At 33.9% G+C, this 144,179-nt stretch overlaps 7 protein-coding genes and 1 long non-coding RNA gene across 24 annotated transcripts in view; 3 read left to right on the top strand and 5 right to left on the bottom strand.

The window, feature by feature from the left end:
* The window catches only part of LOC134231332 (solute carrier family 23 member 1-like), a 9,065-nt gene extending 496 nt beyond the window's left edge, over positions 1-8,569 (bottom strand). Inside the window, exons 1-13 of one of the 2 annotated variants that reach the window (XM_062713286.1) lie at positions 8,437-8,569; positions 4,372-4,554; positions 3,301-3,458; positions 3,086-3,180; positions 2,821-2,897; positions 2,404-2,585; positions 2,085-2,205; positions 1,712-1,874; positions 1,372-1,625; positions 911-1,184; positions 722-817; positions 409-621; positions 51-82 (exon numbers count right to left, since the gene is read on the bottom strand). In XM_062713286.1, the coding sequence (XP_062569270.1) occupies positions 51-82; positions 409-621; positions 722-817; positions 911-1,184; positions 1,372-1,625; positions 1,712-1,874; positions 2,085-2,205; positions 2,404-2,585; positions 2,821-2,897; positions 3,086-3,180; positions 3,301-3,458; positions 4,372-4,554; positions 8,437-8,484 (1,896 nt within the window). In that variant the 5' untranslated portion in view covers positions 8,485-8,569. The remainder of the gene's footprint in view (positions 1-50; positions 83-408; positions 622-721; positions 818-910; positions 1,185-1,371; positions 1,626-1,711; positions 1,875-2,084; positions 2,206-2,403; positions 2,586-2,820; positions 2,898-3,085; positions 3,181-3,300; positions 3,459-4,371; positions 4,555-8,436) is intronic. The other variant, XM_062713285.1, reaches the window with a different exon arrangement.
* Positions 8,570-10,549: 1,980 nt separating this feature from the next.
* LOC134231333 (solute carrier family 23 member 2-like) lies at positions 10,550-13,773 on the bottom strand. Its single transcript, XM_062713287.1, has 8 exons — positions 13,700-13,773; positions 13,275-13,456; positions 12,948-13,068; positions 12,478-12,640; positions 11,575-11,828; positions 11,158-11,431; positions 10,978-11,073; positions 10,550-10,864 (listed from the first exon to the last, which is right to left on the bottom strand). Exons 2-8 carry the CDS (start codon positions 13,439-13,441, stop codon positions 10,620-10,622), a joined length of 1,320 nt encoding a protein of 439 aa, XP_062569271.1. The 5' UTR covers positions 13,442-13,456; positions 13,700-13,773; the 3' UTR covers positions 10,550-10,619.
* Positions 13,774-14,511: 738 nt separating this feature from the next.
* On the bottom strand, positions 14,512-18,065 carry LOC134231314 (uncharacterized). Its single transcript, XM_062713251.1, has 3 exons — positions 17,955-18,065; positions 15,320-15,502; positions 14,512-14,577 (listed from the first exon to the last, which is right to left on the bottom strand). Exons 1-3 carry the CDS (start codon positions 18,063-18,065, stop codon positions 14,512-14,514), a joined length of 360 nt encoding a protein of 119 aa, XP_062569235.1.
* A 6,029-nt stretch (positions 18,066-24,094) lies between these two features.
* Positions 24,095-40,434, bottom strand: LOC134231327 (sperm flagellar protein 1-like). 5 transcript variants are annotated; one of them, XM_062713274.1, is made up of 7 exons: positions 40,127-40,434; positions 35,406-35,517; positions 29,411-29,619; positions 27,502-27,553; positions 26,492-26,548; positions 25,697-25,826; positions 24,095-25,248 (listed from the first exon to the last, which is right to left on the bottom strand). In XM_062713274.1, exons 1-7 carry the CDS (start codon positions 40,266-40,268, stop codon positions 25,132-25,134), a joined length of 819 nt encoding a protein of 272 aa, XP_062569258.1. In that variant the 5' UTR covers positions 40,269-40,434; the 3' UTR covers positions 24,095-25,131. The 5 variants fall into 5 exon arrangements, with proteins under 5 accessions (XP_062569258.1, XP_062569261.1, XP_062569259.1 ...); XM_062713277.1 differs by lacking the exons at positions 26,492-26,548; positions 35,406-35,517 and adding exons at positions 26,776-26,805; positions 32,563-32,674 and having other exon boundaries at positions 40,127-40,432; XM_062713275.1 differs by lacking the exons at positions 26,492-26,548; positions 35,406-35,517 and adding exons at positions 26,680-26,730; positions 32,563-32,674 and having other exon boundaries at positions 40,127-40,432.
* Positions 40,435-40,655: 221 nt separating this feature from the next.
* LOC134231330 (sperm flagellar protein 1-like) lies at positions 40,656-52,802 on the top strand. 3 transcript variants are annotated; one of them, XM_062713282.1, is made up of 8 exons: positions 40,656-40,738; positions 40,855-40,883; positions 42,857-42,952; positions 46,328-46,439; positions 48,453-48,670; positions 48,842-48,896; positions 51,238-51,367; positions 51,870-52,802. In XM_062713282.1, the coding sequence occupies exons 2-8, from the start codon at positions 40,880-40,882 to the stop codon at positions 51,987-51,989; spliced, it is 735 nt and encodes a 244-aa protein (XP_062569266.1). In that variant the 5' UTR covers positions 40,656-40,738; positions 40,855-40,879; the 3' UTR covers positions 51,990-52,802. The 3 variants fall into 3 exon arrangements, with proteins under 3 accessions (XP_062569266.1, XP_062569267.1, XP_062569264.1); XM_062713283.1 differs by lacking the exons at positions 40,656-40,738; positions 40,855-40,883 and adding an exon at positions 49,904-49,960 and having other exon boundaries at positions 42,853-42,952; XM_062713280.1 differs by lacking the exons at positions 40,656-40,738; positions 40,855-40,883 and having other exon boundaries at positions 42,853-42,952.
* Positions 52,803-72,549: 19,747 nt separating this feature from the next.
* LOC134231324 (sperm flagellar protein 1-like) lies at positions 72,550-95,945 on the bottom strand. Of its 10 annotated transcripts, XR_009984538.1 has the most exons (9): positions 95,631-95,945; positions 88,806-88,917; positions 86,878-87,107; positions 81,861-81,963; positions 78,301-78,363; positions 77,199-77,237; positions 75,996-76,125; positions 72,842-74,327; positions 72,551-72,678 (listed from the first exon to the last, which is right to left on the bottom strand). XR_009984538.1 is itself a non-coding variant. In XM_062713263.1 (8 exons), exons 1-8 carry the CDS (start codon positions 95,788-95,790, stop codon positions 74,193-74,195), a joined length of 936 nt encoding a protein of 311 aa, XP_062569247.1. In that variant the 5' UTR covers positions 95,791-95,945; the 3' UTR covers positions 72,550-74,192. The 10 variants fall into 10 exon arrangements, 9 of the variants coding, with proteins under 9 accessions (XP_062569247.1, XP_062569244.1, XP_062569251.1 ...); XM_062713263.1 differs by lacking the exon at positions 78,301-78,363 and adding an exon at positions 81,193-81,219 and having other exon boundaries at positions 72,550-74,327; XM_062713260.1 differs by having other exon boundaries at positions 72,550-74,327.
* A 1,571-nt stretch (positions 95,946-97,516) lies between these two features.
* On the top strand, positions 97,517-137,961 carry LOC134231321 (telomerase protein component 1-like). The gene is made up of 54 exons (XM_062713257.1): positions 97,517-97,628; positions 98,254-99,089; positions 99,229-99,363; positions 99,547-99,708; positions 100,094-100,190; positions 100,547-100,788; positions 101,044-101,180; positions 101,464-101,621; positions 101,864-101,973; positions 104,154-104,244; positions 104,617-104,785; positions 104,950-105,130; positions 106,059-106,205; positions 106,408-106,500; positions 106,857-106,999; positions 107,262-107,333; positions 111,399-111,560; positions 112,559-112,729; positions 112,941-113,183; positions 113,436-113,549; positions 113,709-113,829; positions 114,790-114,972; positions 115,199-115,374; positions 115,723-115,870; positions 116,122-116,298; positions 116,674-116,766; positions 117,024-117,156; positions 118,186-118,363; positions 119,356-119,551; positions 119,877-119,991; positions 120,235-120,340; positions 120,539-120,713; positions 121,000-121,095; positions 121,188-121,312; positions 121,716-121,865; positions 122,351-122,456; positions 122,992-123,111; positions 123,244-123,342; positions 123,697-123,844; positions 123,943-124,049; positions 124,214-124,359; positions 124,750-124,855; positions 125,065-125,193; positions 126,416-126,523; positions 126,963-127,113; positions 127,271-127,410; positions 127,711-127,922; positions 128,326-128,395; positions 129,446-129,573; positions 129,918-130,088; positions 130,413-130,530; positions 131,552-131,776; positions 135,822-135,968; positions 136,188-137,961. Exons 1-54 carry the CDS (start codon positions 97,577-97,579, stop codon positions 136,317-136,319), a joined length of 8,250 nt encoding a protein of 2,749 aa, XP_062569241.1. The 5' UTR covers positions 97,517-97,576; the 3' UTR covers positions 136,320-137,961.
* Positions 108,042-108,863, top strand: LOC134231337 (uncharacterized). The gene is made up of 3 exons (XR_009984539.1): positions 108,042-108,222; positions 108,456-108,549; positions 108,810-108,863. It is a non-coding gene; the product is annotated as an uncharacterized LOC134231337 (long non-coding RNA).
* Positions 137,962-144,179: the final 6,218 nt, after the last annotated feature.

Genomic DNA, 144,179 nt, shown 5'->3' with positions numbered 1-144,179 from the left:
GGAGAAAATAACAGAGGAAAAAACAAGAGAGTCAAATTTATTGTACTTACCTGTCTACTTTTCCTCGGAAAATCACCTGAGACTGATTGTTAAAAGAAATTCTCATTAACCAATTCTTTATTGACTTCGACATTTTATTTCGTTTACACAAAAATTAAAATATCGAAACATTCTCAGGAAAAGCATAGCTAAATACAAAAGAAATATACTAGGAAAATTGTTCAGGGGACTATTAAAAGGGAAATAATACTTCATGTTAATGAAGAGGTAAACTTAGAGAACACAAAAGGACTAACGTCTCATATGGACATGAACTAACGTCCCATAGGAAAAGTATGTACAAGTTAATGCCCCATATACGAATAGTTTGTACAAGTTAGCGTCCCATAGGAATCGTATGTACTAAACTCTTTCTTCTTCCCAAGTCCACCGACAAATGGCGTTCCGTATCTGGTTTTTCGGGATTTGGTAGGAAAGGGACATATTTCATTATTCTGGCGTTTGCCATCCGTGAAGGTTGCCATGGTTTATAAACTTCGAATCCCTCCTGATATTTCCCGGAGGTGACTGTGTCTTCATCTGTCGACTGCCATGCTGCGATACCCCTCTCTTCTGGGGTACCTAACAATTAATAAAATGTTGAAATGTCTCCTTTTTGGATATTTTACTGGTAGTTTAACACACAGTGCCATTTCAAATTATGCTAGAACATGAATTATACCTGGTACAGTATTGTCAAGGAAGCAGGAGAGTATGGCACCCACCATGTTTGGGTTGCCAAGTAACATCTTTAGTATATCATCTGCTTCTGGATTTCCTGTCATTGAAAATCTCTAAATAATAAAGATTTAGTGCCACCAATAAGCATGGAAGATTGGCAGTATTTTTATTTTTGTGCAGTTGGCCTTACCTGTGTTAACGGTGTTAGGGTACCTTTCAATCCAATGTGGCATCATCAACCCAACTAGAAGAGAAGTTCCGATGATGGCCGAGTTTCTAGTGGAAGACAGATCTACAGATTGAAGGTTGGACAAGACTACTCCATTAAACATTCCAAACATAATGATTAGAGCTCCACCTAGCACTGGATGGGGAATCGTGATGAATACAGCGGAGAATTTCCCAATAATTCCAAAGAGAATATAAACCAAAGAAAGACAAACAAATACGTGGCGACTGGCGACCTGAAATGAAATTAGTGTCGTTTATGACTTAAAAAAGGAAGGAAATTGCTTGTCTAAATACATATTGAACAGGTAATACCAACATGCACTAGCAATTGCAGTTTAGGTGTGAGTATTTCATGTTGATTCCTATACACACTCTATTAGTTTTACAATGCAATATGCTCTAAAAATTCCAAAACTCAACCTTTGTCAAGCTTATAGCGCCAATGTTTCCTCCATATGTAGTGGTACCATGACCACAGCCAACAGCCCCTGAAAGTGCGGTACACAGTCCCTCCACAGCTATCCCGCGATTAACTGCGTGTGATGGAGGAGGCGGGACCCGGCATGTGGTGGCGCAGGCGTAATAGTCTCCAATAGAATCCAGAATAGAAACAATGGTGGCGATGAAGAAACCTACAAAGGCGCTGATGCTGAATCGGATCACGCCGAACTGCCCTGCAATTTTAAAACCAGATTCAGTCTAATTTCATTCCAAAGAAGTATATCTGCATTTGCATTTTTTAAAAAGCTTCCACAATTACCTGGGTAAGGAAATTGGAACCACTTAGCATTAGTAATGACGTAAATTCTGGCGTCAGTCCTGGCGTAAAAGAGTCTGTCCTTGACGGATGTAGCACTATCAAACACACCGCTCTCCGTCATGATGATACTTACAACCCAGCCAATCAAGATAGCGATTAAAATCTAAAGCAAATGTTCAACATACCAATGAAAATGTACAAAGCAAAAAACAACAAACCAATAAAAATTAAGATTACTGTCATGCAAAAAGAAGAAAGATTGAGTTGTTAAATGAGACTCAAGAGAAAAAACAGATGCTACAACAGAGTGAATTTTATTTGTACAGATCGACAATAGAAAACAGTTTTCTGAAGAGAATTTAATTGTCCTTACTGCAAACACTTGATGAAGAGGATATTTGATCACGTGACAAGATTTCTTCCTTGTCCATACAGGGATTGGCATGTTGTATTTAGAGAGGTAGAGGGACAAGACGATGGCTATTGCGCATGTCCTAAAAAGACAAGTAAGTTACCTGAATTACAAGTAAACTAGTTTTCTAAATCTTAAAATTGCTTACAAGACAATAAGAATTTCATAAGGAAGATGTTATCATGGTTATTTGCGCTTATTTTTGAGGCAATGGACAATGGTGGTTTGTATAGAAGATACCAATTAATACGGGGTGATGGGGCGAATATAAGATACCTACAAGGAGGCGATTCCCCAGTGAACTTGTGCGAACTTTGTGACTGAGGTAACCATGTAGATTCCTATCAACAGAATCGTGGGGACGATGGTAACCGGCCCAATAAAGCGTAATAAGATTCCAACCAATCCGGTGGCACCAACTATAAAATGGATCAGTCCTGCTAACATCAGGCTTCCCTGGAGCTGAAATATTGAATTTCAAAGAATTTATGTACAGAATGGAAAATATTCTATCGATTATTTTATGAGACGTTACGATTTGATACAAAGGATATTTACAGAAACTACATATTCAAGGATAGTGCTGTCAAAAGTATTCAGAGAACCTTCGATGATAGAAATGTTCAGTAAGATGTACTTAATACCTATACGTAGCAATCACACTTATTACCACAGGACAATTACAAGTAAATCTCACCGTTTGAATATGATAGATAATGACGTCATCTTCGTTGACGGGTACGGTCACTGTCGTATTGGAAGTGGCATTGAAAACTTGAACAAAAAAGAGAATCAAACTAAATTTATAGAATTTAAATTGGTATTATCATTGTTTGAACAAAAGAATGTCAAAATGAAATTCAGGTTAGCATTTATCTTAAAGTTTTGTAAATTTCAATTTTTTGAAATTTTTTTGAACAATTTTGCTTTAATAAAAATCTGCCAGAATGGAAACTACTCACATGTAGAGGTCATATTACACCTGTCTTTGTCTATTGCTGCCATGGCAACTAAGGGCGCCACATAATCTGGCGTGGCTCCTTGGTAAAGTGGCAATCTAAATTTTTAGAAGAAAACAAACAAGAAATAAAAATTAAGCTGTTTTTGATGAAGCGAATACTGCAAGAAAAAAGTAGAGACAGTATACTTTTCTCTGAATCGAATTTTTAATCCAAACCTGACACCTATAGTATTCATGAGAAGTGTAGTTATTCCATTCATGAACAAAGTAGAACTAAGCAGGCGAGATTTGAAATCCTCTTTGTGCTCTGCACATGCGTACTCAGCAACCAGCAAAGACACAGCCAAGGAGGTGGAGAGGGCTAACAGTGCTTGCTGAAAAAAATCAAAATAAATTGTGATTTTTCTCTCAACTACTGCCAATAAGTAAGCTAAAAAAAATGGAAGACAGAGATATCCATGTCTCTCTGGCTCTTCATTTTGTTTTCTTTTCTTCAGAACTTATAATAATCATGTTTAACCATACACAGAAGAAAGATTCAAATGAAGGATATGGTTTGCCTTCTTTTGATATTCAGATAATCAATGGATGAAATCTTTTTGATGCCACAGAACTAAAGGTGACAACGATATCTAGAGGAATAATAGACTTGGAGGCCAAATGCAAGACCAGAGGTGACAACGTCTGTCCGTCTGTTACGCATAGGGGTACACATCTCTATGCGCGTCTCCTCTTTTACCTCTGAATGAAATTTAATGAAACGTTCACAGAATCTTTGTTACATATGTAATGCCATTGTGCACCTTCTTTTTCATCTGATTGACACGTATTTTGGGTTTCACAGAGCAAAATATGAGCACTGCTATTCTTTCTATTACATGGAATGGAACCCATCTCTTATCTGCAACTCCTCCTATACCACTGAATCAAAATTAATGATACTTTCACAAATTCTTTATTACATAATGCCATTGTGCATGTCCTGTTTTACTTTTTTATTTGACACTTATTGCGGGTCTCCCTATGCAAAACATGGACTTTGCCATTATAACAATATGGGAAGCGGGAGTATCATTTAGTGAGCTCAGTGCTCACAGAACGTCTAGTTACGATGTAACTTATATCATCAGGGTAATGTTCCTGCAAGATTTTGCATTAAAAAAACCCGATGTATGATAACAATTTTCATTAAAAATTCTGAAGAACAAGGTTAAGCAAGTGAAGTATGCTTTACACTGTTTTCACACCATGGTAATCCTTGGTTAGTATATGTTATATACATTATACCTGCATGGCAAAGAAGAGGGTGAGATGAATGGGTGTGGCGTCACTGATTTTGTAGATAAGGGGACTGTCCTCCATATCTATTTCAGGACGTTTTTCCTGGACATTCTTGATGTCGTCTCCTGGATTCTGTTGATGATGGTTTGAAGTTTGTTTTGTAGTTTTCTGGTCATTTTGGTATGGACCCTACAATACCGTTACATTGTTAATCAGCTGTTCGACTGAGATACTTGTCCAAGGGCAAGAAAAATATTGCAAAACGTTCATGCAATTCTGTATAATTTATCGGCTATTCCACTAGGATACAACGTCTTTAAAATGGAAAAACAATTGCAAAAAATCCAACTGGGGCGACGAAACGAGTAGATATTGTAGAACAACAGGAAAATTACAAAACATAACAAAATTTCAAAGTTATTCATACGATTATATCTCCTTTTATAAAATGAAAAATGAACTTCCAGCAAAAGACCGTTGCAATATTTCAAAGGATAGGTACAGTTTAATTCTATCAATTCCCAAAGTATATCAAAGGTCATGAAGTCGTTAACCCTCTTTATAACAAAAAAAATTCGAATGCATCATAAACATCAGTAAAATATCAAATCCACAACTCTTACATCTTTCAAGATGTAATTTATTGACTGCTTTTAAGATACAAGTCGTGACAGATGGATAGACAGACGGACAAATAGACAGAGACGCTGGGCACAGTGATCTCTAAGTGTGACTGTTCCTCTGCTGTGCATACGACACATATAGATATTATCTATTTGGAGAGGAGTGGACATAATTATTTTTTACAAACTGAAAAGCCCTTCGCATCCATTCAGCATGAACTTTTCATTCACCGTACTTTTCCGCTCTTTTTGATGTTTTTATGGTCTGTCAGGGAATTCATTGTGTAGATTTTTGCTGATCAGAAGGTTATAATGGTTTAGGACCAGTCAACTCTTGCCACGATGACTACATGCTTGACCTTTGTCATGTATGATTAATGGGTTGTAAAGAATTCTAACCAGATGAAAATATATAGATTCAAAAATATTTCAAAAGTTTTTAAGTTAATAATGGCACAAATTATTCATGTTTGAGTATGCATATAGCCCTTTAAAAAAGATAGCGTAATGATGGTTGAGAGTGCTTAAATCCTAACATTTTTGGTGAAAAATTGCATCAAAATACAGTATATTTGTACTATCTTCAATGTTTATTTTCTATTAGAATAACCTTTAAAAATATCCATTACTTCGCGTATAACGCAAGACCTTTGCGTTTTAAGGTTGTTTTGGGAACATTCCGCGTCACAACGCAAAAGTTAGTGCTGATTTAAGTTTATAACCTTAGATCACAAAATATTTTATTTCCACTAATGACTTTTTGGGGGATCGCCTGGACTGATTTAGTAGATATACCATCCTTTATTTTGGACTTAAGGCCATATATGGTCCCTGCAGGGTACGAATTTAGTATTCCGCATGAATATAATATTTTTGCATGTAGTTAAAAGGAGGGCTACAACTCAAGTCCCAAAATAGTGCTTTGAGATCATGTGTTTTGATCCTATTTAAAAGACGAAGTGGAATGGAAGCGTTGCTATTCCATGTGGATTCACCATCAGTTTTAAATTCTAAATCAAGGCGATTGACATAGTTAAAATTCACAATGTAAATAGTGAACGTTGAGGAGGAGGGGGCATCCCCCGAAGAAAATTATTACATGTACTTAACCTCTGCCTATGTAACTAACTTTAAGAATTTTGTGGAACTTTTAAGTTCCTCCCCATCGCCGGCAATCATCTGCCCTAATAAGGATTTATTGGAATAAAAAATCTCAAAGAGCAAAACTTGTAATATAAGATTTATAGTCAATGTGGATTTCAAAGGCTTAGAGTATATTTTTATGTTTTTACTCTTCAAAGGAGATCTGCTCGCGCATACCTTGTTTATGAAGTCAGATTCCTCCACAAAGACTGGATTACTGGATCCGTCCAGATGTTCGGGATCTATGGACGTGAAACTAAGAGGACGGACTTCAATCTCCGTATCCATGCTTTAAGTCTCTACGCAGGTATAATATTTCCCAGATGAATTATACTTTCATCGCTCTGATGCCTTTATTAATGCCTTAAAGGATGTTTTGATGCATGGAATGAATCAAGGTGGTTTTCATTTTTTTTTTAACAGGGCTCTAGTGCGGGGGTGAGGGGGAGTGGTGCTTTTCTTGTATATATGTGAAATATTTGGTTAAGAGTATGACTTTGTTCAATATCTTGAGGCCCTACCCCTTAGAAAATTGTTACTAGCCATATAAATTTTTAACGTGTGTTTGTTTATGAAAATACATAGCAACCTTGAACTTATTTCAGCTTACTGCACGGTATCTTGACAATTGTGTATGTTCAGGAGAGTAAAGTTTGTACACTGTATTTTGCATGTTAAAGCGACTCTTTTATGTGCATTTATATATCCGTTCCACTTTGCATAGAAATATTTATGTTTTTGTAACTGGAATTGGATTTGGAGTCATTTTTACATACACGGGCACAATTGATCTCATTAATATATTCGAGAAATGATGTAAATCCTAAGGAACTTTTTCAGAATATGAAAACACAAAAAATTACCAATATCATTTCAACTTAATATACAACACTTCCTCACGATAAATTAAAATACATGCGTTTTTATTGACAGTTTTCTTTCAATAAAAACGAAGCTTTTACTTACCTTGTTATTGATCATTTCCAAAATGATTTTGTTAAAACATTCTGATTGTACACACAAGTACTCTGAAGTTGACATCAAAAAGATGCTTCAGTTTCTGATTGACAATATCTATGTTGTTTTTGGAGACCAGGTCTTCCAACAATATATTGGAAATCCCATGGGTACCAATAACGCCCCGTTTTTAGCAGACCTTTTTGTGTTCATATAAAGCAGATTTTGTCCAAAATCTTATACATGAAAAAGAAGTAAACAATTCATGTGGCATTCAATTCGACATTTAGATTTTTTTGAAGAAGTATTGTCAATTAACAGCGGTTATTTCCATTCTTATGTCGATACATCAATTAAAGATGCCACAGAGTCGGACACATGAAATATACATGTATGGAGATAACGAACAGTATTCAAGCTCAGAAGTCAGAGCAGAACAAACAAGGACCTCCAAAACATCAGAGGTGGGATAAAGTTTTAATTTAATTAAGATCATTTGAAGAAGGTATAAGATCCGCTATATTGGCAAAAAATAATGCATGATATCAAACTATAAGAAGGGGGCAGGTTCACGTTTCACTGAATTTGTCTCCACCTTACATCTGTACATATCATTGTCAATATATATAAACATTTGGAATTCTTCGATGTGTAAGCTTATGGTACCCCTTTATTCTGAATTTGGTTACCCAAGGATTCTTGAGTAGTGTGTATTAAACACTAGTAAATGGTTTTCCCCACGTTTGTATGTCCTATATATCTTTAATTGCCCTTTCTACACTGCCTTCTCTATAACGCCCGCAGTTAGTTTTTCAATAAGCTTAGAGTGTTGCAATCTGTGATATACATGTACTAAATATTCAAACGAGTAAATCTAAAGGGAGAAGCAATTTATACCACTCCCACTTTCCCCACCCGAAATAGTTTGACACTCCAATCACAACCCAACTCCAAATCCCTAGAAAGAACTTCCTGGATCCGTGCAAGGTTTAAAAATTCATTTCAGTATCTAAAACATTGAGCTGATTCACACACTCGAATATTATTAAAAAAAAGTTCTCTGGAGCCGGGGGTGGGGTGTGGGGGGGCTGGGTGTAAGGAAATATTAAAAAATATATTTTTTAAAACTTTATCTCTTGACCACTTTGCTTAACGTACATTATGAAAAGAATTTCTGACAAAAAACGCGTAGGTTAAGGAGATTGTAACTACTCCTACAGTAATTTTATCACTATAACATGTATAACAGGGCTATCAATCGGTCTGTCCTCGATGTCCAAATTATGTCCACTTATACATCAAAATTTCAAGCTAACGACAGTCAAAGATAATTCAAAATTGTAATTACCTTGGTAATGGCAGGTAAAAAGAGCGTGTCTTCCTCCTCAGAATTCATGTTTTTAATTCACATGCAAAAGAAACGCTCAGTAACATAATATAGGCCACTTAATTACAGACTCACATGCAGAATGTGTCACTATTTACAGGGCTGTCCTTGGTTGATAATTCAACTTTCCTTATCAGGGGTAACACGTACTGGGGATACATTAAGGTCAGCATGATAACTCCCGTAACTCAAAATCAATTTTATATCAGTTATGAAGATTTCTTAAGATTTGACTCGACCTTCCTCTGAACAAAAACGTTGATAACAAACTTTCCCCCTCCGATATGAGCATGATGAGTTTTGGATAGTTAGAAGTCTTTTCACATTTTTGACTGAATACGATTATAGTTAAGAACAATCGATTTTGTATTTTGGATCGAGGACATATAACAGTCGAGCACTTCTTTTCAAAGATTGGTTATTTTAAGTTAATTATTTTGCTCATCATGACCATTCATCTAATTTGTATGCTTATTAACCCGGGACACAGAAAATAATCAAGGAATGAATACGTTTTTCATTATGTGAACAATTTAGACCTGTCCTATCATCAGCGATTCTTTTACATCATAATAATGCACTATGGTGGTATACTTAATTTTTAGAAAGAGAGATTTCCAAAGAATGAATGCACATTCACTATACGATCATATGGGCTAGGTCTTCATACCAGAAACTGACAGCAGAAAAGAAGAAAAGTGATTACGTTAAAAAATGAAAGTAGGGAAAAAGAACATACCAGAAACTGACAGCAGAAAAGAAGAAAAGTGATAATTTATAATTTTCAAATATTAAAAAAATTGTATTTTTACTACGATTAAACATCAACTTTAAATACATGTGTATACTTAAAAATGTAACTGATTAATTTTTTAAGCAAAATATGTAAATTACGTGAAAAACTAGGGTTATGTATGAAAAATAAAGTGAACTTAAGGAAAATAAGTACTTAGGCATGTCCTAAGATTGGGCCTAAAACATACTAAAGGAGAAAAACTTAACAAGCTTTATGTTACGAGCCCCTGGAAAATAAGAGCAGTAAAGGAGAAAATTAGAGATGGGAAAATGAGAGCTGAAAAGGAGAATACTAGAAACGGCGAAGATTGGACAGAAAAAGAGAAAATTAGAGGCAGTGGAAAAAAAAGAAGCAAAACGGTTAAATTTAAAAACAAACATTGAATGAGCTGAAAGGGGGAAAAGAGACGGGAAAATTGCAAGCAGGGAAGGTAAAAGATTAGAAACGGGAAAATGAGTTCAAAAGAAGAAAAAGAAATTGGAAAAATAAGAGCAAGGAAGCAGAAAATTAGAGACAAAAATGAGAGCCTGAAAGGTTAAAAAGAGACGGGAAATTGAAACCAGAAAAGGAGAAAATTATCATAGGAAAAAATTACAGCTGAAGAATATTAGAAGGAGTGAATTCGAAGATGTAGCAGGAAAGAGGAAAATTAGAGAAAATAAATCTGAAAAAAAATGCATCCGAAAAAGTGTTAAAAAAGTGAAAATGAAAGGAGTGAGAAAATTACAGACGGAAACACGAGAGCAGGAAAGGCTGGAAAAATGAAGTAAAGGATAATATATGCTATAGAGACCGTGAAAATGGATTACAACAGCTGTAGAGGATAAAATTAGAAACGGCGAAGATGGTAGAGGAAAAAGATGGATAAAATGAGAAATGGAAAAATGATAAAGACATGGAAATGAGAGCTGGAAAGGAGAAATTTAGAGACGTGAAAATTTTTGTAAAAATATCATTAAACAATTTTAACCTCAAACTTTTATTTCGTACTGACAAAAATTTTAAAAATTGAACCATTTACAGGAGAAACATAAAAATAAGCAAATTTAAAGATATAAAATATTTTTAAAATGTTTACGGAACTAATAATGACATATAAAAGAAAAAAATATTTTAGTAATTTCAAGTTCGCGTCTCGTTTGATCTCGTGATCCGCGCCTGTCAACTCAACGTGATATGGCTCTTCGGATCAAGTTACTGTTATAATTAATAATAAATTTATTTATAATATTTCACCTCTTTGATTGATATGTACATGTTAAAGTCACATATGGATAGTATAGACAAGTTACTGCATTATAGGGATAGTATGTACAAGCCATCGTCCCATAGGGATAGTATGTGGAAGTTAATGTCCCATAGGGATAGTATGTACTAAACTCTTTCTTCTTCCCAATTCCTCTGACAAATGGCGTTCAAATTCCGGTTTTTCGGGATTAGGCATAAAAGGGATATATTTCATTATTCTGGAGTTTGCCATCCGTGAAGGTTGCCATGGTTTATAAATTTCGAATCCCTCTTGATATTTTCCGGAGGTGACTGTGTCCTTATCAGTCGTCTGCCAGGCTGCAATACCCCTCTCTTCTGGGGTACCTAAAAATTAAAAATAAAAAAAAGGTTGTAATGCCTGTTTTTTGGATATTATACTAGTTGTTTAACACACGTACAATTTCAGATTCTGTTAGAACATGAATAAATACATGTACCTGGTACAGTATTGTCAAGGAAACAGGAGAGAATGGCACCCACCATGTTTGGGTTGCCAAGTAACATCTTTAGGATGTCATCTGCTTCTGGATTCCCTATGATTGAAAATCTCTGAATAATAAAGATTCAGTGCCACAGTAAGTATGGGAGAATGGCGGCCATTTTGCAATTGGTCTCACCTGTGTTTACGGTGTTAGGGTACCTTTCAATCCAATGTGGCATAATTAATCCCACTAAAAGAGAGGTTCCGATGATGGCAGAGTTACGAGTGGAAGACAGATCTACCGATTGAAGGTTGGACAAGACTACTCCATTAAACATACCAATCATAATGATTAGAGCTCCAGCAAGCACAGGATGGGGAATCGTGATGAATACAGCAGAAAGTTTTCCGATAATTCCAAAGAGAATATAAACCAAAGAAAGACATACAAATACGTGGCGACTGGCGACCTAAAACGAAATTTTAAAGGCATGTAAAATATATACACTTCGAACAATATCCACTGTAGACTAGAGGGTGTGTATTTTAAATCATATATCTATGTACTAACAGGTTCTCAATACTAAATGTCCTAGAGTTCTTTAACCCCCACCTTTGTCAAGCTTATAGCGCCAATGTTTCCTCCATATGTTGTGGTACCATGACCACAGCCAACAGCCCCTGAAAGTGCGGTACAAAGTCCCTCCACAGCTATCCCGCGATTAACGGCGTGTGATGGAGGAGGCGGGACCCGGCATGTGGTGGCGCATGCGTAATAGTCTCCAATAGAATCCAGTATAGAAACAATGGTGGCGATGAAGAAACCTACAAAGGCGCTGATGCTGAATCGGATCATGCCGAACTGCCCTGTAATAAAAATATACACAAGCCAGGGTTACATGTCTGTATCTGTCTTTTTCTTTGACTATTCGTACACCCCCTCTCTCTCTCTCACTCACCATTAAACAAGTGTGGGTAAGTATATCTCCTCCAACTCCGTTGAAAGGAGATATTTAAGGTCAAGATCTAGTAAATGAAAGGTGCCTACAGATTTATCAAATTTGAGAAATAAATTCCTTTATTCATGCTTTACAACTTTAGCTTGGTCAAATCAGGTGTTTCGGGGCATAATTTGTAGGTAAACAAGATGAAAAACTGTATTTTAAACTGTCATTTTCAATGAAAAATTAAGAACACCAGTCGTGAAAATGGGAGTTTTTCCCATTTTCGACAAAGGAAATGTATCCAGATTGCCTACAGTCTCACAGAAAATGGTAATTAGTATGTTCATGGCCTCTTCTTTTAATCAATATCAAATTTAATATAGATATCCGGTTTACTTTTCATATGATTTCAAATTGAATGTTATGAATAAACCCATTTTCTACATAATTCTATTAAAGCCGTAAAGTACGAGAAAAAGAAAGTTGAAATTAATTATGACGTCATAATGGATCTAGCACCAAAAAATTAGTCTAAAGCTATTTACTAGATCTTGACCTTAACACAAAATTACCTGGATACGGAAATTGGAACCACTTAGCATTAGTAATGACGTAACTTCTGGCGTCAGTCCTGGCGTAATAGAGTCTGTCCTTGACGGATGTAGCACTATCAAACACACCGCTTTCTGTCATGATGATACTAACAACCCATCCAATCACGATAGCGATTAAAATCTACAGCAAAATTTAATCCACCAATGAAAATGTAAAAGCAAAAAGTAACAAACCAATCAAAATTAAGATTACTCCAACTTTTATTCGGACTTATTTTATTTCTCGCCGCGAACCGGTACTTAACGTTTCTCTGTCTATTTAAAACAGATCGAAAATGGCTTGATCGCGAAAATTAGTCTTCGTTAAAGATTTTAAAAGTTGGTTTACTTTTATACAAAAAGTTACAAACAAAGTTAAAATAAATTACACTTAACAAATCAACAATAGATAACAATTTTAATTTCTGAGAGAAATAGACTGTCCTTACGGCAAACACTTGATGAAATGGATATTTGATCACGTGACAAGATTTCTTCCTTGTCCACACAGGGATTGGCAAGTTGTATTTAGAGAGGTAGAGGGACAAGACGATGGCTATTGTGCATGTCCTAAAAAGACAAACATGCAAGTATTTGAATTGCAAGTACACTCCTTTTTATTTTTTTTTAAATCTTAAACTTAATTGCTTGCAAGACAATGGAAATCTCATACCACAAGGAAGGAGGGGAGGTGTCATTGTTTTCTTTTCCTTGTGGTGAGTACTTTTAAGGCAATATGGACAAAATTGTGCTCACTATATGACTGTTATACTTACATGGTGGTGATTCCCCAGTGAACTTGTGCAAACTTTGTTACCGCGGAAACCATGTAGATCCCTATCAACAGAATCGTGGGGACTATGGTAACCGGACCAATAAAGCGTAATAAGATTCCAACCAATCCGGTGGCACCAACTACAAAATGGATCAGTCCAGCTAACATCAGACTTCCCTGGAGCTGAAATATCAAATTCCAGAGAACATTTATGTACGGAATGGAAAATACCCCTTTCCACTACTAGTATTTGATGCGACTAAAATTTATGTACCAAAAATTACATATTTTAAAACATGTTTAAGGACAGTGTTGTCAAAACTATTCAGAGCACCTTTGTTTGATTATACCCATGCCTAGAATGATATTCTTTAAAAAAAAAACCTGGAAGTCGCAATCACACTTCTTACTACAAGTAAATCCCACCGTTTGAATATGATAGATAATGACATCGTCTTCGCTGACGGCCACGGTCTCTGTCGTATTGGAAGTGGCGTTGAAAACTGAACAAAAGGAGAATCAGTTTGAGTTAATAGAATCTGAATACATGTAGATCGTTTGAATATCATTTCAAAATACTCGATACTTAACTTTACAAATGTATCAAAATAACTAACAAAGAGAACGCCGTCGATAAAAACTCGCTCGGCCATTCCTAAGGATTTCTCCAAATTTCAAATATTTTTTCTTTCAAATAGAATCTTTTAGAATGGACACCACTTACATGTTGTAGTCATATTACACCTGTCTTTGTCTATTGCTGTCATGGCAACTAAGGGGGCCACATAATCTGGCGTGGCTCCTTGGTACAGTGGTAATCTGTATTTTACAAAGAAACGAAGTCGTACATTGATTAAGCTGTCTTAAATGGCGCTAAAACAAGAAGAACTTGAAGAGCACTGAAGTATGTAATTTTCTCGGAATCGAATTTTTTATTCCAAACCTGACACCTATAATATTCATGAGAAGTGTAGTTATTCCATTCATGAACAAAGTAGAACTAAGCAGGCGAGATTTAAATTCTTCCTCGTGTTCTGCACATGCGTACTCAGCCACCAGCAAAGATACAGCCAAAGAGGGCGAAAGGGACAGCAGTGCTTGCTGAAAAATATTTTTGAAATAAGTTGTTTTTTTCTTTAGGTAAATTTCAAATGAGTTTGTCCATCTTCGCTAGCCAAGGCTGACGATCCGCGCCTCTCCTCTTTTCAAAGAGGAGAGGAGCGGATCGTCACTCTTGGCTAGTGGATAGGCTTTAGGCGAAAGCCTGCCCACTTCTCTAGCGAAGATGGAGTTCCTCTGTCTATCTATTTTTGTTTGTGGACATTATGCTAACTTTAACATATATTTGTTTTGTTTTTTTTATCAAAACTATAGCGCTGTGTTTAGTCATACGGTGAAACTATTTTCGACAAGGAGGATTGAAATGAAAGATCTACATTGTCTTCCTCTATTACGTAATCGGTAATATGTCCGTCCGTCTGTTACGCTTTGGGATACTCATCTCTTATCCGCAACTCCTTTCATACCACTGAATGAAATTTGATGAAACTTTCAAAGATTCTTTTTTTACATATTGCCATTGTGCATCTCCTAGTTTACTTTTTGATCCGACACATATTTTAGTTTCCCAGAGCAAAACATGGACACTGCCATTATTCATATGGGAGGCGCGAGGTAACATTTAGTGAGCTCATTGCTCACAGTCCCTCTAGTTATACCACCCGCTTGAAAAGCGGGAGGGTATATAGTAATCGGTATGTCCGTACGTCCGTCCGTCTGTCTGTTACGCTTTGGGGTACCCATCCCTTATCCGCAACTCCTCCCATACCACTGAATGAAATTTGATGAAGCTTTCACAGAATCTTTATTACACATTGCCATTGTGCATCTCCTATTTTACTTTTTGATCCGACACATATTTTGGGTTTCCCACAGCAAAACATGGACACTGCCATTATATTCATATGTGAGGTGGGGTGTATCATTTAGTGAGCTCATTGCTCACAGTACCTCTAGTTTTTATCAGCAATCATATATTTTTTATACCTGCATGGCAAAGAAGAGGGTGAGATGAATGGGCGTGGCATCACTGATTTTGTAGATTAGGGGACTGTCCTCCATCTCTATTTCAGGACGTCTTTCCTGGACATTCTTGTTGTCGTCCCCTGAATTCTGTTGACGATGGTTTGAAGTTTGTTTTGTATTGTTCTGCTCATTTTGGTAAGGACCCTACAATACCATTACAAATGTTAATCAGCTGTTCGGCTAAGATACATTTGAAGGAGCAAATCGACAAGGACAAAAAATGACATAAGAGCGGCAATTATGGTCAATAGCTGAAAAATTTTACAGAATGGTATTGAACGTTTTGATTGCCGCTCTCATGTCAGTTTTTGCCCTTGTCGTTGGGGTACTCCATAAAACGTTCAATACCATTCTGTAAAATTTATCAGCTATTTGACCATGATCCATAAGTCTTATGGAGGGCAACAAACAGTGGAAAGACACGATCAAGAAATCAAATAAGGGCGGCGAAGCGAAGAGGGATACCTGCAAAATTTAGATTTTTAATATCTTAAGTGTTATTTTAAGTTTTAGCATAAAAATTTGTAATTGTGCAGAACACTTCAATTCAAACATATGAAAATTTTATTTTATTATCAAAATTATTTCTCCAGTTATAAAATATTGAAAATTTCTATTCTCAGTTTATGGTCTTGGGTCCAGGTGGACAAGGTGCGGGGGAAATGTAATCGGCCTCAGAAAAAAATACAAAACAAAATTTTGAAGTGATTTGAACCATTCTTACTGCCTTACTGCATGTTACTATTTCATATATATAAAAAAAAATCATAGTGTTTTATGGAACGCAGGTGCTTCCTGTTATAGCATCATTAAAGACAACAGGCTATTTTTTTTAACTATAAGCCAAAGGGGTCAAGTTGACATTTGGCCTTTTTTGCACGAGTGAATAATATATTTAAATTTTTCAAAAAGTCTTATAACAAGCCATATACATGTACTTCCCAAATAGCACAATCTTACATTTCAAATGTCAAAAAACTATATGTATCGATGGTGTATCAAAGCTCAGTTACCGTTAACCTTGCTTAAAATTAAAGACTTTTCTGTATTGCATCAAATACATCAGCAAAATGTCAAATCCACAACTCTAACAATTTTTAAAAGATCTAAGGTGTGACAGACGGACAGGCGTTGGGCAAACTGATCCCCAAATACATGAAGATGCCTCTCATCTGCTGACGACACATATAAGTGTAGTGAACGTACATGCACTATCTTCGGAGAGAAGATACTGAGTATACTGAAAATCATTTTATTTCGAACTCTAGACGTAGTTTTATAAAGCAGTACGTGTCTATTCGGTATGAATTTTACATTCATTGTTAATTTTCTCCGCTTCTTTTTTGATGTTTTTATGGTCTCTCATGCAATTATTTTTTATGTAGCTTTATGCTGGTCAAAAGGTTATGGTTTAGGACCTGTTCCCTCTTACTCTGACTATTATATGCATGACCTTGGTCATGTATGATTAATGGGCTGTTAAGACTTCTACACAGATGAATTAACAATCTGATGTCAACATCTTGTAGAATTCTATATATATTTCAAATCTGTTTGAAAAGTCAAAAAAAAGTTAAAGGTACTTGGACACAGAGTTGAAGTCAATAATTAATTTTTGTGTGAAATGCTATGTTTGTATAACTTGCCTTTAATAATGGCACAACATTATAGATGTTTGTATTTGCATAAGTAGATTGTATTAAGGGTTGGGAGTGGTTAAATCTTGTCATTTTAGAAGAAAATTTGTACTAAAATACATCACCTGAAAGGGACTTAACACAAACAAAATATGGATGCATGGATTGATATATATTTTTTGAATGATTTTGATTTGAAATGACATAAATAATAAATCCCCGAAATATATTTAGCAATCGTAGGTTTTCCTTGGTGCTATGAGAATTTGTTTTGCTTTCTATATAATTCCATACAAAATTTTGCACAAATTTTTAATCTTATGACAAAATCTTATAAAATTGTCCTACTATATTTGGTAAACATTATTCAGGTCACTAATTCAAATGTTAATCTACACTGTATGAGAAATATTGCTGATTTCTGAAAAAAAAAAGTTTGGTATGTGTTATGTATCCTTAAATTTTTAATTTCAAGTCCAAAAAGGACGTTTGCATTGTTTCGCGTACAAAAGCAAGACCTTCGGCGTGAGTTTCAAGTTGTTTTGCAAACGTTTCGCGTTGAACGCAGACCCTATGCATTGATTTATCGCAAAATTTAAACAAAAAGGTTTTCTTTACTTACGAAATTTATCATACTTTAAAACCAAATAAAACTTTTATCGTTTATTTGTATGGTCGCATTTTAAAGTTTAGGAAGAAGGCAACTTGAGTCCAAAATTGATGCTTGTACGATTTGCCAATTTTTACATATTGTATTTTGATCATCGTCGCAAACCATGGTCAAAATGTACGATCGTCTCACTGAAGGATTTACTTAAATTAATTAACTCTAATTAAGAGGAAGGCTAATCAAAGAAGGGTCTAGTGGATCTTAAAGGTTTTCCTTATTATTACAATATTTTTATGATTTTACTCTACAAAAGAGAAGATCTGTTATAACTTGATCTGCCCGCGCATACCTTGTTTATGAAGTCCGATTCCTTCACAAAGACCGGATTACTGGATCCGTCCAGATGTTCGGGATCTATGGACGTGAAACTAAGAGGACGGACGGCGGTCTCCGTGTCCATGCTTTAAGTAACCTTACAGGAATTAACCCTATCCAGATGACTTACATTGTGAACGGTCTGGTGCTTTTATCATGCCTTAAAGGATGTTTTGATGCATGGAATGAATCAAGGTGGTTTATATATTTTTTTTTTAACAGGGCTCTAATGCAAAGGGAGGGTGGTTGCTTACACGTGTAGTTGTGAAATATTTTGCTAGGAGTATCACCATGTGACATTGTCCAATATCTTGAGGCCCTACTCCTCAGAAAATTGCCACTGGCCATCTTATGTATTAAGTATTAGAGAGCAATGTATTAATTTTGTAAGTATAGAAGCGACTTTGTTAGTGTTCATATAGACCTATATATACCCGTATTCCTGTCAGTATTAAAAATAGCATAGATCTAGGGGGAAAACACTGATGCCCCGTACAGCAATCTATGGCGAAGGAAAAAGTCTCTCAATTGCAAGTTCAACTCCAAGGCCAAGAGATCAAAAATGATGTTTTCCAAAGAAAGGACTTGTACCTACGGAAGCGTATTAGTGCCACTTGGACACTTCACTTTTTTTTTTATTTCTACACTTTAAAGTGTAAATTTTACACTTTAATTTGTAAATTTTATACATTAATCTGTAAATTTTACACTTTAATCTGTAAATTTTACAGATTAAAGTGTAAATTTTACAGATTAAAGTGTAAAATTTACAGATTAATGTGTAAATTTTATACTTTAAAGTGTAAATTTTACACTTTAATCTGTAAATTTTACACTTTAATCTGTAAATTTTACACTTTAATCTGTAAAATTTACACTTTATTTTGAAAAACCTGAACTGCAATAGGTTATGATCGAACGGTCGATTTGTGATGTTTTACCTCTGACACTTGAGAAAAAGTATTAAACTGAGATGTTTACAATTGTTTGTATATTTTTATTTTACATGTACTCGTACTTGTTTATTAGTATATGATAAACAAGGATGGCCTATTTCCTCATAGGTCTCGTAATTTTCCCCAGCATAAGAAATCAGGGATCTGCTTTTGTTTCAGTATATATACATGTGTTTCTTTAGTTTTACTATAGTGTAACGAAAAGTAAAAATATAGATCTCAAAAGATTTTTTATTTGCAGTTCAGATTGATATTACGCTTCCGTAATTATCTTGCATGATTAACGGTCTGTTGGCTTTAAAAATGCGTTACTGGGAATGTGTGAAGTTGCTAAATTGACTATGTGAATAAACAAATAAAGTGTAAAATTTACAGTTTAAAGTGTAAATTTTACAGATAAAGGTATAAAATTTACAGATTAAAGTGTAAAATTTACAGATTAAAGTGTAATTTTTACAGATTAAAGTGTAAAATTTACACTTTAAAGTGTAAAATTTACAGATTAATGTGTAAAATTCACAGATTAAAGTGTAAAATTTACAGATTAAAGTGTAAAATTTACAGATTAAAGTTTTAATTTTACAGATTAAAGTGTAAAATTTACAGTTTAAAGTGTAAAATTTACAGATTAAAGTGTAAAATTTACAGATTAATGTGTAAAATTTGCAGATTAAAGTGTAAAATTTACACTTTAAAGTGTAAAATTTACACTTTAAAATGTAAAATTTACAGATGAATGTGTAAAATTTACAGATTAAAGTGTAAAATTTACAGATTAAAGTTTTAATTTTACAGATTAAAGTGTCAAATTTACAGATTAAAGTGTCAAATTTACAGAGTAATGTGTAAAATTTACACTTTAAAATGTAAAATTCACAGATTAAAGTGTAAAATTTACAGATTAAAGTGTAAAATTTACAGATTAAAGTTTTAATTTTACAGATTAAAGTGTAAAATTTACAGATTAAAGTGTAAAATTTACAGATTAAAGTGTAAAATTTACAGATTAATGTGTAAAATTTACAGATTAAAGTGTAAAATTTACACTTTAAAGTGTAAAATTTGCACTTTAAAGTGTAAAATTTATAGATTAAAGTGTAGATTTTACACTTTAAAGTGTAAATTTTACAGATTAATGTGTAAAATTTACAGAGTAAAGTGTAAATTTTACAGATTAAAGTGTAAAATTTACAGATTAAAGTGTAAAATTTACAGATTAAAGTGTAGAAATTTTAAAAAAGTGAAGTGTTCAAGTGGCACTAATACGCTTCTCTATGTACCAGTGAATATACCAGTGAAATACGAAAGCCCAAGAATCCAAAATCATGGCCAAGGTTAAAGTTTTTACAAAATGGGACAAATTCTAAGGTTAAGAGTCAAAATCAATGATACCCTAGGCCTGTGAAAAAATTTGGTACAAGAAATAGTATTTGAAATATTAATTATATATAAAAGCCCTATCATTTTTTAATACAGAGTAAGTAAAATTTCAGTCAAGTTTAAAAGGTCAAAATTGCTGGTATCCAAAGGAATGTTTTGTCACAAGGAATTCACCTGTGAAATATGAAAGTCATAGTTTACATTGTAATTGTTCAAGAGTTTGTTTGTTTATTGTTTCAAGTCCCTCTCGAGAATTCTTCACTCGAGACCCCACAACTTGCCGGACTGTAAATATAATACCTATCCTCGACACTCCGTTGAGCAGAGTTTGTGCCACATCTACTACGACACGGGACCTCAGCTTACACGGTCTCATCAGAAGGAACAGTCTCCATGTCCTCCAGTGGATTCGAACCTGCTACGTAAGGATCAGCTCCTTACTTCGCGACTTTAGAGCAGACTATCGAACCACTGTGCAAAGTAAAGTTTTTTTTAACAGGGGGCAAACTATCAAAGTATTTTTTAAAAAGCAGGAAGACGTACTATATGTAGTTTTTGCCATGGCCATTCGTCGGTCTGTCTACTTGTTAACTGTTTGTCCGCAAAAACGTTAACCTTGCCTATAGCTTTTGATTGGTTGGAACTATGGCTTTAATATTTCGCAAGTGTGTTCCTTGTGACAAGCTTTCTTTGGGGATGAATATGTATTTTACAACATGGCCTTGGAGTAATACCCATTTTGCAAAAAATTATCAATTACTTTTGTGCAGTTGATGCTAGGGCTTTCATACTTCACATATGTATTTATTGTGACAAGACCTTTTTGGATAAAAATATGTTTATTTCTATCCTTTTGAACCTTGGAGTTTGAACCACTTTTACAAATCTCATTCGTCTGTCCGTCTGTCTGTCTGTAATTCTGTCCATCCTTTCCAAAAACTTTAATCTTGGTCATATCTTTTGATAGGACTTTCATATTAGACAAGTTTATTACCTTTGACAAGACTTTTCTAAATATACTATGAATTTTGACCCCTTGACCTTGAATCTGTTCTTTTAAAAATTTAGCAATAGTTTGAATTGGCCATAAGTTTTGATAGAAAAGAGATAGGGCTTTCATATTAGAGATGTGTATTACCTGTGACAAGACCTTCCTTAATACACTATGATTTTTGACCTCGTAACCTTGACCTTGAAGTTTGACCTACTTTGCAAAAACTTTAACCTTGGTCATATCTTTTGAATGAGAAAAATTATAGGACTTTCACACATGTTTATTACCTGTGACAAGGTCTTTCTAAATACTTTATGATTTTTGACCTTCAAGTTTGACCTACTTTTAAAAAAAATTAAACATTAATAATTAATAAAAAAATTAAATATTAATAAGTTAAGATGACCATGGAAAAGATTAAGTCATCTTAATTTTAATACAATTTAATTTTTATTGACATTTATCGTCTATATAGTTAGTAAAACATCAAAACATGAAAAAAGAGGTTTCAGAAATCGAGTCGAGAATCGAGTCGACATATGAAAATTAATTTTAAAACTGTCGTCGATATATCTAAATGTCGAAATGAGGGCAACAGCAAGTGTTTTTCTCTTCTTTTGTAGAAGTTTTTGAATAAATCCTGCGTCATGTTTCCCCCATAACATTAATTCTTGGACAGCTTTGCTTACGTACGTTATGATACCCCCCCCCCTTTTTTTTTCGCCGTGCGAACTTTGTTCACTTGTTAATCAAAATTTCGCGTTGGTGACAATTATACAAAATTCTAAATTCTAATTACCTTGGTAATGGCAGGTAAAAAGAGCGTGTCTTCCTCCTCGGAATTCATGTTTTAATTCAAGTGCAAAAAACGCTTAATAACAAAATACAGGTTAATTAATTACAGACTCACATGGAAAATGTGTCCCTATTTACAGTGGTCAGGTGTCCTTGGTTGATAAAACAACTTTCTTAATCAGGGGTCACTGGCGATACATTAAGGTCAGCGGGTTAATTCCCCTCTCTGTCAACAACAACTCAAAAATCAATTTGATAAAATCATTTTATCAGTTATAAAGATTTGCAGGTTCTGACTTGACTTTGTTTTGAACAAAAAATTTATAAACAAACCCCGCCTGTTCCCATTTTATAGTGGTGGGTTAAGATAGATTCTTTTACTGGATACGGAAAAGGAATATTTCGGATGAAAATTCCATGATGACATTTCACACACAAACACGCAAAAAAAAATACAAAAACGAAATTCGCAATGACTATTGCGTTATAAACGCAAAACTGTGTTTAACAGAATAATGTGTTTCTTTGAATTGGTCTCAATGGGCTTCCGTACAAAACGAAAAGGAGGCCGATAGACCTTAATGGTAACCTGATTTATAGGTGTATAATCAAGGGGCATAACTTCTCTCAAAAGAGAGTAAAATTTTTGTACAAAATCAATGGAACCCTGTCTACAGTAACACCAGAACCTCTGACATCGAGGCCGAGAATTTCACACATAATTGGGTAGAGGCATCATTGCACTCCTTTGATTTAGTAAAGGAATTTTCATATGACAATTCGAGTCCTATCCTAGAACACAGCCCCTAACACTACGGTCTTGAATTTCAAAATTTAGGTAGAGGCACTTTTCGTCTTCATAACCAATCACTTAGTTTGATGGCTTATTATTAGTGAATGCACAGTCACTGTATTTGATCAGTTGAGCCCATCTTTAACACCAGAACCTCTAACTATGAGGCCGAATAGTTCACAAAGAACTATATGCGGTATATTGCATATATTTGCCCCCACAAAAGTCAAATTTTGAAAACTTACTGAAATGTGCTGAATTAAATAAATTGTATGAGAAATATAAATTAACAGAAAATATTATAGTGTCAAAGCAGTGTATTCACAATTGTTGTTTTTATGACGTCACAAACTAGTCCGATTTTATATCCTTTTTCAGAAAGAGGGCAAAATGGACAAAATTTAAACAATTTTAGCTTTAAAATTTATAGAGCGCAAGTTTGTTCAGGAACAATATTGACATATTTCATTGATATTATCATTCTACACATTATATCAAAATATTGATCCTGAACACACATGCGCTCGGTGACTTTTACTCAAAATATTGACGAAATAGGTACATTTTTCTGTAAAATTCATAAAAAACTGAAATTTACGTCATGTTTGTGAGGTCATTACGTACATATGGCGTCATTACTTATGAAAATGTTTAGTGCTTTGAAGTCAGCATATACTCCCGTTTAAGAACTTAATTATATGTATCTCCATCAAAGTTTGATTTGGGGGGGCAAATATTGGTTATTACCAAATAAGGTTCTTTGGAAGAGGTACCTTTACTCGTCATAATCATGCTCTTAGTTTGTCTGCTTAATGTGCATGGGAAAAGATTTTTTATTAGAATGTATACATTTTCACTATATAATCTATAAAAGATTATGAATTTCACAATGTTGGTAGAGTGCACAATGCATACTTTGTACACTGTATTTCAATACAGAATTCGGAAATGTCCTTGCAGAAAAATAGCTGAAAGAAATTAATGGCGAAGGATTAATTATACATGTGGTAGGATCCTACCAAATTAAGTCACAAGGTTAATAGTATTATTATACATCTTTTAGAGTACAAACATCTTATTTTTTTTTAATCTTCATGCAGGAAAGCAAAATTTATCTGACACACCTTCCAATTTGCAACCCTATGCCACTTGTTGGAATAACATCATTTATTAAAAAAAATGTTATACAATGTACATCAGTTTAATAAATATTTATTCATCAATATAATTCTGATTAGTTACATTATACATCTTTGTGCATGCAGTGAAACAAAACAGTCAGATACAATATAACTTAAGGACGGCAACAATGATATATTAGAGGACGGATACCAAACATGGTCTGTACAGTTTAATGGACAACAGTAATTTCTTTGGTATGTAAGCATGCAGTATGTTTAATGATGTGTATCTACAATGTACTGATACCATATGACTGGAAATTTCACAAATTATACAATTTTGACATATTAGAGATGTTAATCAAGTTTACTTAAAATTAATTTTGCCAATTTTATGAAGTGTTTTCATAAGTGACATGGTTTCAAGTATTTACCCTAGGTAATTCATTTTATTAAATAAAATAAATAATTTGAACATTTTTTTTGAAAGGGGGGGGGGGGGGGGACAGGTCATTTAATAATGGCAAAGTTTGTGCAAATATTGCTGAATTTGTAACAAAATAACCAGCTATTAGAAGTTGATATATTTATCCCCGATTTGTAATGGAATACAAACAAAGGAAATACAGTACATTTCAGTGAACAACAATACATAAAAAAACACTTCTTCAACTACTGTTCCCTTAAATATTCCAGCTTACTATGTATGGTAAAATTGGAAAACTACTAAGCTCTTTATAATGTCTACCAGAATAAAAAAAGTGTATGCTATTAAACTGACAATCCGGTTCTTAACAAAATCTTAAAATCGTGAATCGTAGCAAACAGCAAGAGGAATCATAACTTAGAATTAAAAAAAATTCAGTCTTCAAAATAAAAACCATTTATAGCTAAAATGACTTACCAGTAATTTAACAAAAAAATAAATAAATTTAGTAGTGATTTTGATTAAGGTACAAATTAACTCCCTTGTTAAAAGGTTAGTCAAATCATCTGAGTAAAAAAAATCCTTTTGTTCTGTCCAAAGTCCATTCACCACAGTTTTACGTAGACAATGGTAGAGTACTATAGTCCTGTTCTGTCAGGTACACAGTTACTGGTCAGTGTCTATTTCACCGCCGCAGGTTCCCTGTGGGTCGCATGGACTCCACTCGATTCTGGAGATCATCGATGCGTACATCCTTCAATTGAATGAGATGTTCCAGACGATGGACCTTTGCTTTCAAAATCTGTTGAATGCATGTAGGTTATACATTATTTTGATTTATAGTAATTAAATTGACAGATAATATAATCACTATTATACTATGCATGTATATATCACATCTCCCATCTTAATGTATGTTTTATCTCTCTCTGTTTATTCCACCTATTACCTGTATTAACCTTATAGTCTGCTCTTCATTAAATGTAGAGCTAATAGCTGCCACTTTCCCTTGATGTATCTCATTTATCCTTATTCTTTGCAAATAAGTGAATGACTGTTAAATCTTTAATGTTCTCTTGACAATATTTTATATTGTCAAAATAAATGCTTATCCCTCTTCTTCCATGGTCTACATATTTAACCCTTTTTTTTTACATTTTGCTTTTGACTGTAACCTAGAGAGCTTGGAACATCTTTGGCTACCTTGAGAGCTGAGAACATTAAAGAACAATTAATAAATGATTGCCTACCTGTATGGTTTCATCTTTGGCCAGACATTCCTGGACCTTATCCTCAAACAGCAGTCTTGGTACAGAGTTTGCCTCAGTTAGATGTGGGGGGATCCTTCTTTGTTTGGGTTTCTCTGTAAAGTTGCTAGGCCTGAAATTATTAACAATTCGAATCTATCAAGAACAAAACAGTTAACAGTGAGCCATGTCTTCAGCAAAGGTTTTCAAGAGGTCAATTACAGCATGAAAGTTATCCATTTACACTCAGTATACAATAAAGCAAATGTTTTAAGGTAAAACCCAATCCTTCACACCAACAAAATAATGTATTTACTTTTGAAAAACACAAAAACCTTAACCATGCAGTTACGAATTGCCTCGATCCTAATTATACAACGTGTATTCGATATATGCATGCATTGTATATTTTTCCTAAATCCAGTAAAATAAGTACTTGTATGTATGCAAATATGTGCTTTAAGGCATTTACTGCTACAGAGTCTATGTACTACATAGATGTTTTTTATAAACACAAAAAATTAATCTCTGATTAATATAAAGATACTTTAGCAGCAAATTTTCTTTTGGGTCCATTATTGATAAAGCATAAAGATATAATAGATTCTAAATAGATATTGTTATAAAGAGAGTATATACTGCTTAGCAGAAGTAAAAAGACATTTGCATAAAAAGAAATGTAGACAATTATAAATATTACAAACAAGATACACATATAACACCAAGGCTGTGTGCAAGAAACACTGCATCATTTTGTAAGAAAGACAATAGGACACAGAATATCTCCCTGTCTGATACCTTAATAACTTATCAAGTGTTACAACTTCCTTGCTATCTGCACGTCGTTTAATATACCTGTAAATCACCACACTATGTTATCAAAGCACATAATCAGATCAATTTTCTATAAAGTTAATTTCATGCTTAGTTATTTTTTTTAGTGTTACTTATAGAGCATGCATTGACAACAAACATGAAACCTATACCCCATCAGTTCATCTAATCCAACATGATTAATATGAGCCACTTTCCGAGTCCTAGAGAAAGTAGGTTACAAGTTACGATTTTTGTGAAATTCTCACCAATATTCTTGATGATCATCAAATAAGTATCTTGAAATATATAAAATGTGTCCATTAAAACGAAATGAAAAGTGATTAAAATAGACAGTTTTTCATACACCTGTTTCAGCTATAGTCAGTCTATAAGGAATACTATAAAATCACAAGTTTTCGTGGGGACAAATTTTGGTTTGTGGGCATATGATTTCATGGGTGGAAATGTTTATTAGTAACGCATATAAAATTTTACATTTTGTGGAGGTAATAACGAAATTCATGGGTTTCTCCATACATCAAAAACAAGGAAAATTAAACCCCCACAAAAATTCTACACTATTACTAATCCTGTTTAACATTCATTAACGTTATCGTTTTGTTTTATATGACCCTGAAAAGAAACATTAACATAACTCGAAATCTTAATGGCAAAAGCTTTTTTATATTTTGCAAGTAATACATGTATTCTACATTTTACATTGGCATTTAACTTTGGTAATACACAAACAACTAGATTAATTAAATCTGCAGTGTCAAAAGGCAGAAAATGGTGAGAATAGAGAGGTTTTGAGTAAAGTAAATTAATGGAGAGGGGGAGGGTCATTAATTAGAAACATGGAGAGGTTTTGGGAGAGGTAAATTATTGGGGGGTCATTAATATAGAAATGTGGAGAGGTTTTGAGTGAGGTAAATTACTGGGGGGGGGGGTGATCATTAATGTAAAAATGTATACTGTGTACAATCACTTACCCTCCTCCTCCTCGAGTAGGACTTACTCCTTTTCTACTCCGCCCGGGGGATCCTACAATTCATAGAGAAAATCATCCAATCAGATACAGCAATTTATGTCATGATAAACTATAACAGCTTGCACTTAACAATCTACAGTATAAGACTGTAGAATATGACACCAAATATCAATACTTTTGATGATTACCTATTTATATATAACTATTATACATGCCTTCCTATTTTCTGATGTCAGCTTTGATATCTAGACTTTGAAATAGTCAATTTATAGAATATATGCCAACATCACAAATATTTTTAAATATCAAATATACCATGTATTATGTGTGCATGCCTGAGAAGTTGGTGTCTATTTCTCTCTTTCCTTCTGTCAACTTTGATATCAGAAATTAGCAACACAAGAGAACTTACTGTTTATCAATTTATAGAATATATGCCATTATCACAACTATTTTAAATATCAAATATACAATGTAATCGATATGTGTGCAATATAGTTTTCTTTTACAAAACAATATTTAACCTATGCTATCACCATTATACAATGGTATAATAACATATTATATATCTACAATTTCTGAATTGTAAACATGTACCTAGTACAATAAACACTGTATATCAAAATATATCCAATGTATTTAATTTCAAAATTACTATATTAGCTGCACATTTTATCTAAATGCAGTATATCAAAAGCTTGATTTGTCCTTTCTTTACATACTTTTAATGACCTTTGACAGGTAAACAATTAAAGCAAAAAACAAAGAGAGAGCAGCTCTTGAAATTTTGTGTAAAAGAAATTAGCAAGACAAGAGAACTTACTGTTTATTACAAGATATGTTTGCCGATCGACGTACAAATAATTTCCTTTGAACAGTATCACCAACACATATGAAAATATTGATCTGTAAATAAATGAAATGGGCAATTATAAGTTTATTGCCTTGAATTCAATATTAGATGAAACAAATTTTTACATGTACCGCTTTATCCAACTTAATATTAAGAATCAAATAATTACTGTTACATTGCCTAAAGTAATCGATTACAGGACAAAACTGACTATAATCGATCATTAATCGATTACATAACATTCGCCAAAGTAATCAATTATTAATCGATTACATTTTACAGTAATCGTGCCCATGCCTATTGATTATGAATTTATGATAATTTAATCATTTCTATACATTTTTAATACATGTACATGAATTTCACTTGAGATATAATTTTGGAATTTCAGTGGATTGACTAAAGAACAGACTTATAGCTAAATACCACAAACAATTCAAACTTGTAATGCATGCCAAAGCTGAGTTTGACCTTTAACCTAAGATACACTGCACTCAGTAATGTGTGCATTATCCAAAGCACTGTGCTTAAAAGCATTCAGGTTTTACTTTTGAGAAAGTAGTGTTTCTTTGAGGCTAGACCTTGAAAAAATATAGCATAATTTTTATTCATTAATGATGTGTTTTGCATTTTGTACGAGATCATGGAGATATCTTAAGTTTTTAAAAATAATACAAAAATTATTGTATTTGATCACGAAACTCACCATTCTTTTTAATAATTCATAATTTGACAAATCAAAGCATTAAAAATTCAGAATTGATAGTCAATTAAGTCTCTCATGTCTGAATGGGGTATTTACTCTCTATTATATATGCAGTCAAATTTAAAGTATTTTTCATTTACATGTCGAACACTATTCCTTTTAGTAATGAAAATCTTGAGTTTTACGATATTTGTCACACATTTTGATATCTTTTCACACTGTGACTTAATAGCATTTTTAATCAATAAAAACATTACAGTATTTCACTGTTGCAAATATAATATATGTTCATACTATGTTAATATTTCTATAAGCCTATATTACCGTTAAGTGGCCCCGTTATATACCTACCTATATTCTGGTCGGCCTCCGGCTGATCACTCTCATTTCTCCTACCTCCTCCCTGCCGTTGGGGCGGATTTCTTTTCATTTCCCACTCTGCCATTTCTATTTTCCGTTTCAGCATTCGTAAAAGTAACTCAATGGTTCCTGGCTTGGCATTCACTAAATCCCGAATCAGGGCATCCGAAAGTTCAAAGTTCAGTTTCTTAAACACTTTTCTGTAGCAACGAAGAATGATTTTATAAAATATTCATATGTGGAAAAAATATGGATATTTATAATAGTTTGAAATTTATAAATCTTAATTTTTTAAGTTCAAGCATTCTTAATACATATTTTCTTGAAAAAATCTTTTGAAACACATTTACTTTTCTCACTTTTCCTCAAATGTTTAAAAATAGTTCAACTGTCAGTGAATACATTAATTCATAGAATGTAATATACATGTACCATGATATTATTCTAAATAAACATTACATAGCCACCAAAAAAGCAGAAGAAACATAAACAATTGCAAATTACAGAAAAGAAAGAATAAACAATATAACACGCAGCACTGAAATTATTAGAAAGGGGGAAATATATATTTATATGAATTAGTTTTAATAGAGAAGTTGAATGGGATAAGCCAGCTAAAAGATTTGTTTTTGGGTACACAACACTCAGTCCTGCTTTATATTCTAGCCTAGTCCATAATAACAGGTTTTCTATTTATGTCTTATACCTCACTGTTTAGTCTTAGATGACACAGAGACTCCCTATATCTCACAGCCTAGTCTGAGAGGACTCAAACAGAATCCTATATATCTCACAGCCTGGTCTGAGAGGACTCAAACAGAATCCTATATATCTCACAGCCTGGTCTGAGGGGACTCAAACAGAATCTTACATATCTCACAGCCTGGTCTGAGAGGACTCAAACAGAATCCTATATATCTCACAGCCTAGTCTGAGAGAACTCAAACAGAATCCTATATATCTCACAGCCTAGTCTGAGACAACTCAAACAGAATTGTATATCTCACAGCCTGGTCTGAGAGGACTCAAAGAGAATCCTATATATCTCACAGCCTAGTCTGAGAGGACTCAAACAGAATTGTTTATCTCACAGCCTGGTCTGAGAGGACTCAAACAGAATCCTATATATCTCACAGCCTGGTCTGAGAGGACTCAAACAGAATTGTTTATCTCACAGCCTGGTCTGAGAGGACTCAAACAGAATCCTATATATCTCACAGCCTGGTCTGAGAGGACTCAAAAAGAATCCTATATATCTCACAGACTAGTCTGAGAGGACTCAAACAGGATTGTTTATCTCACAGCCTGGTCTGAGAGGACTCAAACAGAATCCTATATATCCCACAGCCTGATCTGAGAGGACTCAAACAAAATTGTATATCTCACAGTCTTGTCTGAAAGAACTCAAACAGAATCCTATTTATCTCACTGCCTGATCTGAGAGAACTTAAACAAAGACTCCTTTATAAATAAATCACACTGTCTAGTCAAAGATGACTCAAACCAAGGCCTCAAATAAATATATCTCACAGCTTAGCCTTAGTCAGAGAGGACTATAAACATTCAACAAAGGCTAATATATAAATATATCCCACAAACTTAGTTTGAGAGGACTTCAACAAATTAAGGCTTATAAATTCCTGGGTATCTCACTGTCTGGTCTGAGATAACTCAAACAAAGGCTCTTATATAAAAATATCTCACAGCCTATTCAGAGAGATCTTAAACAAATTAAGGCTAAAATATCTCACAGCCTAGTTTGAGATGACTCAATTTAAGACTCCTACCTATATCTAACCAACTCAATAAAAGCCTCCTAAATACAAATCTCACAGCCTTAAGCCAGCAAAGACTGGATAAAAATTTTAATTTTCATGGAGCAATCCTACACAACATGGTCATTGAGAATGGAAGTGAGATACAGCTATTTAGATATTAATTTTATAAGAGAATCATTACCTATACTTTTACTGAAAATAAATATCTTTGTTTTAATTATGTGTGTTGTGTATTTAACAATGAACTCCATATAAAAGGTAACTGCCCTAAAAGAACAAATATCAATATGGAAGGCACAAAGAAATTCACAATACAATGTATATGAGAATATATCCACTTCTTCACTGACCCATCTGTGATATACATATATTTATCATATCCTAAGTTTATCTGCAAGGACTCAGTAATGAACTCCTATATACTGTATCATGTGTTTAACAATTCTCCTCATTTCAGTCACTAGATCATTGATACAGAGATAGGCTTATGATCGTGGCACTGAGTGTAAGTATTTTAGTTAAAATTCAAGAGAAATTAATGAACAAATCTTCCAGGTGTTGGCTTTGGGTTTCAAAAACACTGCATTGGAAAAATAGTGAATTCAATTTCAACATGATTTCATGAAATATGGTAAAACTATAATGTTTAAAATTGAACCTTCAGAGCTTTCTTTATAAAATGGTGAATTACATGATGAACATTTCTTTAATGACAAAATTATTTACATGCAAAATTATTTACATGCATCTGAGTCTGAAAGGAAGGGGCGAGGGTGGGGGGTGGGGCTGAAAAGGTACTGTTTTCTGTTTTTCTAACAAATGTGTCATTTTCAATATATAACAACTCATGTTCAGTAAGAAAGTCTAAGACCAAAATGTTCCATTTTAAGAAAAAATTAAGTTACTTGTACAACTTCATGTAATGATCATAGTACTCATACTTTTGGATTTTAGGACTCCATAACATTAATCTCAGACAAGCTTTGAAATTTATAAACTTAAAGTGATGGGAGTGGTTTGTCAATGTCAAAAAGAGTTTGGAAATTTTGTAAACTATTCCTTTTCTTATGGTAAAGCATGCTTTTAATAAGAAGATAAATGTACTACTGAGTATTCTAACGATGTTTTCTGTTTACATAAGCATGTATATGTTTAAATTTAAATTCAAGTTTAATTTTGAATGTCAAAACAATTTGCAATTTATCAGTCTTTGACAAATTAAATTAGATATAAAGAAGTGGGGTTCGGAGAAGTGTTTGTATAGGGGGGTGTTCTAGCTATATGTCATAAGGAGGGGAGAGGTTCTGATTTAATAGGGAACCAAACAAACCAGGTTAAATCTGTACAAGGGTCTCCACTTGTTACCTGTTCATATAAAACCAATTCTCCATCTTTTTTGAGGTGGAGTTTGCCGTGCTATAGTTGTGTTTCTGCACCAGGTGGGGGAATTTATGATACATAATCTCAGAAACCAGTACTGAAAGTAATTAAGCAGAATGTAAAGCATATATTGCCAGTAAATGATACATATGTTATGTATGTCTGGTCAGATATGACGCTATCATAGTGAGTCTGCCACACATACACCTAAATTCCACTTGATTGACCTGAAATCAAAATTGTTCAAAATGATATATGAATAAAACATGATCTATTGGAAGCAATAATCCCTTCAATGTCTGAGTGGCCTTAATCTGTACTGACATTTGACCTTGACCTGAAACATAAAGTGTAATTTAAATCTCTTTCTGTTAAATTTAAGTAATGGCCAGTGAAATATTGTATGCTTTAACACTTACATACAGACAAGTCTTCAACAGTTACATACAGATAAACGTCTTTAACAGTTATAGCTACAGACAAAAGTCCTATACTGGATATACACTTGAACTCTGAAGAACGCTGGCATTTTCTGTTTTACAGTATAGCTTCATGACATTAAATCATACTCCTGACACAGAATTTATATACCACTGTCATCCTGACAACTGAATTGTTTCGATATCTAATGACCAAAATGCTGAGCTAAATGACTTTTTTTACACTCGGATTACTTGATATTTTACTGGAAGAGCTAAGAGCTATACATGGATTACATGCTATAACTGGAAAAGCTAGGAGTTATACATGCTATATAACAGCTAGCTATAGTTTACACTCAGGTGGTAGTACTTGACATCCATTTACTTTACTACACTTGGCTAGTATGGGGCCGCCCCACCCTTTTCTCATACACTGTACTGTGTGGAAATAATGACCTATGTCTACATCAAAATATTTTATCTTTAATACTTTCAAAAAAAAAGAGAAAAATTAAAACAAGAGGCCCATGGGCCACATCGCTCACCTGAGAAGCTTTGACCATTCTGTTCTTTACCAGATTTCACCCTTGTTATACATAATGCATCCCCACCCTACCCCACTGATCATAATTTAGACATTTTGAAATCTACACTACCCCATGATCCTTCCATGGGCACATATGTTTCAGCTTTTTTGGCCCAGTGGTTCCTGAGAAGAAGATTTTCAAAGATTTTTCCTATATATTTCTATGTAAAACTTTGATTCCCTATAATGGCCCCGCCCTTCCCCCGGGGGTCATGATTCCTACAATTTAGAATTAACACTACCCAAGAATGCTTCCACATAAGCTTCACTTTTTCTGGCCCAGTGGTTCTTGAGAAGAAAATTTTCAAAGATTTTTCCTATATATTTCTATATAAAACTTTGATTCCCCATTGTGGCCCCGCCCTCCCCCCGGGTGTCATTTTTTGAACAATTTAGAATCTACATTATACCAGGATGCTTCCACATAAGTTTCAGCAGTGGTTCTTGACAAAGATATTTCCTATATATTTCTATATGAAACTTTGATTCCCCATTGTGGCCCCACCCATCCCCCGGGGGTCATTATTTGAACAATTTAGAATCTACATTATACCAGGATGCTTCCACATAAGTTTCAGCTTTTCTGGCCCAGTGGTTCTTGAGAAGAAGATTTTCAAAGATTTTTCCTATATATTTCTATGTAAAACTTTGATTCCCCATTGTGGCCCCGCCCTTCCCCCGGGGGTCATGATTTGAACAATTTAGAATCTACACTACCCCAGGATGCTTCCACATAAGTTTCAGCTTTTCTGGCCCAGTGGTTCTTGAGAAGAAGATTTTTTAATGACCCCACCCTATTTTTGTCTTTTCTTGATTATCTCCCCTTGCGAGGGGATATGTCCCTTCATTTTAACAATTTAAATTCCCCTTTACCCAAGGATGCTTTGTACCAAGTTTGGTCAAAATTGGCCCAGTGGTTCTTGAGAAGAAGTCGAAAATGTGAAAAGTTTACAGACGGACAGACGGACGGACGACGGACAAAATGTGATCAGAAAAGCTCACTTGAGCCTTCGGCTCAGGTGAGCTAAAAAAAATAAATGAATTTTTGGAAAAGCACATTTCTAACAAAGTTCTAACACAGGAATACACACACACAAAACCTAGCTTACTAACAGTATCAAATTATTTACATTAGTTTTTAAGAAAAAAAATAAAATCAGTAAAAAAAATATATATATATCAACTGAGGTAAGTTTAATCAGTGCTTTCAAAAAGATGTGAAACATGGTACTTTGACAAAAATAGGGGAACCTTATGGAAGCAATTTTATCAAATTTTCTCCAACAAATATTTTGGCTGATAATTAACAATCATGATTTGATTCAGGTAAAAGTACCATATCTCAGCAGATTCTGAAAGCCCTGATTAATATGACAGATATGACAAAATGAGAGATCTAGCATGTCTTAATTGTACAGTAAAGGGTGACTACTCAGTACTACATTAGAACTGAGGGACAACATACAGTATAGATATAAACTACATTAATCCTAGACATATTTATAAGACATTGATACAGACGCTATCAGCTGCTACAAAGGGAATCACCTGGATATCAGTTACTATAGGAATTAATTCAGCATAGGGCAAACAGCATGAAAATAAACAAGATGGTTAAAATTTACAAATTAAAAGTAACCTCAAAGATATATATAAAATAAAATTAAAAGCTGTATATCTATAATCATAATTATAGACAAGAGTGTTAGTCCCAAATACTAGAACTTAAGTATGTGACATGTCACTGAGATTTCCAGGTGATGTTAAGTGAACTACAGCACCAAAAACCACAAAGGCAGCAGAGCATGACCTTCCTGTACCTGTTGAGGAGGAGCCAGTTCTCCCTCTTTTGACTGGTTGAACTCGCCGGGGTGTAGTTGTGCATTTGCACCAGCTGAGGAAAGAAATTCTGGACTATCTCGGCCACCAAAACTACAGGACAATCATCAGTGACAACCATCAATGATTTTTTTAATTTTTGTGTGACAAAGGATGAAATACTTTGGTTTCAGATTTCACAATAAACTGAATACATTGATTTTAGTGTATACCAAAAACATATTCCAGAATAGTTTCTTATACATATATAAACATTTGATTTTGTCAACCATAATTACAACATACTGAAATATAATAGTAAATTAGTAATGTCATATGAAAAATTGTACTGTAAAAGATCCAAATAAAAACATACTATGTACTAAAAATGACCCAACTCAATTTTTAGCTGAGGAAATAGGTGCATCGATTTACCTAAACTCGGCGAGATTCCTAAGGACTAAAATTTTGGTCTGGTGTCCCTATGACTCTCAGAGCAATCCCATACTACGTGATTCAGGATTTTTCATGGCTGTTTACTTTTCATTTATGACTATTACAAGCTTCGTGTGGACTTTCAGTAAGGCGTGGCATTCTCGACGTTACCTAAGTAAATTCTGAAATTTACACAGCTTCCCTTCACTGTTGAAATATACATATGATAGAAATGCGGATGAATGTCAACTGGTGTAGTAAATAGCCAATTAAAAGTTCTCTCACGGCACAGAGGTGGGGCACAAGTCGTCTCATCGTTGTAAACAACAATTTAAATAACCTATGTTATTAATTTATTAACCAATGAGAATCTACTAGTATTCGCCATTACGTAGCGCCGAGAATGCCACGCCCTACTGAAAGTCCAAACTAAGGGGAAAATCGTCCTAACTCTCCGACTCCGACGATGAAGAGTTCTGCATGATCTAAAGTACTATTTAATAGATCACTCCTATAAGAAATAGTTGCAGAATTAATTATTCGAAGCAGACTATTGCCGAACTCTTCAGTGTTCAAGGTTTAAATGAAAAGCAAACAGCCATGAAAAATAAACTCTATATTTTGCTGGATTTAAACCTTTTCAAGATAAGAAACGATTGTTTTATAGTGATAGAGACTTAAAAGGATGTCCAAGGGAATAAGTTGAAGTGGGCAGCTAATTCATTACAGCAGGTAGTGATTGAAACGAGCGGTTGAATTAGGGGCAAAAAAGCCCGAATCACATAGTATGAAATTGCTCCGAGATTCTTAAGGACACCAGACCAAAATTTTATTCCCTACGAATCTCGTCAAGATTATGATTTACCCAAATGAACCCAAATGCATTCAGAGATACCCTAATTTATAATTCAATAGCTATAAAGTATATGCAAAATATTCAATAAAAGAGAAAATGGTTGTTACAAAGCCATTATTTAACGTAGGTCGCGGGTTTACAGGGCTTTTAAAAGTGTTCGAAAACATACCATGAAAATTACCTATATAATTTCTCTACCTTTGATTTCCATTCTCTGAAAATTTTATAAAATTCGTCTGCACCGTTTTTGTGTAATTGAATTCCAAAGATGTCATTGTTGTAGTTACATTTTCAATGGTATTCTATTGAATTATATAGGAAAAACGTCGTTTTTGGCTTGTTTTCATTTTGATTTAAAAAATATCATTAACTTTTAAATCGTGCAGATGAATTTGTTTATCCTTTGGTATTTAAAAATAGAATTGATTTGAAATAAATCTATGTAAAAAAATTAATATGTGTTCGGGTTCATTTTTTCGTAATTTAATTGTAGATAATTGCTTTGATATTGACAAATGTAGCATTTTTAAAAACAACGTCATAAAATATCGTGACGTCATGCTTGGCGTTGAAATAAAACTAAAAAGAGCACAAAAAAAAAAAAAAAAAAAGTACGGATTTTAAGAAAAGGGAAATTCACGTATATCTGCTTTCAAGTGACCAGTATCATAATAATTCAATAAAATAACTATTAGACATTTTTCCCTTTCAGCTTATTTCCTCTAATATTAGTGAAAATTCACATAAAAGGCGTAAACCAACAATCAGTCCTTTAGTTTTTTTTTATATATATATTTTCTTTATGTGTTTATTTCTTACCGTTTCCGTTTTTTTTATTCATGCGCGGATTTTCACGCCAGAATTTGTAAAATAAAAGTGACCTTGTATTCCCCTCTGGAAAAGGCAGACTTCCCATCCCCGTTGAAATCGCAGATCTGTGATCTAAGTTTGTTTGAAAAGTCAAGGACTACTACCACCCCCAACCCCAACCCCGAAATATGTTTTTACGCTTTGTTTGGCGCAATCAACAGGCAGATTTTATTTTGTTCTTAGACTTTCAATTTATACATATAACATTAATTGTACTGAATGAATATGGAAAGCAATGCAGCAAATAAAATATGTACATGTAACTAAAAACAACGCATGCCGTTAGTTATACAGGCAATTGAGTATCGACCCCCCCCCCCTTTCTGTTTTTTCTGGGGGTTTTCCTATTTTAGATTTTTAATACCTATTGCATGTGATTAATAATGTAACCCTTTTATCTCTTTACGCTGTTTTTAAATACATGTTTTTCGTTTTCGACTGATACATAAGAAGAGACAGCTTGCAATTTGTTCTTAAAAATCTCCATGCCTCACTTTATCTTCACTTGCATGATCACTATCTAATACGTAGATAATCATGGAATATGCAGGCATTGATAAATTTGAAAAACCCTCTTCTTCCTTTTCAGATTTCCATTTATATAATTCTTTATGTGCCTCCGATTAGTAAATATTTCGATTAAATCAACATGCACATATAGGGTGGAGTTGAAATTTTAAAAAATGGAAAACGTTTATTCCCCCCCCCCCCCCCGCGTTAGGAAGTAAGAAATGGAAAGAAGGGAGGGGGTCATATCCTACTTGTCTGTGGTTATTTACAAGAGGTCAATGCCGTTCAAAAATGTATATTTCAGTAGTATTACCCCGGTAGTGCCTTAGCAGTTTTTAATTTGTGGTCAACCTGTATATAGATTCGTCCGAGATTAGCACATACCGTTTCATAAATATTGAGTTCGACTTTCCATCGGTGAGCAAAGTTTTGACGCTGTTTACGGAGATAAATGAAAACAAAGACATGCATTCCATAAATGGTTGTGTAGATAAATTATTGTAGAAGACAATGGTAATAAACAGTTTGTTAGTGCATTTCCACTGAAAGTGTACACTAAAATCACAAAATGACTTTTATTTTTCTTTTAATATGAAAAAAAACACACATACCTAATAATACTCGTTTATTATTAGGTATGTGTATATTTTTTTTTTTGTGTGTGAAAGAAAAATAAGTAACGTCAGGTGCCTGTGACTAAAATGAGTGCTTTTCTGAGGAGGGGGTATCGAGTGTAATTCGGAGTTAGATAACCTGTTTTATAATTATACACATTTAATACATGTATTTAATATTTATAAATTATACATGATACAAGGGTTAAAATTTATTTCGAAACAAGTACATGTGCTCTCAGAATAGACCCGAGAAGATGCAATTAATAACACATAATGAAACGCTTTCTAACACTTTCAGTGTTGGTCATTGGAAGGCCATCCTTAAAAAAATTTTTTTTTGCGGTAACGCGCCTCATCATTTTAGGTGTGGGTAGGTAGGTAGGCTTATTTTTTTTTTTTTTGGAGACAAAATGTCAGAAATAAATTTCGATTATATAGAGGTATTAACTATGTCTTAGATTTCACTTTAAGTTACTAATCAAACAAGAAAATTAAGGCATTCTTAATGAATCCAATCTTTTATTGTTCAAATATCAGAACACATCAGTTCTTTTTTTAAAAACAGCGTAGGTGCAATGGAGACGTAAAAAAATGTCAATTGGATAAAAATAGAAAATGGATACGTAAAAAAAAAAAAAAATTCTTTGAACCGATAAAAAAAATCCAGTAGGGTGGATTTTGGTGAGTCGGTCGCGTTACCGCAAAAAAACAATTTTTTAAGGATGGCCGAATCAAAATAAGCCTTCATTATTTTTTTATAACTTCAGCCTGTTCTATGAATATTGTTACACTAAACTACCCATTTTTACAAAAGTTATAGCTAAATAATGCACTGAATTTTTCCCTTTCTCACCGTGACGTCATAATCAGATGTGCACAATAAAGTCGCCCAAATCATATAAATTGCGTACCCAGTTTTAATGATGTCAGCAAACCCGCGACCTATGTTAAATAGATATGTTTACAAAATTTAAATACTTAGAACGTATCTGTTTAAATAATGTTGCCCACCTCTTGCCATGTGGAGGCTACCCATATGAAGAGCCATCATTTATGTTTTTAAAAAATATGCCAAAGTTCTCCAAGATTTATTCATTTCAAAATGTCAAAATAGAAAAACCAGTATAAGTCATTTGGGTCGGCATATGAGTAATAGATGTGCTGGAAGAAACAATAATTTTGTTCACATTTAATTTTCTTAATCAACAAGAATGTTGATTTTTTCTGATTTTTTTTACCTATCTACCGACCCAGTTCTTTTAGCCTGATCTGAGTTGGGAGAAGGCAAACAAACATTATTGTTAAGATGGCCTTACTGTATAATTTTTTAATTCATTTATGATAGGAGCACCTGTCTGACCTGAAACAGAATTCAACTGAGAATAGTTGACACTTTATAAAAGATCGCTTTTAGCACTTTAATTATCAAATATACCTCCATCAGCAAAATCTCTTGCTATGTTTTTCTTCGGTCTGGAAAGAGGGATGCTGTCAATCCATGTGTAAAGATTCTCCAACTCTGCATCGTCGAAATAATCCAGGCCGGATTCAACTGGGTGGATTTTATCTACAGACATTGTTCTTTTACACTTAGTTCTATGAAAATGTTACAATCATGACATACTGTATAGATTTTACAGAAATAAATGACGTCTTTTATCGCTAAATACACAGAAGATCGTAGAAAGCGTCCATGACTGTTTTGTTGTCAACGAATTTCCCGTCATGCATCATAAATTCCGAAAATTGTCTACGTTGATAAGTAGTCCGTAAAAAAGTCGAATTAGGTATTACACTTCAAAAAACGCATAGTTTATCCTAAAATAACAGTAAGTCAAGTTATTCATAGTAAAAATTCATATTTTATCTATTGTTGTAAATATTTCATCTGCAATATGCTGGCATGGTTTTGTTATTTTTCCGAGTTGATGAACGAGCTATCCTGTATTTCCCGTATATGGGAATTGTGGGAGTTTCGTTGCGACGGACGCTTTATTATGATTTTGTGTATTTAGTGATAATCTTGTCCTCCTTTCTTATATACAGTGTAAGTAAACTTAATTTTTCATATATACCTTTGCTATCTTACACATGTTATTGACTAATCAAATAATGACGCCGGGGAACCTTCAGATTTTCTTAAAATAGATTTTATTTGGACAGAATAACACCAATTGATACAGTTATCATGGTCATGCCTAATTGAAGACCTACAGGTAATTGAAGACCTACAGAAGACCTACGGAAGACCTACAAAAATGGGGGATATATACAGCAAAACTGATATAATATTCTGATTAAGCATGTCTTAAATATATAAAATACACAAAAAAGTTTTATAAAAAGAAGTTTTAAAGAGTATTTTTTAAGCTCGGTAAGGGGAACTATTTCTTCTCTCAGAAGACCTACAGCAAGAACGATAACTCGCGTAAATAACAAATCAGCTGTTCACCAAAACATCAAGAAAATGTAATTATCAGAAAAATGTAAATAAAAAATAATGTTAAAAAAAATCATTGGAGATACTTTATATATACATCAAAGATAAAAAAAAAAATATTAATAAAATGAAATATTCAGTCAGAAACAATTCTTTTTTGTTAAAAAAAATTATTTATTAAAATCAGTAAAATTGTAAACACTGTACATAATTTATAATACCATAATATATTATGTCAATCATAAAATCATTATAAATACATACACTTGTATATACATGTACGTTATATTTAGTATTCTATATGTGTTTATAAATAGATCAGTATAATATTTAGTTCAGGTTTGAATTGTTGATCATTAATAAAAATTCATAAATGATTTGTGTTCTTGTTATTAATAATACCTAGTAATGTCATTTATAACATCTGGAAATTTTTATAAGATTTGCATTTATGTAGAGAATGAAAATTTTAAAATTGCAGTTAAAAGAATTTGAAGTAATTTTTCAAGAACATAGACATAATCACTTTCAAAATCTTATTTCCCCCGAGTCAAAGCATCATTATTTTTTTTTAAAATATGCATGCATTTCTTATGTGTGATAACATGCGTGTTTATTATTTTATTCAATTTTAAAAAGTGTGTATTTTCTTTTAATTTAATTATTGAATGGTATACCTGGTATCTTCAAGATTTGATATAATGTACATGTATATTTTGGCTCAAAATGTAAAAGAAATAAATCCTTATGTTTCATATTATAGTGCCTATTTCTTGGCATACAGCATGTTATCTGGAAATATACATTTAATTAAGTTATTAAATATTCCTCGTGAATGTCATATAAATGTGTTATATTGAAAAAAGATGACCATTTTGAATATTAAAAAAAAAATTCAAAACGTAATTCATTTTAGTATAAAGTTATATTCTGAATAAATGCACAATAATTTTATTTGTTTATTCTTGCTAGCATTTTTAAGATATAAAATAAATATTTTTTTTATATCTTTGCTCTGTTGACTGCAAATTAACATTCATCAGAGCAAGTGGGATGTGTTGATAATTGCAATCAAAACACGGATATATCCTCAGGGTGTCTGTGTATAATACAACAAATTAGTGAAGATCGAAGCCCTTAGTACAGAGTAATATTGGTTAATTGAGACAAATCCACAGCATACATATCAATAATTTGAACTTGAATACTTAATATTTATCCCATAAAACATATTAAAAGAATTACAATATTTATTAAATATTAACTATAGATTTCAAGTAGAATATTAATTTGATAAATGAAATAATGATAATTATTGATATTTTTACCTTCATCAAAATTCATCATTCAGCTGATTTCTTTATCATAATTCATAATTAAAAAACTCAACAAAATCATTTGCATTTTTTTTATTATGTCATATACATATATAATTCTTCCTATAAACTTCACATAAATGAGCGTGTTGGTGTTTACAAGACAAGTCAGCCAGAGTTATCGTTCTTTCCGTATCGTCTATAGTTCCCCTTACCGAGCTTAAAAAATACACATTTAAACTTCTTTTTATAAAACTTTTTTGTGTATTTTACATATTTAGGACATGCTTAATCAGAATATCATATCAGTTTTGCTGTATATATCCCCCATTTTTGTAGGTCTTCCGTAGGTCTTCTCTAGGTCTTCAATTACCTGTAGGTCTTCAATTAGGCAGGCCGGTTATCATGGCTGACGACGCGGAGTTGGAGGAGCTTTATGCTTGGGTCGACAGTATACCACTCAGCAGGCCAAAGAAAAACATATCTAGGGACTTCTCTGATGGAGGTAAGATCCTTCAAATGACAAATTAAAGATAGCCCAAAGAAAACAAGGAGACTTCAATTAAATGGCAAATTTAATGTTGAAATCTGGTACTGCTTCTGCTAACTACTGGTTGTGGCAGTTTTATTTTATCTGTAAATATTCATCATATTGCTGAACAGAATAAGTTCATACTTGTCAGTCATGTTTTTGCACTGAAATACATTCACAAATACATCTACATCTACATAATACAGCGTTCCATCAAACTTGATGATAATATGCTAAATAGTTATAGTCATAAAAATAGTTTTTGAATTTTGACTCCTGGTGCTTCCAAGTAAGGATTTTTATTACTCTTCTACATTTCATAAAAAAGAATCCATTTCAACTTCTTGGTATACTTTCTTTATTGATGTTAATCCCCTACATAAGTATATAAACATTGTTACATACATGATAATGCCATTTAGCTGTCCAAAAGCATGCAGTAAGATATCTGCTACATGTATACTTATATTTATAAATGTAGAACTAGAAATCTAAAATGGATGTTACTACTTATAAGTTATTCTTGGAATTGCTCATGCCTCAATAAAGTCCGTAAATATTTTTTATATTTTTATGTGAATTAAATTCATAATGATTAAGGCCTCTGAAAAGTTTGGACCAAATCTGTTGAGTGATGTGGAGAATATCTATGGCACGCCAAATTCACGAAAATGAGCTAAACATAGTTTCACAGTCGATAAACTAGGTTTAACCGTTTATCGGTTGTAAACTATAGTTTACAGACTGTAAACTATAGTTAACAACGTTAATCTATATTTTACATCTGTAAACCATAATAATAATCTATGTTTCACAACCGTAAACTATACTTAACACCGAAAACAATCATTTTCAATTGCAAAACATAGATTATCTGATAAATACAGCTTCACGATTTGTAAACTATAGTTTATACAAACCGTTAACTATAGTTAACGATCTGATAAATATAGTTTCACGATTTGTGAAACTATATTAACAACTCTTAACTATAACTATAGTTTACGATTGTTTTCGATTGTAAACTATAGTTTACAAATGTGAATCTATGTTTATCAACAAAATCTGTTGTTAACGCTTATTACAGACAGATAAACTTAGATTAGCATTCGTAAACTATAGTTAACAACCGTTAAATATAGTTTTACAGATGAAAACTATACTTAACAAATCGTTAAGTATAGTTTACGTTTTGTAAACTATAGTTTACAGTCGATAAACCTAGTTTATCAATTGTGAAACTAGGTTTATCTCATTTTTGTGAATTTGGCGTGCCATGAATATCAATAAAGAAACATTTAATCTTAGAGTGTCAGGATTTGACAGCATTATAGATTAACTGCCTGCCAGTTTAGATAGGTATATATAGAGTTTGTTTGTCATAAATGCTTGCCTTCTAGTTTTTCATGGCAAGAAATTTACTGATCCATTTTTTTTTTCATTAAATTCGTTGTAAAACCAAAATATCAGAATATCAGTCAAGAGGGACATAATGAGTTTGCAAAATGTGATGTCATTATAAATCTACAGGCTCACAGTATATTTATTTTATTTGGACTGTAAGCCCTGTTCTAGTTAACCTTGTTTGGTCAATGATTTTTGGTGTGCCTAATAGAAATGTACATACAATAATTCACTACTATTAAAACTGACTTTTTTTGTAATGAACTGACATTATGGCAATAATTAAGCACGGAGTTTAGCAAAGCTTATCATACTGCTATTGCAATTTCCCTTCAAACCTCCATTTTACACATCTTATTTGTCTTTGTATCCAATCAAAAAATATTCTTTAGGCTTTTTGAAAGCCATTGGATAGACTGTATTAATTTGGTTTGATAGAGAACATACATAACACTGTCCAGAGATCAATTTACTGGTCTTCCTCATAATTCTGGTCAGATTCAATGTTCTTTTACACCAGGGGACAGTTTTGACCTGTATAGGTAGAAAATCATTCCAAAACCAAAATATTTAATCTTGGATAATAACCAATTATGACAGTATTTTATAAAGTGTTTTTCATGCAGAAAGCATGACAATCATGGCTTAAATGACAGCTATTTTGCAAACTCATCCATGGAACACTAGCTTCACTCAGATAATATCCACTACCTTGCTGGAAAAAGCATTAATTGATATATTATGGAATCACTTGCTCAAGTCATTCTATCATACTATCAATGTAGTCATGTAGTTTAAAGACCAAGAACATGGATTCAGAATATTCGACCCCATGAATATTTCATATATAACAGCACAGCAGCACTAACTTAGTAATATAAAATGTAACATGTAATCTCATTGGTTGTTGTTTAATCATAATTGAAAGAAGACATTAATTTTGAATTTATTACAATTTGATCATGAAAACAAAGCAGTGATGCATTAGATACTGTAAATTGGCAAATATTCACGATGGTTTTAATTTCGCTCTGTTCGCGATTTATAATTTTTCCGCGAAATTAACCCCTTCGTTAATGTTATTATTTGTTTTTAAATCATTTAAATACTTAAACGAAATGTTGAATTAATTTCTGGCAGCGTGAAATTAAAGCCATAGCAATTGGTACTTTTTGAGATATCGTGATATTTTAACACCGTAGAATTAAAACGACTTACAGTAGTCTAATGCTTTTCCATGTTTAGTGTTTTGGTTGAATTGAAATATTGTTTGATTACCATGCTTACTGATGGTTGAAATATGAATGGTAAATGTGAGATGTGAATGGTTGATGTTACTACTGTAGTGTTGGTAGCTGAGATTATCCGCCATTTTAAACCACAGTTGATACAAATGCACAACTACTCTCCTGGGAGTGCGCTAGGTATTAAGAGGGATAACTGGAAGGTCCTCAGCAGGTACAGGGCACATGTCTCCACAAACTACATTGATGTGACTCATATCAACGTCTCATTCAGGCATTCATCATCTTGACATAATCCAATTCCTTGACTACTTGTACTTATAATATTAATAAATATTATAGGCTTTCTTTCATTGGATTTTCCAAACAAGAAATAATCAATCTTTAACTTTCTACGTATATAACTCATCTGTAAATAATTAATTCCAAAAAGTGATACAAATGATAGGATGTGATTGATCCAGATGATGAATGTATGGAACAATGCAGTGTACAGTACAGTTCTTGTGTGTGTCTGCTGTGCTAGTGAGTTTCTCTACAGAGATGTTCAAATCCAGAGATAGATTCCTGAATTTATCAACTTATAATTTGAAAGCAATGATCAGGTGGTATAAATATTTGAGCATCTCTGTACTCTTCTATAATCTTTTCTTTCTCTCTAAAGCTCTGGAATTAGTCTGTAATATTTGGTTGTTTTCAGTCTTGGTAGCCGAGATTATTCACAATAAGTTTCCTACTCTGGTGGACCTACACAACTACTCCACTGCCAATTCTACAGACAAAAAATTGCTCAACTGGAAAGTTCTCAACAGGTAACTGTACTGGTGTCTGGTCCCATATAATCTGTCAGATTTTATAAAATACCCTAATTGGGTGCCAATTATTTAATATTTTATATTCTTGTGATTGTCCATCTAACAACCAGTTTTGTGTTAGATCACCCAAATATACTGGTATTCTATGAAATAAGTTCGGGCATTTAATAAAAGTCACATCATTTCTAAATTGAATAGAATGCACTGAATAGATAATATCACAGGCACTTCAAATTTTAATTTCTTATTTAACCAAAACTATTTAAATGAAGCTCATATGAGTAAAATTAAATAAGGATTCATAAAAGTTTCCATTTCAATGAGATTTCCATATAAGCAAGTTCTTTATAACCAAGTTATACTGTATAGGTAAATGGCACAGAATACTGAAGATAAAAAGATACAGGCAATAGTTTTAAGGAATGAAACCTCGGGATCCCAACTATATAAAAAGTAGTGCTTTTCTTGCCTCCTACACAGCTCTGATCTATAAATAGTGCTACATACCTGGCGGCATTCCCTCCCCCAGTGTTCTCCTCGTTACTCTAACTCTGAACTGTACAAGAGCATGCATGCTGCTTGATTAGCTTAAATGTTACAATTTTTTTTTTTAATTGATAAAAAGTCTAGAATTGTTCTTTCTGATTTTCCTATCTTGCCTTTATGAATTGAATGTACAGACTATATCACTTTCTTTTTACTTATATGCACTGATTTTTTTAAAACAATATTTTCAAATCACATATCAATTTTCTACAATCACATTAAAATGCATGAGTGATATGAATTAAGCTTTCAGTGACAGAGTATGGGTTTAACTCATTGACAGTATTACTAAGATAATCATATTACTATTAGATTTATAAGTTAAGACCTGTCTGAGCTTTGCTACATAAGGTGAAGCAATCTATGTGAGTAGTTTCAAGGATGAAATATATGGAGATAACAAACAGTATTCAAGCTCAAAAGTCCATTAAACAATAAAAAATAGGAGCAGAGCAAACACAGACCTCTGAAACATCAGAGGTGGAACCTGGTGCCATTGAGGAGTGAGCATCCCCTGCTGACCAGTCATGATCGAGAAATAACAGAAAAAATTGTTGTCAATTCAGTGTGTAAATAATGGACAAACAATTAGTATGAAAAACATCAGTCAGCATTTGACTCAATGATATATTGTATTTGCTGACAAGGTCATTGTATCAACCATAGAACTTATGAAGTGATGTCTTAAAACAAGACTGCTGATATTCTTGTTTCTTCAACTTGTTTGTATAAATTTACCTCGTTTTAGAAATTGTTCTTACTTATTAAATCAACTAAGGATCTGATTTGAACTGGACTGGATACAGATTCTTGAGAGCAATCCAACTATTTTAGAAGTGACCTTGAACTTTCAACACCCTTCCCCCTTTTTGTTTGCTTGAGCAGTCAGCTCATTTATTAAAGAGATAGAGAGTGTATTAAATTTTACAAAACCATATAAAATAAAACATAGTAACTTTGTTCTGATAAAATGTCCTAAATGATAGTCCAATTTTCATCTTATCCAAAGCTTTCTGATCTTTACTTTGGTTTTAACCAAAACCATAAATATTTCTTATGGGCATATGATACTTAGCATAGTCCTAAATTAAATATGTATAGTTCATAATCAAGTTGTCCTTTCTTTTACTGTAATAACAAATATTTAGTTAGCTACATTTACATGTATTTAGACACCCTCCTCTCAATATAAATGTACACTGTATGTCGTGTATGTGAACTGTAAATAGTGTAGGACTATGACTATTTATATATGTTTAAGCTCTAGGCAGTATAAATGTTACTGAATTCCAGTGAGTATATTGCAATGAAAAGGGTTTTAAAAGAGATCGATACATTTGAGCAAATGGTGCTTAAATTTTATATATTAGAACTATTTCTTCAGGATTATGATATATCAGAAAACATTTTGAATACAGTTTAATATTTTCTAATTAAAAGTTTCATTTTTAAAATTTTATCCAGAAAAGTTTTGAGCAAACTAAATTTTACCCTGGGTGATGATGTCATAGGAGATATTATCATGGCCAAACCTGGCGTGATTGAGAAGTTCCTGATGATGCTCAGACGCAAGCTCGAGCGAGCCGAATGGGAACTGACCAAGCAACCTCTACAGTCGACACACCGAGCCAAAGGTGGACGTCGGCCCGAGAGTGACAAACCCGAGGCTGATCAGTATATGGGTCAGTGTCTTAGAAATTCTTTACTGCATGTTTACAAAGAATAGGTTTGATGAATAAAATTTTAAGGGGCCTCTTAAGGCTCTTTGCTTTAGATATTTCAGTTGTTTATCAATAGTAAAATCTCTAATCTTTCACTAACCTTTAATTACATACAGAATTGTTTCTTTATAGCTGTTCCTGGTCGGGGAGTAGAGAAGAAATCTCAGAACCCCACAAAAGGAGGAGGGTAGGTACATTTTTTGACAAATATTGTTTATGTGTTCACTTTAACTCAATATATATACCGGTATGTGTTCAGTTTATGTTTGTTGCTTTAAACACTGTGTTAAATTTAAAAACTCTTTTGAGGAAAATGTTCCTTCAAGTAGCTCTGTGACCTTACGTGGTTTATAAATCGTAAACTGCCCCAAGTTATGTTATATCGTATAATATAAGTTGAAATTAGCTTCATTCCTTAAATATTCTCAAAGTACAAAAACAAAAATTTATAGATCTAAAATGTTTTTTACTAATAACTTTATTTGACACCATAAATAGAAGTTTCATGGAAAAATTATTAGTGCATGTGAGAGATTTTAATAAGACAATGAGAATAGTTTATTTCCATTTGTAATTGTATGGCCAATTGGCCTCTTGTTTTCAAGTTAGTAAAGCAAATGCAGAATAACTGACATTGTTTGTTATTTTATTAGGTTTAATACGATGTCCTATTATGACAATGGACTGTATGAAACCTCCCAGTACACTCAGTGGTCTTATGCACTGCGATCATGTTAAGTAAAGAGCATGTCTACTAATGATCAACTGAAAGTATTTAACTGAAAGTAAAAATCTAATTCAATGGCTTTGTGTATTAAAATGTTTATATGCTGTGTGCATGGAAGAAACATGGAAAGCTTAGAAATAATAAAAGTCATCATCTGCTTGTCAGTTTTACAATACTTTCATCAGAATTTCCATATTTTACAGTCAGTCTTTAAAGAATATATTTAAATCACAGTGTAAAAAATATTGGAGGTCATTGATACATTTAATCAAGTTCATCAAAACTATGTTATACATTGTTCTTGAACATTTCTTCATTAGTATTTCACATGCATGCACTTCTTACAAAGCATAGTACATGTATTAGACATTCTATAACTTGTCTAGGTATAACAACAGACATTAGTATACAAATTATCTCTGTAAACTAAAAAGGCAACAATTTTGATAGAGTTTGGTGATTTTCAGAAATGTAATGCTGCATGCTGAAAGCAAGGAAGTGATAACATTAGAATCATTGGCCAGGTATCAGACAGGGAGAACCACTTTATCTTCATTCATCTACAGTGTCTGTTTTGAACTCTTTTTTCACCTATCCTATAATCTGCAACAACTTCCTGTATTGTTTTATTTATATATATATTTTTTAATTTCCCTGCTGTCATATATAGAAAAGAAGTATTCTTTGTGTTTGAAATTTTTTAATGGAATACAGATTTAATCTTTGAATTTAAATTTCTCTAATGAGATGAAGTGTGATGTAAAAACAGAGTAAATTAACGGTAACTGTTAAATTCCCAATTCAGTGATTCTATTTTAAAATACATTTCTAAACAGGCATGACATAAGAAAACAATATTTACCAATTTTTAACCATTTCACCATAATAGAAACCTTGATACGTGTAGGTACAAAACTATTTTAATTTCATTTATCTTTATTATCACACACACATGGATATTGAATGATGCTCCCTTTTGAACATTGAGCTCGATCATTTCATGATCACATAAGAAAACCAGCAAAATTAAATTTTAATAGCTTAAAAATTTATGTGTAAATAAAGTTGTAAGTCTGGTTTTGAAGTCTTTTTCTAAATCATTGCAAACTGCTTCAACACTGACATTGGTGTCGGGTGTCATGGCATCTGGATTTTAAATTGTTGTGATTTATCAGAGCCTTGGGTTTCTATAACAATAACAAGTATTGTTCATTCAATCAAAATAAAAACAAGGAAATTTTGCCCCCTTTTCATTTTTTGCCAATTTCACCCTAGTCATCAGTTTCGTGATGGGGGGGGGCTAAAACTGTACAGAAAGAGTTGCATGTATTGTTCTTTTAATACATGATGAAGGGTGGACTTGTTTGCAAATTTGATAAGGCAAAATGAACCCTGTTTTAATACATGTGTATATAAATCAGGATACAATGGAGGATGGGTGAAAGCATTGTGCAATATAAAGTGTACATCTCCTAACAATAAATAACTAACCTTTATATTGTATATTAATTTGTCTTTTTATAGTTATGTGTCTGAATATTCTTTATTAATTTAATTTGTCAATTTGTTGTGTGTCGGAGTATCCTTAATATTTTATATCACTTTATATATATATATCTGATAAACCTTTTTTATAACCATTGAATAATAAGTCAAGAGGGAAATATACAAGTGAACATGCAAGCAAGAATCAATTGAAATTACATGTATAGATAATTAATATATTATTAAAGGTTTCATTTAATTTCTTATCCCCCTCTAATCTGAGGTTTACATTATAGATATTTGGGTTTCATTACAGGCCTGATTATTATCCTGACCCCCCTCGACAGAAAACCCTCGGATCTAACAAACTAGAGGGAGATAATGTCCCCAGGATACTATTTGAGGAAAAAGTTCAGGAAAGTTTGACCAAAGAAGAAACCATTCAGGTCAGTTCTAATCAAATCAAACATGTTTTGAAATCTCTTTGTTTTTTAGCTCACCTGAGCCAAAGGCTCAAGAAAAGTAAAGTTATATGCTATATTAATACAGAGGCATCCTCAAGTAGTATAAAATTCAAACCCCCACCCTGGTAAAGTTTTCAATACTGAGCTGATTTGTGGTTTTTCCTAGCAGATTTGCTCAGGTGAGCAATGTGGCCCATGGGCCTCTTGTGAATGATAATATATTAATTGTTGTTTTGTTTGAATGTCTCTGCTAATTGCACTGACAGATCCTGAAGTTTATTAAATGTTTGACATCATACACAACTGATATTCATTTTCCATGTAAATTTTTAGTAAGAAATATAATTTTAAAGCTTAAAACTTTTACTGCATTTCAACAGTTGACAAAATCCAATCCCCTAAACTAATTTTGGCTCTTTGGCTGATATAAGAATCTTGGGATTATATTGAATGCTGTCATTTAAATGAAATCTTAACATTTTAGATCTTACAAGCAAAGATAAAAAGAATGGAACATTTGATACACCTGAAGGATGTCCGAATTGATGACCTTCAGAACCGAGTAGAGACCATGCGACCAACAGGAAGCATTGTACGGCGATGAACCTAAAATCTCTGTAAAAAAAAGTACCATACAGAATATTTATGTCTAGAATCTCTGTATGCTTACCCTAAAATGTGATCTTGTATTGGTAGCTTATAAATCCAAACTGTATATCTTTAGAAAAATGAAGGGATTTGGAAATGTGCAATTTATGTTAATATGCAAGAGTTCAGCAAAGATTCAGTCTCTGAACAGACATATTCAACATTCTGTTATAAATTAACTCAATTCAGCAAGTTAAATTCCTGTCAAAATTTTCTCAGCATGAAGATTTTTCTAAAAATGCTTTTTTTTAAACTGAATAATATTGTATTCTAAACATGTAATGAAACCAAAGACTCTATGTGTTTTGTCTTTGTTGTCACTGCTTATGGTGTAGATCTTAATTATACTGTACTTGTAAACCATGTAAACATGTTTATTAAAATTATCAACTTGTATCCAAATAAAAATTAATACATATTAAATTGTATCAACCACTGAGTTTTGATTCATCATGCATATTGATTTATGTTTAAAAGAGAGAGAGAGAGAAACAATTTTTTGAACTTACATTTGAATTTACATTTATGCATGTTTCTCAATTTCAAAACTGTCATTTGATGATGATAACTCAAAATCTTTAAAAAAAGTTCTAATAAATTTGCCCATTATACAGTTAATTAAGTTCATTGTATCTAATAATGTACCAGGGGGTAGATCGGTACGTATTTCTGTAGAAGAACCTATAATTTGTTGTTTATATGAAAGAGCAATTCTTCCTTTTTATGTCATTCATCTTGAATAAATAAAATGAATATGTATGAAATTCAATGTCAGTTGTTTTTTTTTTCATCTTCATAATTTTATATCGAATTAATAGCCAAAATATATTTCTGCACTTAAATTTTGCCATAAGATAAATATAAACAATGAAGTACATGCCAATTGATATTGGCTGAACACTTAAAACAGTTAAAGATTACAGCACACATTAGACATTACAATTTTGTAGTCTACATTAACTGTGTTCACTGTCCCAGAACAAATCTTTTAACCAACACAAAAGAGTTATACATTGCTATGTTTTCAACATTTTTTTCAACAGAAAATTTTCCCCAGAAAAGAAAATCTGCAGTACCAAAACTTTGCATAAACACTTTACAGATATATTGTATCACTTCTTTGATGAGAAAGACACCTATTTAATGAATGATAAATGAATTTTGAAGTATGTGCTTTCAATCTAACTATAATTGGACCTGACTTTTAATAAGATTGGTGAGCAATAAGTCATTTTCTCTTTGAGAGTTGTCTTTCTTACCACATTGCTGTGAAAGAAGAAGGTATTGTGCCCTAAAAATTTAATGTTCTTAAAAAAAGTTATGAAATTGGCTATAACAATAGTTGAGTAGATGAATATGATAAATCATTAAAGAACATGGCACGAAGGAGGACTATTGTGGAAATATGACGTCACTAATTTGGTACATTTCTAGGTTTAATGTAGAAAAGCCTCAGAATGACTCATTTTTATGCTTTTTTTTCTTTAGAAAATAGTGTCTGCCACTGTCAACCGCTTCAATTTTTGGATATATTGTGTAAAATGCTTTGAAAAATCACATATCTCAAAATCTTTGTGGGCGACGGTGGCAGAGTATGTTTTGTGAAAGAAAATTCCACTAAAAATTGATGTACGTCTTCTGCAACCTTTTAAGAAAATACGGGAAAATGCACAAGTATATCATGTCATAATTAGCATTTAGGAGGTCAAATGAGAAAAACGATTTGTGTATTCTTACTGCGTGGAATTCCTATGATTCAGAAAGAGTAAATTTTAATTTCTTGTATCACTTTCATATTTTTGAAAAATACAGGGCTTAATTTGTATTGATCGAAACTATACCTTGTTCTTAATTTGGCTGAATTTCAGTCAATGATTGCATACGAACATGTGGAATTGGCAATCATAAAAGAATCAAATGGAAGAAGTAAAGCAAAAAGAATATGGAATGTGTCGCTCTACTGTCTTTTAAAAATCTATTCATTGTATACCTACAATGAAGACCTGTAATGTATTTGTTTACCAATGAATTACTTCCCTTGTTTTTCTATTATAACCCCAAAAAGTATAATTATTAATTTGTTTTTTTATTTTTTTTCTAAATTAAAATTACAATATTAATTTTCATTCAAAATAAATACTCATTATTTTATAACTTGTTTATAAAATACTTATTTTATGCCATTTTTTGGTTTAAACATTTTCAAATATTTTTATGTTTTACAGTCAGTAATCAATCCAGTGGTAACGTGTGCATTGGCTGCTTCACGACGGACGAAAACAGATAGCATATAAACCGCCTTAGCGGGCATCTGAGTATCTAAAACAACTAATTGTTAGAAATTTTGATGTCCCCGTTTAGGGGATAAATAACGAAAATATAAAGGATGGAAAAAAACTATGAAAAATGTAAATCTTGATTACTGGTTGAGTAGGGACTGGCTAAAGTACCGTTTCACGTGTTTTAAGAACCTGAAATCAAGTTTATAATAATATAAATATATATTTAAAAAAAAAAACAAACAAACATTATCTTTTGTGGTAAAAGGGGATTGATATAAAAGCTTCTAAAATCCCGAGTAATATGACTGGACACTTCGATCTACATCGTACTTGATTACTGCAGTGTACTGAATTATTCCCCTTGTTTTGGAATTGTAAACTCCAAAATTCTAATAATCAATCTTTTCTGATAAAATTATTGATATAAAATATTCAAGATTTTGAATGTTTTGAAAAGAAATCCACTTTTGAATTTAAATATTTAAGTAAACCTTTTATTATGTTAATTTTTTCAAAAACATTTTTAAACGCTTTCATGTTTTATATAATATATATTTCATGCTTTGCTTATGTAATATTCCTTTCATACGCACGCACGTACAAATGGTCTAGCATTAATCCGCCTTGGCGGTCTTCTGCTAAATTGTACAAATAAATTTTGACGTCCTCACATGGGGACAAAATAGCCTATAAGATAGTGAAATAGCAAGACACATCAGCTAGATAAGTAATATGATGTACTGAAGTGTACTAGGGATAGTGTCCCTATAGTAAATGTTAACCCCCATGACCTTTGATTGGATACCAAAAACTTTGACCCTATTACCTTGATCTTGGCGTTTCACTTATTATTATTTTTTTTTTTTACCTTAACCTTGGCCTTAACTTTTGAACAGTTACTCATATGACTTTCATACTTCGTATTGTAATGTTTTTGCTTTTATATAAAAATGCTATTGTTATAAATAAAACAGAGATAAGAATTTTGTTTATTTGATAAGCCCTAACCATGGTAACTGATTAGCGCCCTTATCTTGGAAGTCTAATTAGTGTCCTAATTAATATGGCGCTTATCAGATGCTAAATGTATCAAGTGTCTTGATACCTAACAATGGTGCAGAGGCCCTAATACTTGGAGCCGATTGCCCTAATAGGTGCCCTAATGATGGAGCCGATTGCCCTAACAGGGTGCCCTAATGATGGAGCCTAACGCCCTAACAGGTGCCCTAACGAGGGAGCCTAACGCCCTAACTAGGTGCCCTAAATCACGTTAGGTGTCAGACAGGGTATATAAGGAGAGAGAGTTAGTGAGTTGATATACATAGCTTGGAATTGATTTGTAAAACTACTCTTGAATATTGTTAATACACTCGTTGAAACGAACTTTGTCGTTGTTCTTATGTTAGATCTATAAAGATCTAGAGTTCCTGAATTTATACACGGGATCCACAATATTTTGTGACGCGGGTAGAAACAAACACCCCATGGAGAGAAAAACGTTACAATTGGTGGCAGCGGTGGGATCCAAAGAAATTATTTTACGTGTAACACTAGACAGCACAGAGTTTGAAATGGAGACACCCATCGTAAGGAAGAGAGTTATGCCTAGAAAGGTAGGACAGTACTTCGAAAGTCCAGCTCATCTGAATGACTCAGGAATAGAGGTCGATACGGGGTGTAGAACAAGTTTGCAGCCCACAAGTCGAGTAATGCCAGACAGTCCTAACTTTCAGGAGTTCGGGCAAAACTCGCAGGGTCTTTCTATTAAAAGCAAGTACGATCCAAGGCCAAGCTTAAAGAGAATCCTATGTATTTGGATACTCTTTGGTTTGATAGGATATGTTTCCTGATGGTGATGACCTGGATCTATTTTCCAGAAAACAAGATCGTGCAGGAATCTCAAGAAAATGCAGTAATTTCTCTAATATCGATAACAAGTATGATATTCCTTGTTACGGTAATCAGAGTGTTATGGAAGTATGGATCTGGTCTGCTGAATGCCAGTAAGGAAAGGGAAATTTCTTTGATATCCAGTGATACACCCTATACTGGTGGTAGTGCACCTAACGCCCCTACAGGTACCTGTCAGGAACCTAAAGTTTCTGGGCAATCTGGATACTCCTTATTTGGGTAATTAGTCTCCTCAGGGACTTGGGTACAATTTTGAATTTCCTACTACTGACGGGACACCTACAAACAGTCTTACGACACCAAATGCTGGTCAACGAACCAATGAATATCCAGTAAGGAGGACCTTCTCAGGGGCCAATAATGATGTTTGGGATGAGTTTCTACAATATTTCGAAAACATCTCAGAATTAAACTCATGGGGACCTTCTCGCAGAGTTCTACTTAGCACCTTGCGAGGACAGGCCGAGAGCTATGCCTATGGAATGCCCCTTACTGTACAGAGTGATTATGAGCAACTAAAGGATAAAATGAATCAAAGATTTGGACATTCTGCAATGAAAGAAAAATATATTGCGGATGTAAAATTAAGGAGACGACTACCGGGTGAGTCCCTGCGAGATTTAGGACAGGCCATCGAAGATTTGTACCGAAGGGCCTATCCAGGAAATCCAGATTTAGTTGAAGAAAATGCTATACAGTCCTTCTTAGATAAGTGTGGACAATCTGGGGATTTTCGACTTGCAGTGAAACGGACCAGACCCAGGACACTTCAAGAAGCAGTTCTTAATGCGATGCAAGAAGAGTGCTTGCGGATTGGAGAAAAAGAATTGCCAAAGGAGACAAAACCAGGCTATAGGCCTGTGTATGAGATTGAAGATGGGGAATGGAATAATGAAATAGCAGCTGCGGATACTGCCAAACCTCCAAGCGCGGGTGACGGATTCAACAGTATCTTTAAAAATGTGAGAACCCCAAGTACATGTACCAATGCAGGACCAGGGAGGAGGGGACGCCCTTACAACCCATGGTACCAGAGAGAAGGAGGAAGATTTCAACCAAGTGACAGTTCTCGAGACCTGAATTGTGTTGAAAAGAAAACTGTAAGGAATTATATTAACTCAGATGACTGATGCCGCAGGTCAGGTATCAGTCAACTTTATATGGCCTAAAAACCCTAGGGAAGAAAAGCCTAAATCAGGAAAAGGGGAAGAGAAAAGGTTGAAAATAAGGCCAGGGAAATCCAAATGTGAAGCTACTAGTGTGATAAACTTTTGATTTAATCTAATTACATTTTTATTTGATATAATTTTGTTCTTTTACTTTTTGTCTTTCTGTTGATTTTGTTTCGTATTTGTGTAATTTTGTTTTACGTATAACTCATGTTCATGTTTTAAATATTAATGACAATGGAAGTCATGTTTCAAAAGGAGGGACCAATGTAATGTTTTTGCTTTTATATAAAAATGCTATTGTTATAAATAAAACAGAGATAAGAATTTTGTTTATTTGATAAGCCCTAACCATGGTAACTGATTAGCGCCCTTATCTTGGAAGTCTAATTAGTGTCCTAATTAATATGGCGCTTATCAGATGCTAAATGTATCAAGTGTCTTGATACCTAACAATGGTGCAGAGGCCCTAATACTTGGAGCCGATTGCCCTAATAGGTGCCCTAATGATGGAGCCGATTGCCCTAACAGGGTGCCCTAATGATGGAGCCTAACGCCTTAACAGGTGCCCTAACGATGGAGCCTAACGCCCTAACTAGGTGCCCTAAATCACGTTAGGTGTCAGACAGGGTATATAAGGAGAGAGAGTTAGTGAGTTGATATACATAGCTTGGAATTGATTTGTAAAACTACTCTTGGATATTGTTAATACACTCGTTGAAACGAACTTTGTCGTTGTTCTTATGTTAGATCTATAAAGATCTAGAGTTCCTGAATTTATACACGGGATCCACAATATTTTGTGACGCGGGTAGAAACAAACACCCCATGGAGAGAAAAACGTTACAGTATATATAATCCTTGTGACAAGACCTTTCTTTCTCAACCAACAACTTTTACCCTTTGTCCTTGCAGGGACCTATATACCATGTATACTAATATAGTAAGTTAATATAGGTCCCTGGTCTTTGACCCTAGAGTTTGACCGACCTTTCAAAAACGTATCCCTTTCTTTGGGTACCAAAATAATAAATTCTTTGCATTTAAAAAAAGTTTAATCTTTGCTATGTTACCATATGGGGACATCAGTGTTTCACAAACACATCTTGTTTGTCCTGCAAATAGATCAGAATTAAGGGGAAAAAACATCATGCAAAAATATTTTAAAATAAGATGTGTTTGTGAAACACTACACTACGGAAGCGTATTAGTGCCACGCAATATTTTTTTAAAAGTTGGTAATTCCAACTTTAATCTTGGTAATTCCAACTTTAATCTTGGCTTTCCTTCCTTTGGATACAACAAATGTACCTTTTGACCATGAAATTTTATATTCTTTTGAAAAAAAACTTTAACGTTGGCCACAACTTTTACACAGTTGGTGCTAGAGCTTAAATTAGCATTTCTTACATTAGGCCTACCCCTGAGTACCTTAAATTTGACCCTTTGACCTTGGAGTTTAACCCATATTTTGAAAAGCTTTAACCAGCTTGGTCATAAATTTTTAATTTTTGCATGCTATATATATCTGGTGCTTTGACTTTTATATTTCTGGTCACAGGTAATGCACATGTCAAATATGAAAGCCCTATCTCTTCTCAATCAAAAGTTATAAGGAAAATTAACATTTTTAAAAAGTAGGTCAAACTTCACGGTCAAGGTCACAAGGTTAAAATCATAGTGTATTTAGAAAGGTCTAGTTACAGGCATTGCACAGGTTTAATATGAAAGCCCTATCTCTACTTTTTCAAAGTCATGACCAAGTTTGATTTTTTGAAAAGTAGGTCAAAATTCAAGGTAATAGTCTCGAGGTCAAAGCTCATAGTGTATTTAGAAAGGTTTTGTCACAGGTAATACACATGTATAACATGAAAGCCTTATCTCTTATTCAAAATTAAGTTATGGCCAATTATTTAACTTTTAAGTAATGTTAATTAAGAAAAAAAAGGGTCAAACATCATGGTCACAGTGTCAAAAATCTTACTGTATTTAAAAAGATCTTGTCACAGGCAATATGAATGTGTAATATGAAAGCCCTATCTCGTCTCAATCAAAAGATATGACAAAAGGTTAAAGTTTTTGTGATGAATGGACAGAACTACAGACTGACAGATGGACAGACATAAATGAGAATTAATGTCTTCTCACTTTCGTGAAAGCAGGGGACAAAAAGAACAAGCTCCTTGTGACAGTTCAAATTTACATAAGTTGAGATAATAACGATAGATATCACTTTATTATACCCCCCGCTTGAAAAGTGGGGGTATATAGTAATCGGGATTTCCGTCCGTCCGTCCGTCTGTTACGCTTTATCTCTTATCCGCAACTCCTCTTATACTACTGAGTGAAATTTAATGAAACTTTCACAGAATCTTTATTATATATTGCCATTGTGCACCTCCTATTTTACTTTTTTATTCCACACGTATTTTAGGTTTCCCATAGCAAAAACATGGACATTGCCATTATATCTTTACCTATGACGTCATATGTATAGAAGCTTCTGGATAACATTTGATAGGACGAGTTATTCCTCTTTACACATTACCGTAAAACAATATATAGCAACACATGGACATTATGGGAGGCGGGGGGTATCATTTAGTGAGCTCATTGCTCACAGTACCTCTAGTTTTATCACAATAGGTCGATCATTTCTTTTTAACAAAACTGTGTGTTGTTTTATGCAAGAGGCATGATAAATTTAAAAGTGTGAAAGCCCAAAGATGCCCATATATAGGTATCTAACATTTTCACTGTGTGGATCATCAATTTACCACAGCCACCAGCTTGTGTACTTTGTAGCTTCTCTTCCACCCCAACCTCTTATAGCAAATTATACACTGTACTTTAAGTACCTGATGTATCAAGTTGTTTTCATTTTTTCAATATCTATAGGTTTATCCTTGATCAAATATGCTATATTTAACTACATTGAATCTTTTTTTTTTTTACAGTGGCCTTGAACCAAGGTCATTAATAAGTGAAATGTCATAGGAATTTGAAATTTAAAGGACAAGATAGGCTAAGACCTGTTTTTGGCCCCCTGATTTTGGGTGTCTTTCAGAATGATGCAATAATTTATCCATAAAAACCTGTCGTCATTCTTGCCACAAAATGAGCATCGATCGGTTCTAAGATTTGGAATACACAGAGGTCACAGTGAGGTTAGAAAATAGGCCAAGTTTCGAATTTTCTCATTTTTATACAAATTTTCATCGATTTTACACATTTTGTACTGAAAACAAAGAGCACAAGCTTGCCTATCTACCAAATTTATATATTATTGTCCCCCGCTTGAAAAGTGGGGGACATTAATTTGGATCTGTCCGTCCGTCCGTCCGTCTGTCCCTCTGTCCGTCCGTCCATCATTCTGTCTGTCTGTAACGCTTTCGTTTCCACACGATATCTCGAGAACCCTTTGAGCTTTCGCAATGAAATTTGGCATAGCAACTCCCAATGGACTAAAGATAAACCCTATTGATTTTGGGGTCAAAAGGTCAAAGGTCAAGGTCATAAATTCGCAAAGTCAGTCTGTTATAACACTTTCGTTTCCGCGCGATATCTCGAGAACCCTTTGAGCTTTTGCAATGAAATTTTACATAACAATTTCCTGTGGCCTAAGGAAGACCCCTATTGATTTTGAGGTCAAAAGGTCAAAGTTCAAGGTCGTAAATTTATACATTCTGTCTGTGTATAACACTATCCCTTCTCGGCGATATTTCAAGAGGATTTTGAGCTTTTGCAATGTAATTTTATGCCAAAACTCCATAGAACCTCTCTCACCCCTCTCAAAGTGTCCCGCCCCGTTTGTTTTATTAGTATTTATTATACCCCACGCTTGAAAAGCGGGAGGGTATATAGTAATCGTTAATTCCGTCCGTCCGTCTGTTACGCTTTGGGGTACCCATCTCTTATCCGCAACTCCTCTCATACCACTGAATGAAATGGGAGCCAGTCAAAGCGTTCCCAATTAAAACCGTCCCGGTCAAAGCGTACCATGATTTTGGTCAAAATGTCCCCTGATTTTGGTCAAAGCGCCCCCTGACATATTTTATAGAAATATGATACTACGAAACCGCCCCCTGATTTTGGTCAAAGCGTCCCTTGATTTTGGTCAAAGCGTCCCCTGACATATTTTTATAGAAAAACGAAGTTTCCAAAGCGCCCCCAAATATTGGTCAAAGCGCCCCCAAGTATTGGTCAAAGCGCCCCCTGATTTTGGTCAAAGCGCCCCCTGACATATTTTTATAGAAAACGAAGTTTCTGAATTGCCCCCAAATATTGGTCAATGCGTCCCCAAAATTTGGTCAAAGCGCCCCCTGACATATTTTTTAATAGAAAACGTTTGAGGTTTGGTTAAAGCGCCCCCAAATTTTGGTCAAAGCGCCCCCAAATATTGGTCAAAGCGCCCCCTGACATATTTTTATAGAAAGCGAAGTTTCCAAAATGCCCCCAAATATTGGTCAATGCGTCCCCAAATTTTGTCAAAGCGCCCCCTGACATATTTTTAATAGAAAAACAACGTTTGAAGTTTGGTCAAAGCGCCCCCAAATTTTGGTCAAAGCGCCCCCAAATTTTGGTCAAAGCGCCCCCTGACATATTTTTATAGAAAGCGAAGTTTCCAAAATGCCCCCAAATATTGGTCAATGCGTCCCCAAATTTTGGTCAAAGCGCCCCCTGACATATTTTTAATAGAAAAACAACGTTTGAAGTTTGGTCAAAGCGCCCCCAAATATTGGTCAAAGCGCCCCCTGACATATTTTTATAGAAAGCGAAGTTTCCAAAATGCCCCCAAATATTGATCAATGCGTCCCCAAATTTTGGTCAAAGCGCCCCCAAATATTAGTCAAAATATATATTTTTTAATAGAAAAACAACGTTTGAAGTTTGGTCAAAGCGCCCCCAAATATTGGTCAAAGCGCCCCCTGACATATTTTTTAATAGAAAAACAACGTTTGAAGTTTGGTAACATATAGCGCTCCTTACAGAAAATTTATATTTGAATACCACCCCAAATTTTCAAAGCGCATCCAAATCGATTTTTAAACGGAATTTGCTGTTATATGTATATTTTTTCCTGACGTCCCAGAGTCAAAATATGATAGCTAATTTTAAAAATAAATGTTGATGCTCACATACACATTTTCATAATCTGTAACTTTCTTTTAAATACAACAGGTGTATGAATATAAGGATCTATAAAGTATAAACACGGTGGATACGATCAAGGAAAAATTTCTAATCAAGCACATAAAATACGCCTGCCGACGCCTGCCAGGGGAAAATGCGCCTGCCGAGAAAATGTATACGCCTGCCGTGTTATTAATGGAATTAATTTGTTTTTTGTTAGGTATATTACTTTTTCATACCCTGTAGTTAATGTTTTAGGAAACAAAAATAATGTTAAAAGCACAGAATGGAGTTTTTAATCGTTTTAAAGTTTGCATACGGCGTGGAGCATGCCTGACGAAAAATCAAACGCATGCGGCGTTGTTTCTCTAATTTCTCTTTACAATTTGAAATGTTACTTTTCAAAATTATTTGGGTAACATTTGACAAAAAATTAATAAAAAAAAAATTAAATATATATTTTATTCATTTAGTGTTTGATATAAGAGTATACAGCATTTAAGGAGATAACTCTTACTTGACAATAGGAACTGCTGTGTGAAGACCATGGACATCATGTTTTTCTTTCTTTCTTTTTTATAATAAAAATATTATTAATTTCGTATTTATTTATAGAATTTACAATGACTCAGGAGCACACATGCAGTAAAAACTGTGCGATTCACGGGTTTCCGTAGTTGATTTGAATCAGAATCTGAAATATTCAATGTTAATTAAACTGGTTAAACTTTTTAAACATCAATGAAATAATTATTATTTCTGATTTTCAGGTTATATTACCTTATTATATGCAACAAAGTTATAAAAATAAATATAAAATTTTACAGGTAAGAGAAATGGTATAAATTAAACTATTCCTACACATCCATGTATACATCAAGCAGAGAAGGAAATAAACGAAATGAGTAAGAAAATCAGTATGTACATGACATGTGTACAAAATATCGTTTATACCTGTATGTTCAAAATCATTCCTATTCATTCATTTAGAGAAAAGGTTCATAAGGTAAATCAAATTCTAAAGAAAAAACAAATAACACATAAATGCACCTGATGTTCCACACATCTCGAAAAAAAAAAACAAACAAACAAACTTGAAACCCATACCTAATAATTCGGTATGGGGTTTTTATTTTATCATTTTTTCAGATAAGTAACGTCAAAGAATAGTCTGTAGTGTAAAATTTACTGAAAGCATGATGTGTTTATACCATGTATGCAACATGTATAAGCGATCTGGGCTGTCATGAAAATAATAAACTTTTTAAAAAGTTACTAATTTTCAAAATATAAAACACGTTATTTTTCATCTTAATTAACATTTCAACGTTTCACAATTTCTTCGTCTAGGCAAAGAACTCGATGATTTAAGAAAAGTGATGAAAATAATCTATTTTTCATTCATTTATTTCAATTAAAGCCGCTTGGTCCGATTCTAATCGCTAAAAATATATATTCGTTTTTCTTCTTGAAAAATAATTGTCCATAAATTGTTTCAACTTTTGTCAAATTATATCCCCAAAGTCTTTTTCCTTTAAAAGATATCAAAATTCAAAAGTTAAAAAAATAATTTTTGTTAGGTCACACAAAAAATAATCCTTTGTTGATCATTGTTGATATAGCGTGAAATCACCTTCGAAAAATTAAATTTATCGCTTACATGTTTATCTCATGAAGAACAAACCCGAGCATTTTTTTCACAACAAAGTGCATATATATTACCTGTACACGGACAATATTCTAGCTCCTTTAAAAAAATCATTTAAAATATCTGATTTTCCTTTATTCTTTAAATATGCATATTGATAAAAAAAATTGCTTTGGATTATATTCAATTAATTTCTTAATTTTGAAAAGATGTATTATGACTAAGGCTTCTACTAATAGAGAAAAAAAAACTAGAGGTACTGTGAGCAATGAGCTCACTAAATGATACCCCCCGCCTCCCATATGATTATAATGGCAAAGTCCATGTTTTGCGATGGCCAGGAAACCCAAAATATTTGTCAGATCAAAAAATAAAATAGGAGGTGCACAATGGCAATATGTAATAAAGATTCTGTGAAAGTTGCATCAAATTTCATTCAGTGGTATGAGAGGAGTTGCGGATAAGAGATGGGTACCCCAAAGCGTAACAGACGGACAGACGGACAGACGGAAGGACGGACGGACAGACGGACGGACGGACAGACGTACAGACGGACGGAATTAACGATTACTATATACCCTCCCGCTTTTCAAGCGGGGGGTATAATAATCGGGTTTGAATTATCTTCATTATTAGATATATCCGATAAACTTATTTTATTCAAAATTGACTTCACAACAGATCTTAACTTCCGTCAGGAACTACTGTTTGTCAATAAGGTTTTTGATTTGCTTTTTCATGTAAGGATAGTTGTAATAAACCATTAAATCAATCTTATAATTTATTTTTATATATTGTCTATGTAATGACGTACTTTTGATATTGTGTAAGATATGTGCCTGTTTCGGGTTAAGCGACTTTAAAGAAAAAACAAGAAAACATTGACGTTACCATCAATTGTCGCCCGGGAAATATATAAAGTAAAAAATGAAAATGAGTCTTGATCATCAAACCGCTTTGATGTGTGTGAAAAGGCATGCGTCTAATTGATGGAGACGATAGTCGCGAATATTTTGAAAACTTGTAGTCGGATAAAAGTAAATAAAAAAAAGATACCATTTTAAACTTGATCAATTCCTCAAGTAAATGTTGGCTGTATAAAATATAAATTGAAGTTAAACACACGCATCACCTATATTTAAAAATGTATTAATTTTCAATTTTAGAATATAAAATACGAACTGTGCAGAGTACGTTTTTATCCGAGAAGTAAAATTCGATGTTCTAAAAAAAGGGACCTGTCGTTTTTTCGATAGTAAATGATAAGCAACTTTATATATTAAATATGAAAAACATATATATTTTTTTACAGATTCACTTTATGGAAGTAAATATATTATATATCTCGTAATTTTTAAACGTAAAGAACATTTTGATTAACAATCTTTTAAATGTTGAGAAAACCTTCAATTCTAAATAACTACTCCCATCCCAATCCCCATACACCAACACTTAAACTTATATGTATAGAGCAGCCCGGTCCTCCGGGCTGCAATAATCCATCGAAAGTTCCAAATATTCTCGCTATATATTATTGTTTTATAAAAATTCATTATTGTTAAAATTTGTTTACAATGATATGAATGTCTGAATTCATGTTTACTGTGTATACACAGACTTCAAATCTCATTGAAACTTAATGATCGATCTTCCTGTATACCTGTGCGTAATATTATGTGGTATTACATAATTAGGTACATGACAAGTGAGAAGATTGGCACGTGCGCTATACACACTCTGAGGTGGGATATTATGAACCAGGGCCACAAAATCAGAATTAGTAAATTTTTACATATCTGATTAAATAAATGAATTTTAAGAAAATATGGATAAAGGAAATTCCGAATTTATTACAAATGCATGTTTATCAAACTATTGAAAAGATCGTCAATTTACATTTATACAACATACCACACAATACGCCCCAGAGCTGCAAATAATTTTTTTCCAGTTCTTCCTCCTCAGATAAGTATTGTAGAAATTGTTAAAATGATTAGTATTGTAGAAATTGTTATGATGGTTGCACAATCTGTATCAAGAATCAAATTACATGATCTTCATGGATGGTTTCCGTGGTTATTTCTTTCTTGTCTATGATTCGGGTCTTGGACATATCTAGTTTTAAACCAGCGACTTTAAAAAGAAGCACTTCACGATGTAAAACCAACTCATATATCAACTGAGGTAGTCCGTCTATAAGAATTATCGGTATAAATTTGAATCAGATTTTCAAAATCTGGTTTCCTTAGATTTTGTAGGTTTTTTGTGAATTTCGACCCTAGGGCAGGGGTGCCCCTAAAAAAATCCTATCTTAAATCATTTCTTACATCATAACCTATCAAAATATCACAATTTTATTTAGGGGCAGGCCTGCCCTGAAGGACTTCTAGACCAAAATTCATGCAAAAATCAACGCTTAAACGGACAAATTTGAGTTTCAACCAACTTTGGAGGTTTATTGTAAAGTTGTAATAAAGTAATTTTAGGTATGAAATTCAAATTTGTCTCTCTTATAGGTCAGTTCTTTTGTCGAAGCGAATACATCCTTTGGCCGTATGTAATAATAATTGAAATCCAAATTATGCAAATATACAGTCTTACATATGTATGTGTGCAACGATGGAGAAGTTTTTTTTACGCATTTCCCTAATAGAAAACTTCGATCGTCAAGTTCAAATTTCAAATTCTTTTTCAACATATTACATTCCATTCCATAATGTTTAAAACTAGAAATTACCGGTATATTAGGGAACGGTTTGGTCGAAATTAGGGGACGATTAGACCGAAATCACGGGACGCTTTGACCAATATTTCGGGGGCGATTGAATACATAATTTTTTTTTTTCAAACAAAGTATGTCTGGGGCTCTTTGACCAAAACGAGTGGGCGCTTTGTGGACAATTTAATAACATCATTTTTTCACACAACAAATTTGAGTGGGGGCGCTTTGACCAAAATCATACAGGGGGTGGTTTAGAAACTACGTTTTCCTATCAAAATATGTCAGGGGGCGCTTTGACCAAAAATCAAGAGACGCTTTGACCAAAATCAGTTGGGGGGGGTTTAGAAACTATCAAAATATGTCAGGGGGCGCTTTGACCAAAATCAGGGGGCGCTTTGACCAAAATCAAGGGACGCTTTGACCAAAATCAGGGGGCGGTTTAGAAACTATTTTTCCTATAAAAATATGTCAAAATATGTCAGGGGGCGCTTTGACCAAAATCTGGGGGCGCTTTGGTCAAAATCAAGGGACGCTTTGACCAAAATCAGGGGGCGGTTTAGAAACTATGTTTTCCTATCAAAATATGTCAGGGGGCGCTTTGACCAAAATCAGGGGGCGCTTTGACCAAAATCAAGGGACGCTTTGACCAAAATCAGGGGGCGGTTTCGTAGTATCATATTTCTATAAAATATGTCAGGGGGCGCTTTGACCAAAATCAAGGGACGCTTTGACCAAAATCAGGGGGCGGTTTAGAAACTATGTTTTCCTATCAAAATATGTCAGGGGGCGCTTTGACCAAAATCAAGGGACGCTTTGACCAAAATCGGGGGGCGGTTTTGTAGTATCATATTTCTATAAAATATGTCAGGGGGCGCTTTGACCAAAATCTGGGGACATTTTGACCAAAATCATGGTACGCTTTGACCAAAATCAGGCAACGCTTTGACCGGGACGGTTTTAATTGGGAACGCTTTGACTGGATTTCTTACATGTCGCTATTTTTAGTACAGGGGCATGAGGAGAGTTATTGCGTATAAAACAGGTTCTCGGCGGATTTTATATTCTTATTACATCTATTAGAACTGTTTAATAAAGGTTACATTAGACACCATTCATTGTGTAAAATTTTGACAATATCGAACATGAATATATACATGTATGTGACTTCATTTTTAGCATTTAATTTTCTTGTGCGGCAAGTAGCTCTGTGGTCTAGTGGTATGTCTCTCGCTTCACATGTGAGAGGTGCCGGATTCAAATCCCGGACGAACCATTTTCTTTTTTTTTCGAAATACTTTTTTTTTTAATAAATGATAGCATATGAAATGAAAAATTTATGAGGTCTGGCTTGCACAAACTCATAAAATCATCATTACAGTGTGATAAATATTCCATATAAAAAGGATCTTCTATACACATAATAAAGAATAAGCAATCAAATCTTTATATCCATACTGGCATATTTCATTTGTTTCAGTATACATGTATACATTTAATACTTCTACAATAATGGCATAATAATCCAGTCAGGGGGATCCGACTCGATCCCCTCTCCCCCCCGAAATGCGTTTACGAATTCCCTAAGCGGGGGACACAGATTCTCTGAATTAGCTTGTATAAACTAGTATCAGATGCATTTTATGATTAAAAAATCTCAGATAGGCAAGCTTGTGCTCTTTATTTTCTGAAGAGAAAGTATCTCAACTAGAGGTACTGTGAGCAATGAGCTCACTAAATGATACCCCCGCCTCCCATAATGTCGATGTGTTGCTTTATATAGTTTTAGGGTAATAACTCGTCCTATGAAATGTTATCCAGAAGCTTCTATTATGTGACGTCATAGGTAAACAAAAAATGGCAATGTCCATGTTTTGCTCTGGGAAACCTAAAATACGTGTCGAATAAAAAAGTAAAATAGGAGGTGCACAATGGCAATATGTAATAAAGATTCTGTGAAAGTTTCATTAAATTTCACTCAGTAGTATAAGAGGAGTTGCGGATAAGAGAAAAAGCGTAACAGACGGACGGACGGACGGACGGACGTACAGACGGACGGACATACCGATTACTATATACCCTCCCGCTTTTCAGGCGGGGGGTATAATGACCCTAAATCAAGGACCTATAACGCATGTTTAGACCTTTTTCTAGCTTTGTGCCAAGGTTTAGCCAATGTCCCTCCATTCTAAACCCAACCTACACACGGGTCAGAAAGGACAAGGCAGGGTAACGTCCAAATCTGGCCCGGTATTGATGTAAAAATCAGATCGATCACTGCAGTAAAATTATGATAGTTTGTAGTTGAGAACTTAAAATGGTGCTTGCTTTAAAACCAGCACTAATTTGGATTCAAAGCTTACATGAAAGCAACTAGAAGTTGTTGCGTTCAGAAGTAGGACATTTTCTGGAATTTCCTCAGTTCTGTCAGAATTTCATCATATTTATACCCCCCGCTTGAAAAGCGGGAGGGTATATAGTGATCGGGATTTCCGTCCGTCCGTCCGTCTGTCCGTCCGTCTGTCCGTCCGTCCGTTCTCACGAAATAATGGTTAAGTGACAGTTTTTGTGCCCATTTAAGATTTATGTGACTCTTTTGTTTTATGTGACTGTCACATACAAATTTGATTTTTTTTAGCAGAAATGAGTGTTATGTGACTTAAAAATCACTCTAAAGAAGTGTCACATAAAAAAATACGGACAATATTGTCCGTATATGGACGTCCGTCAAAAGGTTTTGAGATTTACCTCCCTTACCCCATGTATCATGTTTTGCGCCACATAATTTTTTTGGAAAAAGTCACATAAATTTGGAAAAAGTCACATAAATTTGTCAATCACATAACCTGCATTTCGTGGGTCCGTCCGTCCGTCCGTCTGTTACGCTTTGGGGTACCCATCTCTTATCCGCAACTCCTCTCATACCACTGAATGAAATTTGATGAAACTTTCACAGAATCTTTATTACATATTGCCATTGTGCACCTCCTATTTTACTTTTTGATCCGACACATATTTTGGGTTTCCCGGCCACAGGAAAACTTGGACTTTTTCACCAGTTATAACCATATGCGAGGCGGGGGGTATCATTTAGTGAGCTCATCGCTCACAGTACCTCTAGTTTTATACAGTTAGGATGAAAAAAACTATTGTCGATTGCTTCTGAATGAGAAATAGCAAACATTAATGTTTATTTGAAAGGTGTGACCCTGGCTTAAGGATTTGGGAGAATGTGAATAATTTATGTGAATTGCTTAGAGTGGGAAATTTATTTTTATTTTAAAATTAGTCTGAAATATCTTATGTATATGGGGCTTTTTTTTTTTTTTTTAAAAAAAAACGATTTTGACATTTTACATGTTAGGAAAACATAAAATATCAAAATACTAAAAATAAAAAAAAGCCTGGAAAACTTTAGACATTTCGAGAATATAAAATGCAGACCTGCTCCTAGATGCTGCAGTTGATCACTGTTATTTTCTCTTCAAGAAATCCCATTATATCTAGAAAGTGATTTTCAAAATTTTTTAAATTTCTAGCTTGCCTAATAAGCCCAAAGGTGGACACAGATTATCTTTCTTGCTTTTGATTCTAAGAGCCATCTAGCATGCCCAAGTATTGAAGTCTACCTTGACCAAACTAGTGTAGCTAGATGCTGCATCTAGAACATACACTTCTAATCACCATATGATTTAAATGTTTTGTAAATTCCTAAGCTGACATTTGATACTGTAGAGATGTTGCAACTTTGTTGCATGTAAGTTTGCATATAAAATGATCATGTTAAAGCTATACGAGTTGCTTCAAGTAAGAAATAAAACATTCTGGTAGAAAGTGTTTATTTGAACTTGTAAATAAATATACCTCCTTTACATAAATAATGATAATGAATACATCACAGTCAAATAAAGAATAAAGAAATATCTCTCCTCTCTATAAAGAAACTCTCACCCCTAAAAAAAAAATTAGTGTTACATTCTAGAGAACAACCTATAAGTGTTATAATATAGCAAAACTGTGACTTTCTTCCTGGACTGAAAAACTGTCCAATACAGACATTAATATTTCATAATATGATGCATATATATATATATATATAATATTTATACCTATAAAATCTGTGAATAAACCATAACAGTCATTGAAAGAACAGTCTGAAGCTGTCTGAAGAATTTTACAGAGTTCTGACATTTTACTATAATGCCATCACTTCCACAATAAACAGAATCGGTACCGGTAGTTGTGCCAAACTCATTTACGTGAATCAAACAAATAACATATACTGTAAACCAACTTTTATTCGCATGCGAGAAATTTTCGCGAAGTTCGCGAGAGGCACGTCATCACGAATATTTCTCGCCGTGAACCGGTCCTTAAAGTGTATATGTGTCTATTAACAAAACCGATCCAAAAAGGCTTGATCATGAAAATAAATCGTTGCAAACTAGTTTATCCGTGGTAAATCGCGAAATAAAGTCGTCGCAAATAAAAGCTGGTTTACAGTAATTTAACAGTCTATATCTTATAATCAAAATAATTATCAAAATGTCATTTAATTTCAGTGCAATTTCACATCTTTATGAAAGTGTTTCCTCATGTCCTTAATCCACATAAATTCACAATATACATCAAGTACGAAAAAATCCCGGATTCTAGGAACAGCACACATTTTATCAAAGTAGACTTGAAACATATAATAAAAGACGAGAGATGTTTGTAAAACACTTATGCCCCCCTCCCCCCAAATTGGAATTTTTCTAAATCCAAAAGGGCATAACTCTATCAAAAATGGTGCGATTGTACCCAAAACAGAACTTGATCTAGATATTTATCTGATAAATCTGTATACCAAATTTCATCTCAGTATGTGCAACCTCTACAAAGAAAATGAAGGAAAACTGCAAATAATTGGAATTTTTCTAAGTCCAAGGGGCATAACTCTGTCAAAAATGGTGCGATCGTACCCAGAACAGAACTTGGTCTAGATATACCTCTGATAAATCTGTACGCTAAATTTCATTTCAGTATGTGCAACGATTGCGAAGAAAATGAATGGAAACTGCAAGTAATTGAAATTTTTCTAAGTCCAAGGGGCATAACTCTGTCAAAAATGGTGCGGATCATAAACAAAACAGAACTTGACCTAAATATTCATGTGATATATCTGTATCCAAAATTTCATTTCAGTGTGTGCAATGGTTGTGAAGAAAATGACTGGAAACTGCAAATAATTGAAATTTTTCTAAGTCCAAGGGGCATAACTCTGTCAAAAATGGTGCGATCGTACCCAGAACAGAACTTGGTCTAGATATACCTCTGATAAATCTGTACGCTAAATTTCATTTCAGTATGTGCAACGATTGCGAAGAAAATGAATGGAAACTGCAAGTAATTGAAATTTTTCTAAGTCCAAGGAGCATAACTCTGTCAAAAATGGTGCGGATCATAAACAAAACAGAACTTGACCTAAATATTCATGTGATATATCTGTATCCAAAATTTCATTTCAGTGTGTGCAATGGTTGTGAAGAAAATGACTGGAAACTGCAAATAATTGAAATTTTTCTAAGTCCAAGGGGCATAACTCTGTCAAAAATGATGCGTACCCAGAACAGAACTTGGCCTAGATACTTATCTGATAAATCTGTATACCAAATTTCATGTCAATGTGTGCAACTGTTGCAAAGAAAATGAACGGAAACTGCAAATAATTGAAATTTTTCTAAGTCCAAGGGGCATAACTCTGTCAAAAATGGTGCTATCGTACCCAAAACAGAACTTGACTTAGATATCCATGTGATATATCAGTATACAAAATTTCATTTCAGTGTGTGCAACGGTTGCGAAGAAAATGAACGGAAACTGCAAATAATTGAAATTTTTTCTAAGTCCAAGGGGCATAACTCTGTCAAATAAGGTGTGATTGTACCCAAAACAAAACTTGACCTAGATATTCATGTGATATATCTGTATACCAAATTTCATTTCAGTATGTGCAAGGGTTGTGAAGAAAATGAACGGAAACTAAGTGGACCGACAGACCGACCGACAGACCGACAGACAGCAGCAAAGCAATATGCCCTCCCTTCTTCGAAGGGGGGCATAATAACAAAATCTGTAAAAATTAATAAAAACATGCAGGTAACATTTCTAAAAAAATCTACTAAAACAAAACTTGAACAAAAGGCCAGACAAAACAAGGGAGAGAACACAAGGTGTGAGCAAATCTTGGAGAGTTCAAACAAAATGGCTGTCTACAATGGATTACATTAAATATTTACAAAGAAATTCCCTGTCCACATAGTATTTGTTGGGTATTGGAAATTTAGTACTTAGAGAATATAACAAAGGCAGTTAAAGAGATTCGCTAGCTGTTATAAGATTTAGGCACTGTTCCTCTATGTACAAAAGTTTGGCAAACATGGAATACTTCGTAACTTACTTGGTATTAGTTAAAACTTTTGTTATACTGAGGTATAGATGGATAAATTATTCACAAGTCTTATCATTTTAGCATCTTCCCTTTCCTACCTCCTTCTCCCAATGAAAAAAATAAACTAAATATAAACATACTATAGTTAAGTATGCATGTATACTTCTAGGATCTGACGAAACAAAAATGTCAAAGGGGGAAAATAGGTGGGATGAGGGGAATATTTCGTTTTAAAAATATATATGGTTAAATTCTTACATTTCAGGAGGGGGAGGGGGGATATTTCCAGAAATCCAGAAAATAGGATATCTATTTAACCCTTAAGCAGTAGTTATCAAGTGAATAAATATTTTTACCTCATAAAATCTATGTGACTTAAAATTGATGGTTACTGCTGGGTATCATTACAAAATTCTGGCAGTTCTTAATTCCTGCCCTAATAGTTTTATATACATAAAAAAGATTAGACTACCTTGATTATAGTCTTGGGAAAAAGAAAATGATTTTTAATACATGACTTCTATGACAAAAACAGAAAATAAATAAGCACAACTGCAAACTCTCGATGGCAATATATACACTGATAATCTGAATTATCACAGAAAAATATCACAGTCGATTCGGCACAATCCTTCCCCACTGATCATGCTTGTACTATAAGTTAGTAGGAGACGCCCACACACCATTTGTTAGGGGACTTGTGATTGGTTACTTATAATATGTACATGTATGATGAGACAATACATACAAAGACATAAGCAAGAGAGAATGGTCTCATGAAATATTTCAAGATGCTGTTTTCATGCTGCGAATCCAATCTGACTACATGCTTGAATCATGCTGCTCATGCTGGTGAGCAGTATCTTATTTAATAATGTGCTTCCTGCTGGTCACGTAGTACAAACCCTGCTCTCTTGCTAACTGTCCTTGTAGATCAGACATTCTGGTATCTTTTAACTGTAAGAGGTGTTCAAGTCTTCGAATTTTTGAATTGAGCATCTACAAAATATGACATGAGAAAAAAAAAGTGAACATGCAATAGGCTTCCCTGATTCCAGAATATGCATTTAAAGTCTGAGAATGAACAAACTAAACAAAACAAAGAAGATATGATATACAGAGGAAAAAATGTAAAACTGAAATAAAAACCAGTGATGTTAATGAAATTAGAGGGAGTTAGAGTGGAATGTGTGAGGGGTTATCGTAAGATGTTATTTCTAGCGGCCATATAATACAGTCTTTGCTCGCGAGAGTATTGTCCTTGGAGCTCAAGAATCCGCGTATCTTTAAGCTGTATAAGATGTTCTAATCGCCTGATTTTGGAATTCAGTATCTACAAAAAACGGAAAATTCTTCAGTTCATTAATGATTTTGTTCTCAAATGAAAAAAATATATCCCCTCCCACCTTCTTGTGAAATCTGAAGCAGTTGATAAGCAATTCTCTTTTTCTCTTTGTTGCAATCTGTCTGAGCATTAAAATCCAAATAAGCTTCAATAATTTTTTGTTTTTATAATCTAAAAAAAAAAAAAAAATTCATGCATTCATTTGGGATACAGTATATTAGTAAGGATATAAGTGATTGTCACTGCTAGTAGTTGGAATTAAAAAAATCAAAAGAAAAAAAAATATGCAGATAAAATAAATAAATCAAAGGGAGATAATTATGGGTTAAGGTTGTGCAATCAGACTAAATTATTTAAGGTAATGTCTTCTGTTGGTAAAATGCATGATTTTAAAGTCATTGACAAGCTGGAATTTCATGTCTGTAATTCTTTCCTCTTTAATTCTGTTTAGCTGTTCTAATCTCTTCACTTTAGTATTTAAAATCTACAAAATAAGTGCAGAACAATTCTACAAACCCCATCTTCTGTAATATTATCACACACATTTAGTTATTCTCTACAGATCTATTGCATGTGCAGTCAGTTTGAAATCTAAGATAAATTCTAGTGAATTACCGTACCAGTGTCTTGAAACTACATGTACCAGTAGTAGGTCCCTATAAATGCTGATTATTATGAGACAGTGTTGTAAAAATAATTAGCTATCAGCATTTAACAAGTAATACAAGGAATACCTACCAGTTACTCAACTTAATCTTGACCTTGCATTTCAATTGCAGTAGACATGGAATATATTATGCAATTTTACTGTGACACTGCATCATAGACACCAGATCCAAATTACTGTAGACATACTTTTTTCCACGGGCCGGTCATAATTCCACGGAATCTCAATTTTTGTTAAATCCGCGGGTAGAAAGAGTGTCACTTTATGCCTTACATTTGTTAAGAACGCTTGGACAAATTTCTGCGGAAAATTTGTGACTGCATACATAGCGTAGATTAATACCATTACCATGTGGAAAAAAAGTACTTCTACAGTATATTTTAAACAATTACATGTATCAGCTACAAGTCTCATACACACCACAGTCATACAGTGTATGATACCCTCTCCCATTCTGGCAGAGTTTGTATAAGAGAACGAGAATTTCATGGCTTATTAAATCATTGACCAATGCGAGTAAAGCATAATCTGATAAAATAGGACAGATCTGAGATATGAGTGGACTCGGGACTGTTGAGACAATGCACATGTCTCAAACATCCGACATCTACCCAGCCTTTAGACACTGGGGTATCAGTGATGATCTGTTACTTACTCTAATTGTTTCATCCTTAGCCAGGCATTCCATCTCCTTCTCCTCGAGATAACTGCGGGGCACATTGTCTGACGTGGGGTAGATGTAGATCGAAGGATCAAAATATCCCTTACCCTCAAAGTGGTAAGAACTGAAAAGAATATATACTGATTTTAAACTCATCCTATAGCAAAATGTCCATTTTATTTTTACTGGAAAAAATAGATAATTAGGATTTCATAATATCTATTTGTTGTAGCCATTAATGAACTTAGGGTTCTAACAAAAAAAATGAAAATGTGAGATATTCTGTGATAAAAAATGAAATACACAGCTTAAGGTACATGTTATCCCCATCCAAACACTATCTGACTATCTATAGCTATAAAATTCCTCGCGTAAGATAAAGCTCTGCACATGGTTTACATGTATTACTAAGTAATATGTACAAAATAAGGCCAAGGTAACCTACTTCTGCATTGCTTTACACCTTTCCTACAAGGTGCATCAACTGTCAGTGTTTGGTTGTCCTAAGCATCACAGTAAATTGCAAGATATGATCAGGACACTATTTGATATGTAAAGGCACATTAAAAAGAAAGCCCCCTCCCCCCCCCAAGTGACCTTCTTCTGGGTTGCATCACACACAATACCCAAGATGCTTTAGCTGACTAAGTTTGACGTTCCAAGATCTAAGGGTGCAAGAACACAATTTGATCTTGCACAGTCACTAAATTTTGAAATGAGGTCATGGTGACCTACTTTTAGGTTGTGACATACTTTCATCCCAAGATGCATCAACTGAGAAGGCTTGGTGGATGGAGCTGACTCAGTGTGAATTGGCAGACACCAAAGAATGCTAACAAGTACAGACTGATAGACTGAAATCTTAAAAAATATAAAGTCTGTCAAAAAACAGGCATTAAAAATATGAATTGCACTTTTTTGCAATAATCTAATCCATTAGTTCTTGTCACTAAGTATGTATACAGTCATGCAGTTACAAATAAAGTAACTTAGTAACTCTAATTCCTTAAAAGCACCTGCTATTAAAAACTGATATTTTATCAAAGCATATTTTTTGAACAAATGAATATTATAGTTGTATTCTGATTATATATATATATATAAACATCAAGGGGAGATAAGCCAGTGATGTGATTTGCAGTCTGACTAAATACAGTGATCTATGATTCTACTAATTGGTGGCGGGTGTTTTCTTACCCTATATCATCCAATCCTCTTTTTGATTTTACACCAATACTTCAAAATATGGAGTAAATATATCAAAATCTCAGAGAAAAACTCACATTTTTAAATTAAAAGTAATGTTATCATTTTCTTCTACTGAACCTTACTTTAATTTTAGTATACATGAACTGCAGCATATATATGTCGGAGCCTTAGATGAATCAATCTAATCTTAAGTACTTATGATTTTGGTTCACTTTTTTTCAACTATTAAATGTCCTTTTACAAAAAATGTTAAAATACACAACACAACATTTAAAATGCATGTAAGGTTAATATAAGCTAAGCCACATAGTTTTATAAAACTTATAAATAAATGCTTTAATTTTTGATTTTTTTTTTTAAAGAAAATCTTAAAGATTGCTATCCAAAACTGAAAAGTAATTTGTGAATAATAAATACAGAAACAGTTTTGGTATTTTTTCGTGACAAAAATTATTTTCCTGAAAAAATGAAAAAAAAGGTTTGTTTTTATTTTATTAATAAATAATCTTTGAATTGACCAGTTTTCAGTTTATAAGGATCAAGCAAGGGCAGTAACTCTGGCAAAGAATGGAACTATTTAGATACATATTTCTCAAAACCATTTGTTTGCACTACCGGTATTAAAAGGTCTCTCTGAAGGACAAAAAGGATCTCTAAAGAAGAAATCTAGACTATATAACATTTCTATAGAATATTCATCACAATTGAAACCCATGGTATGTTCACTATGTTGATCAAATACATATACATAATATATTATATCCATGCATTTCATGTTTTATAGTTGAGTGAAGATTGTTAAATCTGTACAATTATTTGATAAGCATCAGTCACCCTCATGCCAATTAACACACAAAATAATTAACTTACATCACTGCATGGTAACCATGGTAACATTCAAAATTCACCTTACCCTAAAATCACACCATATTGCTTAGCACAATTATTGTCAAAAGCAGTGCTGGTTTCAATTATGTTTGCATTAAGTTGTTTTTATCTTTTTGATGCTGCTGCAGCAATATGGCCAGACACCTGCATATTTTTATATTAAATCCCGGCCCCTCCCACATTTTCCACCAAACAAATATACCTTGGATACTCCATTATGTCAAATCTCCCAGGACTATATGATTTCAGTCTTATTGCTGTAATTCTGAAACAGTTTATGTAACTCTAATCACTGATTGTTATTCACATATTCAAAAGTTTTGTCAGTGATAATCAGTCCAGTAACATATACGAGGGGTTATCAAAAAGTTCGTGGACTAGCGTCATAAAATTAAAACCGTTTTAGGCACATCAATGAATTTTAAAATATCTAGTTAGCATCATCTTTTCTATAAAGAATAAACCATAAATCATAGATTTTATTTTTTAATAAATTAGTCATGTTTTTGTGAGCAATGGTATGTCCAGGCGGCGCTACCTCGCACATGACGTTTTTGCGATCTATGTGGAACTGAGAAAAACTCTTTTGAAATAATCATTTGACATCCAAAAATCCCGTTAATTAAGGTATGTGTAGGGACATAATTGTTCAATAAAATATGAAATTTTCACTTCATTCTGGATGTTCTATGAAATTTTATCGTAAATTTTCACGGAATGTCCAAACAAATGACGTCAAAAAGGGGGGAGGGATTCCGTTTCCAACATTTTATAAAGTTTTGCCCCTGAAAAAAATGGTATAGACCTAAAATATTTTGAAAATGGCTACAGAGAAATAATATGCATCCAGAGTACTTGTCTTTTAATGTCACAATAGATTCAGATGGAAAAGGGATACACCGTTTATTTCGATTTGCAGTCAAGGTGTGAAAAATCAATCGCGTCAAAAAATGACGTTGATCATGTGTTGTAGGTATTGAACTCCCAAAAGCAAAATATGCCGGCACAATCAAGCGCGGATCTCTCCCTATGTATTAATCCATTTGGAATATTATATTCATTGAAGGCCACTGTTCATGACATTGTAAAGTCATATAAACAAGGCAGGTTTAAGTCCTTACTCAGCTCCAGGGAATCTCATCAAAAAAGTGTATGGGGTAGAAGAACACATTGAAAAAACAATGACGTTATCGGACGTCATAAAAAAAAACGACGACAGCGCCGGGTGACCATATAATGTAGTTTATATTTTATAATAATTTAGCAAATAATGAACGTATCAGGCTAAAATTTTCAACATTTCTTTATTTTTTGTTGTTTTATGTTCCATATAAATTTTAAAAGCACAGACTATATAGTACTAATTCTATAGCTCAGTCCACAAACATTTTGATAACCCCTCGTAGAGAATTTGTACCTAAATAAAGAGGTATATCTCATAGTTAGGTGTGGTAATACATGTATATACATATAAGTTGGTTCTAATGATTTGGAAAGAAATAAGGAGCCAGATGAGAATAGAGCAATAAAAAGAAAGTTATAAAATGACAAGAGGCCCATGGGCCACAACACCCACATGAGTCACTTTGGCCCTACTGTTTAGCATCAAATCTTTTTTCCCAAATTAAATGTGATCCTATGTTAAAATTTTGGTTGCCTTTTGTGCACCCTCTCACCCTTACATACCTTCTAAAACTGGTCATGATTTAAAAAAAATGAATCTTCATAATCAGAGGATGCTTCCATTAGAACTGTTATGATTTATCATGACTATGCTGTTCTTGAGAAGAGTTTTCCCTACAAAATCCTCTCTATTGTGGCCCCACCTTACTCCTCAGGGACCATGTTCTGAACAATTCACAAACTGCAATACCTCAGAAAACTTCTAGCTAAGTTTCATCTTATTCTGTGATTTTCAAAGATTTTTATGCCCCTGAAATTGAAAGATCCCGGGAGTATATTGTTTTTGTCCTGTCTGGTTTGTTTGTTGTTCATCTGTTTGTCTCTCTGTCTTTGTAAAAACCTAGCCCATAAGTATTGAGTTTCCTATGGCTTTCATATTTCACTGGTGTATTACTTGGGGAATGACCTTTCTTTTGGTACCACCAATTTTAACCTCTTGACCTTGGGTCTGATTTACTTTTACAAAAAATATGAGACTTTAACATTGGCCATAACTTCTGAACAGTTGGAGCTGGGGCTTTCATACTTCACATGTGTATTCATTTGAAAAGACCTTTCCTGTTATAAATATTTTTGATCTTGACCTAAGAGTTGGACCCACTTTTTAAAAACTTTAACCTTGGTCATAACTTTTGAATAGGTAGGGCTTTCGTATAAATTTCTTGAAACAAGACCTCTCTTTTGGAAAAAGTTGAAAATGTGAGGAGGACTGGCAGACAGATAGACAGATGCCAGACACCCATTGATCAAAAAGCTCAAGTGAGCTTTCAGCACACTGGTAAGCTAATAAAAGCCTTAATTACGTATTGGTTATTTTGTTGATAATAAATATGAACCAGTTACGCAGGTAATGATTTTTGTAATTACATTTACTAGTACTTATTTAAATTTCATGTACCGGTACCACACTGTTCTAGTGCTAAAACAGACACTGAATCTATTATTTAGGTAGGACACTTAAATTACTGATCAAGTCAGAAACCATTTCAGTGTGACACAAAAAAGTAGCCCTCAGGCATTTCACCTGTCTCTTGATAAATATCAGCATCAAACTCAAAACTGAAAATTATCCAATCAAACAAACAGAAGATTCCACGGGTAGAATTTTTAAATTAACACTTATTTTTTACCTAAATTTACAGTTGTTATTTTTACAGACCTTATTTTAAATAGCAAATCATATGATAAGCAGCTTAATTTTTTTTCATTAATTTCTTTACAACATTAAGAAGTGTGCAATCAAGTAAATGTTTTAATATACATGTATATAAATGTAATTAAAAGTAACATATTGATCCTTATTAACATCATTGAACTTTATTGAAAAAAAATGTGTGCAGAAAAAAGCATTTGTGAAGGGAAAACTCTAAATATATCTTATATGTGTCGTATTAATACTACAGAATTTTACCAAAGTATTGGCTCCACTTTCTTTTTCCTGATGTAATTTACATAACACAGAGTTATATCCCTTGAACAATTAGCTCAGAAATTATGAATGAGAATTATATATAAAAGATAAGATTTACTCCAGTAAAAATTCCTTATACCTAGAATTTTTCTCTTTGAGATTTTATACTTTGAAGAATGGTCTGTTCACTTTTCTGTCACATGTATAAACTGTATGTTTTAATTAGGTGATAATGTTTTCTGCTCTTTTGATCTTATACTTTTTTTCACAAGAAAACAACACATTTCAGAGAACATAAAGAGCTGACCAAAAGCTTTAACTTACAAAAAAATAGTTTGTGACTGCACCTGAATTCTTTGTTCCAGGGCCCTTACATTATTAATTTCTCTTTAAAAAAAAACAAAGATATTTTGAAATTATCTGAAGCATAAAGAGAGCCAAGTTTGACACTGTTTTCATGTTGCAGACATTCCCGTGAAGGAAACTGAGAGGAAAAATGGTTACTGTGACTAGGGTGGAAAATATCGCATTTATTCACTTGACCTTGACCTCAGTCATGTAGCTTCCATGGGAACACTCGTCATAGACCTGCTTCAGCTTCTGAACTATTGTATATCCCCCTCCCCTGATTTATTGCTGTACCCTGGGATTATTGGGTCTGTACTTACGATCTGTCTGGATGGTTGTGGGGGATTTCTCCCTTCCCTAGTTTGCGGGGAGATGCCAGTTTTCCCGGTGAAGACCTCCCTGTTTTTACTGGAACTAACGCCTCTGCAAGAAAGAGGAAAATTAAAATTAAATATCTGCACTTTAACTCTGTATTTAATAACCTTATTGAACAATTTGTTTTCAGTAAAAACATTCAATGAAGACTTGATAAATTATGCATTAAAAGTTTCAGAATTAATTTAAACTGTTTGTTAAGTGGCTCAGTGTTTTCTGCGCAGTGCAAGGAACTTGAAATCAATAAAGCAGTTAAGCACTTATGAGCCGCTTTCATGAATGTAGACTTTTAGACATGCCTCATATTACCGGTATATGAAATAGAGCAAAGTGAAAAAAAGCAAAAATAAACAGAGTCAAAGGAAAGGAATAATTTTACAAGGGTTTATGTTGTCAATGAATATTAAGCAAGGAGCTGTTTAATATAAGGTCTATATAAATAAAGTTTCATTTTCATGAACAAACACTTATAGGAAGCCTTTGTACAATTCTTATACAAAAGAAGAAAAGTTTTTCATATTCTTTTCACTTCAACATTTATGAATATCACAACTAGAACCTTTTAAAGTGCATTTAGAAATTTAAAGCCTAACAAACCCTCTTCACATTTAGGTAAAGTTTTTTAATCATAAAGATAATCAGATACTCTCTGTTTAAGTAACTCTCTGAAAATGAATTGTCAATTTCTTTATTTAAGCAGACTTAAATATCAAGGAATTTAAACTGTGTTTTCTTTATATTAGACACTTTATCAGTGCATGGCCTTCAGCGGAGAAATTTAAACTTCCAATTATCAAAAAGAAATTTCTCTATAGCCTACAGTCATCAGATCATTTTAATTGACAGTCATTCAGTTTTTTTCACTTAAAAAAGAAACAGTATAACAGATGTAGGATTTCTAGTGTTGGCAATGCTGATTTACCTAGCAACATGTGAATACCAGTGGATTGTACGATCAATGAAGAGCCAACAGGAGAGAGACAATTACCGTACAAATCCCAGCACCTGAAACTAGGGGTTACTGCAGCTAAACCTTTGGTCTCATTATAAGTGTGGCAAAAACCGTTAACAACATTAAACACTGACACATCAGATCAATATCATACAAATAATGGATTACAACTGACACTCAGGATTTCGTTTTACATTCTTATTTTTAGAGACTGACACTTTGTTTTACAGGACAGACAGTTGTCCTTATATAAGTTCTGCTGAGAATATTACCATATCCTCAACCCTCAAACAGAGGAACAACATTAAGTATCAAAAATTCATAATTATATGAGCTTCCATGTTTAGCATTCATAGTCATTTTTCCTCTGCCTTTCAAAAAATTTCCCAAAAAGTTGAATTTTTGACTTTCTGTATATTGTGAGCATTTATTGGTCTCTGGTGTAGAGGAAGAATTCATATGAACCAAATGAGATTAAACATTCTCAAACTGCCAGATAAGACCCTGATTTTATTTGACAGAAATCCACTAACGTTTGATTTGTTTGTACAATTAAGAAGTCCACTTTGAGATTGAGGCTTTCTGACTCGTGCTTTGTGACTTATTCGTTTAATTATACTGTTACCCTACCCCTCTCTGATTCAGGTTCTTTGGTTTGTTTTCCTTGATTTTTGGGTTTCATTGCTCGTTTACCACTGCCGTTTTCTCCACTTTGCTTGCTGTTATATTCTCCACCCCCTTTACTGGGCCTATAGTTAGGATAAACATCTCTTGCCTCCCTCGGCTTGTCACTAAGTTCACCACTCCGTCTCTGCTGCCCGGTCACATTATTGTTCTCTATCTGTCTCCTGTTTAAATCGTTACCTCTGTAAGTTGCATTAAATTCCCCACTTTCTTTGCGAGAGGTTCGACTGCCGTTAGTATATGCTGTATTGTAACTTTCCATTGAGCCTGGTTTGGTAGGTAGTGAAGCATTGCCACTATCTTTAGAACTTAGTTTACTACGACTGTCTTTTGAGTCAGTTCGTGAATATCGCTTATATCTCCCTGAGTAGTCCATAATTATTTCTCAATTACATGCTTTTTTAAAATCCATCAAAACTAGAAAAGCCAAGCCACAATTACAATCCCACAACTCGTAAATGATTTCCAAAGACAAATTGGTTGGAAAAAAATTGTCACTCAAAAGCCATTCAATGATACGTCATTGGCAACATTGTTGACTATTTTCTAAGTGCTGGTTTCCAATTGAAAAATTCTAAAATTACTGCCTATTGTCAGAAAGCTATATTCTAGCCCTTAATCTGTAGCGTTACCGATAAAAGAACAGTAAATCTGAGCAGGGATTAATTTAAAACCATTAAAGGCAAAGTGACCATCATAAGAAATGTGGTCACTGAGTAATTGTTTAGAATTTAAAAACCAAAGACTTTGATACATCTCCTGGTTGCGTGTATTATAGCACGTCTTTCATCAACAAAGGAACAGCTATACAATTTTTTTATACTTGTATGCAGTATCTCAGAGGTTTCTTGATAAAATATGAAATCATCATAAGAAACAATAACAAGGTTTTTTGATCAATGTGGTCTGAATCAATGACGACTCGAACAACAGGTATTCTGTGATGCTACATCTTGGACCTATACTGTAATAGCTACAGAGCTACAATTCTTTAGAACAGAACATACAGACAGACACACTACCAATCTGTTACTAGATTTGCCTCTTTGCCTCTTCTCTGGTTGTCTGTCTGTCTGTATGCTCTGTTCTGAAGAGCTACAGTTCTGCAGCTACTTGTGTAACAACTAAATATCTAGATAGAACAACCTGTCACCTTCTGTTACTATTTGATTATGGATAGAAAGGATGTAATAATTACTGGACATTTATGCTGTTAGGGTATTTAACATAAAATCAAATAGTTTATTGATTTTACTACTAAAATGGAGAATTGAGGTCATATTTGGCCCCCTAAGAAGTGGAACCATTTCAGATAGAAGTCTCTGGGTATTATAGGTTTTATATAATCCACAAGTACTTTAAACCCCCACATTTTGACAGAAGTAGCCATTGTATTTCTATTTAGGGGATTATAATAATCCCTGTAAAATATAATAAGCTTCAGCCCAACAGAAGTTATCTGCTTTTATTAAAGAACGTACTGCTTGATTTCACTTAACAGTGGACCTTTTTGTTTATTTTTATATAACAATTATAACATGTGTGAAAAAAAATATTTACCGGTATGAAATGATCCAATAATAGACCCTGGGCCTTTTCAAGTTATATTTTATATTAAGAGAGAAGTCAATTTCTTGACATATGTAAATTAATATTCCAAGAGTGACATTTTAATAGCATATTCAGAATTTACAACAATTTAGCATCTTTATACCGTAATTCAGAAATAACAAAGCTAAAAAAAATTAAGTCATGAAAAATGATATATTAGAGTATACAAAGATTGAGAATTGTGAAAAGATTTTTACAATAATGCATGATCCACTGAGTGACTTTACTTGTAACAGAGTATATAAGATGTGTCTTAACATGAGAGTCTTATGCAATTTCATAGGATACAACACTCATACATTATAAATGATCATTTGTTCTCATTACTTCGGAGTTTTTCTCCAAATTCAGCTTTTGTCAAATGAAGCCAAAAACACGATATTACTTTTTTAATTTCTGAATTTTTATTTCAGGATTTGAATCAATGTTGCAAGAGATAATTTTTTTTAAATTTATTGAACTAGAAAGTTTAAAAAAATAGTTGTTCCAAGTTCCACTGGTAAGCCAAGCTTAGGTTCTGTCATACAGTTATAATTCAAACTTTAAACTTATGAACGTTCTTAGTATTATAGCTTTTATTTCTAGTTGAAGGAAAATTTCATTGAAATTTCATCTATGTGAGGAATTTTTTCCCTTTGAATTTAATAAGCCAATCATTCTAAGGACAAGAAATTTTTTAAAGTTTGTACCATTTACGTTTAATGATATATGTAAAGTATAAACATTTTTACAACACACAAAATTGTGAGATATAAAGTCAAAGTGACAGAGAGCTTGAAAAATAAGGGATTTTTTTGTAATGTTTACGATATCATAATGCCCCCCCCCCCTCAACTAACTCATCTAACTACAAAACATCAGTTTATAAGCATAAGTGGACAGACCTTTGATTAATTGATAGAAAAAGTAGTCGTTTAGGGTCTTCTTTTTTTTTTTTTTGATAAAACAGTTTGGAAATCTTAGAGCAACCAGTTTATCTCTTAATATTATACAGGTTACATACATAAAGTCTCAATTTTCTTATGATGCAAATATTTTGGAAAGACAACTAATTATTTTTCAGTTCATATCATCTTAATTAATGTCTTTGAAAATATTTGATATGCAGTTAAACAATGGTTAAGAAATTGCCCATAAAAAATCTTCTAGCTAAAAGAACAAAAGAAAAGATACCCACTAACCTCAGAATTCAATGTGATTGTTAAAAGTTGGAGAATTAGTAATATGCATTTGAATATACATCAGAAATACTGCTCAGTTCCATTTTACCAGATCCTTAAAAGTTCAGGAGATTGGATCAAGAATTTAATTTTTAGCAGTGAAGTGATAAGCTGTGAAGAGTCCAAAGCTCCGGAATACAACAGAAAATGTGAGGGCCCACACAAATAGTGCCAGCAGACATCAGGGTCAATTCAGGTGTATGAAATTAAATAAAAAGACTTAACACAAAAACAAGCTGAAAAAAATAATATCTAAGAAAGCTATCAACTGCTTTTTTCATCTTTGAATTTGAACAGAATTTGGAATATCACATGGCTGTTTCCTCTATAAATACTGTTCTTACTGTTACCATTACACCTTAACAAATTTATCACTGATTTTGTTTCAATGCAGTGGATGACATTTGTTCAGTATGTGTACAAACCAGAGGATTTGACCTGATGCCTGTTGTAAAGTGCTGGGGCAGGGACCACACATGGATACACAAGACTTACGACTATTTTCGGCAGCAGGGGCAGATTGGGATTTTTTTTGTTCTTTTTGATCCATACTCTGGGCGAAGTTGGCATCAATTTCCATGCGGCTCCTACCTTGTCTCTGCAGATTCTTGTCTATCTGAAGTCGTAGGAGCATCAGCACTTTCTCTACCACTTTAGGCTTGCAGTTTGCCAGAGCTCGAATGACCTCATCTGATAGGTCAAGGTCAAGCTTCCGTAACACTCGCCTTTAAATATAAAGAACACAAAATCAATGAATAAATGCTCTTTAGTAATACCCCCTCTCTGATGTAATGTGAATATATAGAGAATAATAGTTCATGCCCTTTTCCATATCATATCCTGTATGATCAGTCCGAGACACCATTATCAGTAAGAGGGCAAAAGGCCCAAGGGCTGATATTGGTCGAGGGCTAATACAGGATGTGATGTGGAAAAGGGTATGTTTTATTATGTTTATTACATACTTAGTAATGAAATACAGTACACAATTAAGTTGAGAAGAAAATAAGTACAGTATATAATAATGCAAAAACCTTTTACATGTACATAGTTTATTGTCTCAAACAGTTTGGGTTTCTTTCTAATTCTATTTCAAATGTGCCTGATCCGTAATTTGAAAATTATCTTTTATTTGTCAATGAGATTATCCTTACATTCAAAATGTTAAAATTAAGAGAATATGTACCCCCAAAAATATGTGTATGATCACAATTACTGTTCTTTTTAGGTTTAATTAACTAGGGGTGTGATATTGACCCGTATCAGCCAACCAAATCCATATCAGCCCTGCAGGGCTGATACGGCTATTGTGAAATCAGGCATATCGCATATGCGAAAATCCTGTATTTATTACTATGTAACTTTGAAATAAATGTTCATATTGGAAGGGACAGATGCACAGATAATAGAAAGTTGTCATTGGATAAGTATGAAAATTTATCCTGCAACTACCCCTTGCATTGACCTAATAAAGGTAACCTAATAAACCAAAGCTTTATTCGGTCACTGCCCTAATAAAGCCTCGTGCATGTATTCCAACATTCTAAAAGCATTGTGAGGTCATGTATATTACATTGTTTAAGCCATGGCATCATAGTTTCAACTGCAGAGATGTGCCTAAATCTGTGCTCAGCAAGCCTCGCCCTCTATCACCCTTTCTTACCCTCGCCCAAATATCGCCTATATTTCAAGACAGTAACCATGTATTTTATATGAATCCCACCTTATGGCATGCTTATGAAAATTTATCCTGCAACTACCCCTTGCATTGACCTAAAAAAGGTAACCTAATAAACCAAAGCTTTATTCGGTCACTGCCCTAATGAAGCCTCGTGCATGTATTCCAACATTCTAAAAGCATTGTGACGTCACATATACTGCAATGTTTACTCCATGGCGCCATAGTTTCAACTGCAGAGAAGTGCCTAAATCTGTTGGAAATATCTTATTTTGGACGTTCAAATGTAAAATTTTGTTGCAGGATAAACAAAATACATGATAATTGTCTTGAAATATAAGCGATATTTGGGCTCGGGTCACAAACGAAAGAAGGCTCAGCAAGCCTCGCCCTCCATCCCGTTTTCTTACCCTCGCCCAAATATCGCTTATATTTCAATACAGTAACCATGTATTTTATATGAATCCCACCTTATGGCATGCCTTAGCAAAGACTGTGCTAAAATTTCAAGCATCTGCGAAGAGTAATTGCTAATTAAACTGATGAAAATTTGTTACGGACAGACAGACAGACACACAGACACACAAAATGTTCAGTAAACAGTTACCCATTCAGTAGATAGTTAACTGTTCAGTAGATAGTTACCTGTTAAGGTAAATAGTTACCTGTTAAGGTAGATAGACACCTGTTAAAGTAGATAGTTACCTGTTAAGGTAGCTAGACACCTGTTAAGGTAGATAGTTACCTGTTCAGTAGATACCAGTTCTCCATCTTCTGTTTTGTGGCAGCAGCGGGTGAGTAGTTATGGAGTTCCACTAGCTTAGGGAAGTAGTGGTTTATAATTTCTGCTATAAGCACTGAAAATAAAACAAAATGTATTAGTAATAAATTATTTGCAACTGTATTTTGAGCACATAAAATCTATCGTCCATTAAATCGGCCTTGTGTCACTTGAAAATTAACAAAATTAAAGACAAAAGGTTTGAAAAATTAGGTTACTTATTTACTTTATCATGTACTGTTTATGGATTGTATATATAAATTGTCCAATACTGTATATTTTTTTACAAAAACAGTGGTGGTATGATTAGCAAAAGTTTATTTCTTGCTTCACTGATATTTGTGTCAGGAAACACATCAGCTTTTATTAAAATTCAATGACTTAAAAGGTAATGATTTTCAGGGGTCCAATAATACTTATAGGTGAATAACTAAAATTGATCTCAAATTAACAATATAAATATTGATTCTGCCTTTAGTTTTTTGCTACTACTTTGTGGATAATGTTCAAATCAATAACAACACAAATTTCATTTAAGTTAAACACGAGGCTAGGATAAGGCTGCCCATAAAATATCAAACTGTTCAAACCGTAGTTACTTCTCTGAACTACCTAGATATGATGTCATAATAGAATATGACGTTATGTCACTGTATACTTGAGCTTGCATGACGGGGAAAATGTCATTATTTTTACACGGCATGTAGATTTATTTTGGGGACTTGTTGTTTAATTCAAGAGTTAGAATTGTATTTAAGCTTGGGTATGCTATTATGATGTTATACATTTGAAATTTAAATATCCTTATTCCTTTTGCCTCTCCGATATGCACATGTTCAAATAATAGTAAAAAATTATGTGTGAAACGCTCCCCTTACACGTCCAAAGACAGAGTCAGAATTTATAAATCGTGTTTATATTGGACTGGCACAAGTGATAAACAAGGAGAAATTGAAGATATTTTGTGTGAATCTACAAGAGAAGTATGTCCTCTAACTGAATATTGCTGGGGAATTATGTGTAGTTTATTCATTTTTGTATAAATTGTGATACAAAGTGGAAAATACCCCTTTTCATGTTATTAAGTTGAATTTCTTGTAAAATATTTTCTTAACAAGTAAAAATTAAACCTGCCCCCAGCACTTTCTATGTACTAGAGATCACGATGAATTGATCTATGTAACAAACTTTGCACAATATTTTTGTTTTGCACTTGTGCCGAAGCGATTTTTGTCCAACAATTAGGAATATCATAAATGTCCGTCACGTGATCAACACAGTCATGTGACGTCACGGAAATGCTTTAAAATACTGTAGACGTACTTTTTTCCACGGGGTCTTAATTCCGCGGAATCTCAATATCTGTTTAGTCTGCGGGTAGAAAATTACGCGGATTTTCTAGATTGTCACTATATGCCTTACATTTATATTAAGTACGCTTGGACAATTTTCCGCGTAAAATTTGTGACCGCGTACATAGCATAAATTAATACCACGTGGAAAAAAGTACTTCTACAGTAAAACAGGGTTAAACTATCATCTCAAGTTGTCTGCAATTTCAAACAAAGATTACATATTAAAATTAAAATCTAGCTCGGAAAAAAATGTATATTTTCAAGGCATTTTAAGCCTTCGGACAGCCTTATCATAACTGCGCAATGGATTCTCAGTAGATAATGTATGTACATAAATATGTGAATTTAAGTCTTTTTTAAAGTTTTACCCATTATTTTCCTCGTATGTCATTAGTATTGAACTTTCAGGCTATAAATAATGTACATGTTGTTCTCAAGCATGTACTGAATGCTCTTAACATAACACAGGCAAGGTTTTATCATCAGATAATAGTTTTACAATGTAAAATATACACAACACAGTTCATAAAGTTTTACCTACTGTACATCACTAAATTTTCGCGACAAATTATTTTCACGAGATAGTCATTGACTCTTGATTAGCGAGACAAAATTTTCACGAATTGTGGTTATTGCTCTATATAATCTTAAGGAATGCCATTAAACGCGAGAAATAAATTTTCGCGAGCACGCTGTCTCGCGTAATTACACGAAAATAAAGTTCTCGCGAATAAAAAGTGATTTACAGTATACATACATGTAATTACATATATTGAGTACAAATAATTTAGAGAGGGCAGAAATTAGATATCTACAGCTCATCCCCTCCCCTTAAAAATATCAAATAATTACTTTGGGCAAATCTACAAATTCAGGTCTAAAGTGCTAACTATATGTATGAGACAAGGAATCTACAAAACGAAACAAAAATGGCACCAGCACTTTTAATTTGAATTCACCTAGTCTTTAGTTTTAGAGTTTTCTCCTTTTTTTTTTTTTTTTTACATGACCAGGGTACTGTAATCACACTTTTATTTCGTGATGACTTTTTTTTTGCGATTTACCAGGTATAAAATAGTTCATGACGATTAATTTTCACAATCAAGCCTCTGTTGTATCTGTTGTTAATAAACAAATACACTTTAAGGCGATCGGTTTGCGGTGAGATATACATGTATTTGCGATGACAAGGCTCTCACGAACTTTGCGAAAATTTCTTGCACACGAATAAAAGTTGGTTTACAGTATCTTTCAACCAGATTCTCTTTGTACATATGCTCCACCTGCCTATTACTGCAAGCTTGGAAAAGGGGTGTCCATTTAATAAGCTTAATGCTGGTGCAGGATTATCGTATTGTTAACAAGAGGCCCATGGGCCACATCGCTCACCTGAGAAGCTTTGACCATTCTGTTCTTTACCAGATTTCCCCCTTGTAATACATTATGTATCCCCACCCTACCCCACTGATCATAATTAAGACATTTTGAAATCAACTACCCCAGGATCCTTCCATGTGCAAATAAGTTTCAGCTTTTCTGGCCCAGTGGTTCTTGAGAAGAAGATTTTCAAAGATTTTTCCTATATATTTTTATGTAAAACTTTGATCCCCCCATTGTGGCTCCACTCTTCCCCTGGGGGTCATGATTTGAACAATTTAAAATCTACACTACCCAAGAATGCTTCCACATAAGTTTCAACTTTTCTGGCCCGGTGGTTCCTGAGAAGAAGATTTTCAAAGATTTTTCCTATATATTTCTATGTAAAACTTTGATTCCCCATTGTGGCCCCACCCTTCCCCCGGGGGTCATGATTTTTACAATTTAGAATCTACACTATCCCAGGATGCTTCCACATAAGTTTCAGCTTTTCTGGCCCAGTAGTTCTTGAGAAGAAGATTTTCAAAGATTTTTCCTATATATTTCTATGTAAAAATTTGATTCCCCATTGTGGCCCCACCCTTCCCCTGGGGGTCATGATTTGAACAATTTAATATCTACACTACCCTAGGATGCTTCCCCATAAGTTTTAGCGTTTCTGGCCCAGTAGTTCTTGAGAAGAAGATTTTCAAAGATTTTTCCTATATATTTCTATGTAAAACTTTGATTCCCCATTGTGGCCCCACCCTTCCCCCCGGGTGTCATGATTTGAACAATTTAATATCTACACTACCCTAGGATGCTTTCACATAAGTTTCAGCTTTTCTGGCCCAGTAGTTCTTGAGAAGAAGATTTTCAAAGATTTTTCCTATATATTTCTATGTAAAACTTTGATTTCCCATTGTGGCCCCGCCCTTCCCCCGGGGGTCATGATTTGAACAATTTAATATCTACACTACCCTAGGATGCTTTAATATAAGTTTCAGGTTTTCTGGCCCAGTGGTTCTTGAGAAGAAGATTTTTTAATGACCCCACCCTATTTTTGTCTTTTCTTGATTATCTCCCCTTGCGAGGGGATATGTCCCTTCATTTTAACAATTTCAATTCCCCTTCACCCAAGGATGCTTTGTACCAAGTCTGGTCAAAATTGGCCCAGTGGTTCTTGAGAAGAAGTCGAAAATGTGAAAAGTTTACAGACGGACAGACGGACAGACAGACAGACGGACAGACAGACAGACAGGATCAGAAAAGCTCACTTGAGCCTTCGGCTCAGGTGAGCTAAAAATTTGTTTCAATTTTCTGCATGTGGAGTGAAGGGGAGGGATTGAGATGGTTACTGATTAGCTTTACGACTTATTTAAAATTGTTCAGGGGAGATATGGAGAGGTATCTCAGAAAATGGTGTTTTGTGTCCTTAACAACAAACTATTCCAAAGCTAATCAGAAAATCAAACAATTTAGCTGTCTCATTATCTCAAACATTGTAACTAAGACATTTAACTCTCGTTTACATAAGAACTTTTCTACCCAATACAGGGTCTAAAACAGAAGTGGTTTAAGGGACAAGGCCTTGTGTTTAAACTGTAAGCAGCCAAAGTGAAATTAGGTAAGGCTGTTAAGATGGCTAGGTCTGAAAGGCAAATATGGCCTGCCCAAATATTATCCTATCATATATGTCAGAAAGGAAAAACACCCATGAAACCTTAAAAATAGATTCAATTTGAAATGTTTCAGCGAAATAATTAAGAATAAAGAAGGTCCATAATTATCCAATACCTCAAATGTTAATGGAAAGCCATTCAATAAATAAAACAATATTAATGCTCTTTAATGAAGTGAAATATAACATGGTAGATACATAAATGTATGCATTAATTTATCTTTATAAAGAATACTTGGGGCATGCTTACTATAGTTCTCCATTATATTTTTAAATACTTTTTAATAAACTAAAAAAAAAATATCTCATACATATGGATGGAATTAGAAAAAGTACTTGGTCCATTGGATAGGATGCAATATATTTAACAGAAGTTCAATATCAGGCAATCTCTCACTAATAAATGTCCAAAGAGTCAGGGGAGCAGTGATAGTACTGTACATGCATGTTGTCATTAAATTTGCAGTTTCCACTGACAACTAGTTGTGTTTCATTATGAATGAAATACTACCATTTATTAATGATGGAAAGAGAAAAATATATTGCTTTTTTTATTAAAAGAGAGGTGCATTATAAATAATTTATCATTTCTAGGAATCAAAACAGGTCTACTGTAAAACACAATGATGTAAAAGTGAAAATTTTTATTGCCCTCCTAAAAAAATCTGAGACGACTTTGACTTTTGACTTGCTGTAAATTGTAATACTTAATGATTGGTTTTATTAATATTGAATGTCATGTACTGATTGGCGACAAAAATGTCCACACCAAATGTCACCAATCACAGGAAGTAATCAAATCAAATGGGTCAACTAAATATAGGAAATTAATCAATATAAGCAAGAAATTAACATAACTTCAGGGGAATGACCTGCTAAGAGATTGTCAGAAACTTTTATCATATAGTTAACTATAAAAAGAAATATGTAATGAAAACCTTTTGTGAAATATATCTAATGCTTTTTTAAAATTTGTTTTTCAATTTTCTAATGAATGTGTTACAGAAAAAATGACATGTTCAACAATAATGGTTTTCTATTGATTTTTACGGTGTTTTCCATGTTTTGTTTGATTTCAAACCCAATTATAAAATATGGATAATCATGAAATCTATTTACACAGGACTTTCTTCTGTTTGGAATGGTGATAGGTTAACAATTCATTATTGAGTAGACTTTGGTGAAAACCACCAGAACAATTTTCAAGTCTGCCATTTATCAACACTGTGTCAATAAATTAATGTGAAAAATATTGGTCTAGTAACTAATCTTTGATTCTAAGATAGAGCCTTTTCAATACCCCTGGCTTACACTTTGATTTGTTAATCACAGGTTTGATGATACATACTGAACTTAAATGACTTACTTATCTACAGAAAAGGCACATTTCATTAACTAGTTATTATTCAATTGCGATGAAAATGGAGGGAATACGTACATAACATGCATTATGTAAGTGTAGGTGAGTGAGAGAGTGTATAACTTCCATTACACAAATAATAATTCACATCGCCGGGATCTATGTGCCTTTTTGCCAGGGATGTCCCACTTTGTAGTATTCCCTCATGATGTATTTTTTATTATCAGCATGCATGCATATATCTGTTCCACAATGATCTAGCTAATAATTTTTTCTCATGGTTTTGGTAAAGCTCTCCAAAACTTTAAAGAATATATAACTTTACTTTGTTTAAAATATAAAAATATTATGATTTATGCTGCCAGTTCTTACTGGTATTATATTTTTTAAATTCTTTTTTAAAAAAAAGTATATTTCGCTTACAGATAAAGTTTAAAGACCAAGAATTAGAAACTTGATTGGTAAATACTATTGCTTGCCAAATTCCTGGGATAAGCTGCCTGATTTATTCCTGGGATTATAAATGATTATAGTGAATTTCGATATATTATAATATTGCTGAAAAAATATGGTATTGGAAAATTTATAAGGGCTGATGCAACGACCGTCATTTTTCTTCAGCTCTGAAATTATTTTAATTGCAATTAAACATGAAGTACTAAAATCCTTTAGTTTCCAGGGTGTCATAAATTCAGTTCTTTACAATTTGGCTTTTACGCCCTAAATCAATCAAATAATTCTTTACGTTATAAACCTTTAACTTGTTGGGAGAATTAATTTTTATTTTTCAGTGTATTCTGTAAATTAAAAAAGAAAAGTATATATAGATATATTTAATGCTATACCCAATTTCAGTTTTCTACATTAAGACTGAACTTAGCAATATTTAAAAGAAAGTAATTTATCTGGAAAGTTTACATTACATTGGCAATGGATCAAATGCAGAATGCACCAGGTATAAATCCTAAGTTAACCTGGCATGCCTCCACATATAATGAGCATGAAATCAAATTGCAATAATTGAGCTAATCCATTACCTCCATCGGAAAAATCTTTCCCAATGTTCTTTTTAGGCCTCGATAATGGAATTCTATCAATCCATTGGTATAAATTTTCTAATTCGACATCATCGAAATATTCTTCCATGTCCACGCGTGTTAACCCGTTCAGTTGTCGCCTAAATGTTATAGTTTCCATTTCTTATTGAAATTGTACATTTGTCAAGTGAAAAAAAAATAATTGTATGTCAATAAATACTAAATCAAACTCCTATACACCATTCATAAGAACTTCCGATTGCAAACTCGCCCATGAAACTGTCTTGTCCGCTTCAATGCTCACGGGTCAAAGTGGAAATCCGCTTTGTTGTCGTTAGTAACAAGCCAATTTCCGCCCGGAAAGTGAAAGTAGAATAATAAATTATAAAGATTGAAAATTTGTACTACTTATCCATTTTTTCATAATTTAAACTTATTTAAAACACAATATGATAAATAATGTATTGATCACAACAATAACAGTAAAAAAGAAGATTATTTTGAGTAAATATTTGTGTGATACTGATAATTAGTTTGCTCTCTGATATGAAGCGAAAAATGAAAATAAAAGTAGAATTTGTACCGGAAGTATTGCAACACTTTGAGTAAACTGTAGTGTAAAAGTATATTCCGTTTATGACTCGATCAACTCGCCTGTCTCGAATGTAAAGATGTGAAAACACTGGTAAATATTTTCTTTAACGTTCTGCATTTATTCATTTACAATGTACATATTCTGTTCAAGTAGGCAATAATGCAAATAGGTATACCAGCACAGCTGCAGCATGTAAAAGCTGCGTGTTGTTGAATGCAATACACATGGGGAAAAGATTTACTCATTTCAGACTTTACTGAAGACGTTAGCATGGTTAGCCATGTAGTGATTTTAGTTTGTTATTTATTTCTGAGTATCGTCATGATAAGAGAAAAATGTAACCCTGTCCTCTAGCAGGAAAAGTGAAATGCTTTGCAAAGTAATATTTTCCTGTTTCAGCATGTTGTGATTAAAAATAACTATGACTGTCAACATGGTTTACAGATTTCACATTATTGCACCATGTGAAAATTATGAGGAAATATAACATTTATAGCTCACCTGTCCTGAGCTAGATTTAGTTTCTGATGATCACTAATTGTGTCCGTCTGTCCGACCCCATCCGTCTGTAAACTTTTTATATTTTCAACTTCTTTTAAGAAAAATTTTAAAAACCTACTTAAAAACCACCAGTCTAAAAAGCTAACACTTATGTTTGAAAGTGTAGTTTGTGAATTGTTTAATTTATGCCCTCCATGGGTAAGGTACATAGGGCCACAATAAGAAATTTGCAATAAAATATGAAGGAAAATCCTAATTTAAAGATATTTTACTCAAGAACCACTGGAACAGAAGAGATGAAACTTATGTGAAGACTTCTGAGGCATTGTTTATTGTAAATTCTTCAATTCATGGTCTGCTGGGAGTTAATATTTACAGGGGTAGTGTAGATTGTAAATTTTCCAGAGCATGTCCCCATGGATGGGGCCATAATAGGACTAATTTGGGAAAAATCTTTAAAACTCCTTTTCTCAAGAAAAGTAAAGTCATGTTGAACATGTTAATGTGAATAAGCATCCTCTGAAAGTGAAGATTCAATTTTTGTTTAAAACTTAGCTCTGTTATGGGATGGAGCCACAAAAAGCAATCAAAATTTTGAATTTAGGAATTTCTATTGCAGAACAACAAGTTCCAAAGCAACTCGGGTGAGCATTGTGGCCCATTTACATGTAGATAGTGGCTAATCCCAATATCATATGGATAAAATTTTTAGTTTTAGCATGTTTAGTATCTCAATCTGCAGTAAATTGTTCTCTCTAAAAAAGTAACAGTTTTATTTTTTGCAGCATCTACAGTTATTGATCAGTTCTTTAGAGATTTCAATTGGAGTGAGGATTCTAAGTTCTGAAGCATGGATACATCAGGGAAGTCACTTTTGTCCAAGTGGTCACTGAAAGACACTGGTAAGAAAAAAGTTCATATACCAGTATTACATATATTATGAATTTCTTACATGTACATATTGTATTAACCATGTTAACAGATTAAAAAAAAGAATATCCTATAATAAAATTTTTAAATCTATTATAAATGTCATCATAATACCACGGTCCGATTTTGTCAGAATCAGAATTAATCTGGTACCGCCTATAAACAAACTGGTTCCCTCTCCTGCTTTTCTTCGTAAGAGAACTTGTCATATCTTTACACCAATGGGCTAATTTTAGGTTCCTTTGAGCTGTTCAAGTGTTCTTGAAGACAGACCATAAAAAAGTTTCATACTTTTGTAAATAAAAGTACACATTCAGAAATATTAGTAATAATTAAAAAATAAAATTGTGTTGAAATGAGTAATGGATCTGGAGGATGAAAACCACTAATTGTAACAAAGAATGCAGGAATTAAAGAAAAAATCAGGAAGGATTACTTACTCAAAATCTGTTTTAAAAAAATGTATACAATTTACAGTGCATATAGGCTTACCAGTATATACGAGAACATATATTTACATGCATAAAAGTGAAGCAGCTAGCCAATAATATAGGGTATGTTCTGCTCTCCTAATGTGGAATAAATTTTCTTTTGCAGGTATAAAATCTAGCTTAATAAGCACAGGGTTACAGAGCAATGTATCAGGTGGGAAAAGTTCAGGTTTTGAAAGCAAGCTTCCAGCTGGACCCCTAGTGGGAGCTAGTTTATCCACTACCAGAAAGAGAAAACCACTCACCACCAAATCTTCCATCGAAGACAAGAAACCATTAGTTGAAAAACCTCATCTCAAAAGTTCTTTGCTAGGATCTTCTTCTCTTTTAACGAGTGGTAGTCTGAAGAGCTCTCTCCTGGGCTCATCTACACTGAGTTCTAAGACCCCTCCACCCTCCTCACTGAGTTCTAAGACTCAGACCAGGAGCAGCCATGTTACCCCACAATCAAGACCCTTGAGTGGTTCTCTTCTAGGAAATACAGCTGCAACCAGTCTTCTGTCTGGGTACACTACCTCAGCCCTATCATCCACATTAAGTGCTGGTAGGTCCCTGCAAGGGCAGGATACCTCCTTAACAAATCAGAAAGTGTCTGTCTTGTCACATGCCTCAGTTCTGACCAATCAGCAACCAGTAGGAAGAGTATCTCTACAGTCCAGCTTTTTAATGACCTCGAGTAAACTGCCAACAGGACTTTCTGACTCAAAACCTAAAGGCACCAAAGAGAAATCAGGTCAGTCACAAGCCAAACAGAAGTCAAAGAAACGAGCGGCAGATGATAGACTAGAATTTGATAAATACAAGGCTAAGGCCCCTCGTTATGACCTCAGGAAGGTAATTCCAGAAGAAAAGGGAGTAGAGGTGCCAAAGTTTGTAAATCCAAGCAAGGATCCCAGTCTGAACAGACCAGCTATCCCACTGCATGATGTCAACGGCTTAAAGGTTAGAAAAATAACATATAGAAAATGCAACCAATGAATGACAGCTCAAAAGAAGATTCTTTAAGTGAAGTTTAGCAGTTGCAGCCAGTTATATAGTTTACCTGTGTTTACTATACCTGATTTTTACTGTTTCTCTATAGCTGGCTCTTATCAATGCTGTAAGTGGATCCCTGATTTGTCAGCCAGACTTCTCCAAGAGCAACGACCTGACCAGGAGAGCCCTGTCTGAGATGTCAGAGAGGGTCGTGACCTATGACCCAGAGTTCATTCTTAAGGTACATTTTGAAAAATATCTATTTTTTAGAGGAGTACTTCTTAGAATGAATTGCTTGTACATCAATTTATCTTTTTTACCTTCATTTTAGAAATTTGATAAAATCATAATTATTTTATAGGTTGGATTTGTGCATATTATCTTGTAGAAAAAGAAATCTCATATTATGTCTGTGTATTTATAGGTTGCTTTGTACACAAGAAAGGAGTTAAACATCAGAACTACAGCAAACTTCCTTCTGGCTCTCTGCTCCAATGTAGAGGTCTGTCGACCATATCTAAAAAAGTACTACTGTGCTTCCATCCAGTTGCCCTCTGACTGGATAGAGGTGGCAGAGATTTATCAGGTGAGTGTAGTTTGACAGAAGTGACATTTTTATATTCAGATAGGATAGAGGTGGAATTGTATCCAATAAGGATAAAGGTTGCAATATTGTATCCAGAACAGAGGTGACAATATTGTATTTAGAAAAGATGGAGATGGGGGAGAATGTAAGGTGTATCTGGATAGAGGTGGCATTGTGTTGTATCCAGTCAGAATAGAGGTGGCAATATTGTATCCTATTAGAATAAAGATAACAATGTTGTATCCAGTCAGGATAGAGAGGCAATGTTGTATTTTATCAGGATAGAGGTGTCTGACACATCTTTTTCATATTTGAATGGGTTTTTTTTTTTTGTTGTTAAGATTAATTACTTTTAATGATAATATGATTATCTGTTTTCTGGCAGGCGTTCCATGACACCAATTTGTCCCATGGCTCTCTGCCAGCAGCCCTGCGTAAAGCCATGATCATGAAGTTCCCTGAGTTTGACCAGTATCAGTTAGGTATGACATCTTCTGTATGTATTTTTTATTCAAAAGTGAAAAATTCAAGTACAGGAAATTCTTGCGTATATTGAATAAAAATTTTAAACAAAACAGTTTTCCTTCCCTGTAGTTCTAAAACATATCAGTTATAATAAATTATGATTATAATAAATTATTGATCATATCTGGGACTTCCCTATTTGCATGCGTTACTGTATACTCAAAAGAATTCCAGTAACATATACACTCTTTTATGAATCTGAAATGCATGAAAATGGAGTAATGGCCAAATAATGCATAAACAGAAAATCCAGAACAAATGATGTAATTAAAAAAAACACAACAATGAACCTGTGTTTGTTGCAATATTGTAGCAAAATATAACAAGGAAAGCTCAATGAAGAAAAAGAAGAAAAAAGAAAAGAAAGAAACTGAATCAGTCAGGGGTCGTGGAGGGAATGCTGGTGTCAGGGGACGTGGAGGTCGAGGTGGGGTCAGAGGTCGAGGAGGTGCAATGAGAGGTCGAGATGCCAGAAATGTGTCAACCAATCAGAGAGGCAACTGGGATTCCGATAGCAATGAGGAAAGTGATGAGGAAGAAAACATCCATCGTCAGGTTAGATATTCCAAAGTACACTACAGTCTTCTTATGTTAATCTTGACTGGACCAGAATAAATATTAAGAAATCAGATAACTCAAGATAATAAGGTTAAAAAACCTGTTTTAAAAAGTCATTGGGACTGCCAACGACTTCAACCTATCACTAGTATTCTATACATTGGTGTATGTCATTCAGAGGGTTAGAAGTATGAAAGAGATTTCAAGACTCAGACTCCATATTTTTCTAAGATTGTAGTATTATTTTAACAGCTGAGTGATGTGGTTTATGATGAAGAAGATCACACACAGGAGGAAATGGAGAAAATCAAATTCTCCATTAAACAACTGATCCGTAAACTTCACATCATCGAACCAGTGGACCATGTCATGTCTATAATTGGAAAAAAGTCAGTATTTCGTATAAAAGTACTTGGCATTTATGTGTGATTTAACTTATAATTCAAAAAAAGGGTACCTTCTTATCAATAATTTTTAAGAATGTGTAGGTATTACAAAATTGGCTGTTTGGTTAAAGCCACAAGGAAGAAAATTGCAATTTTTAGTATTGCAAATCGAATGAAAATGCAAAAAAAAATTACTAATTAAAAAGTTCTTTGAATCCAAATTTGAAAAACAAACTATTTGACAGTATGTAAATTGCCAGATTTTTTAAGTTGCCTTGTTTTGAAGGTACCCAGACACGCTAGAGGCATTTTACAAATCCCGACTCCCGGGGGAATGGGATCAGGATCGGGCAGGGAAGAGGATGAAGCTCCCCGTCCCAGAGACATGGGAAACACAGGTGTCCCTCAAAGGGAACAAAGCCTCTACTTGGGAGGACCTCATTGGTCAGTTATTGTCTCAGCTATTGATTTCATTGGTCTATTATTATCATTACTTCTAATTTCATTGGTCAGTTATTATCCTAACCAGTGATCTCACTGGTCAATTTTCATTCTTGATTCTGATAACATTACTTAGTTATTACATCCTGATGCTGATGAACAGTTTAATTTCTCTTTGTTTTACATTATTTGTAGTGAAAAATAAATGTTTCACATTTCATTAAACAATTTTTTTTATATAACAGATCACAAAAAGCTGCCATTCATGGCAATGTTGAGGAACTTAAGGAATCTGATAAAAGCTGGTATTTCCCAGAAACATCATCAACAGGTTCTTCGTCGACTCACTGATGAGGTATGAATTATGTTATTACCTAATCCACTGAATTTTGTTGTTTTATTATAAATTTAATATTTTCATCTATTCTGTATGTGTTTTCAGTTTTTCTTATCTTTTCAAACCGATCTATTGACTATCTATTGACCGGTCATAATGTGTACCGGCAACGTATTTCGGAAAAAAACGATCCGGGTTTCAAATTTAGTTGTTTGTAACACTGCACAGACATAGTAAACAATCATCTTATTCGGTCTTTCGACATTGGTTTTAAAAATTATGTGATTTCAATGGTCGGATATTTTATTTAATGGGAGTTACTTTTATTTAATACACTGTGGGACGTGGAGACTGGTCCTTCGGTTGAGACCTATCATCCGAGGTCCCGTGTCGCAGTAGGTGCACTGCTGGCACAAAAAGATCCCTCTCCACCGGCAAGTGGTGGCCACTGGTGGCGTCTCCATTTGAGTGAAATTTTTTTGAGAGGAATGTAAACAGTCGTCTATACAATCAATCTTTAATTGATATTAATGATGCACCATATCTAGGTATACATTTATCGATACAATATGGTACGGGAACCTTCTGTACTGAATATACGATTGTGAACACTTAATATACGGAAAATAAAATTAGGTTTTTACAATTATTTAATGCCTGAGCATTTTTTTCCCTTGGTGCACAGCTGTGTGTTCTATTGCCCTCGGCCGCTGGCCTCGGGCAATAGAACACACTGTTCCCTGCACCTCGGGAAAAATTTTTATTGACTGCTCAGGCATTAAATAATTGTATATTATTGTATCAGATATCAAGCCAAAGTGGAAAGAGGGGAAGGAACATATGTTAAAAAAATCTTTTTCCAACTGCATCCAGTGGAAAATAGAGGAAATATCCCCCCCCCCAAAAAAAAAAAACAAATAAACTAGGAAAATAATAAATGAATTTTCATTAAAATTTTAGACAGCAACATCACACCGTGAACGTGGATTTTGGTATAACACACTATATTAATAACTTGAAGTGTCAGGATGTGTGGGTTTTAAAATTTGAACCTGTCAATTTTATGGTCACCGTGTCAATGTTAAGGTCAAGACAAATATGCATATGGTAGCAAATATATATTGAAATTCACCTGATATACATGTATGTAGGACAAAACTTTCAAAACCATGATGTTTGAAGAGAATGTATATGGAAAATATCTGATATTAAAACTATGCCAGATATGCTGCCTATATGGAGAGAAAAATTTTTTATGATTATCTGATGTAAGGTCTTGCAATTTTTTTCAAATATTGAAAAAAAGCAACACATTCACCCGGTATGACACATTGGGTGTTTTTGTATTCTGTATGTACTGGCACAGTACTGCACGCTTTTTATGTACTTTTTATACCCCCGCTCCGAAGGAGAGGGGGGTATACTGTTTTACCCTTGTGTGTCTGTCTGTCTGTCCGTCTGTCTGTCTGTCCGTCTGTCTGTCTGTCCGTCCGTCTGTCTGTCCATCCGTAACAAATTTTCGTCGCAGTTTTCTCAGCAACTACTCATCGCAGAAGCTTGAAATTTTAACACAATCTTCTCTGAGGCATGCCATACGTTGGGATACATTTTTGTTCAAATCTGACGTCAACTTCCTGTTTGTCTGTGCGTCTGTCCATTTCATACATAACAAATTTTCGTCGCAGTTTTCTCAGCAACTACTCATCGCAGAAGCTTGAAATTTTAGTACAATTTTCTCTGAATGCCATAAAAATTTTTGTTCAAATCTGATGTCAACTTCCTGTTTGTCTGTGCATCGGACCGTTTCATACATAACAAATTTTCGTCGCAGTTTTCTCAGCAACTACTCATCACAGATGCTTGAAATTTAATTTTTCTCTGAGTCATGCCATATGTTGGGATACATTTTTGTTCAAATCAAACAACTTCCTGTTTGTCTGTGTGTCTGTCCATTTCATACATAACAAATTTTCGTCTCAGTTTTCTCAGCAACTACATCGCAGATGCTTGGTGCACTCTTTGTTGAGACATGTTATATAGTGGGATTCATGATGTTAATCTGATGTCAACTTCATATTTTTCTGTGCATTCGCCTGTAATTGAGCTTGTATATATATTAACATGGTAGTGTTTATTCACATCAGAGCGGGGGTATTACTAGTGAGCATTGGCTCACAGATTTCTTGTTTTTAATACAGAGACAAGTTGCCAATAGTAAGCAGTTTCCCTTCCGGTTCTTTTCTGCCTATGAAGTTCTAAGTGGACTTGAAAAAGAATATGAAACAACTCGTGAGTATAAAACATTCTGATTACCCATAATGTTGAATGTTTTATCTGGATTTTTGTAGGCAATTTTTTGAAACTTTGCATAGGTTAGTAAATAAAATGCTTTTGCCTTATACATGCACATTATTCATTGTATGTAAATTTACCATCAAAGTGTAAATGTTAATTAATTATGTAAAAAAGAAATACTGAAATTAATTTATGGACTAAAATGTATAAAATGCAGTAGAAAAAGTCCAGGAAAATGCGATCAGATTATTTTAAAATTCATCCCTAAAGTTTTAACTGCAATTCCCTTCTTGACTGTGTTTATATGAGTGATTATTATGCTTGAATTGACATGATTGAATTGCTGATGTTGATTTCTGATTTTAGAGAAGAAGCTTGTAGAGTTGGCTGAGATGGAAGCCTCAGGAATCCCTAGGTCTCAGGCTGCCCCCAGGGGAGGAAGAGGAAGGGGTCGGGGCCGAGGGCGTGGGGGAAAGGGAGATAACTGGTGGATCGAGAAGAAAAATAAACAAAAGGAAGAAAAAAGGAAACCGAAGTAATATTCCACATAAATAATTCTAATTCATGTTACTCTAAGCAGTCATTAAAGTGGGTTATTTAGTTTGATAAGTAAAGTGTATAAAAAAATTTATTAAAGATTATTCTTTCATAATAATATAACCGTATCTTTAAGTGATGAGGGGTTGCTTTAATTAACAGAGAGACAGCCTTTGACAAGGCAATCATCAATCGTTACAAGAAAGCTCTGGACACCGCAGTCAAGATAGCCACAGTCTACAATGTACAGCCAATTAGGGGCCGAACCATAGTACTGTCTGACTGTAGCGATAGAATGAGGGTCAACTGCACCGCGGCCAGGGGCTTGGGAAAACCTAGACAGGTAAGAAAAGGCATAAGTTTGTGGCTGTATTTGCCATCCATGCTTTATTTAATTCCTATACATTATATATAATTTTGAATTTCAATATACGAGTAAAATATAAAATTTATTGTGCGCTAAAGGATTTCTAAATATTATTTTTTTTGTGTGTTTAAATCTTTTACATAAGTACATGTAAACCGGAACGCGCGATTACGTAATGTCGAAGGGTCATTGGATTTTATATACACACTAGTACTACACATGTTCAGAAGACAGAAAGTTCAGCCAAATTATAATTTGATTAAACTATTGTTACCCCAGTAGTTGTTACCCGATTATTATCATTAGCACCTTCAAAGTTTGGCTTCTCGAATCATCTATCGCCTCGAAGTAAACAATGCAATCAAGCATGGCGATTGATTGATTAGGATCACCGTTTTATCTAGAATTTTCTGTCGAAGCATTGATTTAATATGATTTAAATGAGTACTTTTCTTTTAATTGAAAATAGAAATAAAATAAATTTTAACATTGTGCCACGTCCAAGTGATAGCAACACGTACCGCGGTAAACTTAACGAATGTTCACTGATATACGCTAATGTGTTTCCGTACTTGACTAACCAAAAAGTCAAATACGAGTGTGGATAAAAAAACAACAAAATATCACATTTATATATTTTACTGACAAGTACAAGCGCTAAAATTTGTTTGCGCCAAGCGTTTGTTTTCTCGTTTTACAATACAGTAAAATATCAGGATGTGACCGGTTTTACCGACTTTGAAATACCGGTGCTAAAATATTTAAAGAATTTGATCACACACATATCACTGGTATTCGAGTTATTGATATTCTAGATAACAAAGTTCAACAGAAGTGTACAATTTAAGAAGCTTTTACCTACCTACAATTTGATCCCACACATACTCTGTTTTTTACACGTCAGATGTTGGAGGTGGCTCTACTGATGGGACTGATGTGTAAATACTCGTGCGAGGAGTGTGAGTTTGTCACCTTCAAGGAAACCACCTGGGAACAAGCCAGTATACAGCCTGGAACCATTCTAGACAATCTAGACAACCTGCTCAAAAAGGTTAGAATTTTAATTGCTAGCTGTCTTCAATTATATGTTTCATTGTTTGAAAAGAATAAATGAAATTAAATCTGTCTAGAAATCAACACAAGTTACATATTTCTTATTTTTTTAAGCCAATTTTTGTTCTGATTATTGTGAAATGCTTTAAAACTAAAGGTATATAGTAAAGTTTTTGTAATTTATGACATTATTTTGGTAGATAAATTTCCCAGAAGTCAGTGGAAAGACAGAAAAAATGCCAAATGGATTCCCTGAGTCCATTCTGATGGAGAAACTCAGAGACAGAATACAGGTATGCATATTATATGTAAGATTCATTACTGATTTGACTGGTTTCCAGTAACCATTCTGTATCTTTTTGTACTTGCTATTTGACTCTGCTGTATAAAAATGCTTTATTTTCAAGTAAAAACTTTAAAAATGTAGTGAGATTATAGCATCATAATGTAGTAATCACTTTGTCCATCTGTCTATATTTTTCTGTCACTCCCCATCACTTTGTCTGTCTGCCTGTAATTATCTGTCATTTTTTACACTATCAAGACCTCAGTGGCTTTTCCAGGGTTTGTTCTGTAAAGAGTCCATGAAACTGATGTATAAAACAATAACTTATATTGAAGTAACATCACAATATCTACTCTGCTATAGGTGGATAACATCGTCATCCTTTCCGGAGGAGATCTTGCAGCGACTCAGCAGAAAATTCTCTCTAACTTCCTGAAGAAGTATCGACAGATTGTCAACCCTAACCTTCTCTATGTCAACATCTCCTTTGCAGGGAAAGGCTGTGGGTGAGTAGGCGCATTGTCTCCATCAGTGCTTCTTTATTTTGATTTCTGTTTCACTGAAAATGATTAATAAATGAGATGAGCAAATTAAGAAATACTATGAGACCTGACCACCCTGTAGATTTTGCTTAACATTTTATTTAAACTACAATTCTAAAGAATCATTTATATTTTGTGCAAAACAATTGATTTCAATATAAATACATGTTTGTCCATCCATGTAAATGGTAAATGATATATGTATCTCTATGTGGTTTACTTTCAGTTTCTCTCAGTCTATCAAACCTGAGCATGATAATGATATCTACATCTCTGGTTACAGTGATGCCATTCTCAGGTAAAGTTATCAAATCTCTGCACAAAAAAGTACAGGTAAACTTTGGTATCTTGAACATTTATATCTCAAATACCAGGGTACATGGATATGAAAAGTAGTTTGAGGTCCCGACTACTTACTTTTATATTTTCACCTTCATGTCTCATTTTGTGGAAAATCAAAAATCTGGTAAAAAATTCAGCCCCTATTATAAAGTTCAAGATATTAAGGTTTGACTGTACATTAAGGTATCCATTGTACAAATAGGCTGTAATTTTTGGTAAACTTCGGATTGATCTCGGTAGTTTACGGAATAAAATGCTTTTTCAGTTCGAGTCAATATCAAAGGCCAAAATTCGAATATTTTTGTTTCAATTGATAGATAATTAAAGAAAACAACAAGATGATAACATATTTGTTGTTTAAATACATTTAAATGTACATCTTTTAAAATAAAACGATGTCTCTGAGACTATAAAATTCAAGATGGCGGCGCCCATGAAAAGTCGGACAGGGAAGGAACGGTTCAAGAAAAGACATAATTTGACGTGCGCCTAGTTGCTTTAGAAGACTGTACTTGTGAAATAACCTTATTTGTGATTCCATGCATGTTTGTGAGGAAAGCTGTTATGGTATGACCCTAATTTTAACCAGTAAGAGACTAAGAGTTGTAATATGACTCGAAGGAGGGTCATCGAGTTTGATGTTCATTGCCTCAAATTGTGTTCAAAATGTCATTTCGGACCATTATTCTCTTGCAAGAGAGCAATTAAATGTGAGTGAAACTCGGGTTAGGTGGTACATACAGTGCGGAAATTGCTTGCAGTCGCCATCGATGTTCCCAAAAGCTGAGAAAATGCGAAAGGATGCAGAACTTCAGTGTCAATACTCAATACACAGATTGTAACAGGTAAGTATTTATATTTATATTTGTTTATGGAATTTATGTCATTGACAACTAGTATAAAATATAATTTAGGCATTTACAACTAGTATAAAACATTATTGGAGCTCAATTCCTCATCTAAATTTTCGTCTGAAACCATGACATTTTGGTCAAGGCATATAATTTATAAATAGGATTTACATGTTCATGCATCTAAATAATTGCATGTGATATAATTGTATCTATCCTTTTTGTAGCTATAATCTACAGTTCATTGTGGGAGACCCTCAGAAGATAAACAACTTGTCGTCAACATTAAATCTACAATTAATACATGAAAGGATTTTGAAGGTATGAACAGTTTTATTATATCATTTAGTAGATACATATATTTTAAATTTGGTGGCACTAAAATCAAATGTTTATTCGTCAATTTGCTCGGGAATCAGTGTAAGAAAAATATTTGACTACATACAGTAGACTACCCTGGGTATAGGTTATCATGTTGGAGGGAATAATCTCTGCTGAAAACTTTTAATGAATCACATGCACATTATTAATCAGTATGAAACAATCATCTGTAGTACAAATATTTTTCTCATTTTCAACAGGTGTTCAATGCTGAAAAATCAAAGAACTACGTGTATTTGTGTGTGCTGATTGGTAAAGTTTCACGAAGAGGAGTCTGGCAGAAACGATGGCACTTTCTCATCTAAAGCTGATCTATAGCTATGACAGAGATGATGAAAATAGATTTTAATTTATGTTTTCTCCCAAAACCAGTGATGGCAAACCTAGAGTGACTGGAACATCTTAAGTTCTACAAAATATTGTCCCAAAGTTGTGTGAATTTTTTGCTGCCACATAAATTTATCAATTGTGTCTAAACAAGTTGGTCTGTTTTATGGATCCTCTACAAGTATAACACATACCTTATGAGCTTATACTGTCAGAGTCCTTATAGTATCTACATTTATATCACAAGTACTATTTATTGTGTCATTATTCAAATCTTGAAATTTATTTTCTAAGTCATTCTGTATCAAATGTTTATCACTCTGCTTTGATACAATTTACTGTCACTATCAATTTTTTAACCTCAGTATTTCTGTTTAAAATTTTTTTTTATTCTTTTGTGTACATTTTTAAATTCTAGACATAATTATAAATTCACATTTGCAGAACTTCAAACCATTTTCATTTATATGAATCAATTTTATACATTGACTTATGAGATTCATTCATAATTTTTGACTCGCAAAAAAGAAAAAAACGTGTTCAAATAATTGAAGGGAAAAGTGTTTTGACTTTTCTAATGTATATTGTGTAATTATAAATATTTTCTCTTTCAAAATGTTAATGTTCCATGGTAAAAGCATGTTGCAAAAGACATTATTAACCTGAATGTTTATTTTCACAAAAAGACCATTTTGTAATTTTTCTAATAACACTCTGACCAGTATGTTTTATTATTTAATATTCTTTAATTTTATTTAAATATTACAATATAAAAGTAATTTTTGTGTCATTGTTATGGAATAAACTTCTTGGATACCAATTTATGTGATTTCCCTTAGATTTTAGTTTTCATCAAGAGTTATCTTCCTTAAATGAGTTGTTGCCCCTGATGACCCAATTTTTAGCTCACCTGAGCCGAAGGCTCAAGTGAGCTTTTCTGATCACATTTTGTCCGTCATCCTTCCGTCTGTCTAGCTGTCCGTCCGTCCGTCTGTCCGTCTGTAAACTTTTCACATTTTCGACTTCTTCTCAAGAACCACTGGGCCAATTTTGACCAAACTTGGTACAAAGCATCCTTGGAAGAAGGGGAATTGAAATTGTAAAAATGAAGGGACATATCCCCTCGCAAGGGGAGATAATCAAGAAAAGACAAAAATAGGGTAGGGTCATTAAAAAATCTTCTTCTCAAGAACCACTGGGCCAGCAAAGCTGAAACTTATGTGAAAGCATCCTAGGATAGTGTAGATATTAAATTGTTCAAATCATGACCCCCGGGTGGGAAATCAAAGTTTTACATAGAAATATATAGGAAAAATCTTTGAAAATCTTCTTCTCAAGAACTACTGGGCCAGAAAAGCTGAAACTTATGTGAAAGCATCCTAGGGTAGTGTAGATATTAAATTGTTCAAATCATACCCCCGGGGGAAGGGCGGGGCCACAGTGGGGAATCAAAGTTTTACATAGAAGTATATAGGAAAAATCTTTGAAAATCTTCTTCTCAAGAACTACTGGGCCAGAAAAGCTGAAACTTATGTGGAAGCATCCTAGGGTAGTGTAGATATTAAATTGTTCAAATCATGACCCCCGGGGGAAGGGCGGGGCCACAATGGGGAATCAAAGTTTTACATAGAAATATATATAAAAAATCTTTGAAAATCTTCTTCTCAAGAACTACTGGGCCAGAAAAGCTGAAACTTATGTGGAAGCATCCTGGGATAGTGTAGATTCTAAATTGTAAAAATCATGACTCCCGGGGGAAGGGTGGGGCCACAATGGGGAATCAAAGTTTTACATAGAAATATATAGGAAAAATCTTTGAAAATCTTCTTCTCAAGAACCACCGGGCCAGAAAAGTTGAAACTTATGTGGAAGCATTCTTGGGTAATGTAGATTTTAAATTGTTCAAATCATGACCCCCAGGGGAAGGGTGGAGCCACAATGGGGGGATCAAAGTTTTACATTAAAATATATAGGAAAAATCTTTGAAAATCTTCTTCTCAAGAACCACTGGGCCAGAAAAGCTGAAACTTATTTGCACATGGAAGGATCCTGGGGTAGTTGATTTCAAAATGTCTTAATTATGATCAGTGGGGTAGGGTGGGGATACATAATGTATTACAAGGGGGAAATCTGGTAAAGAACAGAATGGTCAAAGCTTCTCAGGTGAGCGATGTGGCCCATGGGCCTCTTGTTTATTTGTCATGACCCATACTTTGATTTTAGAACATTAAATCATAGGGTTTCCAGGCATAAAATTTTACCCATTTGTACAATGGATACCTTAATATCTTATTGTCATTGATTGAAGAGGTCAGTTGAAAGAAATTTTCATTGTGACAATTTAAAACATGTTCATGAAACACAGTTGTTTATGAGGAAGGCTATTTATAAGTAAATCACAAAGACTTTCAGCTTCCAAGCATCCAAGGAAATCATCATAAAATTATATAATTTATTTCCAGGTTCATAGCAGAGAGGGGAGAAGGGGGGCAGTTAATTCATGTGGAGAAAATTGACGAGGCTTTTAACCTGAAACCCCTGGCAGGGATAGCCCTGGAGAACTCAAAGACTGTCCCTGTCTCCAAACCAGAGAAACCCCTGGTGCTGCTTTCAGGAAAACCAAGGTACAGTGTTGTCAATGGCACTTACTATGAAATCACTAATTTTGTGAGATTTAATTTTTGGTGTTTTCATAGAATGAAGAGACCCATGAATTTAAATCTATGATGAGTGTGAAATGTCATGTATGCAGACCTGTTTACTCTTACGATTTCACCGTATTTTGTACGGATTTTTAGTCTAAAATACGTCTCACGTTTTGCCATTATGAAAATACGGAAATCGGAAATACATAAGTTTGGAATTTAGCAGTTTGTTTTTGTTATGATCTGTCTTAGTTTCACCCTTTTTATCGCTTAAAATAAGAGAAAGATTTCAAACACATAAGCGATGCCAGGCTGCCAAAACGCTGCTGTGGTATTATTAAATAACAAAAACTTTGTTATCAAACCATGTTTTTATAATAGTCAAAAAGCAGTTTTTCTCTTTTAACATATGTAATATTTATGGAAAGTGAAATCTTACTGGCAAATGCCAAATCTCACGGACAATTCTAATAAAAAATACTGAGAGACAGCGTTATGGGTAAACAGGTCTGTGTATGTTACTACTGTAGATCACTTATTTTTCGCGACACCTTATTTTCGCGAGATAGTCATTGACTCTTTATTAGCGAGACAAAATTTTCACGAATTGTGGTCATTGCTCTATATAATCTTACGGGATTCTATTATACGCGAGAATGAAATTTTCGCGAGAATACCTTCTTTAATAAATAATAAAGTTCTCGCAAATAAAAAGTGATTTACAGTATTCAACAGTTCTTCAACCATGAAATCAAATCCCAACAAATTATAGTTTTTCTGCAAGACACAAAAAATTGACCCTTAGAAAAAAAAAACATGATTTTGCAGTTAAGAGAGATGGTAGTTGTAAAATTCATGCATGGTAATGAAATCAGAAATAACTCAGAGCTTATATATAGGAAAGAAAGCTGTACCCTGTAATTTTAAGGAGATATTTTGATAGATCTACTTGATAAATGCTTTTAATTAAATTTCAGTTGGAGAAAGACGAGAGTGTTTATCTCCTCCACGTTCCGAGACATGCACGGAGAAAGAGATGTTCTGACTCGCTTTGTCTTCCCAGAACTGCGAGCACTTGGAAGGAAGCACTTCATTAACATACAGGAAGTGGATCTAAGGTGGGGGATCACAGAGGAGGAGAGTAACCGGTGAGTATTAATACAGGGGTCATGGAAAGGTCAAGGTCATAAAAAGAATATGAGTATAAATAACAGGTTTCAAAATCCAATTACACATATTGTGAATTTACTCATTTTATTTGGGGGGATAAATTTTTAAATGCTTTTGGGGGAAGTCTCTTTTTTTTTTTTATCTGCAAGTTAATTTATGAGATGATTTTTTTTTCTTCTTATATTACAGAGCAATTGAACTCTGTCTCTCAGAAGTGATGACTTGTGAGTTCTTCATGGGAATCCTGGGAAATCGCTATGGTTATGTCCCTGATAACTATAATGTACCCGATATGGAGGAATTTGATTGGCTTAAGACCTATCCACCTAATGCTTCAGTTACAGAGTTAGAGATGCACTTAGGTGCACTGTCCAACCCCAGCACACGCATGGGAAAAGCTTTCTTCTACATACGCGATGATAGCTTTGAAAGGTGAGTTTCAGAAAGTCACTCAAATATTTTATGCATATATGGATACATATATATATATCTGGTTTGTCTTGAGAAAAATTGGTAAATTGTTTTTGTACTGATTTTTGGGCGTGTAGTAATTGTCATTTCTGTTATTTACAGTTTAGTGGTTATGCCTATATATTTTTAAGTAAAAAATATAATTATGGATTTTTATTTTGTTCTGGTTTACATGTATTAATTAATATAAAATTCTGTTTTGTTCTTTGACAGGGACCTCCCAAAAGAGCTGCACTCTGAGTTTATGACGGAAAATCCCCAGGTCCGAGGTAAACTGGAAGATCTGAAGACTCAGGTGGAATTCAGTGGCTTCGAGGTCTACAAAGGGTGAGTCTTCATAAACCTAGAATAGTTAAAGAAGGATGCACAATGTGTGTTGGATATATTTTAGTTGTTCGAATAAAAATATTATGAATATTATGAAAAGGTTAACTGATCCATTAGATACCTGTATGTTTGACACAATTGATTTCTCTTTAACCACAGGTACCCCTGTCACTGGGGCGGAGTTATCGATGGGAAACCAATGGTAGCAGGCCTGGAGAAGTTTGCTGTGAGAGTCCTCAATAACCTGTGGAATGCCATTAAAAAGGCATACCCAGATGAGGTGAGATACTCTTTAACAAAAAAACAAAAAAGATGTGCATTTTATCAAGCATATATACTGATAAAATATTGAAATATGTGCTGTGTGCATGTTTTACTTAACTACAAGTTGTTTGTTTAACATTTTTCAAATGAATCAACTTTTATGATTTGACTTTGTGCAGGTCATTGTGTAATTTGAGTAAGCTATCTAATTTTTTAGCTCACCTGAGCCGGAGGCTCAAGTGAGCTTTTCTAATCACATTTTGTCCGGCGTCTGTCTGTCTGTCTGTAAACTTTTCACATTTTCGACTTCTTCTCAAGAACCGCTGGGCCAATTTCAACCAAACTTGCCACAAAGCATCCTTGGGTGAAGGGTATTCAAGTTTGTTGAAATGCAAGGGAAGATAATTGGGAATTAATGAAAATTTGGTGGTATGTTTTAAAAATCTTCTTCTCAAGAACCACTGTACCAGGAAAGATGAAACTTATGGGGAAACATCCTCAGGTAGTGTAGATTCAAGTTTGTTCAAATCATGACCCCCGGGGTAGGGTGGGGCCACAATGGCTGTCCAAAGTTTTACATAGACATATATAGGAAAATTCTTTAAAAATCTTCTTCTCAAGAATAGCAAGGCCATAATTGATCATATTTATATGAAAGCATCCTCAGGTAGTGTAGATTCAAGTTTGTTCAAATCATGACCCGGGGGTAGGGCGGGGCCACAATGGCCGACCAAAGTTTTACATAGACATATATAGGAAAATTCTTTAAAAATCTTCTTCTCAAGAATAGCAAAGCCATGATTGGTCATGGGACTACTTTTGGATTTAAACTTTTCAATAATAAACCAATTTTTACTTTTTCCTAGCCATAGCACTCAGGTGAGCGATGTGGCCCATGGGCCTGTTGTTCATCTTTATGATTTAACTTCAAGCTAAAAATGAAAATTTTAATGACTTATTGATATCAATTTATCAGGAGGCCATTTTGGATGAAAACATACATGTTGCTAAGCAACATGAGGCAGTGGTGGAGAGTCACAAGGAGAAATTTGTGGGAAGGAAGAAACTGATCAAGGAATGTGTGGCACACATCATAGAGAGAAAGTCCAACATCATCGCACTGAACGGCAAGGCCGGGACCGGGAAAACGGCACTTCTGGTAGGGATCCTACTGTACTATCTTACAGGGGATTTATTTCAATGCCCTTGCTTCTCCTATTTTAATTTGAAAAAAGAATATTATAATACTTGGGAAAATAAAGATAATATTGCATGCTTAAAATTAGAAAAAAATAAAGATTCTTTTTATATAAGCAATTAAAACTTGATTGATTCATCTTCAATGATAGTTTAAAGAAATAATCTGTGTTTGGATGTGCTTTCAGTCGGCAATTGTCCACAGCTACATAGAGAACCCACAGAGTGATGGCGCTCACTCGGTACTGGTTCACGTCGTGGGTGCCGCCCCTGGCTCCACAAACATTGTGGCGACCCTGAGGAGGTTGTGTTATGAGCTCAGGAGACAGTTTGCTGTGGACACTGAGATTCCAGAGGACTTCAAGTAATGACTTCTGTATTATCATAAGAAGGATAAGAAAAGGATTTCTCTGCTCTGAATGACTTTTTGAACCTATTTTTAGAAAAAGAAAGCCAAAGCAAATTTATTATTTGAAAACATTAATATTTTAAAGGCGATATGATGTTTATGCCTTCAAATTTTTTTCACAACTAAGAAATACTTTGAAGAAAAAGCTGTTTTGTTTTTTCTTTTCAAGCAAATTATGATAAAAAAAGTTTAAAATTTGGAAGAATTTTATTACATGAAGTTTGACTTTGTGACAAAAAATTCAAGTTTAAAATTTAAAAAAAATTATTGACTTTTAATAATAATTACATAATCTTGTGACAGAAATTTGACCCAGAAGTTTGGTGAGTTACTGGAAGAGGGTGCTGCTTCATGCTCCTCACCCTTGGTGATATTTATAGATGGCCTTGACATGATGGAAAACACCCACCAACCCTACAACTTAGAGTGGCTGCCTCAAAACTTATCAAAGGTGAGGAATTTACTACTGTACTTTCATAGAATGAAAAACAATAATCAGTAAAGATAAACAGCGTCCTACATAATTTAATTGTGTAAATACATAAAAAATTAGAATATACTAAAAAGGACTTAAGAAAGTTTACACTGTATTAGACAAAGTTTTTATATTGTACAACATCTGAATTAGACGAGTTCGCTGTATTTGTCTTAAATCTTAGCTTTAGTTAATAGATCATTCATCCTGGCATCTTTTGACTTCAGAATGTTGTGTTTGTGATGACAACATTGGATGGTGGAAAATGCCACAGATCACTAAAGAGACGACCTTTTACAGAGGTCATTGTGGGTGGCCTTGACATGTTTGACAAGGCTGAGGTTGTTAGGAACAATCTAGCAGTATACAGGAAAAAGCTGGATGAGTCTCCTTTCAAAAATCAGGTAAATTTTACAGCTTCCTAGGTATTGTCACAGTCAAAGAAGCATAAATTGACCAGCAAACTTTGTTTGGAAAAGAAGTGATAGTATCAGTTGGGATGCCCCTTTATCTTTGATTGACAGATAGTTTAGAATGAAAATGTTCATTGAAACACTGCTCTCCCATCTTATAGGGTTATAAAATCCTCCCATTTTAATGAATACAAAACAGTTTGGAAAAAGTTGGATGCTTTTCATTTCATACCCTCTACAGTGTTTACCAATTGAACATAAAATTACAGTAGATGAATCTAGTCCTTTTTAAAGAGAAAAAAGTAGTAAACCACAAATGAAAAATGAAGCGATGTGGCTAACTGTTAGTGTAATTTACTTATATAGATGAAGTTCTTGATGGGGAAGAAGGATGCTGGAAACCCGTTGTTCTTAAAGTTGGCTTGTGAGGAACTGAGGGTGTTTGGAAAATTTGAAATGGTTAGAGTGCTAAACCTCATGTCATTGTCTGTCTGTTAGCACAACATTTAAAGTTTCATATTCTTATACATACTGTACATGTATGTTAACCTAGTGAACAGAAATGCTATATTTTAGGGACACTGTTTATTGATCTGGGGAAAAAAAAACCTCAGGGGATTCTTCTCACAAATAACAAAATGAGAATGAATAGTAATTGACACAGATTTTTATGACTGATTGTAATTAACAGTGTTTTTTTTTTAATGCTTTCGTAGGTGACCAGTAAGTTAAAGTCCCTCCCTCAGACTGTCCCCCAGATGTTACAGGAAGTCCTCAGTCGCCTGGAGTCAGATCTGGGTCAGGAGGTCGTATCCTTGGCAATGTGCTTACTAGTCTGTAGCAGGGATGGTAAGACAGCCATTTTATTTTTGTCCCCCGCTTGAAAAGGTCATAAATAAGCAAATTCTGACTAAAACACTTACACGAGTCTATTGCAATGAAATTTTATATAACAACTCCCTGTGGCCTAATGAAGACCTCTATTCATTTTGAGGTCAAAAGGTCAAAGTTCAAGGTCGTAAATTTATACATTCTGTCTGTATGTAATACTATCATTTCCGGGCGATATTTCAAGAAGATTTTGAGCTTATGCAACGTAATTTTATACCAAAACTCCCTAGGACGTCTCTCGCCCCTCTCAAAGTGCCCCGCCCCGTTTGTTTTATTAGTATTTATAGTATTACATGTCGCTATTTTTAGCGCAGGGGCATGAGGGGAGTTATTGCGTATAAAACAGGTTCTCGGCGGACTTTATGTTCTTATTACATCTATTAGAACTGTTTAATAAAGGCTAAATAAATCAAACACCATGGATTGTGTAAAATTTTGAGAATACCGAACATGAAAACATGAATATATACATGTATGTGACTTCAATTCTGCATATACTTCACACCGTGTAAAGCGATTCCGTGGTGTAGTGGTTATGTCTCTCGCTTCAAATGTGAGAGGTCCCGGGATCGAATCTCGGTCGATCCTTTCTTTTTTTTTTTCTTTTTTTTTAAATTTTTTTTTTTTTTTTTTTTACTAAATGATAGTATTCAGCATGTGAAATGAAAAATTTATGAGGTTATAAAATCATCATTTCAGTGTGATAAACATTCCATATAAAAAATCTTCTATACACATAATAAAGAATAAGCAATCAAATCTTTATATGCATATTGACAAACATGTATTTTATTTCCTTCAGTATACATGTATACATTTAATAATTCTACAAATTCAGTCACAAGCGGGGGACGCTCTGAATTAGCTTGTAATTCTTTATATTAGAGTCTATGGAAAAGAAATATATTAATGTGCAAATCTTTAAAAGGCTCTGAGCAGACACTCCATAAACCAATGAATTATAACTATGATATGTATCTATTTTAGGGTTGATGCCAGAGGAACTCCATGATCTTCTGAGTCTCCACGATCTGTTAGACACCACTAACTACACCGCAGACACTGTCTATAACATTCTCCTGTCCCCAGACAAAATGATGCCCACCGCGGCGTTCTCCCACCTGTGTAGATCTCTACAGACTTTCCTGAATCCACACGAAAACACGTAATTATTACAAACACAATTAAGTGAATTTTAAATTCTGAGAGTAGAAAAATATGTTGATATGAAGATATTGACTTTTAACATCGTTAGAATGTTAAAATATTTGTAGAACCATTTAAGGGGGGCGACTGTAGTTTTCTTTGCTCAATATTTCGCACATCATAGTAAAATGATGCGTATTTACTGTTTTAAAGCAATTTTTTTAAATTGATTAATAAAATTTTTAAAAATTAAGAAATTACAGGTTTAAAAATGTAGTTACAATTTTATATAACTAAATTTATAACAGATTTTGCAACTGATAGGTAGGTTGACCTTGTTCGAGTGTTTTGACGTTATGATAAACTGAAACTCTTAAAGATAGGGGTAATAAAAATGTTATCAAATAAAAAGTAATAGACACATGCTCTTGAAATTCAAAAGATAGAAATGTGAGAATCTCTTCATTACTCTTATCTATTTTTCATATAATACCTTTGAGCCTTTCATAATTTGTAGCACTCAATAAAAACAGGAAAATTCGTTAATTTTTGCCCCCTCTGGTAACAAGACGGTAGAATTTTGTGTTTCTTACACATAATGTACAATATAGTATTATAATTAATTATATATTATAGTTCGAACAAAAACTCTATTGTAGTATTTGTATAATTTGGTTTAAAGTGCTAAAAATTGGCACTTTCCTATATAATTCTATAGTAAATGTACCTATATTTTGAGACGGTCCATTAAAAATACCTGGACGTTAGATTTCGCTCAAACTTTACCTGTACACTAAAATTAATGTAAGTTATATATGGTATAAAAATGAATAGTTTTGCAATTGTAGTTTTCACGCAATAAAACCCCACTCGGCCCCCTTAAAATTCTGAAAAAAACTTTCTGTTTAATTACTATTAACAGTAACATGTAATTATTTTAAAATATGGTACCATGATTGAGAACTTTTGTCTTTACATACATCTTAGTAAAATCCCCCATTACTTTGACAGAAACACCTGTTTGTCCCTCGCGCACCTTGATGTAGCGGCAGCTGTTAGATCTCGTTACATGAAGAGTTCCCATGACAAAGAGTCCGGATTACACCGGCTGATGGCCGGATACTTCCTCCAGCTGGTAGATCCGGATCACGATGGATCGTACAATGGAAACAGCATCAGGGGATTCTCAGAACTACCTTATCACCTGGTATAAATTGTTTAAAGGAGTTTTTACGGACATTTTATTGACTTCATCCACTGTTAATTATGTTCTATTCACAAGAATAACGTTTTCATGAAATAACTTGAGACTGTCTGCTTCCAAAATGTAAATTCTCATATATATTTCTATAATTAAGATTTTATTGAGCAGTGACCAAAATTCATGGAAATTTTGCCTTGTTTATCAATACCAAATATCAATCTTATAAAAATAAGATGTCACAAAAATTAATAGCATACTTGTAAAAATAACATGTCACAAAAATAGTGTGATTTCCTATGGACATTGTATTGATTTCCTATTTATACAGGCTTATGGAGGGGAGTTCAAGGTTCTTGTGAAGGTGCTGTGTAGTTTGGAATTTATCAGTAACAAATGTCGGCTTGGTCTGGGAAAGATTCTGTTGGAAGATTACCAAGAGAAAGGTGAGGCTATAGGACCAGTATCAGATTTCCTGTTAGTGTGGTCTAGCTTGTGTATGGACTTATGTAAGATCGTGGGGATGGAAAATATATGTATATAAATACAAAACATAACCTATGATAACCTATGATGACTTTTGAAATTATTTTAGAGAATAATTTTTGTAACATTTATTTTTGACAGCAGGTATTGAAAGTAAAATTTGATACTAGAATATAATTTTCGTATAAATAATTCTTGTGTAGAATTCACCAACAGAACAATGGAGCGTGACCAGCAGAAAGTGATGGGACTTCATTGTTACCAGGAATACAAGATGTTTGTGTCTCGCAACATCCACCTTTTGAATGAGTAGGTGGTAATCTGGTCTCTCTTTTCTTGCAGCCAGTTTATAAATTAAGCCACTGGATTTTGTTTTAGATATTTGACTCCTCTTAAATATGTGGTAAAATCTGGCTATTTGCTGATTAATACATTGAAAATTCCATAGTCTGCATATACATGTACAACAAAGAAATCTGTGACAGACTCACACATATTTTCAATCAGGTATCCATCACTGACGTGGCAGCAGGCCATAAATGACATCATGGACAGCGAGCCTTACAAGGACGGCACCAAAACACTGGACTCGGCCAAACACCAGTCCGAGACGTACTTCAGGTGGTCTAACCGCCCGCAAACCGAGGATCCTAATTACCTCACCCTCAGCAACCTACCACAGGTAGCACAGAGTTAACTCAGTCTAATAAATTGTCAGAAGAAATATGTATTTTCTTGTCATTTGTAAAATTCTTAATTAGCATAAGCTTGTCCTTGACACCCTGTCTTAGAAAAGTTAAAAACATTGCATCATTTTCAACCTGCCATCAATATTTGTTACACCTTTCATTGATCATTTTGTGATGAGCAGCACTTAAATATATTTCACTGTAAAAAAGTTATTGTTTTGCAATCTGATTCAGACAATTCATGAAGACTGCCTTTCATAGTAAGTCTTTCTCTTGTAGCCTGTGACCTGTGTAGCCATTAGTAAGGATAATGCTTTCTTTGTTTGTGGAGGCCTTGATTGCGTTGTTCATCTTCATGATTTGGAGACAGGAAAGGTAAACCATTCAAACACTCCATATTTGTTTCATTTCACATGTTTTTAAATTGTGATTCGTTTTTATAAATGTATCTCTCTGATGTACCACAGGAAGTAAGAAGTTTCCATGGACACGCTGATGTCATCACTGACGTCTGCTTTGCTGGGAGGTCACATGTCTGCAGTGCCTCTCTTGACAACAACATCAGTGTGTGGCACCTAGATGATGGACACAGGTCAGTGATGCTGTCTCTTTTGTGCAAAGTTACCTGCACTTAATTTTGAAATCTAAAATGTTGGCTTTTAATTTCTAGTCTTAAGACATTTTTTTTTACTATAGAACGCATGAGTTTTTATCATGGAAAAATTATCATATTTTTCCCAAAAAGGTTGTTCAGTGGAATTAATGAAGACAAATTAATGAAGACAAGAATTTTGTACCACAAAATTGGAGTTCTTTGTTTATAAGCAATCTTGGCATCCTAAAAGCCACTTTTCAAAATGAATTAGAATTTAAATCAATTAAATATAAGCCCACAAAAGAGAGAAGCAGGAGATATAGCTTTCCACTACTCAGTTAGTGAGCCCATTTGACTGTTATGAATGTCATAAAATGACAATTTTAAAACTTAATTTCAGGATACACATATTAAAGGGACACAAGAGAAGGGTCCAATCTATTGCCTCTGATGTGTCCGGCAAAACTCTGGCTTCAGCATCATGGGATTGCACCGTCAAAGTGTGGAACGTCATGAAAGGGGAGTGTGTGTGTGACCTTAAAGTGGGCAGGTAAGGTCAAACATTCACTGATAGACAGCATATTACACTGTCAGACAAAATTCACTGATAGACAGTCATGTAGTTCTACTAGGGTTTGAATATATCAATATTTTAAAATTTCAAGGAGTTTTTAAAGTGTTTCTCACAGTGAATTGTTAAGAACATGTATCATAGTTTTCTGGGTTGATAAGAAAAGGAGTCAAATACATTGAATCATGCTTACAGCAAAAACACTAACCTTTCCATTCTCTAAGTGTGAGTCTAATGTACAACCCTGTAAATGATATATCATTTTACCAATATCTAAGTGTGAGTCTAATTTACAGCCCTCTAAATGCTGTATCATTGTGAGTCTAACGTACAGCCCTGTAAATGCTGTATCCCTGTGAGTCTAATTTACAGCCCTGTAAATGCTGTATCATTGTGAGTCTAATTTACAGCCCTGTAAATGCTGTATCATTTCACCAATTTCTAAGTCTGAGTCTAATTTACAGCCCTGTAAATGCTGTATCGTTTCACCCTGAGGGACAGCTGATTGTGACTGGAATGTGGGACTCCACCCTCAAAATCTGGGATGTCTTCCACAAAACAAGGAGAGCAGTAAGTATATGTTTGTACAGGATTTATGTATTTTGATAATAGAAGGGGGAGGGTGTAAAGAAGTTCTTTATGTAAAGAAAGAAAATTTTGCCATTTGGTATAATTCTTAGACAACTGCAGTATTAGAATTCTATAGTGTTATGTACACCAAGTTTAAAAGAGTTAGACTTGACCTAAAACTTTATCCCAATATTATCTAAATTAAAATGATAATGTCATAATACCTACAAAAAGATACAGTGGTAAAGAGAACACGAGCAACTCTTCAGTTTCATACAAGGGGAAAGCAGTGTCATACTGTAAATCACTTTTTATTCGCGAGAACTTTATTTTCGCGTAATTACACGAGAGAGTATGCTCGCGAAAATTGAATTCTCGCGCATAATAGTATTCCTTAAGATTATATAGAACAATAACCAGAATTCGTGAAAATTTTGTCTCGCTAATTAAGAGTCAATGACTATCTCGCGAAAATAAGGTGTCGCGAAATTTAAGTGATCTACAGTATTTAAATTTTTAATGTATAAATTCTTAGGTACTGAGGGGCCACAACTCCTCTGTCCGAGATGTGGCATATTCTCCCTGTGGCCGTTATATTGCCTCAGCAGCGTTGGATGGTGACGTCAAATTGTGGGAGTCACAGAAAGGAACTCAGGTAAGGCGAGGGTAGTGTAATGTAGATCTATAATTATAATTACTTATAGCATTGTATGTACAAATTAATAGGAGCAGAGTTCCTTTGATTTAGACACTGTTGAGTTTTGACATGTTTTTGGTTCTTTAACAGGTGGGAAATGTACGAGGGCACTCTCTGCCAATCAACAAGCTTACATTCTCTCCGACGGGAAGAAATCTGATCACAGTCAGTGATGATCATAAAATCAAGGTAACATTTTACCTAGTATCAGATCAATTCATGATTCAAATTGTATAACTTACAACAATGGCAAAGGTTACTATTGATCACAAGAGCAAGGTATATAGTTTTGATTTTAAATACATAAATAGCTGATCTATCTCAGACTAAAATAACAACTACTGATATACTTGTACATGTATTTAAAATTCAGTGAATCAGTTTCTATGGTCAACACATGTATATTCAATCAAATAAGAGTTCACCACAAACTACAGATTTTGAGTCCATTCTATTTGCATTTGTGGAGATAGAATTTACTCAAAACCTGTGGCTTACTAAGATGATTAGAATTTTAATATTTTATGATAATCTGCTGATTAGGTGTGGTCAGGACACATGGGTAAGCCCCTTCAATGTCTGGGGACAGAGAATGATGGACCAGTGAAGTCGGTGGCCCTCTCACCTGACGGGGAAACCCTAGCTGTGGGGTACCACGAGGGGTTCATTCGATTTTATGACGTTGCTACAGGTATCAGTCATTATAAGTTCTGTCTTATTGATTTTACTCTGTAGGCTTACGTACTAATGTTACGTGACTGATATGACAATCTACTGACATATTTTCAGGGTCCCTGATGAACAGTTCTAACCCCCACTCAGCAGCAGTACGCCGATTGTCCTTTAGTCCGTGTGGAAATTATCTGGTCTCAGCGTCTGCAGACTGCATTGCAACTGTAATAATTACAGCTATTATCTTTTCTAAAAGCACTTATTTGACAATAATGCTTCTTGATTTGAAATTTAAAAAGATTTTTGTTGAGTTTCCATTTTCAAGTGATCAGATTGTTGCAGTATCTGTGAATACTTCCTGATAGTTGCCTTTTTGGTCCATTTTCAGGTGTTCAGTATGCCAGGGAGTGTAGTGGCCACAATGGTAGCTGGCAGCCCCCTCATGTGTGTGACAGTCTCCAAACATTATATTGCTGTTGGAACTGAGGACAACCAGTGCCTGGTGTATCCCAGTGTCAGCAGTAAAACTAAGGGGTGAGTACATGTATCAAACGAGGGAGGGGGGATCAAACAATATAGTCAATAATTAATGTAAACATGGGGACACTGAGCAACACATGGAAGGATCAAACTTTATAGTACAATAATGTAAAGAAGGGGGGGGGGGTGTGAGGGGTGTGATGATTTAAACCAGAAGACACATACTTTGTTTGAGTTTGTTACCACTTCTTTGAGGAGTTATAACTGTTGTTTCAGTAGGATTGTTTAAATTTTAAGGGATACAAACTTTTTTCGAGATATTATTCTTGATGATTCTCTAGAAGACTCTGTGATAGAAATAAATATGTCAGTACCTGATACATGTATATATCTTTCACTGCCACACTATATATAATTTTAATTAAGCTACCCTGATATTTGTAGAGGACGATTGAAAGAGATGTTGACCTTACGGGGTCAGACTGGACCAATCACAAGCTGTACATTTAATTCCGATGTCTCCAAACTGGCCACTGCCAGCAGAGATGCTGTGAGTTTATCTTAGTAATCTAATTGCAATTTAAGAAATTTTCTTTTTATTTATTTGAAAATCAAAGAATAATTCATTGTTTTGTACAGTATAGTTAATCCATTCAATATGAAGAAATAAGTTTACAAATAAATTATCAAGTAGAGATGAAGTACCTATTTAGTTACGGTCTTTTGTTTACATATGAATGTATTTTTTTTTCCCTACAGTCGGTGTATATTTGGGATGTACTGGGCTGTCTCCTTGACCCCACTGACCCCGCCCCCGTCCAGAAACTTCATGCCTGTCACTCGGACTGGATCACAGATTGTCAGTGGTCAAACATCGGAGATTACCTTGTATGTAACCAAGGGTTTTAAATAATAGATCAAAAAATGTATCCCAGCTATGATAGCTGTGAGTGGCTGCAGTATGCTTTTAATTTTCCAATTACAATGTATTAGATCTGGGAATCAAATAAATTACACAGCCACCCTTGGTGATTTTTGTAACCAAAAAAAAAGGGTTAATAAAAATAAATTAGCTTTGTAATTATTTCATACCTTAATTTTCTTGATACATACTGTATAGCAGGTTAAAATCGCGGTCGGAAAAGATCGCGATTTGTTCAATTTTCGACAAATCGCGGTCGTTTGAATTCGCGGAAAGGAAAAATCATACATTTTTTTAACAGTACCTGCAAGCATTTTTCTTTAGGTATTTATTGTGTAGACTGATATTTCCTATCGTCTCTATCTTCCCAAAGTCTGTATATCAGACAGACAAGGCAAGTCTATATATTGTGTCGATTTTGAGCTCGATTGAATTACGAAACACTGGACTGATCCTGATTTGAAGTCAACACAATGTTACGCATTCAGATTTAATTATTTTAATTTTCGAGTCCAAATCAAAAAAAAAAATTGTACCGTAATCAAATTTTTAATTTTTTAAAATCAAATAATTGCCTTTACCCTGTTTAATACGTAAGTGCCTTGATTAAATGTAATGACCGAATGATACGCAATGGTGAATATTAAACAAGTATGTTTTATTAGATAATTACATCGCATGTCTACAGCTGTACTAGGTGGCAAAATAAATTATTAGCTATAGAAATCTATTTAACTTTAATAAGCTTTAAAAACATCAACAACAACTATGAGTTTGTAATTAATCCATATACCCCCATAATTATAAAGACAGTCTACATCTCGAATATATCAATTACTGTCTTTGTGCTTGTACGGAAAGATAATTAAATAGATTTAAAGAATCTTATCACAGGTAACAGTAAAATTTCAGTTTATCCTAATACTAGTAAATCTTTTTAAAGAATTATTCACTGTATGTTGAATTCGCGGAATTTCTTTTTCCGCGAATATAGCGAATATTAACTCCGCGAGTTAATTTCCTGCTGTACAGTATACTTAAAATGATTTTTGTAGCAACTGAGTGGTTAAGTTTTAGCATTGCCCCCTTCCCCCTGAAAATAAAATGATAACAGCTTTACTGGAAAACTTTCTCTGTTGTTCATGTCCTAATCATTCATTTATGATTAATTTCTTTTTTTCTCTACAGGTTACAGGATCTGTAGATTTCAATCTCAAAGTTTGGGACGTGAAAACGGGGGAAGAAAAGTTCAAACTGACAGGTCACATGGCATCCATCACCTCTGTTAGATTCAGTGTAAGTCTTTACACTAACCAATCACCACCTTTGTTAGATTCAGCGTAAGTTTTAACATTAACCAATCACCAAATTTGTTAGATTCAGCATAAGTCTTAAACACTAACCAATGACCACCTCTGTTAGATTCAGTGTAAGTCTTTACACTAACCAATCACTATGTCTGTTAAATTCAGTGCAAGTCTTATTTCTAACCAATCACCACTTCTGTTAAATTCAGTACAAATCTTTAGTACATGAACAAACCATCACCTCTGTTAAGTTCAGGATAAGTCATTATAAGTAAAAATAAAATAATCGTCTTGGAAGTTCATTAAGTCGTATAATGGATGTAGAGCTGTATAACATGTCAATTATTTGTTGTAATTTGGTTTTTAGTAATGTATAACTATATAATGTCATTTTCTTAAGCTGTATAACGTGATTTCATCTGTTGTAGTATGGTTGCATTGTCTCGGCCTGCAGTGATGGCTCAGTCAAAGTGTGGTCACAGAAAGGTACAGAAATTACCACCCTACACGGACACACCCAGTGTGCTAATGACTGTGCCCTAGTGGTCAAGGTGTCAGAATCCTCAGAAGTGGATGAGGGTCAGTGGTTTTTTTTTCTTGCAATTTTATCCATAAGCTGCTGTTAAAGATTGTCAATTTTGTAATCATGTGGTATGATGTTTGACCAGATAACTCACACCTATGGTATTTACCTGTATTATGAATGTTGTCAGTGACCAGGTGATTTTTATTGTAGAGGAGGAAGTGGTCAGCGATTGGTCAGCTGAACCAAAAGAAACCAAGCCAAGCAAGAAGAAACCCAAAATAGACATGGAAGATGTACTGGTGGCCAGCTGTTCTGATGACGGCACCGTCAGACTCTGGAATCCACTACAGGTCTGATTTATAGTCTTATATCATTACAGTGCAAGAATAAACTTTATAAATGTAACAGAAACAGGTTTTGTCTCCACTTGGGATTGAACCTGTGACTTATAGATTGCCAGTCCTAATCTGTACCCATTGAGCTAAAGGGTTAATCCACTAGTCCAAGCTAGTAGGGTGTTGTATATCTTGCACCACTAAACATAAATGTCTGATTGACTGGTTAATATAAACTGATATTTCAATATTTAGCCACTTGCTGCTTAGTCTGTTGTATGGTTCAAGCTTAAAACTTGACTTTTCCCGTTATAGGCAAACGAGCTGGCTAACTTAACTGGTCATGATGACCGAATCCTAAGTGTGGCCTCTGATTCCCATGGTAACCTGTGTACCAGTTCACTGGATAAATCCATCAGACTGTGGAAGCCAACTCTCAGTTCGGAGACGGCGACCAGTTGTCATGACGCTCCTGTGACCTTCACCTCTGTCTCCAGTGACGGTGACAGTCTACTGACAGGAAGCAGGTCGGGGAATTTTTCTGTCATGTGACTGAGTTACTATCTGCCTTAGAGAGTAATTTGCAGGAAAAAGAAATGGTCATTTAATTGCTAAAGAAAGTAACATTTTTAGAATAATGAATTTCAAAATAATATATTTAAGAATATGGTATTTCATTGAAAGTCACTCAAATATTTTTAAAGATGGTATTTTATTGGGAAAAAAATTGATTTCTTAAGAATTGATAATAAACACATTCCAAAAAGAAAGATAAGTAATGTAAAACAGTTTTAATTTGAAAGACTTCACAGCAATTAAGATATTTTGTTAGACCCTGAATAGCCATTATCTTTATATGCACTGGCATTTCTGAAGCACCTAAGCACCTACTGTAACAGTATGATTTAATTATTGTGTTGTGATTTACAGGGATGGATATGTTAAGTTGTGGAGACTTCACCCTGACACGGGTGACACACAACTGGTACAGTCACTGAAGGTAAGTAGGTTCTGATTTATACTTGGACCACTAGGAGCTGACTGTGTTACTACAGGAAAAATATCTTTGTTCATATATAATCTGCATTTATAACACACTTAAAATTATTTATTAAAAATTAATAAATGATATGGACATAAAACTTCTTTTTAGCTCACCTGAGCCGAAGGCTCCAGTGAGCTTTTCTGATCAAAATTTGTCTGTTGTCTACAAGTTTAGTTTAATTTTCACATTTTCATCTTTACATGTACATTGAATTTTATAAACTTGCCACAAAGTATCCTTAGGTGAAGGGGATTATATATGTTCTTATAACCACGCCCTTTTCCAAGGGGAGATAATTATGAATTAGTGAAAAATTAATGGCATTTTTAAAAAATTTTCTTCTCAAGAACCACTGGGCCAAAGATGAAACTCATGTGGAAGCATCCTCAGGTAGTGTAGATTCAAGTTTGTTCAAATCATGACCCCGGGGGTAGGGCGAGGCCACAATGGTCGATCAAAGTTTTACATAGGAGTATATAGGGAAAATCTTTAAAAATCTTCTTCTCAAGAACCACTGGGCCAGGAAAGATGAACCTCATGTGGAAGCATCCTCAGGTAGTGTAGATTCAAGTTTATACAAATCATGACCCCCAGGGGTAGGATGGGGCCACAATGGCTGATCAAAGTTTTACATAGGAATTTATAGGAAAATCGTCTTCTCAAGTACTTCAAAGCAGTGATTAGTGATAGTATAGGAAGAAAATGTTTTTAAAAAATCCTTTTATCAAGAACAGCAAAGTCATATGCTGTATTAATATGAAGGCTGTAAATTTATTACAACTGAGTAAACTTTTCATTTTTGATCTGATTTGTGTTTTTCAATTTGCTCATTTGAATGTGGCCCTTGGGCCTCTTGTTAAGTTTTTCATCTTCTTTAAGGTAATCTACAAGTTTAGTTTGTTTTCTCCTGTACATTTTACATGTGCATTGAATTTTATAAGTTTGTACATTTAATATGGTAGATGTTGAATCTTTCCTCATAACACTGATTATATGACCTTACAGGTGCATGCTAAGTCAGTGAACACTGGCTGTTTTGTGGGGCACGACGGTAAGAAGTTTGTAACAGGAGGGGACGATGAAATGTTCTATGAGTGGAAATGTCAGGGAGGCCAAGGGGGAGCCGCCACATTGTAAGTCATTGTAGTCACAGAACAGTAGGAAAATACCTGACAATACTCTAAACTACTTCACCATAGCTGTTAAGACCAATAAGATTTTTTTTCAATTTTCTTGCTCCTTTTTTATAACTGTAAATTTATTACAGCTGAGTATCCATTTTTAATCTGTTTTTCTTTCATAGAATTTGAATGTATACTACATTATTAATTATTTAGGGTTATGGAAACTATGATTATCAATATGCTACATCACTTTGAGGGTCTTGCCTCTTGCTATGCATCGGCAATAAAATTTAAATTATTATTTGATTTGTGCATTGTCCTGTTCCCATACAGACTGTGATTTTGATTTCCAGAATGAGGAAGGTGAACAGATATAAGATGAAATCTCCAGTGACGTGCGTCGTGTGGCACAAGGCTTCCAAGGCTAGCAGTGGTCAGGTAGTGGTCAGTGCAGAGTGGGACCGAGCCAGGGTGACCGTCATCAACACTGACCAGAAATCTCCACTGAAAACCATAGAGCTCGGGTAAGAAAACTGAGATGTGTGCATGCTAAGTAATAATCTTGATTCATTTGAGAATTACTGCATAAGTGGAAATTTTAGGGAGAGGCAAATTTAGCAATTTCTCCATAAAAATTGGTATTTTATTTTTAGCGATAAGTAATTTTAGCATTTTTAAATGCTCACTTAAGAAGCTATTACAAAAAAAATGCAATTGATTTTTAGTGATCTTTGCAATCTTGCTAATAATGCCAAAATTAAATCCTTGCTAAAAATTCTATTTATACGATATATGAGCTGAAGATACATGTATATACAGCTTGGGGTACATCATTATGTTATATTTAGGTCTGTGGACAGTGGAAGTTGGGTAATGAACATGATGTTCCAGGGTCAGGAACTAACAGTCATGATGTCGGACTCTATGGTGCAGGTCCTCCAATTAACTGGCTCACTCTCACCCAAGGTAATGCCAGTCACCAGATTGTATTTGCTGACAAGGTCATTATACATTGTATTGACCACAGAACTTACAAAATGGTGACTTTAAATGAGACTGCTGATATTCTTAATTCATCATATTGTTTGTCAGTAACTTGCCTTGTTTTAGAAATTGTTCATACGTAGAGCCAAGGTAAGGGTGGTACTTTGTCATATTTCTCTATACCGGTACTTTTTCAGCATGAATTTCTCTGACATATGACCTTTATGTCAAAAATGGCTACTAATCAGGAAAATTTGCACTCGGTAGCCAATCTTAAAGTAATCATTTTTTTTCTTGATATGAACTTTATTGATGCTTTCTTTAAATTAACAAGCATTCTGAAAGTATTGCATAAGCAATACAAGTCCCCTACTGGGTTCCCCTTTTTCTTTAGGATGTCATTTTATGATATGCAAAATTATGACCAAGGTAAAACTGCTTGATGTTAAAATTTTGAGGTTGTGCATCCCTTTAACCAAAATAAAATAATCCAATTCATACAAAGACTAAAATTCATCTCATTTTTTCAACGTCTTTTTCTCGCTTCATGTTTAACAAGTTAAACTTCGGAATTTAGCACAGCACGAACCCGATCTTAAAACATTATGAAAAATTAAAAATGCCGTAATTCTGTCAAAAATCAGTGAAGCGAAACAACATTCAAATTTGATCTGTAACTCATCAAGACACACTCACATACCAAAATTTAGCTCAATATCTGCAAGCATCTAGAAAAAAAGTACGGAAAACCAAGTAGGACAGACTGACAGACAGACATAGCCGTCACATGGGGACAGACAGACGCACCAATGGACAGACGCAGAGGAAACATAGTCCCCTCCGGTTTCACTGGTAGGGGACTAATAATACTTTTTTGACACAGGCATGGTTATTTTTCTACAGGAAGAAAAAAAGGAGGACTCAAATTGTTTAATTTTTCAATCGTATATTTATGACTTGTTAGAAAATTTCAGTGTAATTTGATTTTTTTCTGTTTTTTAAGGGAACTTGTGAGTTGAGTGTCACCAAGAAAAATGACATTAAATGTGTGGCAGACATAAAACAGAAAGTACCAGAACATAAACTAGGACTGAATATGATTTTGTGTGGGGCAGTCCTGGATAAAGAGGTGAAATTGTCAGGCATCACAGAAAAGCCTCGTCTTCTGGGAGATTGCAAGGGGCAACTGACCATTCTGTTCAGGGATTGTAAGCCTGAATCATTGAAGGTGAGTTATATTTGTAAAGGTCAACTGACCATTCTGTTCAGGGATTGTAAGCCTGAACCATTGAAGATGAGTTATATCTGTAAGAGGCAACTGTCCATTCTATTTAGGGATTGTAAGCCTGAATCATTAAAAGTGAATTATGTCCACACAGTAATAAATCTGAATTGTATCAACAGAATGAAAACTAGTTCTAATTGTAACGGGGACCGTTACAGATGTTCCCCAAACGCTCCCCAACTCCCTTTTTGTGCACATTTCCTTTAAAACTTTTTTAAATATGCTTAGTATCGCAGGATTTCATTGAAGAATTTTAAAAGCTACAATGATATCAACTTTTTGTCATTTAACGCATGTATATGCACGTGCAAGGTGATCATGGCATGTTGTCTAAACCATAAACATATCTTTATATTCCAAAAATCAATAAAAAGTCATAAAAATATAAATGTTATCGTTTTTCAAACATATTGTTCATTTTACACATTGCGTGTGGGCAAGTGCATGCAAGCACGTCCTTGCATTCAATTTTGATAGCAGTATCATGTAGGAATCCATAATACCTATTCATATTCTAAACGTTGTCCTGTTTTGTTGAGAAACAAGAAAGATATAGGCATGTAAAGTTTTAGCCAATCAGATTGCACCACACGTGGATTTACATGCTTTCATGATAATTCTTATATATCATTTTGTAGATCTTCATAATGTGTTACTAAATTCAAAATTTCAAAGGATTATGACGTAAAACAAGAAAGATATTGAGACTTTAGTTTCAGCCATTCAGAGCAAAGCGCACGTGCATGCGCGTAAGATCTTGCAATTTTGACCATATCATCTTGTCTATGCTACTAATTTATTCATGCATTGTGAGTTTCAAAAAATTCCATCGAGAAATAGAAAAGTTACGGCTTCATCCATTATATTGGTAATTTCTCATGTTGCACGTGCGCGCTCTTGCCAGCACACGCGCATGTACGTGCTTTCATGAAAATTGTTATATATCATGTTGTAGATATTCATAATTAATACTAAGTTCAAAATTGCAAAAGGATTATGACGTAAAACAAGAAAGATATTGAGACTTTAGTTTCAGCCAATCAGAGCAAAGCGCACGTGCATGCGCGTAAGATCTTGCAATTTTGACCATGTCATCTTGTCTATACTACTACAGTGTAATATATTCATGCATTGTGAGCTTCAAAAAATTCCATCAAGAAATAGAAAAGTTACGACTTCATCCGTTATATTGGTAATTTCACATGTTGCACATGCACGCTCTTGCCAGCACACGCGCATGTACGTGTTTTCATGAAAATTATTATATATCGTGCTGTAGATCTTCATAATGTGTGACTAAGTTCAAAATTTCAAAGGATTATGACGTAAAACAAGAAAGATTTTGAGACTTTAGTTTCAGCCAATCAGAGCAAAGCGCACGTGCATGCGTGTGAGATCTCGCCATTTTGATCATGTCATCATGTGTATAATACTATTATATATTTATATTATGAGTTTCAAAGCATATAACCAAAAAATAGAGAAGTTACGGCCATATTTATTATATTGGTCATTTTACGTGTTGCACGTGCGCGCTCTTGCAAGCACGTGCGCGCAAAATGACCTTGATTCCGCAAATCTACATAACATGTCTACTAACCCTAAAAGGGTTTTACCTACTTCGGGTGAACAGTTAACAAGATCACTCGCGGACAAAAAAGTACCCAGGAAGAAGAAGAAAAATAACTAGAAACGATCTCGTTGCGAGCAACGAGTAGGTCTTCCGTCCGATTTTTCGATAAGATGAGATATGATTTTGACTAAAATTTTTGTTAAAACATTATGATATCAAGACTTCTTTCATGTGATTTAATTTTTTAGCTCTACTGGTCAGAGACCAGAAGAGCTTATGCGATAGTAATGCGTCCGTCGTCCGTCCGTCTGTCTGTCCGTCTGTCTGTCTGTCCGTCTGTCTGTCTGTCTGTAAACAATTTTTCAAAATGCTACTCCTCCTACAGTTTTGGTCTGATTTCAATATAACTTGGCACACAAGTAGACTACACTAAGATACATAATTCTGTGTATCGGTTTTTGATTTCGATGAACGGTGTTGCCGTGGTTACTAAAAATAGAAATTTCTGTGAAATTCTTTCAAAATGCTACTCCTCCTACAGCTTTGGTCTGATCTCAATATAACTTGGCACACAAGTAGACTACACTAAGATACATAATTCTGTGTATCGGTTTTTGATTTCGATGAACGGTGTTACCGTGGTTACTAAAAATAGAATTTAATGTGAAATTCTTTCAAAATGCTACTCCTCCTACAGTTTTGGTCTGATTTCAAAATAACTTGGCACACAAGTAGACTACACTAAGATACATAATTCTGTGTATCGGTTTTTGATTTCGATGAACGGTGTTGCTATTGTTACTAAATATAGAAATTTCTATGAAATTCTTTCAAAATGCTACTCCTCTTACAGTTTTGGTCTGATTTCAATATAACTTGGCACACAAGTAGACTACACTAAGATACATAATTCTGTGTATCGGTTTTTGATTTCGATGAACGGTGTTGCCATGGTTACTAAAAATAGAATTTTCTGTGAAATTCTTTCAAAATGCTACTCCTCTTACAGTTTTGGTCTGATTTCAATATAACTTGGCACACAAGTAGACTACACTAAGATACAAAATTCTATATACATGTATCAGTTTTTGACTTTGATGAACATTATTGCTTTGGTTACTAAAAATAGAAATTTCTGTTAAATACTCTCAAAATGCTACTCCAAATACAGTTTAAGTCTGAATATAATATAATGTGGCATGCAAGTAGACTATACTAAGAACATAAAGAAACTTAATCAAGGATCATTATTCTTTTTTTTATTGTTCTGGTAAAGTTTCAATTCCCAACGGCTTAAGAACTTTTCTCTTCCTTTGCTTTAAGTACAAACCAGTAGAGCTTCAGTCTCGACAGAGACTTCTGGTTGATTTATATAACATTAAAAAAAAGCTATAAATGCAAAAGTTTAATGGTTGTCTATTGTTTAGAATGCGATTCTAAACATCTTTTATTCAATACTGCTTATAAAAATCGTTCTCCCTTTGGAGGTATAAAGAATCGAAATATTAAATATTTTGACCTCTTATGGCTCCTTATTTTGTAATCTATGATCATAATTTTACAATATATTGTTGCAAATTGTTAAGATAAACATTTTTGCTTTAGTAATTTATAACAAAATATTGTTCATAAAAGAGATATCAATAAAGGACTTTTTGCCCTTCTGAGACCCTAATTTGAGGGGTCAGCCCCTTTTTCTTGGTATTATATAAATGCTCTTAACATTTTGCACAACTTTTCTTCAATATGTTTTAACAAATATTATGAACAGGTAAAAAGATATAAAACAAAAGGTGTCAAACTTCGTGAGATATTTCTAAGACATTTTTTGGGCCCCTCCGATCTCCGGTGCCTTTTACGCTAGAAAAGTGTGCAACTCATATGCATTTCAGCAAACCTTCCTCTACTCTCACTGTAAATTTTGACTCAATATCTTAAGTCGTTTAGGAGGAGTTACCAGGACAAACTGACCCTCTAAAAATCAGTAAATCGTCCATATCTCACGACCGGAAGTGACGTCGTACATATAAAAAAATTACCAGTAAGGTTCAGATCACTATCTATCAGATCTGAAAGTTTCATAAAAATCCACCGAGCCGTTTCCGAGAAATCGCGTGCACAAAAATCGGTAAGAAAAAAAATGATAATAATAGGGAAAAAGAAACCGAACGAAAACAATAAGGTCTTCCGTTGGAAACGGAAGACCTTAATAATAAGAAACAGAGTAAAAACAAGATGTTCCCCAACTTCGTTTGGGGAACATAATAACATGGCATGGTTACTTAACCTTTAAGAGGAAAGAAATGTGTCTAACTATATTTGTGTTTTAAAGTGTATAGGTGTATAAGACAACAATCAAACATAGCAAACAAATATAAAGAGTAATATTATATTTATTTTGAAAACATTCTACAGATACATGAAAGAGATGTGACCTGTGTTAAGGTCGTGAATGGTTTGGTGTTAACGTCATCCTTGGACCGCTCCGTGAAGGCCTGGAGGATAGACTGCACCAGATCTTACACTACGCCACAACAGGTGTTGTCTGAGGGACTGGAACAGGTAAGGAAGATCCTAGGGGGGTGGATCCTGATTAAATGAAGGAGTTTTTTTATTTGTATATAAAAGTATTGTATACACTGAATATAAAGTAGAACCTAGCATTCTTCTTCAAACATTGAGAACTTCTTTGGATTTGCATTCATACAAGGCTTAACATACATGTATGTATATGTCATGAAAAAACAGAAAATTGATGCAGCTTTCTCCCTCTTTCTGTAGATGGGTCTGTTTTTGTGTCCAGCACCAGTGACCAGCATGGAGATCGTGGAAGGTTCCAATCAGAATGAGCTGATCTGTGGAGACGAGCTGGGGAACATCCACTTCTTTGTGGTCGAGTACCACGGAGTATAATGTCAGATGTTGTAAAGATCTAGGGACTTAGTAAACATACGCAAACAATGTGAAACATTGCAGCAATAGGCAGTGGCTGTTTTATAATAAATTCTTAAGATTTGTATTCAAAAACTTCTTGTTAACAAAACATACATCTGTCCTTCATCCTTTATTTATCTCACAAATTTCATTAATGTGCTGTGAGATAATATAATTTCTAATCTTAGTAGAGATGAAATCCTATTTATTCATTGTAACATCATTTATCTGTGTGTTTTGAATTGTGAATAGCATTAATTTATTTCTGCATAATCATATAATGTGCATCTTAAAAATAGTCTATACATATTACATGTATGTGCATTTTTTTTTTTCATTTGGAGTGATATTGAAAAAAAAAAAATCATGGTATGAATTTATTGTTTAAATTATTTATATTTTGTTTGACAAATAGCCACACTGTGATACACGAGTATTAGTAGTATTTATATTCTTATTCTCTGATTTTTCTCTGGGTTTATGTGACAGACATTCACTCTGACAGAGTTTCTAATATGTTGTTCTTTATTTATCTTACTTGTACATCATTTGTATATCATGTAATAAATTAATCATTAATACATATGAATTAACATCCTAGTCCATAGAAGTGGGAGAATACAGCAATGTTATTAAATATTAAAAAAAGAAAAAGAAAAAAAAATGTTCAATTTTTGTGTTGCATCATGAGGACCTCAAAGAGCCTTGTTTTGATATACAGTGCTCTCAATATTGTGTTAAAAAATAAGCATAAATTGATGTAATTATGTATGTATGTATGTATGTGAATGTAATGTGAAAAAAATGTGAGTAGTTTTCTTTTAAAGAAACAATTTCTCCTCAAATTTGTTGCTGATTATCAGTAATTGTGTTAATTATACACGTATCTCTATTGTAAGATAGAAGACATTTTAGTCTCTGATTTAAATGTTGATATTGTGATTGATTGTGTTCTTTCTATTAACTGTATGTTATTTGTATTACACTGTGATACTGAACAACAGGAGGCAAGCAAATTAAAATAGAAAATAGAAACAAATTTATGGAAGTGCAAGAGATATATAATATTTAAAAAAAATGAAGTATTGTCTTGCTGAAGAATTACTTTAAGGATCAGTAATTGATTTTTTATTTCAATTTGAATATAAATTGCTAAATTAGCTAAGCAGTTTGAACTTGTACTTGTAACATCTTTTATGTTCTTTTATGTTCAAAACTTGAAATATTGGCACCAAGACACGAGAATAAGTTTAAAAAGAACTAAAAGGTTAAAAAGTTTATGATAATTAAGGTATGTATTTAAAGGGGCCTGGTTTCAACTATTTAGTGTGCTATTGTCTCTCAGTTGCTACCACAAGTTAATTTTTTTTTAATTTAATCTTTTGAAACAAACTCTGGGGAAAGGCAAAAAATGACTGGGATGGGGGCTGAGGGGGTCAGAATTATTCTTTCAATTTATAAGGAAAGTCTTGATTTGAAATTTTTAATTAATATAAATCCTGAAAGGTCATAGTGACTGCAATTTCTTCTTCAATGAGGGGTAGAAGGGATATTTCTTATATCTTTACTGGTGTTTAATTAATACAGGGACAAATTTATCATTTACCGACATGTAATAATTTTTTTTAAAAGTTTTTAAATATTCAATTTAACTCAAACATCCTAAGGAGTCATCTTGAATACAGCATCCAGGGATGGCAGGGGGTGGATTTAGTAAACAATTTGACTTTGTTTAGATGTTTTTAAACTTTTTGTGTTAAGTAAACAGATTATTATAAGGGTAATCTATCTTTAAACTTGTATAAAAGAAATATTTGTGATAGTAAAAAAATTTATTTTAACACTTGTAGAAAGTTGTGTTGACTAGCAGTCTTCCATACAGGAAGCAAAAGTTATACACAATTTCTACATGATATTGTTTTTGTTTATATTAAAATACTGAAGAAATTAAAAGTCTTCCTTTTCTTTTAACAGTATTTCAGTGATGGAGATTTGACCAATCTGGTCAATAACCAAGACTACAGGAATATAGAAGTAACACTGGAAGCAGTCACCTAAAAATTCAATTGCCAAATTAGCACCCTTGCATATAAGATTAAAATGCAAAAAATATTACTTGTAAATGTCACTAAAGGTTTCCAGATTAATGTCACGCCTTACTTAGGACCAATCTCCAAACAATTTCAAAATGCTGGGAATATATTACAAAGAGGTGTTCTAAACAACTGATGTCATGCTCACTTTCTTTGGATATCCACAAGTTAGGACAGTTTGTCAATTACGTCCTTATAATCATTCCTTACTTAGAGCATTTCCCAAGCCATTCTTGATGAAACTCATAGTATATTACTGACACCTACAATATGTCCCTATCAAGTGATCTCATGGTGACCTACTTTTCACTTGACCAACTCTGAGAACCCATCAACTGACTAAGTTTGATGATTCTAAGCCAATTGGTACCAGAAATATTTTAATATAGCCAAAACATTTTAAAAGTAGGTAATGGTGACTTACTTTTCAGTTAGCATATACATGTACCCTGAGGACTCAAGATACATCATCTGACAAAGTGTTGATGATTCTAAGCCAATCAATGCATGAAGTATACAATGTATAAATATAGCCATAAAATTTCAACAGCAGGTCTGGTGACTTGCTTTTCAGTTGATATACTCCAAGGATGCAAGATGACTCAACTGACAAAGTCTGATGATTCTAAGCCAATAAGTTCCTGATATACTTTAGTCCACCGTGACTTACTTTTTAGCTGCCATTTGTTGAGGACCCAAGATGCAACAACTGACAAAGTGTGATAGATGCCTGCAAAATTTAAACCAGAAGTCTCTGTCGAGACTGTAGCTCTACTGGTTTGTATTTAAAACAAAGGATGAGAAAAGAAGCCATTGTCATCAGACCAAAACTATAGAAGGAGTAGCGTTTTAAAGGAATTTCAAGAGACATTATTATTTTTAGTAACAATGGCAACACTGTTCATCGAAATCAAAAACCGATGCACTATTTTATGTATCTTAGTGTAGTCTACTTGAGTGCCAAGTTATATTGAAATCAGACCAAAACTGTAGAAGGAGTAGTGTGTTAAAGGAATTTCACAGAAAATTCTATTTTTAGTAACCATGGCAACACTGTTCATCGAAATCAAAAAAACAAATGCACTATATTATGTATCTAAGTGTAGTCTACTTGAGTGCCAAGTTATATTGAAATCAGACCAAAACTGTAGAAGGAGTAGCGTTTTAAAGGAATTTCACAGAAAATTCTATTTTTAATAACCACAGCAACATTGTTCATCAAATTCAAAAACCGATGCACTATTTAATGTATCTTAGTGTAGTCTACTTGTGTGCCAAGTTATATTGAAATCAGACCAAAACTGTAGAAGGAGTAGCGTTTTAAAGAAATTTCACAGAAAATTCTATTTTTAGTAACCACAGCAACACCGTTCATCAAATTCAAAAATCGATGTATATCTTAGTGTAGTCTACTTGTGTGCCAAGTTATATTGAAGTCAGACCAAAACTGTAGAAGGAGTAGCGTTTTAAAGGAATTTCACAGAAAATTCTATTTTTAGATACCATGGCAACACCGTTCATCGAAATCAAAAACAGATGCATTATTTAATGTATCTTAGTGTAGACTACTTGTGTTCCAAGTTATATTGAAATCAGACCAAAACTGTAGAAGGAGTAGTGTTTTAAAGAAATTTCACAGAAAATTCTATTTTTAGTAACCACAGCAACACCGTTCATCAAATTCAAAAACTGATGCACACTTTTATGTATCTTAGTGTAGTCTACTTGTGTGCCAAGTTATATTGAAATCAGATCAAAACTAGGAGGAGTAGCATTTTAAAGGAATTTCAAAGAAAATTCTATTTTTAGTAACCATGGCAACACCAGTCATCGAAATCAAAAACAGATGCATTATTTAATGTATCTTAGTGTAGTCTACTTGTGTGCCTAGTTATATTGAAATCAGAATAAAACTGTAGAAGGAGTAGTGTGTTAAAGGAATTTCACAGAAAATTCTGTTTTAGTAACCATGGCAACACTGTTCATCGAAATCAAAAAAAACAAATGCACTATATTATGTATCTAAGTGTAGTCTACTTGTGTGCCAAGTTATATTGAAATCAGACCAAAACTGTAGACGGAGTAGCATTTTAAAGGAATTTCACAGAAAATTCTATTTTTAGTAACCATGACAACACCGTTCATCGAAATCAAAAACAGATGCACTATTTTATGTATCTTAGTGTAGTCTACTTGTGTGCCAAGTTATATTAAAATCAGACCAAAACTGTAGGAGGAGTAGCGTTTTGAAAAACTGTTTACAGACAGACGGACAGACAGACAGACAGCTAGACGGACGGACGACGGACACCTTACTATCGTATAAGCTCTTCTGGTCTCTGACCAGTAGAGCTAAAAATAGGCCACTGTGACCTACTTTTTGATAATAAATATCTTGAAAGTCCAAAGATGCATCAACTTAAAATAATCTCTTCCTCCCTCTCTTTTTGTCCCCCGCTTGAAAAGTGGGGGATATTAATTTGGGTTTGTCCGTCCGTCCGTCCGTCCGTCTTTCTGTCTGTCTGTAACGCTTTCGTTTCCACACGATATCTCGAGAACCCTTTGAGCTTTTGCAATGAAATTTAGCATAGCAACTCCCTATGGACTAAAGAAGAACCCTTTTGATTTTGAAGTCAAAAGGTCAAAGGTTAAGGTCATAAATAAGCAAATTCTGTCTGTTATAACACTTTCGTTTCCACACGATGTCTCTAGAACCATTTGAGCTATTGCAATGAAATTTTACATAACAACTCCCTGTGGGCTAATGAAGACCCCTATTGATCTTCAGGTCAAAAGGTCAAAGTTCAAGGTCGTAAATTTATACATTCTGTCTGTGTGTAACACTATCATTTCCGGGCGATATTTCAAGGAGATTTTGAGCGTATGCAATGTAATTTTATACCAAAACTCCCTAGGACCTCTCTCACCCCCTCTCAAAGTGCCCCGCCCCGTTTGTTTTATTAGTATTTATAGTATTACATGTCGCTATTTTTAGCACAGGGGCATGAGGAGAGTTATTGCGTATAAACCAGGTTCTCGGTGGACTTTATGTTCTTATTACATCTATTAGAACTGTTTAATAAAGGCTAAATAAATCAAACACCATGGATTGTGTAAAATTTTGAGAATACCGAACATGAATATATACATTTATGTGACTTTAGTTCTGCATATACTTGACTCAATGTATTGCTATTCCGTGGTCTAGTGGTATGTCTCTCGCCTCACATGTGATAGGTCCCGGGATCGAATCTCGAACGATCGTTTTTTTTTTGTCCCCCGCTTGAAAAGTGGGGGATATTAATTTGGGTTTGTCCGTCCGCCCGTCCCTCCGTCCGTCCGTCTTTCTGTCTGTCTGTAACGCTTTCGTTTCCACATGATATCTCGAGAACCCTTTGAGCTTTTGCAATGAAATTTAGCATAGCAACTCCCTATGGACTAAAGAAGACCCCTATTGATTTTGAGGTCAAAAGGTCAAAGGTCAAGGTCATAAATAAGCAAATTCTGTCTGTTAAAACACTTTCGTTTCCACACGATATCTCTAGAACCATTTGAGCTATTGCAATGAAATTTTATATAACAACTCCCTGTGGCCTAATGAAGACCCCTATTGATTTTGAGGTCAAAGGTCAAAGTTCAAGGTCGTAAATTTATACATTCTGTCTGTGTGTAATACTATCATTTCCGGGCGATATTTCAAGAAGATTTTGGTCTTATGCAATGTAATTTTATACAACTCCCTAGGACGTCTCTCGCCCCTCTCAAAGTGCCCCGCCCCGTTTGTTTTATTAGTATTTATAGTATTACATGTCGCTATTTTTAGCGCAGGGAGAGTTATTGCGTATAAAACAGGTTCTCGGCGGACTTTATGTTCTTATTACATCTATTAGAACTGTTTAATAAAGGCTAAATAGATCATACACCATGGATTGTGTAAAATTTTGAGAATACCGAACATGAAAACATGAATATATACATGTATGTGACTTCAGTTCTGCATATACTTCCTACCGTGTAAAGCGATTCCGTGGTCTGGTGGTTATTTCCTCGCTTCAAGTGCGACAGGTCCTGGGATCGAATCTCGGTCGATCCTTTCTTTTTTTTTTTTTAAATACTTTTTTTTTTACTAAATGATAGTATTCAGCATGTGAAATGAAAAAATTATGAGGTTATAAAATCATCATTACAGTGTGATAAATATTCCATATAAAAAAATCTTCTATACACATAATAAAGAATAAGCAATCAAATCTTTATATGCATATTGACATACATGTATTTTATTTGCTTCAGTATACATGACAGTGTATACATTTAATAATTCTACAAATTCAGTCAGGGGGAGCCAACTTTTTCCCACAGCGGGGGACACGAATTCTCTGAATTAGCTTGTTTTTTTTAAAAATACTTTTCTTTTTTTTTTTTACTAAATGATAGTATTCAGCATGTGAAATGAAAAATTTATGAGGTTATGAAATCATCATTACAGTGTGATAAATATTCCATATAAAAAGAATCTTCTATACACATAATAAAGAATAAGCAGGCAAATCTTTATATGCATATTGACATACATGTATTTTATTTGCTTCAGTATACATGTATACATTTAATAATTCTACAAATTCAGTCAGGGGGATCCGACTTTTTCCCTAAGCGGGGGACACGAATTCTCTGAATTAGCTTGTTCTTAATAAACTTTTACACTAATTTTGAAGTTTTAACTATAATTAGTGTTGTCTGATTTTGTTTGTACATATATTCATACAGAAGTTTTTACATATGCTTGTAATATGTGTGAAAGTTTCAATTAAAAAAAATTAAAAAGCTTGATAACTATAAATATCTCATTATCTGAAATAATGACCTTAAATATATATTAAGAAAAAAAGATTAGCCATTGAATCAAAATAAAATAGGCCATGTGACCTCCTTTGAGGATCAAGGACATCAGAGACATCAGACGCAACAACTGTTTGATGAACATAAGCATTAAAATGTCCAAAATATGCCTATAAATTAATTTGAAATTGAATGCCTGCAAATTTCAAAAAGAAGGTCACTGTGACCTACTTTTGTGTCAAGATATAAGGTCCTCAGATGCATCAACTGACAAGACTTGATGATCCTATTCCTTGTAGAAATCAACAAGAGGCCCATGATTTTCTTCCAAAGGAAAGGGGCTTGGCCCTTCATTTTAACAATTTAAACTCCCATCTCAAGGATGCTATACTAATTTAGGTTAAAATTGGCTTAGTGGTACTCGACAAGAAGTTGAAAATGTGAAAATTTTACAGACAGATGGACGAAGGACAATTGATGATCAGAAAAGCTTACTTCAGTTTACTGCTCAGGGGGGTCAAAAGTTTTAACAAAACAAAATATTTTGTGAACTTTGAAGTGACCTTGATATTGCGCCCTTCGCCCCAGGATGATGCCTTGAACAATTTTTACTGTACAACAAATCCTCATCCCTGTATGTTAGTTTGGTGATAATCTGCACTTAGATTCTTTGTAAGTCTAGTTTGTAAGGCTCATTATATAAATTGTATTTTAGAAGAACTTGGATTTAATTCTACAAGTGGTAATTCAACTTATACTCATAGTTCCCTTTCTAAGGAAGCAATTCTTCAAAATCATATGTCAGTTTTGAATATTTTTAATATCACAAAGAACCAAAATGATTTTGAACTACCATATATATATTGGATTCCAAAACTTCATAAGAATCCTTACAAACAAAGAT

The sequence above is a fragment of the Saccostrea cucullata genome, unplaced genomic scaffold, assembly GCF_032062105.1.
Source record: "Saccostrea cucullata isolate Sc308-1 unplaced genomic scaffold, CSIRO_AGI_Scuc_v1 ctg32, whole genome shotgun sequence".
Lineage (NCBI taxonomy): Eukaryota > Metazoa > Mollusca > Bivalvia > Ostreida > Ostreidae > Saccostrea > Saccostrea cuccullata.
The sequence above is the reverse complement of the archived record's forward strand: the minus strand, read 5'-3'. Positions and strand labels throughout refer to the sequence as shown.

Bases quoted from the DNA above. Each gene is read 5' to 3' on its own strand.
- LOC134231321 (XM_062713257.1), top strand. From the start codon at position 97,577: ATGGATACATCAGGGAAGTCACTTTTGTCCAAGTGGTCACTGAAAGAC. The intron at 101,622-101,863 runs GTCAGTTATTGT...TTTATATAACAG, and splicing joins TACTTGGGAGGACCTCATTG to ATCACAAAAAGCTGCCATTC. The intron at 115,871-116,121 runs GTGAGGAATTTA...TTTTGACTTCAG, and splicing joins TGCCTCAAAACTTATCAAAG to AATGTTGTGTTTGTGATGAC.
- LOC134231324 (XM_062713260.1), bottom strand. From the start codon at position 95,790: ATGGAAACTATAACATTTAGGCGACAACTGAACGGGTTAACACGCGTG. The intron at 78,364-81,860 runs GTAAGTACAGAC...AAACTGTTTCAG, and splicing joins CACAACCATCCAGACAGATC to AATTACAGCAATAAGACTGA. The intron at 77,238-78,300 runs GTATATTTGTTT...CATATTTTGAAG, and splicing joins GACATAATGGAGTATCCAAG to TATTGGTGTAAAATCAAAAA.
- LOC134231333 (XM_062713287.1), bottom strand. From the start codon at position 13,441: ATGTTAGCTGGACTGATCCATTTTGTAGTTGGTGCCACCGGATTGGTT. The intron at 11,829-12,477 runs GTAATTTTGTGT...TTTTTATTACAG, and splicing joins GTTCCAATTTCCGTATCCAG to GGCAGTTCGGCATGATCCGA. The intron at 10,865-10,977 runs GTACATGTATTT...TTTAATTTTTAG, and splicing joins CCTTGACAATACTGTACCAG to GTACCCCAGAAGAGAGGGGT.
- LOC134231314 (XM_062713251.1), bottom strand. From the start codon at position 18,065: ATGGACACGGAGACCGCCGTCCGTCCTCTTAGTTTCACGTCCATAGAT. The intron at 15,503-17,954 runs GTATGCGCGGGC...ATGGTATTGTAG, and splicing joins AATCGGACTTCATAAACAAG to GGTCCTTACCAAAATGAGCA. The intron at 14,578-15,319 runs GTATAAAAAATA...AAACAAAAATAG, and splicing joins CCCTCTTCTTTGCCATGCAG to ATAGACAGAGGAACTCCATC.
- LOC134231330 (XM_062713283.1), top strand. From the start codon at position 42,853: ATGGCTGACGACGCGGAGTTGGAGGAGCTTTATGCTTGGGTCGACAGT. The intron at 46,440-48,452 runs GTAACTGTACTG...AATTTTATCCAG, and splicing joins AACTGGAAAGTTCTCAACAG to AAAAGTTTTGAGCAAACTAA. The intron at 48,897-49,903 runs GTAGGTACATTT...GGTGATTTTCAG, and splicing joins AACCCCACAAAAGGAGGAGG to AAATGTAATGCTGCATGCTG.
- LOC134231327 (XM_062713274.1), bottom strand. From the start codon at position 40,268: ATGTCTGTAGATAAAATCCACCCAGTTGAATCCGGCCTGGATTATTTC. The intron at 35,518-40,126 runs GTATATTTGATA...ATTGTCCTGTAG, and splicing joins AAGAGATTTTGCTGATGGAG to TTTTGGTGGCCGAGATAGTC. The intron at 26,549-27,501 runs GTAAGTGATTGT...GGTGATTTACAG, and splicing joins CCTACTCGAGGAGGAGGAGG to GTATATTAAACGACGTGCAG.